We start from the raw sequence: 144,179 nt of genomic DNA, 5'->3' as shown, positions 1-144,179 counted from the left end.
TCTTGTGGGAGTCCTGGGAGTGCATTCCGACGAAGATCAGCAAAGGTAATTGAAGATTTATAATACTACTTCTGAGTTTAGTTGACTCCAGAACTTGGCGGGTAACTGTATAGCTTGCTTTGATGGCTGAGCTCTGTACTCAGAATATTGAAAAATGTGCTTTCGCCGTAAAGCTATTTTAAAATCTGACACAGCGGTTGCAGTAAGGAGAAGTGTATCTATAATTCTTTCAATAACTGTTGTAAATTTTATCAACGTTTATGATGAGTATTTTTGTAAATTGATGTGCTCATTCAGGTTTTGGAGGGAATACATTTTCTGAACATCATGCGCCAATGTAAAATGGGGTTTATGGATATAAATATGAACTTTATTGAACAAAACATACATGTATTTTGTAACATTAAGACTTGGGAGTGTCATCTGATGAAGATCATCAAAGGTTAGTGATTAATTTTAGCTGTATTTCTGGTTTTTGTGATGCCTCTCAATGTTGAATAGTGTGTACCGCGGGTGGCTAGCGTCTCACATGTCCCAGAGAGGTTTTAATGGAAACCTCTCTGGGACAGCTCAATTTCGAGTCTCATAGCAAATGGTCTGAATACTTATGTAAATAAGCTAGCTCTCTTTTTTTGTAATAAATTTGCAAACATTTCTAAAAACCTGTTTTTACTTTGTCATTATGGAGTATTGTGTGTAGATTGATGAGGAAGGGGTTTGAATACTTTCCTGGGAGACCCCTATTTGCCCCTATGACTCACCGACACTTCCTGCTCAGAGGTAATAAGGTTACACACGGAGATTGTCATCACCAAAAATGTAGATGTGGAATATATATTGTTCTGGAATTAACAGACAAGACATAATTTCCTGATTTGATACATAGCAGTGGCAAGAGGCAAATTTGTTTGCCCAACATTGCATGGAACAGCCAGACAACATATAACATCATTCATTGTAACACATGTAGGCTTCATTAGGCATTTGTGATTGGCTGAGAAATACTGTATATTGTCTGTGTATTGATGAGTGTGCTAGCACATATACAGAGACACTGAGAAGGTTTTTAACCCTGACATGTTAAGGTATGGACATACTAACAATTTTAACACTTTGTTCAGATTGAAGTCATTCTTATACGCTTGCTAAATGTGTAATAGATTATACATAAAATATAATCTGTTATTTGTTGGGAATAGATGGATTGATAAAGTAATAAAGTTTGTTTATACTCTACTCATTTTCTACTTGGATTTATGATGCTTCTCTCTATTACTTTGGTAAACCATGCTTATGAAATGCTGGTGCAAATATTATTTTAGACTTAAAGTTAGTATATTACATCGATATGTACATACATGTATTGTCTTATTGTTTACTTTTGAAGGCTGAGCATGCATGAGCACGGCCATCAGCATATCATCAAGTGAAGAGGTGAGTAGTATGTATAATACATATCTTTAAAAAATATATTGTTCTTTATTGGGGGATAAAAACATTGAGAGAAAGACAGGAAAGGCAAAGTTTGTACAAGAAGAGCGTGGGCTGCATTCAAACCCACACTGACACGATGTATGTGTACGCTAATAGGTAGCAGCCTTAACCGCTAGACCACCCCATCCCACATTTACACATAAAAAGTTGCCAAAGACAATATCAACACTGACAGAAACGTCACTGTAAATGATATAATGATTTTACCTTCAAATAACTTGACATACAAACCAATTACCTATCTGCATGGCCCTTGCTATATAGTTATTCAATCAAAATGATTAACAGCTCAAATAAACAATGTACAGTTATTGTGTACATTGTACACAATTGAGATTCCAGTGACTACATTAGTTTCAACTTCCTTTTTGCCTCCTTCTTGGCCGTGGCTTTCCAAACTTTCTCCAGCTTTACCACCACCTTCAGCTTCTGTAAAGGCTTGGTCTGGTCCCAGCCCTGCAGCCCCGGTCCCTGCAGCACCGGCCCCGGCCCCAGCTCCAGATGGTCGCTGAGAAAGGACATGAATCAGAACCTTCAACTCGACAAGAACAAGCTATGGTTGCTGAAATGACCAGAACAATAACTGACACTATGTACTGGAATAGCTGTTTACCATATTTTGCTGGAGTGTGCCTTTAATGTGCCTGCTGTAGTTTGTCTATCTGAAAGATGAAATGGCTTCTGTAAGTTTTATTTTGCCTGAGAAATATGATTTTGAATACAAACATAATGCAGTTAGGGAATTTGTTCAGTCATGTAGTATATTTTTTACTTTTGCAAATAAGAATTTGTTCTTAATTGAATTACCTTTTTAACTAAACGTTACATTAATAAAAACCTCTGTTACATTAATAAAAACCTCTGTCAACTAAAAAGGCAAGCTGACGTCTTCCCACTTGCCTTTTTAGTTGACTTTCTCCTGCACTCTCTCCTCATAAGTTCATGATAAAAAAAATCTAACATTGTAATATTTGTTTGGTCTCCAGTCTATGGGCTACAGAAAACCACATAGGCTACTGCTCTTTCTACCGTAGGCTACATTATTTATGTTAAATTAATTTGATGGAGCGTTGGTGGAACGCCGCAGCGCTGCGTCTCTCCAACAGCACCCTGGAGAGGCGCACAGGGTATGGACAAGCTAAATATTTTGCGCCCCTGCCTTTGGCAAAGTGGCCACTGCTTATCATGGGGCTGCAACAGCGCTCACATAAATAGCCCTCATGCCACTGAGTGAGAGAAGTTATCATTGTTTTGGGGCAAAATAATGTGAAGTGTTATGTATTGTTGGAGGTGCATCTTGGTCAGTTTAGCTTGGAAAATGCCACCCTAGTCAAACTACCGGTCTCGGCAGCTGGCTAATCCTGCCCAATGGGCGGGCCGGACGTGGGGCCTAATCAAATCAAATGTATTTATATAGCCCTTCTTACATCAGCTGATATCTCAAAGTGCTGTACAGAAACCCAGCCTAAAACCCCAAACAGCAAGCAATGCAGGTGTAGAAGCACGGTGGCTAGGAAAAACTCCCTAGAAAGGCCAAAACCTAGAGAGGAACCAGGAAGAAACCTAGAGAGGAACCAGGCTATGAGGGGTGGCCAGTCCTCTTCTGGCTGTGCCGGGTGGAGATTATAACAGCACATGGCCAAGATGTTCAAATGTTCATAAATGACCAGCATGGTCAAATAATAATAATCATAGTAGTTGTCGAGGGTGCAACAAGTCAGTAACACAAGAGTAAGTGTCAGTTGGCTTTTTCATAGCTGATCTTTGAGAGTATCTCTACTGCTCCTGCTGTCTCTAGAGAGTTTAAAACAGCAGGTCTGGGACATGTAGCACGTCCGGTGAACAGGTCAGGGTTCCAGCAGGTCTGGGACAGCAGGTCTGGGACAGGTAGCACGTCCGGTGAACAGGTCAGGGTTCCATAGCCGCAGGCTATATTTAGAATCGCTATTAATTCAATAGCATCTCTAGTCATAAAGATTAGGCATTTAAAAAAAAAAAGTATTACATTTTATTGTGGCATAAATGCAACCAACCGGTCATGATGTTTTCATCTGACTGTCAAACACAGGAGGCTGCTGAGGGGAGAACGGCTCCGAATAATGGCTGGAACAGAGCAATTGGAATGGCATCAAACACCTGGAAACCATGCTTTTGATGTATTTACCATTCCACTAATTCCACCCCAGTCATTACGGTGAGCCCGTTCTCCCCAATTATGCTGCCACCTCCTGTGCTGTCAAACAATCACATCAAAGGGCTCCTTTACTAGGCTACCCACGCACCTTCAACATATTTCCAGCCTCCAAACAACCGTACCCCCTTACTTTCATTCCGGAATATATATGCATCATTCGACATCTAGCTAAAGAGAGGACAACAAAAGAGAGGGGTAGTGTGTGTGAGAGAGAAAAGGGTGGGGCTTGAGAGAAAATGAGTAACACATTACTTAAATCTGAGGATTAACATCTTGTTTTGTCCATTGATGTTTCTCAATATATTTAGTGATTGTAAACAATTTTTCAAATCAAATCGTATTTGTCACACGTGCCGACTACAACAGGTGTAGACCTCAGTGAAATGCTTTACTTACAAGTCCTTAACCAACAATGCAGATTAAAGAAAAATAAGTGTAAGGTAAACAATAGATAAGTAATAAAGAAAAATTCTAAATAATTAAAGTGCTATTGTAGTGGTCTTTATATGTACCACAGAAGAACCAAGAAATGAAGAGCGACACCACGGCTGTCTTTTAGGAATTTTATGTAGATCTGCAATAATATTATGAAAAGACAGGACAGGAATACGTCAGTCTCCAATGCATCATCTGACAAGTTCTTTCTCTCAGGGTTTTCTCGGACTCACACAATTACATTCATACATAAAGCCATAATGTATACAATAAAATAAACAATCTTTAATACAAAGAATGTATAAAAGTAATTCTTAGACAATAGAACAACACCTGCAATAATATGATTTTGAAGACAAGACAGGAATACATCAGTCTCCAATTAACCATCTGACAAGTTGTTGCTAGGTGCTTTCAGTGTTGACAGTATTAAAATACAACAACTCATGTACAAAAATACTGTAATAGAAACAAGCTACAACGTGAAATCGCATTTATCCCATTCAGACCTTCAAGGGGTAAAACTACATCTCCCATAATGCAACGCTAGCATAAATCAGCAGTTCAGCTAACTATCTGCATCACAGAAAGACATGCAAGCTAGCAACAGCAATACTTTTAGCACTCTGTAAAACTATATCAATAACAACGATAAAACTGAAAGTTACATGTTTCGATAGTCTCACACTCCCTTATAACAATACCTATAGCGTTAACCTTGGGATGCTTTATTTCTTTAACGTTATGGACTTCTAATCTGCGACACATACCTTTCAGTGTTTTGCGGAGAACGGGAGCTACGGGTGTTAGTAGGTGATGTAAGCACCGAGATTAAATAAAATACATTTAATGAAATAAAAACCAAATATGTTAATATCATCCAGCTACTGTAGCTGCCTACTTAACATCAACAGGCAGTACTAGTAGTGCATTAATTGAAAATAGAAACCAAAAGTGACGTTCCTGGCGATCATAGCGATCTGACTCCCTTCTGTCTGAACTTGGAATATTCCTTGGGCTTGGGCCACTGACCCAAAACCTGGATATTCTGTTCTGCGTTGTGTACTATTCTAATAATTTAAAGTTTGATGGAATAACCATTTTAACTCTCCTACACTATATACAGTTTACCGCTTGCTGTGCGGTAGCAGAGAGAACTGTCGATGACTAGGGTGGCTGGTCTTTGACAATTTTTAGGGCCTTCCTCTGACACCGCTGGTATAGAGGTCCTGGATGGCAGGAAGCTTGGCCGCAGTGATGTACTGGACCATACGCACTACCCTCTGTAGTGCCTTGCGTTCGGGGCCGAGCAGTTGCCTACCAGGCAGTGATGCAACCAGTCAGGATGCTCTCGATGGTGCAGCTGTAGAACTTTTTGAGGATCTGGGGACCCATTTTTTTCAGTCTCCTGAGGGGGAATAGTCTTTGTCGTGCCCTCTTCACGACTGCCTTCGTGTGTTTGGACCATATTAGTTTGTTTGTGATGTGGACACCAAGGAACTTGAAGCTCTATACCTGCTCCACAACAGCCACGTTGATGAGAATGGGGGCATGCTCATACCTCCTTTTCATGTAGTCCACAATCATCTCCTTTGGCTTGATCACTTTGAGGGAGAGGTTGTTATCCTGGCATGTCTTTGCACCCCTGAGGGGCCCCTGGATTGAGGATCAGCGTGGCAGATGTGTTGTTACCTACTCTTACCACCTGGGGGCGGCCCGTCAGGAAGTCCAGGATCCAGTTCCAGATGGAGATGTTTAGTACCAGTGTCTTTAGCTTAGTGAATGGCTTTGAGGGCACTATGGTGTTGAATGCTGAGCTGTAGTCAATGAATAGCATTCTCACGTAGGTGTCACATATTGTCACACTGATGACGCTGGAGAGGCGAAGCAGGTACGGGGAGTCAAACATTTAATATGGAACGGACATGGAACGAGACAGGAACAGTGTCAGCACACGGGTAACACAGACAAATAACAATCAACGCAGCAGCCGGGAACAGAGCTGGGGAACTGACAAATATAGGGGAGGTAATAAACATGTGATTGAGTGAGTCCAGGTGAGTCCAATATCGCTGATGCGAGTGACGAGGGAAGGCAGGTGTGCGTAATTGATGATGGCAGGAGTGCGTGATGCAGGGCAGCCTGGCGCCCTCGAGCACCAGGGGGGAAGAGCGGGAGCTGGCGTGACAGAAGGTGTTCCTTTTGTCTAGGTGGGAATGGACAGTGTGGAGTGCAATAGAGATCTGTTGGGGCGGTATGCAAATTAGAGTGGGTCTAGGGTTTTTGGGATAACGATGTTGATGTGAGCCATTACCAGCCTTGCAAAGCACTTCATGGCTACAGACGTGAGTGCTACGGGTCGGTAGTCATTTCCGGTTTGGAGCGAGCAGTCGCACTACGCTTCGCTCCACAGGTAATATTACACTTCACTACATTACAACGGCTTGATTTGTTTGATCTGAGCAATTCTTCTTAGCTAGCTAGCTACATAGCCGTCTTTGTATCAAAGATAATTGTGTAGTTTAGAGTAATTAGAGTAATTATCGAGGCTAGCTATCTTCGTCCTCCTAACGTAGTCAACACTGCTAGCTGCTAGCTAGCTAGTCATCACTGCTAGCTAGCCAACTTCTACCGACTAGCAGCACTGTAGAAACTATTACATTACAACGTAACGACTTGATTAGTGTGGTGTTAGTGTTAGTTAGCCAGCTACATAGTTGTCTTTGCTGTCTCTGTATCTAAGATAATTGTGTAGTTTGAGTAATTATCGAGGTGAGCTAGCCAGCCGCGACGCGGCGCCAGACTTAGTCAACACACCTAGTCATCATTAACCCACCGCTAGCTAGCCAACCGACTAGCAGCGCTGTAGATACTAATACTTTTCAACGGAACGATTTGACTAGTGCAGTGTTAGCTAGCTAGCTAGCTACTTAGTTGTCTTTGTCATAGCTTGATAATTGTGTAGTCTAGTAATTACCGAGGTTAGCTAGCCAGCCATCGAGGTTAGCTAGCCAGCTATTTCCGTCCCCCGCGACGCCATTTTTCCTAACCCAGCCAACTATTACCGACGAGCAGCATTGTAGAAACTAAATACATTACAAGGAACGTCTTGATTAGTGTTATGTTAGCTAGCTAGCTACAAAGTTGCTTTGTATCATGACAAGGTGTAGTACTGAAACTATCGAGGTTACCTAGCCAGCTACACGTTCAAAGTCAACAACGCAGCCACTGCTAGCTAGCCTACTCCACCAGCCAGCTATACTGTATCATTTTAGTCAATAAGATTTTTGCAACGTAAGCTTAACTTTCTGAACTTTCTGAACATTCGAGACGTGTAGTCCACTTGTCATTCCAATCTCCTTTGCATTAGCGTAGCCTCTTCTGTAGCTTGTCTACTATGTGTCTGTCTATCCCTGTTCTCTCCCCTCTGCACAGGCCATACAAACGCTCCACACCGCGTGGCCGCTGCCACTCTAACCTGGTGGTCCCAGCGCGCACGACCCACGTGGAGTTCCAGGTCTCCGGCAGCCTCTGGAACTGCCGGTCTGCGGCCAGCAAGGCTGAGTTCATCTCAGCCTATGCTACCCTCCAGTCCCTAGACTTCCTGGCGCTGACGGAAACATGGATTACCACCGATAACACTGCTACTCCTACTGCTCTCTCCTCGTCTGACTACGTGTTCTCGCATACCCCTAGAGCATCGAGCCAGCGGGGTGGTGGCACTGGAATCCTCATCTCTCCCAAGTGGACATTCTCTCTTTCTCCCCTGACCCATCTGTCTATCTCCTCATTTGAATTCCATGCTGTCACAGTTACCAGCCCTTTCAAGCTTAACATCCTTATCATTTATCGCCCTCCAGGTTCCCTTGGAGAGTTCATCAATGAGCTTGACGCCTTGATAAGTTCCTTTCCTGAGGATGGCTCACCTCTCACAGTTCTGGGTGACTTTAACCTCCCCACGTCTACCTTTGACTCATTCCTCTCTGCCTCCTTCTTTCCACTCCTCTCCTCTTTCGACCTCACCCTCTCACCTTCCCCCCCTACTCACAAGGCAGGCAATACGCTTGACCTCATCTTTACTAGATGCTGTTCTTCCACTAATCTCATTGCAACTCCCCTCCAAGTCTCCGACCACTACCTTGTATCCTTTTCCCTCTCACTCTCATCCAACACTTCTCACTCTGCCCCTACTCGGATGGTATTGCGCCGTCCCAACCTTCGCTCTCTCTCTCCCGCTACTCTCTCCTCTTCCATCCTATCATCTCTTCCCTCTGCTCAAACCTTCTCCAACCTATCTCCTGATTCTGCCTCCTCAACCCTCCCCTCCTCCCTCTCTGCATCCTTTGATTTCCTCTGTCCCCTATCCTCCAGGCCGGCTCGGTCCTCCCCTCCTGCTCCGTGGCTCGACGACTCACTGCGAGCTCACAGAACAGGGCTCCGGGCAGCCGAGCGGAAATGGAGGAAAACTCGCCTCCCCTGCGGACCTGGCATCCTTTCACTCCCTCCTCTCTACATTTTCCTCTTCTGTCTCTGCTGCTAAAGCCACTTTCTACCACTCTAAACTCCAAGCATCTGCCTCTAACCCTAGGAAGCTCTTTGCTACCTTCTCCTCCCTCCTGAATCCTCCTCCCCCTCCCCCCCTCCTCCCTCTCTGCGGATGACTTCGTCAACCATTTTGAAAAGAAGGTTGACGACATCCGATCCTCGTTTGCTAAGTCAAACGACACCGCTGGTCCTGCTCACACTGCCCTACCCTGTGCTTTGACCTCTTTCTCCCCTCTCTCTCCAGATGAAATCTTGCGTCTTGTGACGGCCGGCCGCCCAACAACCTTCCCACTTGACCCTATCCCCTCCTCTCTTCTCCAGACCATTTCCGGAGACCTTCTCCCCTACCTCACCTCACCTCGCTCATCAACTCATCCTTGACCGCTGGCTATGTCCCTTCCGTCTTCAAGAGAGCGAGAGTTGCACCCCTTCTGAAAAAACCTACACTCGATCCCTCCGATGTCAACAACTACAGACCAGTATCCCTTCTCTCCTTTCTCTCCAAAACTCTTGAACGTGCCGTCCTTGGCCAGCTCTCTTGCTATCTCTCTCAGAATGACCTTCTTGATCCTAATCAGTCAGGTTTCAAGACTGGGCATTCAACTGAGACTGCTCTTCTCTGTGTCACGGAGGCTCTCCGCACTGCTAAAGCTAACTCTCTCTCCTCTGCTCTCATCCTTCTAGATCTATCTGCTGCCTTTGATACCGTGAACCATCAGATCCTCCTCTCCACCCTCTCCGAGCTGGGCATCTCCGGCGCGGCCCACGCTTGGATTGCGTCCTACCTGACAGGTCGCTCCTACCAGGTGGCGTGGCGAGAATCTGTCTCCGCACCACGTGCTCTCACCACTGGTGTCCCCCAGGGCTCTGTTCTAGGCCCACTCCTATTCTCGCTATACACCAAGTCACTTGGCTCTGTCATATCCTCACATGGTCTCTCATATCATTGCTATGCAGATGACACACAATTAATGTTCTCCTTTCCCCCTTCTGACAACCAGGTGGCGAATCGCATCTCTGCATGTCTGGCAGACATATCAGTGTGGATGACGGATCACCACCTCAAGCTGAACCTCGGCAAGACGGAGCTGCTCTTCCTCCCGGGGAAGGACTGCCCGTTCCATGATCTCGCCATCACGGTTGACAACTCCCTTGTGTCCTCCTCCCAGAGTGCTAAGAGCCTCGGCGTGACCCTGGACAACACCCTGTCGTTCTCCACTAACATCAAGGCGGTGACCCGATCCTGTAGGTTCATGCTCTACAACATTCGCAGAGTACGACCCTGCCTCACACAGGAAGCGGCGCAGGTCCTAATCCAGGCACTTGTCATCTCCCGTCTGGATTACTGCAACTCGTTGTTGGCTGGGCTCCCTGCCTGTGCCATTAAACCCCTACAACTCATCCAGAACGCCGCAGCCCATCTGGTGTTCAACCTTCCCAAGTTCTCTCACGTCACCCCGCTCCTCCGCTCTCTCCACTGGCTTCCAGTCGAAGCTCGCATCCGCTACAAGACCATGGTGCTTGCCTACGGAGCTGTGAGGGGAACGGCACCTCCGTACCTTCAGGCTCTGATCAGGCCTTACACCCAAACAAGGGCACTGCGTTCATCTACCTCTGGCCTGCTCGCCTCCCTACCTCTGAGGAAGCACAGTTCCCGCTCAGCCCAGTCAAAACTGTTCGCTGCTCTGGCACCCCAATGGTGGAACAAGCTCCCTCACGACGCCAGGACAGCGGAGTCAATCACCACCTTCCGGAGACACCTGAAACCCCACCTCTTTAAGGAATACCTGGGATAGGATAAAGTAATCCTTCTAACCCCCCCCGTAAAAGATTTAGATGCACTATTGTAAAGTGGTTGTTCCACTGGCTATTATAAGGTGAATGCACCAATTTGTAAGTCGCTCTGGATAAGAGCGTCTGCTAAATGACTTAAATGTAAAATGTAGACAGGTTACCTTAGTGTTCTTGGGCACAGGGACTATGGTGGTCTGCTTGAAACATGTTGGTATTACAGACTCCGTCAGGGACAGGTTGAAAATGTCAGTGAAGATACTTGCCAGTTGGTCAGCGCGTGCTCATAGTACACGTCCTGGTAATCCGTCTGGCTCTGCGGCCTTGTGAATGTTGACCTGTTTAAAGGTCTCACATCGGCTACAGAGAGCGTGATAACACAGTCGTCCAGAACAGCTGATGCTCTCATGCTTCGGTGTTGCTTTCCTCGAAGCGAGTATCGAAGTAATTTAGCTTGTCTGGTAGGCTCATGTCACTGGGCAGCTCGCGGCTGTGCTTCTCTTTGTAGTCTGTAATAGTTTGCAAGCCCTGCCACATCCGATGAGCGTCGGAGCCGGTGTAATACGATTCAATCTTAGTCCTGTATTGACGCTTTGCCTGTTTGATGATTCGTCTGAGGGCGCTCCTTGAAAGCGGCAGCTCTACCCTTTAGCTCAGTGTGGTTGTTGCCTGTAATCCAATGGTTTCTGGATGGGTTACTGTATGCACGTACGGTCAATGTGGGGACGACGTCATCGATGCACTTATTGATGAAGCCAGTGACTGATGTGGTATACTCCTCAATGCCATCGGAAGAATCCCGGAACATATTCCAGACTGTGCTAGCAAAACAGTCCTGTAGCGTAGCATCTGCATCATCTGACCGCTTCTTTATTAACCGAGTCACTGGTGCTTCCTTCTTTAGTTTTTGCTTGTAAGCAGGAATCAGGACGATCAAATTATGGTCAGATTTGCCCAATGGAGGGCGAGGGAGAGCTGTGTATGCGTCTCTGTGTGTGGAGTAAAGGTGGTCTAGAGTTTTTTCCCCTCTGGTTGCACATTTAACGTGCTGGTAGAAATGAGGTAAAACAGATTTAAGTTTCCCTGCATTAAAGTCCCTGGGCCACTAGGTGCCCTCTGGATGACCATTTTCTTGTTTGCTTATGGCCTTATACAGCTCAAATTCAATGGTCAAACATTAAAATCATTCAATGGTTGAAATCAATGAACGCTTTGACATAATATAGTATAATGTTACTCCACTGCTTATTTGACTGGGTTGCTTATGATGGGCAAGTAAAGTAAGTCACTGGGTTATAATTACTGTACCTGGATACAGTACAATACATATTCATAATAGGACAAGGAAAATATTGCAACAAGGCAAGATTAAAAACATATTTCTGTTTCAGTCTGTACATGGATACTGAAGTGTTGCAAGTGGCCCATGTGAGTATTGCTGTAATCGCTCAATGAAGACACAGACTCACAGTCGGTGTCTTCATCAAGTTAACACTCGTTCTGCACTTGTTCTTGAAGGACATTATACTGAAAGTAAGATTGTTCTACTTTCAGGAGATTTACTCTCAAATTTACCAGCACGTCGACAAAGAAACATAGAGACAAATAAAAGATGATTTAAAGAAAAATTAAATAAAATCAAAGGGTCCAACATATCTGTTCCACCACAGGTAAGTAAGTGGTAGTCTAACTATGCAGCCGATACTATACTATAGCACAAAATCAAGACATTACTGTGTGATGAATAGGAATTGAAGGAATTTAAATTTCAAGCCATGAGGGACACAATGTGGTTAAAGGTAATACCTCACCTGTTGTGTGTGTTTTTTTACAGTGTGTGTGTGTGAGTGCGTACATACTTGTGTGTGAAGACTTTTTAACAGAGAATGACCCTGTCTCATCTATTCATTATTCATTAATTCAGAGCCCATTATAATGGATTAAGCATATTATGCCAGAGTAATAATACTGAGACAGTGATATTGGGAAACCATTTGTGTGACAATCCAGACACAGTATTAACCCTCAACAAAAGGCTACTTTATGATTAATGAGTCTGATAAGTAGATAATAATTGTTTTCATTGCTAATCGACGTATTTATGTAGAGGTTGCCATGAAACAAAGTACATCCGAAATGAGGCAAGAGTGGAACACAACAATTAATAATGAAGACATGCCTGTTCTATTGCTAATGGAATTTCCCTAAAGTACCTGTTTCGAGGAGTCAAGGTAAAGTCAAGCCGTCTAGGGCACTGCATCTCAGTGCATGAGGCATCACAGACACGCTGGTTCGAATCCAGGCTTTATCACAACCTGTAAGGGCTGTCTGAAGAGAGAGTGGACCAAAACGCAGCGGAGTTAGTGTTCATCATGAATAATTTAATCACGTAAGAACACAATACAAGAAACAAGGAAAAACCAACAGCCAAACAGTACTGGCAGCTAACACACTGAACAGAAACAATTACCCACAAAACCCAAAGTCAGGGTGACCCTGACTTCACCCGGCTGGCGGGCGACCCTGGTTGCGCCTGCCCTGGTTGCGCCCGCCTGGTTGGCGGGCGACCCTGGTTGCGCCCGGCTGGCGGACGACCCTGGCTGCCCCCGGCTTGCGGGCGGCGATGGCTGATCCGGGCAGGCGGGCCACTCTGGCTGATCTGGGCAGATGGGCCACTCTGGCTGATCCTGGCAGACGGGCCACTCTGGCTGATCCTGGCAGACGGGCCACTCTGGCTGATCCGGGCAGACGGGCCACTCTGGCTGATCTGGGCAGACGGGCCACTCTGGCTGGCGGGCGACCCTGGTTGCGCCTGCCCTGGTTGCGCCCGCCTGGCTGGCGGGCGACCCCTGGTTGCGCCCGGCTGGCGGACGACCCTGGCTGCCCCCGGCTGGCGGACGGCGATGGCTGATCCGGGCAGGCGGGCCACTCTGGCTGATCCGGGCAGACGGGCCACTCTGGCTGATCCGGGCAGACGGGCCACTCTGGCTGATCCGGGCAGACGGGCCACTCTGGCTGATCCGGGCAGACGGGCCACTCTGGCTGATCCGGGCAGACGGGCCACTCTGGCTGATCCGGGCAGACGGGCCACTCTGGCTGATCCGGGCAGACGGGCCACTCTGGCTGATCCGGGCAGACGGGCCACTCTGGCTGATCCGGGCAGACGGGCGGCTCTGGCGGCTCCGGGTAGACGGGCGGCTCTGGCGGCTCCTGACTGGCGGGCGGCTCTGGCGGCTCCTGACTGGCGGGCGGCTCTGGCGGCTCCTGACTGGCGGGCGGCTCTGGCGGCTCCTGACTGGCGGGCGGCTCTGGCGGCTCCTGACTGGCGGGCGGCTCTGGCGGCTCCTGACTGGCGGGCGGCTCTGGCGGCACTTGACTGGCGGGCGGCTCTGGCGGCACTTGACTGGCGGGCGGCTCTGGCGGCTCTTGACTGGCGGGCGGCTCTGGCGACTCCTGACTGGCGGGTGGCTCTGGCGGCACCAGACTGGCGGGTGGCTCTGGCGGCACTAGACTGGCGAGGCTGGGCTGACGCACTAGATGCCTGATGCGTGGGGCTGGTACAGGATGTGCCAGTCTGGGCACACGCACCTTAGGGCTAGTGCGGGGAGCAGGAACAGGCCGAGTCAGACTGGGCTGACACACCTCAGGGCTAGTGCGGGGAGCTGGCCTGGGGCTCCATCCTCGCCCCGCCAAGCTGCCCTTGTGCCCCCCCCCCCAAAGAAAATTATTGGGGCTGCGTCGTCGGGTTCCCTTACCAGCCGTGTTCCCCGGTCCTCGCCAGATATCCTCCGTTGCTTGGTCCTGGTATGGTGGGTCATTCTGTAAGGGCTGTCTGAAGAGAGAGTGGACCAAAACGCAGCGGAGTTAGTGTTCATCATGAATAATTTAATCACGTAAGAACACAATACAAGAAACAAGGAAAAACCGACAGCCAAACAGTACTGGCAGCTAACACACTGAACAGAAACAATTACCCACAAAACCCAAAGGAAAAACATGCTCCATATGTGTGACTCCCAATCAGCAACAACGAGCTTCAGCTGTGCCTGATTGGGAGCCACACACGGCCCAAAACAAAGTAATACAAAAACATAGAAAAAGGAACATAGAACGCCCACCCAATGTAACACCCTGGCCTAACCAAAATACAGAACAAAAAACCCCTCTCTATGGCCAGGGCGTTACACAACCAGCTGTGATTGGGAGTCCCATAGGGCAGTGCACAACTGGCCCAGTGTTGTCCGGGTTTGGCCGGTGTAGGCTGTCATTGTAAATAACAATTTGTTCTTAACTGATTTGCCTAGTTAAGTAAAGGTTAAATCAACAACAACACATTTTTTTTAGCAGATGCTCTTATCCAGAGCAGCTTACAGTTAGTGCATTCACCTTATGATAGCTATGTGGGACAGCCACATATCATAGTCATAGTATGTACATTTTTCCTCAATAAAGTAGCTATGAGCAAAGTCAGAGTTAACAAGAGGAAAAAATGTCAAACTGAAAATATGAAAATATAAAGAATACACTGTATAAAAACATACATCAAAAGTATATGGTAATATGTTAACAAGACACTAAGAAATAAAGACGTTGAATACGTTTTAAAAAAGTATAATTAATAGGTCTGGAAGTCTGCTTCCATGATGAAATTTGCTGTACTTGCCATAATGCTGTGCTTGATGCAAGTTGTTAAGGTGTTACCAACCAATCAAATCCTTTTTACAGCACTCTGGCCATCACGGAAGCTTCTCTGACAGTGATGAGGTAAGGATTTACATTTCTTCAACAAACATATTTGGAGCATACCCAGTGCAAAAAAGGTATTAGGTGAACAATAGGTAGGTGAAGAAATAAAACAACAGTAAAAAGACAGGCTATATACAGTAGCGAGCCTACATACAGACACCGGTTAGTCAGGCTGATTAGGGTGGGATGGAGGATGGATCTTCTTTTGGACTATATGTTTTATACTAAACTCACAAGAGTACATTCAATAACAACATATTATACTTTATTCATAAACAATTCTGGGTAAAATTGCATAGCTTTTTGTTTCAAGTTTTTGATAATGTTCATGTTTGTTTATTGAATTTAATTCAGCTGTATTAATCTTACTTTATTATTTGTGCATTTCTATATATTTGCTATTTTGTAAACTGTTCTACATTTCCATTGGAATATAATTCTCTGGTTCATCTTATTGTGTTTGTGTGGATTCATGTTGAAGATCTGCTTTTCTTAATATGTGTACATCTTAATTCATATACTGATAAGTATCTTTTCATACACTTGTCATGACTCTCCTGTGAGGAACCCGAAGGATCAGGTTACAGTGGGTCAGCTCTACAGCAGCCTCTCTCTCCCGCAGAGGGGGAGAGAGAGGCTGTGGAGGGTGGAGCACAATTTTGGGTGGAGCACAATTTTGTGAATTCTGCTCCACCCTATGGGACTCCCAATCACAGCCAGATGTGATACAGCCTGGATTTGAACCAGGTACTATAGTGATGCCTCTTGCACTGAAATGCAGTTACTTAGACCGCTGCACCACTCAGGAACCCAATATATATGCATATATTTTTTTTACATTTTTTAAAACACAATATAAGCACATATATGGACACAGTTCAATGCCATTACAATTATTGAGGATGACACAAAAAGTAAAAATATATATATATTTCCATTGTGGTCCTCATGAAAATACATGGATACTAATTATACACAAGATTATAACATGAAAACAAAATATATACATCTCAAATACATCTCATCAATAGGGAGGAAACCATAAAAAATTGATAAAATCGATTACCATGTAACGTTCATTGAAAACAATGATACTTTCTTTAAGCCTGTGCATTTTAAGCCTGTGCATTTTGCCCGTAAACCATTTCTTAAGGTTTATCTCTATAGCGTAGCATGCAGATCGCGTGGGTTCAAACCCAGTCAGGCACATAAGAACATTTATCTGCTCTTCAACAAACAAACACACTTCCCCAGTGTGTGGTCATATATTGTGGCAAATCTGTCTTCAAGTGGAATAAAAACAGTCAGATGATATCATACCTGTACCCTGTGATCAAAGTTGTTTGTTGTGAGTAGCTTTGTGTGGTACACATATTTAATTAAACTAAAAAAAAGTACATCTCAGAAAAGGAACTGAGGACTCAAGGCAGTGTTTTGGCTCTATCTTGGCTACAACATGTACACTTCTCAATTCAAGCACAGCCATGCACTTGTTCACAACTCCAGAGAATCTTGTTCACAACTCCAGAGAAGCCTCCCAAATTTCTTTAGTCATTAACTTCTTAAATTATTTATCATTATCATCACCTTCGTCATCCTTATCCTCATCATCCTCATCACAGTCGACCACAAGCTTCCTCCAATAACTCCACACTTAATACTTTAAATTATATAAAGTTGTAGCAATTCCATTTGGTTGAATATGCGTCTGACAGTGACATACCATTTGTCTACGTTCAAGATTGAATGGGTGAAGAAATGATACATTTTTTTGTATGTTTACTCACTTTATCTTGAGGCCATTAAGGTTAACCCTATTACTGCCACGACACATCAACCACATACCATATTGTTTTTTACTATACTAAAATAATCACCTGAAGTCTGTCTTTTTCAGACATTACAGCATTTTAGACATTTACAGTATAACAAAATGAGGGAAGTCAATTAAATATAATCAGTCTGTGGCCGCTATCACTCCACCTTAGTCAGGTAAGGAAGTGATTCAGAACATACCTATTTTCCTGGCATCTGATTGGCTGCTTCTGTCGATGGACAGTGCATACGTTTCCCTTCCCTTTGTACAATGTCTCATGTGAACAGTACCATTTGTTTCTTAGGTCAAATTGTTCTTGGTCATATTCTCGATTCTTCTTGAACGTTATCAAAGATAAGGTAACTGTAAAGTCATTTATACAGTCCTTCTATGAGCTCTTTAATGAGTGTTATGGTTATGTTATTTTTGCCAATGTGTTTGGTGAATTGATTTTAACATTGTCATTTCTTCAAGGTCTTTGAGATGATTGTGGCAATTCAACTGACAAGTATTGCGATTGAAGTAACTGCTGTACTCGTAAGAATCTTTCTATTTGACAAATAATTGTTATTCTAGGATTTCTTTAGTATCCCCTTAAAAAGAGACATATTTTACAAAGTGTTTTTAATTACATGGTAGGAACTAGGCAGGCCAGACTTTCATGCTTATTAAAAAAACGCTGAATTCTTTTTGTTTTTTTGGGCCGAAAATCAGGCACATGATGACTAGGAGGTTAAGAATATACATATGTCGGATTTGATCAGTTTCGTCACAGGGGTAAAATAATCCTGCAGCTGGATACATTTGGTATGTTTGTACATTGCCCTACAATAGTAGAACATATATTCTGTCTGATGCTTTAGCGTTTGAGCAAGTGAGAGAGAAAGAGGGTTTTCAGTGAATTTATGTAAATCACAAGGCTTGTTTGAATTTTCTGCGGTGCAGGAACATTCTCAGCGACCAAAGCGTGATACAATTAAGATACTACACCTGTATGGGATGTGAGAGCTTATAAAGCATTTGACTATATTTCACCATATAAGTACCTGGTACAGCTCTACCACAAGCAGAGCTAAGAGGAGACCTAGTGCAGAGACGCCCATCAGTGGAGTCCTCAGCTTCAGACCCAGTACTGCTTCAGACCTGTGTCGCTGAGCAGCAGGGTCCCCAGGGTGGATCTTAGCCCCAGACCTGGACCCTGCAGGGGTCTGTCGCCCAGCCCAGACCACTGCCCCCTCATCCTCAGGTAAATCGAACAGACTGAATTTGGGCATTTTAAAAGACAAACAACTGGTTCCTATATCAGGATACTTTTAACAAGCCTAAGCTACTTGTCATTGTCTTAAAATGGGGGATTATCAACACAATTAGGGGTCATCAACATTTAACAATAATTTATTATTTAGCATAACGATATGCCAGGCCATAATAGTTGTACAGATATTGATTTTTAACATTGATTTTTATTTAACTTTATCTTCACATTTGTTCCCTTCTTACGGATACTTCCCCATGTTCTCAGCACCACAAGGGAATCAGCTGGTAAGATGACTATGATAATGATAATTAGACACTGTGAGGTACAATACAGTATACTGTATAGATACAATATGTGACAGTTTGAAAGTCAATCTCAATAAAAATCTTCTATCACCTGGTTTTCATACAAAACCACATTTAATTAAGGTAAAATACGTAGCAAGCCCTCAAGGGGTTTGTCTTCAACTCAGTTCAATAGAATGGGGATTTTTCAACTTGAGATCTACTGTCAGAATATTTAGCAAACAGAAACCATCTGTGTTTGTCCTTGACTTGACTCATGGCAGACCTTTGATTTGTTGGGGAAACTTAAACTCAATCTAATCATTATTTGAGTTATGACGACAGAAGGCTACACTGCAGAGTGGTGGTAATGATGATTTATTGTAGATGTTTGACACACTATCATTAGAATATGGGATTTTGATGCCTGCCTTTGTACAACATACAGTTCATGTAAGGACATGGAGTGTAGTTTAGATCTCTCTTAATCTCTTTCTGAAGGCTAAATGAATACTAAAAATCCTTAAGTATTGTGTACAGTTCTCCCAATATGAATACCCATGGTTTTTCCAAGCAGCAGTCCCACATGTTCTAAATTTTCCACAAATCCTGGCAAAGGCTTTCACAGTAAACCCAGTGGCACCAGTCGCTCCACAATCACAATCAGTGCAACCAGCACAGGTAACACAGTCTGACCAACAGCAACAGCAGCAGCAGCAGCAACAGCAGCAACAGCAATAGCAGGTAGATACAAATAAATTACGATCAAGTCTAAATAAACCTATTTCATGCAAAATAGCAATAGCTTTTGTCTTTTTTTATGAAAAGGTGTAGTTTCTTCAAAAATTTTCGACAACTAATGGTAAAGATTCAGTAAGACAATTTTAATTATTTTCACAGAATTAATTTTATTGCTTTTATTGTACTACTGGTATTTGTCTCATTATACTGTGTGCCAATACTGTTCTAGAATGCTCCATTTGGAGGTCTGAACTCTGAAGATCAAAGATCCCAATCAATCTACGTTTATTTTGAAACTCATTCAACTCAATAAACTCATTGAACTCAGCGATAAAGATCTATCTGCAACAATATATAAAGAATGCATTAATTTCACACATTCTTCTTTATTTCTCTCTCTCTTTGTCTGACAGATGGCAGGTAGAATGGGTCTCATTGGGGAAGTACTTGCCCGGTTTAGGGAGAAGCATGCTCACAGCCAGTCAGCCCATCAGCACTGTGGCCTGAAATCCAGAGCTTCCCTCCTTCAGTCTGCCCTCGCCTGGCCTCCTACCCACCATGGGGTTCTCTCCTGGGGGTCTCCCCAGCAGACAGGCCATCTATCCTGGGTTGGTGGCCAACGTAGGTCTGCCTATCCCTGGAGCCTTGCATGATACCACGGACCCTGCCTTTGGTCTGGACACAGCCACTCCCCCACCACTGGTCTAGCACGGTCACCAATCAAATTACCACGCTGACACACACCTGGAGACTGTGTCCACTACCCTGAGTGTTGCCATGGAGACCAACACGGACATCAAGCCTTGAGAAAAATACCCACCACCCCTCAGATAGAGATTGTGTTAAGATACAAATTGAAGTTGCATTGAGAGTGTTAATATCTGAAAGGTTTTGTGTTAATGGGTAATAATGAAACATGTAGTCTTCGAGTAGTACTGGCGAGTAGGAGTTGTATTTATATGTGTTGCATTTGTTCAATAATATTTCAGTGTTTTACTATGTATTTAGCATTAACAGGGTTGCAAGTTAATTCTTGACCGTGTTGTGAGTTTCGGTGTATAAAGTCCTACAAGAAATGCTAATAAAACCCCAGACCAGCATTTTGACAACCTCTTCAGTCACCTTCAATCTTGTTGCAACACCTGTCTATATCTGTTGTCTCAATTTCCTTTCTTGTCTCCACCAGTTTATCTGTGGCATTGACGACATCTAGCTTTCAAATAATTAAACCCAAACATAATTGTTGCCAAGGTAGCTGAGAGCTTTACATCCCAAACCTCCATGTTGGAGGCTGTTTACGTACTAATTATCTCCTAATTATCTCCTAATATATATAAATACACATCATTCAGATAATCAGCACTAACTCCCTTCACTTCATCTATGTGCCTTAAATACCCACTGAGAGATGAAGAAAGACAGAAAACAAAGAAAACCACACATTTTCCAATTGAACTTAATTACTGTAGGTTTCATCACAAATGGCACAATATTCCATACGTAGTGCACTATATAGGGAATAGGGTGCCATTTTGAAGGCAGCCTAGATGAATCCAAGCACAGGAGGGCCCACGTGAAGCCTCTAGCTAGGACCTGGATTAGAAATGATGGTCACACTTTATTTGGATAGTCCAGATGGTCCATCTGTAGATGCTCTACAGATGGTTATACTATGACCAAACTAAATGTTGATAAGAAAATGCTTGCTAAGGTTATGGTTAAGGTTAGGTTTAGAATAAGGGTTAGGGTAAGGGTTAAGGTTAGGGTAAGGGTTAGGATAAGGTTTTAGTTTAGTGTTAGGATAAGGGTTAAGGTTAGGGTTAGGGCTACAGTTAGTGTTAGTCGATTGTTATTTGAAATATTACTGATAGTCTGTAGACCATCGACAGATGGACTATCCAAATAAAATGTTACTGAAATGATAGACAGGTAGAGAGGCTATTTTTCAGCTGTTTTTTATTAAGTTTACTGGGATACCCACACGACAGGTCTAGGTGAGAGAGGTAAAATACACGACTATTCACCAGAGAACGGAATCAAAAGCAAAAAGCAATGTGAATACTAAAGCATAGAGGATGTAACACAGAGATATACTAAGTAAATATGAATTTCTAAAATGCACACTTAAAAAAAAAATAATAACTTAAGCCACTGTCGTGTCTTTCCTATCATTAATGTGATGAATTATGTTGAATTATTACGATGATTAAATTAATCCCGTAACAATGAACTTATTAGCAATCTTGGGGCACCACGGAAAAAGTTTATTTAATGAGTTACCGTTTTCCGAATTAACTCTTAAAGATCTCTTACATTTCAGTCATCAATAAGTCATTAATTCAGTCTCATTCTGAATGTCACAAAATCCTTGGATATCTGCACGAACCCTAGCGTAAATGATGAATAAGTGATATACAAATTGGCTTAACTATTTATTTACTAACTAAATAATCATCAGAATTACATAAACACACAAACAGGATAGTTTACATATTGATTACTACACAATGCAATGAAAAGTCCCTTGTGGACTAACCCGATATGATGGCTTGGTAGACAATGGAAAGGGGTGGGGACAGATAAAGAGCGGGAAAGACAGAATGGACCCACTACATACAGTTGATAACTACGCTCATTGAAATGCTAATACTTTGCACATGAATGGCCGTTCATTCGAAAATAATTGCAATGTACATATTTACGCTTGTCATTTATGTCTTGTCATCTCTTTCTGTTGAAATCACCTGCTCCATTTTCTGTGGAGAGTACTCATCAGAAGTCTCTGGTCGTGTTACCCAGAAGTCACAATGTCTTTTGTAACTGGAGCTTCTCAGATTTCTCGGAGTGTCTGTTATAATGGGTACGTCAGACGTACCAATGGTCGTTTGATAGGGAAATGTTATTTTCTCATCTTCGGTCGAGTTTCAAGACTATTTTACATATATAGCTACAGACTGTGAATGTGAAGTCTTTAGTTTTGTAGATTTCTTAACCATTTGTAATGTATTCAGCTGGTGCTGCACGTAACTGGTCTATAGAGTGGTAGCCATTTAAATTGCCAACCCTTTCAACATGCTCATGCTCTCTGGTCTATAGAGATTTTCTTCTTCTCTGTTGAAAGTTTCAGTGTTTAACCATTTCGTACCTTCCAGCTCACTCTGTCGGTCCCGCTGGTCTAATGTAGAGCTAGAACCATTTTACATGCACGTAGAAACCAGGCAATGTACTGGTCTCTAGAGATTTACATTTCTTAACCATTTCAGGGTGTGGACACATCCTCGTGTTCTCTGGTCTAATGTTAATTTCACGCCGACATAATTGCTGTGCTCACGTGGGTAGGGTCACAAACTGGTTAATACTTTATATGAAAAACAAGTCTTTCCTTTAGAAGGCTAACATCACATTTCATCTTCTCAAAAATAGTTTCATATTTAATCATATAAGTTCCCCAACATTTGGACGTGAACCTGGCGGATCATGGGCTGGCGCCTATGATCCTCACCCAAAAGCGCAAGTCATGACACCACTGTTAGGATTGATATTATAGATATGCTTAGCGATTCACAAAGTACACTGCAGTACTAGGCTGACAACAGTGATGCGCGAGGCTAAACTTCTCCACAGTTGTTGTCCCGCAGCTATGTTGCAGCAGAGTGGTGTGTATCAACAGACATGGGCAGATTGATACTCTGTATAAGTGCATCATCTTACATCGCGATTATCTGAAATAATTTGGTTCATCCTGCTGCTCATGGCAAACTCATATTGCAGAGTCTTAGTTTAAGTAGGCCTAGCTTTAGTAGACCTTTCTTTTAATAAATTCACAAATCTAACAAAATCCATATTTTATTGAGGGCTTCATTGGAAAAGTTTGTTAATAATGTACATTGACAAAAACTAAATTAATCATTTGTGGCCCCTTTCTTGACGATAAAGGGAAATCTGGGGTAGCTCCATAGCTATATCTTTTCAGGGTACATGCATCCACCTCTGTGCCAAATGTGGTGCTTTTATCAAAATGTTTACTACTTTTAGATCTGTGTGTATTGCTGTGTATTGTTAGATATTACTGCACTGTTGGAGCTTGGAACACAAGCATTTCGCTACACCCGCAATAACATCTGCTAAATATGTGTATGCGACCAATACAATTTGATTTGATTTGATTCGAGTCCACATTTTCAGCTTAGCGTTGCACCACTAGTATACAAAAGAGAGACTATTTTTCATTCCTCCATATAACACATAAATAATCATAAATTATGTTTTTATGTCGGTAAATAGTTTCTTGACAAAGTCCTACAATTTCAGAAGGATAAAATCGACCCCTGTTGGTGCTTTTAGGGTTAAGACTGGTCTGTGGCTAGGAATACTGTTTTTACTATTTGGATGGTCACAAGAAAATGTTAATTACTTGAAACAGGTCAGAGACCAAAATGTTTTGTTTTAAATGACAAAACCATGCATTGGTAGTTAGTTACCCAATAGTTTGAAATCTATAACCACTGAGGTGAAGCCAGGTGTGCAAAACGTCTTATGTCATATTCATATACATCATAGGATGATATCTTAACATTTATCCTTAAAAGCTGCCGATAAAATACAGGATGGGGGGGGGCATCTGTAATTACAATCAAAGCCTAAACGATATTTGGAGATCGTTCATATAGATAAACAATAGCTGCCAAAGCATGTTTTTGAATGATCAAAAAAATGGCTTGGCTGGTCACCAAGTCAACATCAGAAGTTGGAGCTCCTTTTGTTTTTGGGGAGAATAAAAAGGAGCAGATCTCATCCTCAAACATCACACCCTTCTTCAGCAATCCTTCGATACTCCTGTGGTGCTGCACTACTAAAGGTGAGCTTCAATATTTGTCAACGCAAAAGGGAAAATAAACTAGGGAAAACTACTTCAAAAAGTCATGGGGGATTTTCAAAATGTTAGATATTTTTTGTCAACAGAATCATTCAAGATGAAAACCTTCATTCTGATTGCCTGCATCCTGGGGACTGCTCTCTGCCGCCCTGTGAGTTCATTTCTCCATTGTATTATTTATAGGCTGAGTGTTGCCTTTCCTATTTTATGTTTCTCTATTATTCAGTACAAAATACCTCAACCATTGTGATATTCTGTGATATTCTGAAATTATATGTTTTTTCTTTTCTTTCATTTACAAATAAATGGATTGGAAACATTTATAAACAGTATTCAAATATTTATTCATTATTTACTGTGATTACAGTAAATTACTGGTTAAATAAAGGTGAAATAAATAAATAAAATGACAGTGTCTTTATAAGTGTTCAATTTAACATTAATCTAACATTCATCTGTACTTCACAGCAAAGGCTGGTCATGGAGTTTGACTTCCAGGCTGCCAACGCTCAGGTAAGAAACACTGCTAGTCCACACCTGTTGTTTATGAAGCATTTGATTTTATACATAGTTACGGTGTACATATTAGGACATATACATAACTCGAGGTTGTCCTTCCATGGACATGTGATGCTGTCACAATATGGGCACCATAACTGATGTACTGTGATGAAAAGGTTTTCAAATATAAAGAATAAGAATAATTCTGACAATATGAATGGTTTTAAAATCACAAAGTGTCTGAAAAGGGAATAGAACACTGAAGAACTGAATTTGACATAATAAAAATGTTTGTTTCCCAATTCTTTGTAGGCTCTCCAAGCTGGACAAGCCAGACCTGATCTAGAGATTGTGAGTGTTTGACAAAAGAAATAGTTCAAATTAATCACAATACATTTCCCATTCTAGATTGAAGTCAAACTTCTACTTTTACTGTAGTAACCAGTGTGTTCCAATGTTATAGATCCTTCCTGTTGGTGGTGGAGTACCTGTAAGTAACCATAGCAACATAGTGAAATACATGTTTGTGCTGTTGTCTTAGTGATGCGCCTGTGCATCTCACTATAATAGAGTGAATGTTCAATCCAGTCAATATAACATGTTAACTATCAGAAATCAGAAAGTCATGATGAAAGTGTGCGTGTGTGTGTGTGTGTGTGTGTGTGTGAATCCATAGTCGGGTGGTTTCATCAAACAGGAGATCCCCCAGCCACTCGGCCAGGAGAGCATCGAGATCGTGAGTGATCATCACCGCCATTAACATACAGTACATGTACACAGTGTGACAAATGTATTGTGTGTCTGCTTGATTGCATCTATGACTCAATCCCTTTCTCTCCTCTCCTCTAGTATCACCCCTTCAGCATCCAGGTTGCTCCACCTCCGCCTGCTCCTGCTGCACCTGCCCGTGTAAGACCCAATACCTATCTGCCTTTATGTCCGCAATGTACAGCAAGTGGCATTATGAACATATTTGAAAGACGTCCTGCTGAGATTGAAACAAGTCCTGCTGAGACTGAGGCTGTACTTACATGTACACCGTACATATGTTCTTGTAGGAGCTACTGTCAAAGAGTATCATTCAATTATGTTGAAAAACAAAGATTTAACAAATGATGGATATATAGTGTAATACAGAGGTGATTGTTGATCGTAGGCCATGTGATTTTAAAAGGAAAATATACTGATTTCCAACATGTTACAGTGGGTTACTTTAAAGATGCTGTCAAAAAGAAAGCTGTGAACCATTCATTTAGTCATCGGGATGTGAAACGAAACTGTTCAAATAGAAGTGCTGATTGGTTCATTGGCAACCACTGTCATTGCAGACTCATGCATCCGATGAGGAAGATGACTAGAGATGTGAGTAAGACCTTTGCTCTACCATATGACACACACGTGTACAGCCATATTTAAGCTCATGAATTGCTGAAACCCTGAACCGTTCTGGCACAGAGCAATGCAATAGGCGTGATAATGTTGTGTGGTGCTGTGATTAAATCTTAGAGATACAGAGAAGTCTGCTTTGTAAGAAGACTGTTGACTTTGCACTTTTATGTATTTCTGTTTTTTCAATCCCCCATTAGTTACTCGTTTCAGATGACCGATACTTGGAGATCTACAGTACCCTTCGATGAAACAACGATGTCCTTCAACTCCAGAGCTGCTTTTAGTGTCCTAGATTGATTCAGTAAATGCAATGCTTAACCCAGCAATAAACTAAGAGTAACACGGTGCTTAATTAACCAATGGCTTAATGTATGAAATCTGTGTGTAATTGTTTCTACTTGGCAGAATAATGTTAATAAAACCCCCCAAAAAATGTTTGCCGAACTTCTCCATACCATGCCTCAATTTTCTTCCTTCTCTCTGCTTGTTAGTCTATGGCATTGATAACGTTCAGCATTCAAATAATTACAGTTCTTAATCGGATTACACATCTTCGGAACAATGTTGTCAAATTTCTAAACAAGGTACACAAGACACAAAACTCAGTGTTGTACATTTTCCAAATGTTGTTACCTTCTCAAAACAGCAAATACTATAAAAAAAACAATATGATACTATAAAAACTATAGGACACCCTCAAAACTGCAAATACATCCATAAAAAGAACAAGATGGCCTGCAAAAAGAAACACAACCATACATACACGATATATGCAAAAGTATGTGGACACCCCTTCAAATGAGTGGATTTGGCTATTTAAGACTGACAGGTGTATAAAATCGCACACACAGCCATGCAATCTCCATAGACAAACATTGGCAGTAAAATGGCCTTACTGAAGAGCTCAGTGACTTTGCACGTGGCACCTTTCCAACATGGATTTACCGACCTCTGCCTGACCTGAGCCCGCCTGCTGATCCGGTGCCTTACACCCTATCTGGATTATTGACCCCTGCCTGCCTTGACCTGTCGTTTGCCTGCCCCTGTTTAAAGAATAAACTTTTGTTTCTTTAACACTGTCTGCACCTGGGTCATACCTTAAAACGTGATAGTTATTGTGAAGTGGAAACATCTAGGAGCAACAGTGGCTCAACTGCGAAGTGGTAGGCCACACAAGCTCACAGAACGGGACAGCCGAGGGCTGAAGCACATAGCTCGTAAAAATCTTCTGTCCTCGGTTGCAACACTCACTACCGAGTTCCAAACTGCCCCTGGAAGCAATGTCAGCACAAGAACTGTTCATCAGGAGCTTCATGAAATGGGTTTCCATTGCCAAGCAGAAGCAACCAAGCCTAAGATCATCATGTGCAATGCCAAGCGTCGGCTGAAGTGGTGTAAAGCTCGCCGCCATTGGACTCTGGAGTAGTGGAAACGCGTTCTCTGGAGTGATGAATCACGCTTCACCATCTGGCTGTCCGACAGACGAATCTGGGTTTGGCGGATGCCAGCAGAACGCTACCTGCCCCAATGCATAGTGCCAACTGTAAAGTTTGGTGGAGGAGGAAGATGGTCTGTGGCTGTTTTTCATGGTTTGGGCTAGGCCGCTTAGTTCCAGTGAAGGGAAATCTTAACACTACAGCATTCAATTACATTCTAGACGATTTTATGCTTCCAACTTTGTGGCAACGGTTTGCAATACAGCCATTTTCAAGTCTTGCCATAGATGAAGTCAAAACAGTAACTAGGCCACTCAGGAACATTCAATGTCATCTAGGTAAGCAACTCCAGTGTATATTTGGCCTTGTGTTTTAGGTTTTTGTCCTGCTAAAAGGTGAATTTGTCTCCCAGTGTCTGTTAGAATGCAGCTGAACCAGGTATTCCTCTAGGATTTTGACTGTGCTTAGCTCTATTCCATTTCTTTTTATCCTAAAAAACTCCCTAGTTCTTGTCGATGAAAAGCATACACATAACATGATGCAGCCACCACCATGCTTGAAAATATGAAGAGTGGTACTCAGTGATGTGTTGGTTTTGCCACAAATATAACGCTTTGTATTCAGGGCATAAAGTTAATTTCTATGTCACATTTTTTGCAGATTTACTTATGTGCCTTGTTGCAAGCAGGATGCATGCTTTTAAATATTTTTTTTCTGTACAGGCTTCCTCCTTTTCACGCTGTCATTTAGGTTAGTATTGTGGAGTAACTACAATGCTGATGATCCATCCTGAATTTTCTCGTATCACAGCCTGTAACTGTTTTAAAGTCACCATTGGCCTCATGGTGAAATAATAGAGGGGCTTCCTTCCTCTCCGGCAACTGAGTTAGGAAGAACACCTGTATCTTTGTAGTGACTGGGTGTATTGATACACCATCCAAAGTGTAATTAATAACTTCACCATGCTCAAAGGGATATTCATTTTTATTTTATTTTATTTTTTATACCCATCTACCAATGGTGTGAGGCATTGGAAAACCTCTGGTCTTTGTGGTTGAAACTGTGTTTGAAATTCACTGCTCGACTGAGCGACCTTACAGATACAGTACTTGTATGTGTGGGGTACAGAGATGAGATCGTCATTCAAAAATCATGTTAAACACTATTATTTCACACAGCATGAGTCTATGCAACTTATAATGTGACTTGTTAGGCAAATTGTTACTCCTGAACTTATTTAGGATTTACATTATAAAGGGGTTGAATACTTATTGACTCAAGATATTTCAGCTTTTCATTTTTAATTTCTTTGTAAAAATGTCTAAAAACATAATTCCACTTTGACATTATGGGGTATTGTATGTAGGCCAGTGACACAATATCTCAATTACTCCATTTTAAATTCAGGCTGTAAGACAACAAAATGTGGAAAAAGTCAAGAGGTTAATATTTTCTGAAGCCACAGACATTTTCTGAAGCCACAGACAAATTCTCTTTCTGGTCTAGTCATCCTTCTCCTCATCCTCCTCACCAGGGCCCTACAAGTAAGAACAGGTCTATTGTGAGAACACACTCCACTCTTCAAAATAGAAGGCGAGACAGAACTCCTTTATGGCTGTCTCACCTCACAAGTCGTTGCCTACAGTCTTGGATTGTTTACAGCACCCACTAGACTAGAATCACTTAGAGCTTTCTTCAAGACAGGCCACCAACTGTTCAGTCTGTCAGAGTTCACATTGAATGGTAAAACTCCCTACATACCAACTCGATACTATCACAAACAGATCAAACTCAGACATAATTAATTGAATGCTCACGCAGTTAAAGAAACAGACTGTCCAGTATGTCTACAGGTTCTACAATTCTGCCCTCTATGTACCAAAAAAAACAGATAAGTCTAATAGTACCATTTTTATCATATGGTATCTTATCAGACTTGCAGCAGGGGCTGCCTGTTCGAAACTGAATGGGTAGAACTGGAGAAAGGCCATCTCTATTTCTATCCCTTCTGAGGAAAACCTACTCATGGAGAAGTCAAGAGGTTGATACAGTATGTTCTGAGAGGGGTCAGAGTTCACAGTGTTTACTCACCACCTTGAGGGATGTCACGCTGTGGGACAGAACAGGAACACATAAATCTTTACATTCCATTCTATCTATTGAGTCTTTGTTAATGTGTGTAGAATTGCTCATATGTAGATAAACATATCAGAGGCTAGTATTTCACAGCTGTGGCAACATTCTAAACGTCTATAATATCCACAGGTTCCCATTGGCCCACTGTAGGTTTAAACTATAGCATTAGCATTCAACATTAGCTACTTACAGGGTCGGCCCTAGCCTTTTGGGGGCCCTAAGAGAGTTTTGGTTGGTTGGCACTGCCTGGCTACTTACCAGATGGCGGTAAGTGCTGTTGACTGAAAATGATTGAATGTGTCTCTTAAGCATTTTCCTTAATTAACTGAATAAGAATTCTGAATACGACGACTTAACATTCCAGGCTTCTGCTGGGCTCCAAGAGGGATGAGCTACAGTAAAGAATGACATAAACAGGAAGTGAACAAAAGTGACACAACCAACCAGAGGTCAAAAGGGGAAAGAGAATGATAAATACTTACAAACTCCACACTGGTACGTCAAGGAGTTCCCCAGCTCTACATGCATTCTTATGTGTTTCTCCTGCTACTCTGGATTTCTTTTTGAGTCAAATTATTGGTACATGAGTGAACGTTGGTTCTTTTAGAAGTTCTTACCTGTGCCCGAGGTGCCTCCTACTCAATTAACTGTATTGTCTACAAGAGAAGTGGAATCACACTTTCAACATCACAATACAATTCAATTCACATAAACATCAACCTGAGTCACAAATTGTACATAAGAACATATGAATAAGGTATTGTACTTACAGGTACACAGAGTGATGTGCCGACGACACGTGCTATAAGGACAGCAATGGAAATCTTCATGGTAGCTGAGTCGTTCCGTCGAAAGGGAAGTCAACAGTAAACAGTCAAAATCTCTGTCTCTGAATGTACCTCTGGTAAAATCCCATCCCTTAAATGCTCTTATTTTTTTACTTGTTGAGGACTCCAATATGTTGAATAAATCCTATCTCCAAGCACTATCTTAGAATATAATCATTTTATTGTACTCTAAGATGGAAAATATTTTATAATTGTATAATTATTTTATTTTACACAACACTAAACCAAAAACTCAACACCAAGACACTGACATTTGCATTTTATTCACTTTTCTCAAAAATGTGTTTACAAGTAGAGCGCAAAACTAGCTAAGTCATTTGCTCAGCTGTGGAACAACATTAGCTACTTACGGCAGATGCAAGTAGTTATCTGAAGATGTTGTTAACTGAATGTGTTGATGGAGTATGGAATTTATCCTATTTATTCACTCTAGAAACAGACTTTGATGAGCCAGCAAAATGAATAATACAACTGCATTTTTGTATAGCAGTTTCTATAGTGATTATCATAATTGATAAATCAAAGGTTTGGTTGCCATTAATTATAATGTTCAGAGAATATGCTTCTACCAACTTCTATATCACATTTTTATGCGATACATAGCATCTTATGGCTGTATTTTCTGCAAAGTGTTTATGTTATACCACATTTCATGCATTGTAAGTGCTTCACACAGCATTAGAGTGTTGGAAAATACTCTTTCTTAGCTACACCCTTAGAAAAAAGGATTCCAAAAGGGTTCTTTGGCTTTTCCCATATGGGCACCCTTTTTGGTTCCATGTAGAACCCTCTATAGTTCCAGGTATAACCCTTTTGGGTTCAATGTAGAACCTAATGTGTAAAGGGGTCTAGATGGAACCCAGAAAGGTTCTACCTGGAACAAAAAGTGTTCTACCTGGTCCGCATTGATTCTCCTATGGTGACAGCCAAAGAACCCTTTTAGATTCTAGACAGGACCTTTTTTTCTAAGAGTGTAGCTGTCATCTCCAACAGTGTTAAAATAAGCTACATTTGACTATAGCATGTGAAAGCTTTACTCACACCAGCTTCCCACCCTCCCAGTCTGGGATGTCTACAAAAGTCTCTAAACAATCAAGGTCTGCAAAGCACCCGGCCCGGACCTAATACCCCAGAAACTGTTGAAACATTTTGCCTGTGAGATCAGTACTCCCGTATGTCACATTCTCAACCCTTCTTTCAAGGAGGGCCTAGTTCCAAAGCAGTGGAAAGAAATAGTGGTCATTCCCATCCCCAAATCCCGACCTGCCCATGTAAAACAACTAAGACCAATCTCTCTAACATCCCAGTTTGCAAAGGTTGCTAAAGGCTTTGCTCTCCAATTGATACTCAATGACATCTCTTTCGACCCCAGACAGTTTGGAAGTCTTAAAGGCCAGTCCACCACCCATGCCCTTATTGACAGTCTCTCCAAAGACTCAGAAAAACCAAGCTCAGTCTGCTCATTGGTAGCCATAGAGTTCAGCAAAGCATTTGACAGGGTTAACCACACTATTGTCATCAAAACAATCCTATCAATGGGGGTGAGGCCTGAAATAGTCCCATGGATTTGTGACTTTATCTGACAGGAGACAACAAGTGCGCTATTGTGCTGCCCTATGTGAATGGGAGTCCCTCACATGTGGGGTAGCACAGGGGACCATCCTTGGCCCAATACTTTTCCTTGCCCTCATCAATGATGCTGCACATGACGCTGCCCTACCCTGTGTGGAAATATCTTGATTACATGAATCTTCTTGAAATCAGGAAACTGAAGCAACCATCATCAATGCTAAAGCAACTGGACGATCTCAGCACCTGGACCGCTACCAATGGCATGCTCCTCAATGAGAAGAAATGTGTAGTAAAACCCCTCCCCCCTACACCATCCTTCTTCATCAACCGAGTCCCCTTGTCAGAGACACCAAAGGTCAGGATGCTGGGTACTATTGTCCAGCAGGTCCTGCGCTGGAGCAGCCAGGTTGACACCATGACCACAAGGACCAGCAGGAAGCTGTTCCTCCTCAAGTGCATTAAGCGCTTCTCTGTAACCACTGTCCATCTACATTGGCTACATAAGACAAGTTCTGGAGTATGCTGTCCCTGCCTGGTACCCTGGCTTCACTCAAACCATGAGTGGTCAGCTGGAGCGTCTCTGAAAGAGAGCTTGCAGAATAATTCTGGGCGGGTCGTAAACCAGCTACCGGGACGCCCTCGAAACCTCTCAGAATCATGTCATTGGAGAGCAGATCTGCCTGTAGAACTCCCAGTTTGCAGACTGACTCCCTCCAACCAGACAGCGGATTACTGGGACGGCAACCCACAACAGCCAGAAACTGAACACTCCGATGACACGCACAGGCCGCTATCAGAACTCTCACATTCCATACTTCACTAAACTGATCAATGCACACCCCATACTCTATAGCCCAGGGGCCTTAGAAATGCATACCTAATGTCACGTCCTGACCAGCAGATGGAGCTAGTGTTTTAGTTTTGGTCAGGACGTGGCAGGTTTGTGTTTGTTAAATGTTGGGTTGATGATTGGGACTTCCAATTGAAGGCAGGTGTGTATAGTTGCCTTTGATTGGAAGTCCTATATAGGTGTGTGTGTTTGTCTTTGGGGTTGTGGGGAATTGTTCTGTGTTGAGCCTATGCTTTGCCAGACTGTTTGTTGGTTGTTCGTTCATTCTCATGGTTTGTTATTTTGGCATTCATTTTGATAGTTAAAACCTCTATGGGCTAGGTGGGACGCTAGCGTGCCACCCGTGGTGCACTCCATCAACAGCAGGTGCATTTCAAGAGCGGCAAATTTGAATCCAAATAAATGTCAAAATTCAAATTTTTCTAAAATACAACTATTTTACACCATTTGAAAGATAAACATCTCCTTAATCTAACCACGTTTTACGATTTCAAAAGGTTTTACGGCGAAAGCATAAATTTAGAGTATGTTAGGACAGTACATTTACAAGAGTTGTGTGTAATGTTTTGTCAAGTCAAAGACAGGGTCACCAAAACCATAAAACCAGCTAAAATGATGCACTAACCTTTTACAATCTCCATCAGATGACACTCCTAGGACATTATGTTAGACAATGCATGCATTTTTAGTTCTATCAAGTTCATATTTATATCCAAAAACAGCGTTTTACTATGGCATTGATGTTGAGGAAATCGTTTCCCTCCAATAACCGGCAGTCAAGTCAACACCACAAATTAAATAATTAAAATTAGAAAACATTGGTAAAATATTATATTGTCATTTAAAGAATTATAGATTTACATCTCTTGAACGCAATCAACTTGCCAGATTTAAAAATAACCTTACTGGGAAATCACACTTTGCAATAATCTGAGCACTGCGCCCAGAAAAAATACGCGTTGCGATACAGACAAGCCGTCATGTTGGGGAGATCTAAAATCGAAAATACTATGTAAATAATCCATTACCTTTGATTCTCTTCATCAGATGTCACTTCCAGGTATCACAGGTCCATAACGAATGTAGTTTTGTTCAAAAAAGCTCATCATTTATGTCCAAAAATCTCCGTCTTGTTAGCACATGATCTAAGCCAGCCGGACTTCTCGTCATGAACGAGGGGAAAAAATATATTTCCGTTCGTTCAAACATGTCAAACGTTGTATAGCATAAATCATTAGGGCCTTTTTAACCAGAACATGAATAATATTCAAGGTGGACGAATGCATACTCTTTTTATAACGTATTGGAACGAGGGTACCCAACATGAACTCGCGCGCCAGGTGTCTAATGGGCCATCATCGTTCCATGGCTCTTGTTCGGTCAGATCTCCCTCCAGAAGACTCAAAACACTTTGTAAAGGCTGGTGACATCTAGTGGAAGCAATAGGAAGTGCCAAAATATTCCTCAGCCCCTGTGTTTTTCAATGGGATAGGTTTAAAGTCAATACAACACATCAGGTATCCACTTCCTGTCAGAAAATGTCTCAGGGTTTTGCCTGCCAAATGAGTTCTGTTATACTCACAGACACCATTCAAACAGTTTTAGAAACTTTAGAGTGTTTTCTATCCATATATAATAAGTATATGCATATTCTAGTTACTGGGTAGGATTAGTAACCAGATTAAATCGGGTACATTTTTTTTATCCAGACGTGCAAATGCTGCCCCCTATCCCAAACAGGTTAATAAAAGTCAAGATGAGCCTGCACATACCTGCTGTGTTTTGGTCCTCTTCTCTCCAGTACGACATTTTTAAGGATGAGTACAACTTATTTTATGACACCTAAGAACTCTAAAGATGCATTTTCTAAAGCGCCACCCCAAACCTTGTCTTTGTAGTATTTTTCTGTTGTTGTATATATGGCGTATTTTAACGTTGTATTATATTATAAGTGTTTTGCTAGTTTAGGATTTTACTATTTGATAATTATTTATGATTAATGTTATGATTGTACATTGGTGTACAATTCAGTCTACGACTGTGAGAAACCAATAAAACCTACTACAAATAGACTATTGTGACCAGGTGTGAGAATATAGTGAAGTGGAAGATAACCGTTATGTTTAGTAAGGTACAAAGACATGCTGTGGCAGTCCTCTTCATTTGACTAAAAGGCACCCACTTTCCCAACCTCCCTCTTCCTTCAGCACAATAGTATTTTTCAGCTCACTAGACATAAGCAGAAAGCAACAAGTGGCCAAGATTCCTATCTTATCTCCATAAAGTCTCACAGCTCAGCATATTCTTAAGTGGCATGTGTGTTTGTTATGGATTGTGGAATGTTTAGAATACTGTGCCTGGTTTTCACACGAAGAAGTAACTCCTCTTATCTGATTTGGTCCACACCACCATCGTGGCTAACCTAACCTTTACCTCCAACATTCAAAATACCTTTGTGAATCTGTGATATGAAATCAGACATGCCCTAACCAATGAAGAGGGGGAAAAAAACAGACGTTGACAAGATAAAAACCTGTTGAAAATATCACTGTGTTCACAACAATGACAAAGGAGAAGGATTGATGTTTAATATCTCTCATTACCATCGGTGTGTTCTAGTCAGTGTGTTGACAGACTGGTAATTAAAAAACATTAAAGGAATGTATGCTTTTGAGCTCCAATATCTATCAAGGCCTTTGATTTGAGTTTGATTAACTTGGCACTACCCCTTAAACCTTTATGGAGATTATTGCCCTATTGCTAACAGACTGTGAGAACTTTTAAGTCCCAAAAGAGATACTTTATCAATGTAACCATGAGAGATGCACTCGATTGATGCCCTCTGCCTTAGTTTGAGAATCTTTTCAAGTTTGGCGTTTACTTGGGAGGGGGGATTTGTGGTGTGCTAAGCATAATTGCACAGTGTATAATTAAAGATAATAGGGGCATTAAGACCCCACGTCTTGATTTTTGAAGAGAAAGGAGATTTCATCAAACAGTGGCATGCAAATGTTTCGGGGTGCAAAGACCTGATTGGTTGTCGCAGGCGGGTCTAGAGTACAAATTTACTTTGTGAGAAATTATGTAGTTCATTCTTTCCCACACAAGACCATTGCTTCACTTGCTCCTGATACTAAGACAAAGGTGAGATTCTAGATTTTCATTTCACAGTATAACGAAAAGCATACAGTATACAGTTTGGGATAAAGCTTTTGTTTTGCTGTGTTATTACATCATAGACTACTTACAGTACGTTACAATATTGAATGCTTTTAAGCATATACTGTATTTAAGATGAAACTGCTGCTGAAAATAAATGTTGTTTAGCAAGTAATATATAATTTTTTCCAAATTAAATGCAACCCTATTTTCAATACCTTTCAATACCTTACCTTGTGAGGATAACGTCGCCTTTTTCTAAAATGTTTTCCAAGATAGGAGAACACATTTGTGGGGATCTTAGACCATTTCTCCAAACAGAATCTTTCCAGATCCTCGTCCTCTTCAATTCAAACCGCAACTTTTCAATGGAGTTCAAGCCCGGAGACTGTGATGGCCATTGCAAAATGTTTATTTTGTTGTCAATTAACCATTTCTTTGTGGATTGTTATGTGTGCTTGGGGTTATTGTCTTGCTGGAAGATCCACTTACGGCCAAGTTTTAACCTCCTGGCAGAGGTAACCAGGTTTTTGGCTAAAATATCCTGGTGCTGGGTAAAGTTCATGATGCCTTTGACCTTAACAAAGGCCCCATGAACAGTGGAAGCAAAATAGCCCCATCACATCAAAGATCCACCACCATATTTTACAGTAGATATCGGGCTCTTTTCTTATCTTTGGATAAGCACTGGTGTGCTTATCCAAAGAGCTCTATTTCATGTCATCTGACCATAGCACCGGTTCCAATCCAAATGCCAATGGCTTTTAGCAAACTCCAGGCCTTTATATTTCTTGGATGACATGAAAATAGAGCTCTTGGCCACGCACACCTGTAGTGGGTTTTGTATTGAAAGAAAGATGCATAAAATAACCCCATACCTACTTTAGAATATGGTGGTGGATATTTTGTTATACAACGGGTGGGTCTAATCCTGAATGCTGATTGGTTAAAACCGCATTCCAGCTGGTGCCTATTCCACAAGTTACCACTGGCTAAATCTATTACGTTAAAATGTCTATTTACTATCTTCCTGACTGTGCAATCCACTGTCTCATCAGCCCAGCCAAGCAATTTATAAACATGATCTCCACCATGAAAAGCATCTAGACATTATCTCACATTTCTTTAACACTAACATTTCATTTTCAACAGCAGAGATTTGTATAAACCTTGGTGACTGTCTCTCCTACATGTGCAACGTTGTTTCAATATTCAAATTCGATCTCTAACTGTCCCATGGTAATGAATGAGTCGGGACGAGACAGACAGGCAAGCAGCATTTCTCAGCCAGTCGAAATCATAAATCAGCTGGCATCATTTTAATGGATATATACAAAGAAAAAGGTAAAACAAAACGAAGCGCAGCTAGTTTGCAGTCTTTCCAGCTTCAGTTTGAACTGATTGTGTTAGCTATCTCCTCTGAGTGAGCACATTTTCTATGCCAGGCGAAATCACGCCTCATTAGCTCATTCTTAATGATGTATCCAAATACTGTACATGTCTCTATAAAACAGCTTAAACAAATGCATCTACTTTGCTGCTATTCTGGCTGCACTTTTCTTTGACGTGACTGTGAGTTAGCTAGCCAACTATGCCAACTATAGATACCGAACCAAAAGACTGAACGGCTGGGTCGCATCTCGAGCAACTGAACCGATAGAACGAACGACCAGCCAGCTTGGGTAGCAACCCTATATTTGCATCGGGACTATATCTTGTGGAAGGATGAAATAGTAATTAGTAGTATTTACTAATACTCATTTACTAATAGTAAATTAGTCGAAATAACTTTTTTTAATGAAAATATGTCATTCATTATTTTAATATGTTGGTAACTTGTTGTATAAAAGTGATAATGCCCTCGACTTTGTCTCAGGCCTAACAACACCCGTGCCAATATATCCTCCAAACACCGGCTTCTCAGGCATTATCACTTAATTATGGGGCAAATTTTTTGAGAGAAAATATTACTTGTTCCACAAAATCTCTCTTTCTCTGAGCAATTGTGTTAGTATGAAATAATATAATACATTTTTGGGGGGAACATACGATATTAGTATTTATTTTATTTTTATCAAGGATGCCAATAATTTCAGACCTGACCATATATCCTCTTTCTCTGTTGAAGGATCAAGATGATATCTGTGGTGCTATTGATGTGCATGCTGGGCTACTCCCTGGCTGCTCCAGTAAGTCTCCAAACCCAGAACATGTTGTTTACATTATAATTGAATAGTTTATCTCCTCAATCAATCCAATGCATTACAATAGACAGAGTTTTTGTATTTTCCTTTTGTTAAAAAGTATTGTTAATCCATTGCATTACAATACATTTGTTTGTGCATCTGCTTGAACTGTACAAGTTGACATTTGCTTGAGCTTCAATTGTACAAGCTGAAGTCTCAGTGGTGTTCTCTTGATGTTGACATAAGTCTGTGTGTTGACTGGATGATCATTCTCAAACTGCTGTGTTGTGCCTTGCAGGCTCCTGATAGTGGAAGCGATGAGGTAGGTGGATTTCAGTTTCGACATCTCTTAACAACCTCATGCAATCATCATGTCACGTCATGTCATCCAAGGCATGATATGAACATGGGAAAGGGGTTTGAATGACCTTAATACTACCTTAATTACATGTTTGGCTCCACGTCTTGTATTTCCCAGCAGGTTGCAGCACACGCCAACGAGGCCCTGAGGTGGATGGAGCTCTACAGAAAGTATGGTTCCCTCGGACAACAGGTTAGAGGGCAGCCGTTTTGGTTCGGATTGAACTTGCACAACATATTAGGCATATAACAACTTTCAATGGAATAAAAAGAGGGTGACAGTAGCCTCGAGTTTAGAGAGGCAATGAGCAACCATAGGGTTACCAGTTTGAATCCTATTGCTGATGAGGGGAAGGGGGGGGGGGGGATCTGGTGTCATCATTATCTCACGTGCCATTTAGCAAGGAACTTAACCCCCCTAAACTGCTAATTGGGCACTGCACCGCAGCCATAACCTAATCTGTTTGAATATGTCCCGACTAATTGAGACTGTTTTGAGAGCAAAAGTGGGTGCAACTCAATATTAGGAAGGTGCTCAGAATCTACATTATGCTGCAGTGTTTCGCTCTCCTTCATATTTAGGCCATTTACGAACTCCTTAAACACCCTCACTCAACAATCCATAAATACAGAAACATAATGGAATAATTAACTCTGGATATCAACCATATCAGTGATCGTCTAATCATTTTCTTTCATCCAAAGGCAGCACCAGCTCAGCTCTCAATGGTAAGTGCTGCTTTTCGAAACTATACTGCTCAAAATAATAAAGGGAACACTTAAACAACACATCCTAGATCTGAATGAAAGAAATAATCTTATTAAATACTTTTTTCTTTACATAGTTGAATGTGCTGACAACAAAATCACACAAAAATAATCAATGGAAATCCAATTTATCAACCCATGGAGGTCTGGATTTGGAGTCACACTCAAAATTAAAGTGGAAAGCCACACTACAGGCTGATCCAACTTTGATGTAATGTCCTTAAAACAAGTCAAAATGAGGCTCAGTAGTGTGTGTGGCCTCCACGTGCCTGTATGACCTCCCTACAATGCCTGGGCATGCTCCTGATGAGGTGGCGGATGGTCTCCTGAGGGATCTCCTCCCAGACCTGGACTAAAGCATCCGCCAACTCCTGGACAGTCTGTGGTGCAACGTGGTGTTGGTGGATGGAGCGAGACATGATGTCCCAGATGTGCTCAACTGGATTCAGGTCTGGGGAACAGGCGGTTCCAGTCTATAGCATCAATGCCTTCCTCTTGCAGGAACTGCTGACACACTCCAGCCACATGAGGTCCAGCATTGTCTTGCATTAGGAGGAACCCAGGGCCAAATGCACCAGCATATGGTCTCACAAGGGGTCTGAGGATCTCATCTCGGTACCTAATGGCAGTCAGGCTACCTCTGGCGAGCACATGGAGGGCTGTGCGGCCCCCCAAAGAAATGCCACCCCACACCATGACTGACCCACCGCCAAACCGGTCATGCTGGAGGATGTTGCAGGCAGCAGAAAGTTCTCCACGGCGTCTCCAGACTCTGTCACGTCTGTCACGTGCTCAGTGTGAACCTGCTTTCATCTGTGAAGAGTACAGGGCACCAGTGGCGGATTTGCCAATCTTGGTGTTCTCTGGCAAATGCCAAACGTCCTGCACGGTGTTGGGCTGTAAGCGCAACCCCCACCTGTGGACGTCGGGCCCTCATACCACCCTCATGGAGTCTGTTTCTGACCATTTGAGCAGACACATGTACATTTGTGGCCTGCTGGAGGTCATTTTGCAGGGCTCTGGCAGTGCTTCTCCTGCTCCTCCTTGCACAAAGGCAGAGGTAGCGGTCCTGCTGCTGGGTTGTTGCCCTCCTACGGCCTCCTCCACGTCTCCTGATGTACTGGCCTGTCTCCTGGTAGCGCCTCCATGCTCTGGACACTACGCTGACAGACACAGCAAACCTTCTTGCCACAGCTCGCATTGATGTGCCATCCTGGATGAGCTGCACTACCTGAGCCACTTGTGTGGGTTGTAGACTCCGTCTCATGCTACCACTAGAGTGAAAGCACCGGCAGCATTGAAAAGTGACCAAAACATCAGCCAGGAAGCATAGGAACTGAGAAGTGGTCTGTGTTCCCCACCTGCAGAACCACTCCTTTATTGGGGGTGTCTTGCTAATTGCCTATAATTTCCACCTGTTGTCTATTCCATTTGCACAACAGCATGTGAAATTTATTGTCAATCAGTGTTGCTTCCTAAGTGGACAGTTTGATTTCACAGAAGTGTGATTGACTTGGAGTTACATTGTGTTGTTTAAGTGTTCCCTTTATTTTTTTGAGCAGTGTATTTTAAAAAACTGTCAACGCATGCTGTAGAAAGATTCTTCTGATAAAAATCCCTAGCTTTTCTACCACTTTTACCACTCCTTGCGAGACTCAAGACTCAATACCCTGTTTTAGAGCTGATAGTGACACCATAATGTTGGCAGAAGTACTCTTATGGGCTGAACCATTTGTGTTGTGAACAGTTGAATGACCCTGCTGCAGCCCCTGCTGCCCCACCTCAAGCCCCCAACTTCTACCCACTACCACCACCACCACCAATGAACTCGGATGAAGAGGCCCCAGCAGTGAGCATAAATCATTTAAATCAGTTTGAATTCATCTGCTAAGGTTCCACACCTTCAACAACGAATGCAAGTCATTAAAAATAGCATCATGTGGGTTTCTCTCCAAGAAAATAGATAAGAATTACTGTAATATATGTTTACAAATGTGTACATTGTGATGTGGGTGTGTGTTAAACCCCTTCTCATGCTCACTATCCCTCTTTCAGCCCCGCTATGGCGGCTATGGCAGCTACTATCCCTACCCTGGCCAGGCTGCCCCTGCTGCCCCAGCCGTCCCTCTGAACTCTGACGAGGTTGGAGAGGACGCGGCTGCCGCTGAAGCCGAGGCTGAGCCAGCAGTGGACGTTGCAGCTGAGGAACCAGCAGTTGTGGACACCACCTCGCCTGTAGACCCAGCCGCTGCAGCTCCTGTCGACCCGGCCGTGGAGGTGCCTGTCAATGTTGTTATACCCGCTGCCGTCGACATCCCCGCCACCATTGACGCTGACGTCGTTGTTGTCGATCCTGCTCTCATAGCGCCAAACGACACCACCATGGTGGCTGGGCCCTCAGACTCCGCCCTCCATGTTATGTAGGCGCCACGGCAACAGTCGCCAGCTTGCTCCTGTGTCGAGCCAGGAAGACATTCCCTCCCGTAGTTATAGTAACAAAAAGGTGGAAACAACAGTGATGGAAAAGGGGCAGGGTAGGAGCAGAGAAGTCTATGGTACGGCTACCTGAATAGGGACAAAATTAATTTGGCGAATATGTGGGATCTATGTGAACCTCCATGTATAAATGAGCCTGTACTGTCATTGTGCAGTCACAAAAAATATGATGATTCAGTCTTTTCTCTTTGTGCTTTTCTCATTCTATAAATAAAAATGCCTGTTGAGATACTGCACTTGATGTTCTTTGTTATCAGCAGAAAAATTACAATGTTTTATGATGTGATACTTCACATTACGTTGGAACAAGAGACAAAATGTGTACCCCATTTCAATTGTCAAGCCACGTCCTCCTTAGATAATGTTACTATCCAGGTCAAAAGTTTCCCGGGAAGCCTCATCTCCCATTCAACCAATGGAAAAAACGAAGTTATCTTAACATCAGCATTGCCGGGCCTCAGCACTTACTAGTAGCCGCCAATGTGCACCTTCGGAATGTCATAAAAAAAATGTACAGTCTAATAAATCAATTTTAATATAAATCCCAAATAAATCCATTACTTCATTCAGGCAGGTCTTAAAAAAAGATTATCATACTAAAATAATGTATTTCAAAAGAACAGAATAGCATATTTTGAGTTTAATGCATGTAAATATGCTTAGTAGGCTATGGCCTATGGCTATGTGCCTTGCCAATAAATCAACTACTTAATTTGTTCATTTAGCAGACAAGACACACTTGTATTACCCTGCCCTTATCACAGTCAGCATACAGTAGGTCTACATATGTTTTATAGTGAGAATATAATATGAATATAACAGAATAGTATAGAAAGGATATTTTTCCCAAACAAGATTTGTTTGGCAAATGTTGTTTGGCAAATGTAGGTGTTAGAAACTTTAGATTCTGCTCATTCCGATGCTCTATAGAAATCAAAACATCTGGACTGCATGCATTTGAAAAGATAGTTTGGCCTGGACGTTGAACTTGAGCTTGGTTAACGACACTGCGATTGGCTCAGCCAGTCAATTAAATGCTAGTCAATTAAATGCACCAAATTCTCGGGCGGAGTTTGACAATGGGTCAATTAGCACATAAAGGTTATCGCTACCTTACTTAAAGTGATAGTTCACAGAAAATGCAAGGCAAGGCAACACGATAAGACAACAAAAATCGATTGTTTAGCTTAAAAAGGCTACTTTAAGATGATTTGGACTAAATATGCTAATGTCGGGGATATTGACTTGTATTGGTTTTTGGACAAAAATGCAAATATCTTAGCATTTGCAGACAGTGGCCAGATAAACGCAAACAAACTAAGTTTGTCTACTTTGCCAATGAAGTAATCATTAAAATAATCTGAATCTGTCTTTCTGCCCTTCATTTCCTTAAGCATTTTTCATCATTCTTTATATCATTGATCTTGGCTTCATAATAGTTTCTTCTTCTTTTTTTGGTTGAGTTTAGTCACATCATTTCTCAATTTGCAGTGTCAGCCAGTCAGATGTGCAGCCAGACTTATTAGCCACTTTCTTTGCCCCATCTCTTTCAACCATACAGTTTTTCAGTTCCTTATCAATCCATGGAGCCTTAACAGTTCTAACAGTCAGTTTCTTAACAGGTGCATGTTTATCAATAATTGAATCAATTTCATGAATTCAAGTGCAGCGTCTGGATCCTTTTTAATCACATCAGACGAACAAATATATTTTTTAATAATTCACATAAGAGTCACAGCAAAATCTTTTGTATGATCTCTTATACACCATTTTAGGCCCAGCTTTTGGAGTTGTAGCTTTCCTGAATATAGCCATTATATTGTGATCACTGCATCCAGGGGGTACGGATTCAGCTTTAGAACAAAGTTCTGCAGTATTAGTAAAAATGTGATCAGTACATGTGGATGATCTTGTTCCTGTAGTGTTTGTAAACACCCTGGTAGGTTGATTAATAACCTGAACCAGATTACAGGCACTGGTTACAATTCAAAGATGACTCTTGAGCGGACAACATGATGAAAACCAGTCAATATTTAGATCGCCAAGAAAGTAGCCCTCTCTGTTTACATCACATACACTAGCAAGCATTTCACAAATATTATTTAGAAGCTGACTGTTAGCACTTGGTGGCCTATAGCAACACACCGAAAGAAAAAGCCTTAGATGTGTCAGATGAACCTGCAACCACAACACTTCAAAAATACTTGACATAAGATGTTGGTGGTCCCGTTCTGTGATCTTGTGTGGCCTACCACTTCACTGTTGAGCCGTTGTTGCTCCTTGACTGGGGCAGCTCTAGCAGTGCAGAAATTTGACGAACTGACTTGTTGGAAAGGTGGCATCCTATGACTGTGCCACGTTGAAAGTCACTGAGCTCTTCAGTAAGGCCATTCTACAGCAAATGTTTCACTATGGAGATTTCATGGCTGTGTGCTCGATTTTATACACCTGTCAGCAACGGGTGTAGCCGAAATAGCCCAATCCACTAATTTGAAGAGGTGTCCACATACTTTTGTATATATAGTGTACAATGGTAGGTGAAATAATAAAACATAAAAACCCACAACCCTCTAATTGTGAATTCCTGTCAATTGTGTTACATTATTTCACTTACTGTTGTAATCATGATCATCAAAAAATCACTGGGTCCATATTTGCTTTGCCCTATGGTTCAAATATTTAGCAGCTGTTAGCATTTCCATAGAAAATGTCACAACTAGCCACCTTGCTACCACGAGCTGTGCACACATAGTTATATTTCTGGAAAGAAAGTGTTTTTTTATTTTATTATTTTTTTATACTGCTGGTCATCAAATCTCCATTGTCACTGTGTTGGCTGCACTTCCCTTCTCAACACAGTACTACAGTAAGTGTAACGTTAAAATAAAATCTAATCTGAAATACCAACCCATCCAGCAAACTGTAAAACTAATCCAAAGCTACATTAAGCTATTTTGCCAGTCCTTGTGAGGTAGGTGACTTAGGTGTTATCATACAGTGGATTTTTCCCCGCAATCTCTGGAGAGACCTGAAATAGCTGTGCAGCGATGCTCCCTATCAAACCTGACAGAGCTTGAGAGGATCTGCAGAGAAGAATGGGAGAAACTCACCAAATACAGGTGTGCCATGCTTGTAGCATCATACCCAAGAAGATTCGAGACTGTAATCGCTGCCAAAGGTGATTCAACAAAGTACTGAGTACTGAGTCTGAATAGTTATGTAATTGTGATATTTCCCGTTTATTTTTATTTATTTTATTTGTCATTATGGGTAATTGTGTGTAGATTAATGAGGAAAAATGAACATTTTATCAATTTTAGAATAAGGCTGTAAGGTAACAACATTTGGAAAATGTCAAAAGGTCTGAAAACTTTCCAAACACACTGTATGAGGTGGCAGGTAGCCTAGTGGTTAGAGTATTGGACTACTAACCCAAAGGTTGCAAGATCGAATCCCCAAGGTAAAAAGCTGTAATTTTGCCCCTGAACAATGAACCAATTGTTCCTAGGCTGTCATTGAAAATAAGAATTTGTTCATAACTGACTTGCTAAGTAAAATAAATGTCTCAAACGTTAATCCATGTTTCAGTGCCAACAGCACAATTAGCATTGCTGTCAAAGGCCTGTTTTTTTGCTCTTGGCAGTGCCCAGCCATTTTCGGATATTCATGCTGATTTGCCAGCTATAATTATTCAGCTCACCACTACCAAAATGTACCAAAGCTAAGTGGGTGTGGCCTATAGTGTGACGCGGCACAACTTTCTATATTCTAAGAGGAAGACTGGATTGAATTCTGGGACAGCCTCAGAACTGACCATCACCCAATTAGTACTGCAGATAAGAACCATGCAGGGTCCCTGTACACATCCCTGAGTAACTTCAACTGTTTGATCACTTGGATTAAATCAGCATAACAGTGCACTGGTTGCTGTTTTAAGGTTTTTCCCTGCAGGAAGTCATCATTGATATTTCCAGGTACCTAAGGTAGGTAATATTAAATAAATACTAATGACTACTAGTTTAAGAGTGTCAATACTTTGAGCAGTGTTAAGTGGGGGAGAGGTAATAGTGCTAGTAGTGTAGTTTTTATTTTTGTAGTAGCAGTGGGATATTCTATTCATTTATTTGGGTTTTCATTCAAGGTTGCTATGGAATTCAAAACTCTTCAGCTCAGGGCATGTATTATAAAGTAATTTTACCATTGAAAATGTAAATCTAAAGATTAGTCATATGCATGGCCTGTGCAAGTAAAGTGTGTGCAGCCTGTAGAGTATTTGGTATATACCTCAAGTACAATACTTCTAACATTGTTAGAGACTAAAACAAGGAAATATGTCTACAATTAACTTTACACTATGAACTGAATCATAATAGTTTTCAGCATGTTACTTGTATGTATGTGTATGTTTTGCATTTCACATTAATTTGGACCTCACACTGGGTTTTAAATCAAATATTAGATTATGTAATGAAGATGCTGAGAGTTTTGCGTAATATACTATTCCTTACTGCTGTAATAAATGCTATTTTAAGATAATACAAACATAACAAATCCATTCTCAATGCTTAATTTTACCTGTAGACTCATAATTGTACAATTGTTAAATATTCACAAAGTGTCTTAACAACTATGCCATTTGAGATTTGTTGAGAACCTGCCAAAAATATTTTATGGCTCTCATTAGTGGGGGACATGAAGTGGTCTAATTGGCTGGTGAGACCTTGGAAATAGCCAATCCCCTGACTCCAAGCACAACCCCCCAGATTATGGGTTCGTCGTCTCCAGTGGTCACGGATGCTTATTTCTCCTTGCCCTGGCAGGACGAGTCATGATACGGAGGGCATTGCTTTACTAGGTCAAAATGTAAGTCTTCTTACTGATGTAAGGAAGCAGTGCACCAACCTTGACTGTGGATCAAGACAGTTAAGGGCTATAGCATTATTTACTGTAGAATGTGCTTAAAGGGACATTCCAGTCCAAAATCAATGGTTGACACATGTTTTCAAACCACTAAAGTGGTGTTCTCTTGAGATGTTGTATTTGTATTTATTAAGGATCCTCATTAGCTGCTGCCAAAGCTAGCAGCTACTCTTCCTGGGGTCCAACAACATTAAGCCAGTTTTCCGAAGTCCCTCTTTGTGGCACCTGACCACAAGACTGGACAGTAGTCCAGGTGCAACAAAACTAGGGCCTGTATGACCTGCTTTGTTGATAGTGTTTTTGAGATGGCAGAGCAGCACTTTGTATTGGACAGACTTCTCCCCATTTTAGCTACTGTTGCATCAACATGTTTTGACCATTGCAGTGTACAATCCAGAGTTACTCCAAGCAGTTTAGTCACCTCAACTTACTCAATTTGCACATTATTCATAATTTTTACATTTTAGTCATTTAGCAGACGCTCTTATCCAGAGCGACTTACAGTTGTGATTACATACATTTCATGCATTTTTTTGTACCACAACCCTGGCGTTGCACACACCATGCTGGCATTGCAAACACCATGCTCTACCAACTGAGCCACAGGGAAACTGTAAATAATAATATACTGCTCAAAAAAATAAAGGGAACACTTAAACAACACATCCTAGATCTGAATGAAAGAAATAATCTTATTAAATACTTTTTTCTTTACATAGTTGAATGTGCTGACAACAAAATCACACAATAATCAAAGGAAATCCAATTTATCAACCCATGGAGGTCTGGATTTGGAGTCACACTCAAAATTAAAGTGGAAAACCACACTACAGGCTGATCCAACTTTGATGTAATGTCCTTAAAACAAGTCAAAATGAGGCTCAGTAGTGTGTGTGGCCTCCACGTGCCTGTATGACTTCCATACAATGCCTGGGCATGCTCCTGATGAGGTGGCGGATGGTCTCCTGAGGGATCTCCTCCCAGACCTGGACTAAAGCATCCGCCAACTCATGGACAGTCTGTGGTGCAATGGATGGAGCGAGACATGATGTCCCAGATGTGCTCAATTGGATTCAGGTCTGGGGAACGGGCGGGCCAGTCCATAGCATCAATGCCTTCCTCTTGCAGGAACTGCTAACACACTCCAGCCACATGAGGTCTAGCATTGTCTTGCATTAGGAGGAACCCAGGGCCAACCGCACCAGCATATGGTCTCACAAGGGGTCTGAGGATCTCATCTCGGTACCTAATGGCAGTCAGGCTACCTCTGGCTCTGGCAGTGCTCCTCCTGCTCCTTCTTGCACAAAGGCGGAGGTAGCGGTCCTGCTGCTGGGTTGTTGCCCTCCTACGGCCTCCTCCACCTCTCCTGATGTACTGGCCTGTCTCCTGATAGCGCCTCCATGCTCTGGACACTACGCTGACAGACACAGCAAACCTTCTTGCCACAGCTCGCATTGATGTGCCATCCTGGATGAGCTGCACTACCTGAGCCACTTGTGTGGGTTGTAGACTCCGTCTCATGCTACCACTAGAGTGAAAGCACCGCCAGCATTCAAAAGTGACCAAAACATCAGCCAGGAAGCATAGGAACTGAGAAGTGGTCTGTGGTCCCCACCTGCAGAACCACTCCTTTATTGGGGGTGTCTTGCTAATTGCCTATCATTTCCACCTGTTGTCTATTCCATTTGCACAACAGCATGTGAAATTTATTGTCAATCAGTGTTGCTTCCTAAGTGGACAGTTTGATTTCACAGAAGTGTGATTGACTTGGAGTTACATTGTGTTGTTTAAGTGTTCCCTTTATTTTTTTGAGCAGTGTATTTATTTGAGGTTTAGGGTTTAGTGAATGATTTGTCTCAAATACAATGCTTTTAGTTTTTGAAATATTTTTTTGAAATATTTAGGACCTATTTCTTGCCACCCATTCTGAAACTGAACTGCAGCTCTTTGTTAAATGTTGCAGTGATTTAACTTGCTGTAGTAGCTGACGTATAGTGTTGTGTCATCTGCAAAGGTAGACACACTGGCGTTAATCATGGCATGTAATTAGTAAAGATTGAAAAAATGAAGGGGCCTAGACAGCTGCCCCGGGAAATGCCTGATTCTACCTGGATTATATTGGAGAGTCATTCATTAACCCCCTAACGTCAATGTCCGTTCCCCCGCGGAAATCTAATTAGCATAAAAAAAAAAATCCCCATAAAAATCAAGCACTTTAAACTAGAGACATAGTTTTTTGCATTGGATGCATCTTAATCCACAGCATTCACCTATATTGCACTTCCGCATCTGCGGTGAAAGGTGACAGAGCTAGAGCGGTGTTGGCAGACCATGAGACATCCCGAAAATCATCTGTTACGTTCTAACGGTTTGGCATACAAGCTATTATTCCCTCTATGGAAAGGAGAGACTCTCATGAACACGATGGTGTTTACTCCGTTTTGCTCTAACACTCCCACTAGTCTGAAGTCGGTACAACCGATCTGCCAACTTCTGTCTGTGGCGTCCGACGAGTTTCGGCTACACACTAAAATGACCACTCCGTGGACAGGTGAGACTCTCACGAACATGTACAGTACAGTACCAGTCAAATGTTTGGACACATCTACTCATTCAAGAGTTTTTCTTTATTTTACTATTTTCTGCATTGAAGAATAATAGTGAAGACATCAAAATATGAAATAACACATATGGAATCATGTAGTAACCAGAAAAATGTTAAACAAATAAACAAATATTTAGTATTTAGATTCATCAAAATAGCCACCCTTTTCCTTGATGTCAGCTTTGCACACTCTTGGCATTCTCTCAACCAGCTTCATGGGGTAGTCGCCTGGAATGCATTTCAATTAACAGGTGTGCCTTGTTAAAGGTTCATTTGTGGAAATTCTTTCCTTCCTGCGTTTGAGCCAATCAGTTGTGTTTTGACAAGGTAGGGGTGGTATACAGAAGATAGCCCTATTTAAAAGACAAAGTCCATATTATGGCAAGAACAGCTCAAATAAGCAAAGAGAAAGAACAGTCATTACTTTAAAGGTCAGTCAATTCGGAAAATATCAAGAACTTTTAACGTTTCTTCCAGTGCAGTCGCAAAACCCATCAAACGCTATGATGAGAATGGCTCTCATGAGGACCGGCACAGGAAAGAAAGACCCAGAGTTACCTCCTGCTGCAAAGGAAAAGTTCTTTAGAGTTAACTGCACCTCAGACTGCAGCCCAAATAAGTGTTTCACAGAGTTCAAGTAACAGACACATCTCAACATCAACTGTTCAGAGGAGACTGCATGAATCAGGCCTTCATGGTCGAATTGCTGCAAAGAAACCACTACTTAAGGACACCAATAATAAGAAGAGACTTGCTTGGGCCAAGAAACATGAGCAATGGACATTAGAAATCTGTCCTTTGGTTTGATGAGTCCAAATGTGAGATTTTTGGTTCCAACCGCCTTGTCTTTGTGAGACACAGAGTAGGTGAACGGATGATCTCCTCATGTGTGGTTCCCACCGTGAAACATGGAGGAGGAGGTGTGATGATGTGGGGGTGCTTTTCTGGTGACACTGTTGGTGATTTATTTAGATTTTAAGGCACACTTAACCAGCATGGCTACCACAGCATTCTGCAGCAATACACCATCCCATCTGGTTTGGGATTTTTTATTTATTTTTTATTTTATTTAACCTTTATTTAACCAGGTAGGCAAGTTGAGAACAAGTTCTCATTTGCAATTGCGACCTGGCCAAGATAAAGCAAGCAGTTTGACACATACAACAACACAGAGTTACACATGGAGTAAAACAAACATACAGTCAATAATATAGTAGAAAAATAAGTCTATATACAAAGTGAGCAAATGAGGTGAGATAAGGGAGGTAAAGGCAAAAAAGGCCACGGTGGCGAAGTAAATACAATATAGCAAGTAAAACACTGGAATGGGAGATTTGCAGTGGAAGAAAGTGCAAAGTAGAAAAATAAATAATAGGGTGCAAAGGAGCAAAATAAATAAATACAGTAGGGGAAGAGGTAGTTGTTTGGGCTAAATTATAGATGGGCTATGTACAGGTGCAGTAATCTTTGAGCTGCTCTGACAGCTGGTGCTTAAAGCTAGTGAGGGAGATAAGTGTTTCCAGTTTCAGAGATTTTTGTAGTTCGTTCCAATCATTGGCAGCAGAGAACTGGAAGGAGAGGCGGACGAAGGAGGAATTGGCTTTGGGGGTGACCAAATAGTGGAACTGTCATTTGTTTTTCAAGAGGACAATGACCCAACACACCTCTAGGCTGTGTAAGGGCTATTTGACCACGAAGGAGAGTGATGGAGTGCTGCATCAGATGACCTGGCCTCTACGATCACCTGACCTCAACCCAATCGAGATGGTTTGGGATGAGTTGGACCACAGAGTGAAGCAAAAGCAGCCAACAAGTGCTCAGCATTTGTGGGAACTCCTTCAAATTATATATATATATAAATACTTTAGACTACTTTTGAGATCTGAAAAGTTATGTTTTGGTGTCAAATTCCCCTTTTTCTTATACACTCAACATACAAACAAATGTGTTCCAAATGTATCTAAGCATTGATAGAACTCCATTCCTCTCAATAGCACTCCGACAAACATTGCAACTCTGCTACAGGGTAATCACCAACCAAAGGTTCATAACAAATGGCATATAGCGTTTGGATTAAATTGTACCTGTACTTTACAGTCACATTGCTCTAAATTAAACTGTGAAAACAGTGAATTGAATTCACCTCTATGTTCACCTCGATGTTTTAAGTAAAAAAAAGTATCAAATAAAACTCTGACTATAAGTAGAGATATCTTTCATATGTGTCATTGAGTACAGTACACTAAGGGAAGCATGAATTATGTGACTTTCGATCATGACAGCTAGAGGGAGCAAATGTACAATGTTATAAAAAATGTCAAACAGTCAGTAAATTCGTATCACACATAATAGATACAAATTGTCATAAAAAACCTGTAGGTATTTTCAAGGTATAAAATTAGGTGTTACAGTTTAATATCAGTTTATTTGTGTATCTGGATCCCTATTAACTGTTACGATCCCCCCCAAAATAACTATTCAAAATAACAATGACACAATAACTATACAAAGACAACAAACATTTTTTTTATTAACCCATATAAGGACAAATTACTGATAAAAAAAAGGTCAACAGCTGAAATTAATATTTATCAAATCTGTTTTGACATTGTTGTAATGACACAGTTACTGTTTGTACAGTAGGCCTTATGGTTGAGAGTAAGTTAATGTGTTACTGGCCATGCCGTATTGTATCATCTTCATAGCACATAAGCTGTATGTATGATAAGTGCTTCTTATTCAATTGAGCTGCCTTCTTTCTTTCACTGTTGTGGTCTTGGACTGTAGCCATGTGCACCTTAGTTCCATGGTCCTGTTCAGTAGCCAAACGTTGTCGAATGGTGAAGATACAAATTCAATTAATAGAGCCAAAGTGATTCCTTATTCTACATGTCAGAGAGGCTTGTTTGTGTTACATGGCACATTTATATCTGAATGTTCCAAAATGCTGTGTCTTGCTGAATGCGCCCCTGTTCATCCCTAGTTGAGGGATGAACACTCTCAACTCCATGGAAAAGAAAGACAGGTCTCTTGACCCACTCCTGAGAAACATTGTCATAGACCATATTAGCAATATGTTACCAGCTCGTGTCACAGACATCTCAGCAGCCAAGAGATGGCTGCACAGCCGCGGCTTGAGGACTGAAATATCAAAGCATGGCTGTGAAGAGTAAGCACTTCTTAGGAAATACAAAATATGCTTTATCTCAAAGTACCAGCGCTGACTCATCTCTCGTGGACAGATTCACGTGTAGGAAGTGACAATTTTGCCGATATTTTACTTCTTGGTAATCGAGATTATTTAACCTCTATGGGCTAGGTGGGACGCAAGCGTCCCACCCGTGGTGCACTCCATCAACAGCAGGTGCATTTCAAGAGCGGCAAATTTGAATCCAAATAAATGTCAAAATTCAAATTTTTCAAACATACAACTATTTTACACCCTTTGAAAGATAAACATCTCCTTAATCTAACCACGTTTTACGATTTCAAAAAGGTTTTACGGCGAAAGCATAAATTTAGAGTATGTTAGGACAGTACATTTACAAGAGTTGTGTGTAATGTTTTGTCAATTCAAAGACAGGGTCACCAAAACCATAAAACCAGCTAAAATGATGCACTAACCTTTTACAATCTCCATCAGATGACACTCCTAGGACATTATGTTAGACAATGCATGCATTTTTAGTTCTATCAAGTTCATATTTATATCCAAAAACAGCGATTTACTATGGCATTGATGTTGAGGAAATCGTTTCCCTCCAATAACCGGCAGTCAAGTCAGCAACACAAATTAAATAATTAAAATTAGAAAACATTGGTAAAATATTATATTGTCATTTAAAGAATTATAGATTTACATCTCTTGAACGCAATCAACTTGCCAGATTTAAAAATAACCTTACTGGGAAATCACACTTTGCAATAATCTGAGCACTGCGCCCAGAAAAATACGCGTTGCGATACAGACAAGCCGTCATGTTGGGGAGATCTAAAATCGAAAATACTATGTAAATAATCCATTACCTTTGATTCTCTTCATCAGATGTCACTTCCAGGTATCACAGGTCCATAACGAATGTAGTTTTGTGCAGTTGCAAATCACAGTCTGGCTTTTTTATTGCGGTTTTGGATCAGTGGCTTCTTCCTTGCTGAGTGGCCTTTCAGGTTATGCTGACATAGGACTCGTTTTACTGTGGATATAGATACTTTTTTACCTGTTTCCTCCAGCATCTTCACAAGGTCCTTTGCTGTTGTTCTGGGATTGATTTGCACTTTTACGTTCATCTCTAGGAGACAGAACGCATCTCCACGGCTGCGTGGTCTCATGGTGTTTATACTTGCGTATTATTGTTTGTACAAATGGACGTGGTACCGTCAGGCGTTTGGAAATTTCTCCCAAGGATGAACCAGACTTGTGGAGGTCTACAATTTCTTTTCTGAGGTCTTTGCTGATTTTTTTTGATATTCCCATGATTTCAAGCAAAGAGGCACTGAGTTTGAAGGTAGGCCTTGAAATACATCCACAGGTACACCTCCAATGGACTCAAATGTTGTCAATTAGCCTATCAGAATCTTCTAAAACCGTGACATCATTTTCTGGAATTTCCCAAGCTGTTTAAAGGCACAGTCAACTTAGTGTATGTAAACTTCTGACCCACTGGAATTGTGATACAGTGAATTATAAGTGAAATAATCTGTCTGTAAACAATTGTTGGAAAAATGACTTGTGTCATGCACAAAGTCGATGCACAAAGTAAAGTTAACTACAAACAACCCCATACCGGAAACTACTCAGAACAGCTACCACAAAACTATGCAAAAAAAGAACACAGCATACCACAGACCACCCAAAAGAGCTTGGAGTAGCTGTTTGGTGTAGACTGGTATTTTTGGGATGTTTGAGGTAGTCTGGGGTGTCTGTTACCTTTAGTTTCTAGTATTTTGGGGTCGTTTCTGGTATTGAAGTTGTTTGCAGTAACTGTTTTGGGTAGTTTCTAACACGTAGGGGTTGTTTTGAGGTAGTTTGTGGTATAGCTGTTTAGGGAAGTGTTTTGTGTTTTCGGTTATGGGAAAATTAGAAGCGTTATTTGCACATGCGTTTCTTACATATTCCACGTTTACTGTGCCATTTTACTGTGCCACACTATGAAAGAAAGAGTTCCCTCAATAAAACATAAAAAAGAAAGAGCTTCCTTAGCAACAGTACTGTCAGATAAAGTGCTACCCTTAACTGTAATTAAGTAGCAGTGGCTTTGTTTCTAGTTGACTTTGAGAGTTCTCTTTGGCAACATTTAATCAAACACATCCAGGATTGAGTTCTTAAATGGAAATGCCAGCACTCCAGATCCGCAGAGCCAAGTGATATGTTTGTATAGAGGAGGGGAAAAAACTCTCTTTGTATAAATCATAGCTTGGAAAACAGCCTTGAATGTGAATGCTGTTTCCCGTGTGATATTGCATACCATTCCATTTAGAGTGGTGCCAGTGCAGAAGAAATTGCTAACGCAAGCCACTGCGACTTCCTATTGGGGATAAGGAATGCATTGATCGCACAGTAGCTGGATTGCAAACTCAATTCCTTGTGAAATATGTGGCTAAACCGGCTGCGCAAGTTATAACTGTAGTTGTTGTTATTTGGTGTCATTAGCTACCTGATTATCACCAAATTGAATTGAAACATAAAATATTAACTTGACTGCTTCAGATAGTTAAAGAAATACAGGCACTGCTCTCTAATCAGAATTGACAATGAGGATGATGTGTGTGTATGTGTGTGTTATGTGCGTGTGTGCATGTACGTGCATGCATGCTCATGTACGTGGATGCATGCGCGTGTGTGCATGTGTCTGTGTGCGTGTTCAAATTGTATCACATTGCTTTGCTGCTTTGTGTTTACAGCTGCAAGGTGATTTTGTTGACATTGATACTGAATACTTCATAATGTGTACATGATCAATTTCTTAGTGGAAGGTCCCTTTCTTCTTATTTATCATGCTCTCTCGTCTCCTGTCTTGTTCTAAATGTTGCATTTGTCACTTCCAGGACCCTATCTGTGTCTGTAACATACAAGACATGGAGTCAGAAACAGAGGACAAGGAGATCATTGTCATGTACGCTTGGTCAGTCTCTGAGTACTGCCACTCCTCTGACGACCTTTACATCTCAGAGTCCCGGGATGGATCCTACTATGAAGAAAGGAAGAGTGATACAGAGCTCCCCATAGATCTCCAGCACACCCAAATTAGACAGACTGAGTCCCCCCATTCTGTAGAGTCCCCTGAACCGTACACCAAGAAAGCCATGGTGGAACATCAGAGACCACCCTCCGACTACAGCCCAGAAGAATGTAGCCCGGTCAGGGGACTGAGCCCCAGCAGAAGCTAAGAGATAGACACTTTATCACAGGTGCCATGTAGCGTCTACCCTGGGGAATCCGGGGTCTCCGATGCCGAATCCTACTCAATCCTACCCCCTTCACCGACTCCCCCAAAGACCCCACAAGCCCCCGCCCCCGAACCCCAACTTGTGTCAAATATCAAGGCAACGGTCCACCTCCTCTTCCTCCGTTGGCCGGAGTGAGATGACCCTAACTCTTACCCATGGGAAACCCAGGGGGGACGGCAGGAGGCTGGGCTCTGGGACCGGGGCCAGGGAGAATGGGAGTGTTGAGTCTTCGGAGGAAGGAGGGCACAGCAAAACACCTCCTGCTTATCTTTCCTTTGGAATTTCAGAGCAGGGTGCTGAGCAGGCAGAGGAGTGGGACTCTGCGTCTGAGAGAGATCTCCCCAGTCCCAGCAGACACAGGGTGAGGCACGCACGTAAGTAGCCACCCTCCTCCTCCCTCCACCCCCTCATTCATTTACTGTAGATCGAGTACCAATGTAAATCTGTGCAACTCAAAACTATGTGGTAATTTTCTCTGTGTTGCATTCGGCTTATAATGAAATAAAACAATGTTCGAAATGTTATTTTAATACAATAATTTGAAAAGAAAAGGCATGTCAAAATATAATTGGCTTGTTGTCACTTAAATCATGTTATTTGTATTGTAAAGGAACTACTGTTATTGCTGCTACAAAGTACAGTGACGTTTATAAAGCAAAATAGATAATGATGCAATGTTTGAATTTGGACTAAAGGGCATGACTGCTGGGATGTGTGCTTATTGGAAGTGGGCATACAGGCTGACTCTCCTGTGCATTTAATAGTCTGAGTGGATCATAATAAAATACGACCATCCATGCCTCTGAGACTGGCAGAAGTTAATTTGACGGACACCACCATGTGTCATCCTGGCTTGACACCCGATCCCTTTTCAAACCATTAGCCTTGACTGTGTAATGTTAAGTTAGCTCCTCGCTTTTCTTGCCTCAGAGACCCCCCCTAAGTTAGCTCTAAAATGAGACTAGTGCTTTTATTGCATCTTGCAATGTGGACCTAAAAATAAAAGTCCACAGTTGCAGAGCCTGCAGGTCCAGGCGATACTGAAATTAAAGCATATTAAAAGTAGCTGTTCGACTTTGGTGAATGTTTACCCTCATTGGATTTGCTGTCAGTGTATGTTATATGCACAAAGCAAACAGTTTGTTGCAAAGACCATGCAAACTCTATATTTATTATTAAATTTGACTTTTTAAATGGGGTCAGATGTTTTGATAAATATTATTTTAAATTAACATAAAGTGTCATTATGTGTTTATACATTGTTATTCTTTTTTAGTGTAATCCTCCAAGTAAAGTCTCAACTATATCAAATGCAATAAATCATTTGAGTTCATTCAGTCTACAACACTGGCAGATGGACAATAACAGAAAAACATGGATAAATCAGATTGACCGAACATAAATTGGTGCTTCAAGACATTTAACAGTAACTTATTTGAAGAGTTAAAGGAGAAGTTAAGTATTTTAAAATGTAATGTTAGATGGTTCCTCATCCTGAAAGTAGTCTATAGCCCAGGAAAAAAACATGAATCCATGGTTCGGTTTTCTTTAAACTTCAGCTACCTTTAGCCACCGCTAGCTGAAAACAATGGGAGTGATGGGGGCATGTGGTTCATGTTAAAAAAACTGGATCACCTTTAAGTAACTTTAAACCAAATAACTAAGTTGATTAAAGTTGATTTGGCCGTGAACATTTTAACAGGCACTGCATGCATTCTCCCATTACTTCCATAGATTTTTAGTTACTGTATAGTATAATACTGAACATCCCTTTTAACATTTAAAGTATTAATTTAGCGACAATGTAGGAGTATAGCAAGTAACGTATTATTTTAATGTAAAGATGAAAGTTAACAGGTTGTGTCTGTTGTCTAATGTTGCAAATCCTAATATGTAAATTGGATATATTTGTCGGCAAAAATATAAAAGGTCTGGTATAATGTGTGCACTATAAAAACTTTATAGCTCTTCGGATAAAATAAAATAAATTCAAAATGTCAACTGACTAAAATTGAACTTAAAAAGTATCATATTTCTATTATTTGTATTCGTTTTCTACTTATAATATAACTATTTAAACGTATTATTAGATTGCACAGGGTCTTTATATAAGCCACAAGTAATTGGCTAGGTAGCTATAATGGGTTTTTCTTAAACTGTGCAGTCAGTTTACATGACATCCATCATGTCAATAGACCTCAGTGTTCTGTAGACCTTAGGGTGGAAGCTTCAAGTAAATTGAAGTGTTTGCTATAATACAATACGAGCCATTTGTCAGGAGCCATCGTGACAAGATAATAAATAGGTCTGGAATTTTAACTTCAAATCTCTGGCTCTCTAGTTGTTCCTTTATTTTGGAGTTAAGTCTAAATATTATGAAGAAAAAGGTTATTCTAAAATATTGGCCATTAATGTTGGAATGATTTGTAATACATAATGAAATGATGGAGCTCGTTGTTTGGAAAGTGACTTCCAAAGTTGTCTGTCTCCAAGCCTTCTATTTATAATGTAGTAAACTAAGGCACTGTACATGATAAATTCCTTTCCTCATGAATCATGTAGGCTGTCATGATATTAGCATGATATTCATAAACACTAACTGTTTTGCAGAAGGGCAAAGGATGATATGTGAACCATACTAATTCAACTCAATTCAAGACAAAAAAAAGGCTAGATTTACCATAGGTGCTGTGATCAACAAGTCAGAAGCAACTAAGTTGAACAATGTCAAATGATCAACCATTTGACATTGAATAGATATTTCTATTCAATATCCATTATATTCTGCAGCTAAACCCATGTACAATGTATTCGGAAAGTATTCAGACCCCTTCACTTTGTTACATAACAGACTTATTATAACATTTATTAAATTAATGTTTTTCCTCATCTACCCACAATCCCCCATAATGACAAAGCGAAAACAGGTTTTTAGACATTTTTGCAAATGTATTAAAAATAAAAAACAGAAATACCTTATTTACATAAGTATTCAGACCCTTTGCTGTTTCCATTGATCATCCTTGAGATGTTTCTACAACTTGATTTGAGTCCAACAGTGGTAAATTCAATTGATTGGACATGATTTGGAAAGGCACACACCTGTCTATATAAGGTTTAAGGTAAGTTTGACAGTGCATGTCAGAGCAAAAATCAAGACATGATGTCGAAAGAATTGTCCGTAGAGCTCCGAGACAGGAATGTGACGAGGAACAGATTGGGGGAAGGGTACCAAAAAATGTCTGCAGCATTGAAGGTCCCCAAGACAACAGTGACCTCCATCATTCTTAAATGGAAGAAGTTTGGAACCACAAAGACTCTTCCTAGAGCTGGCCGCATAGCCGAACTGAACAATCAGGGGAGATTGTCGTTATGGGGTGTTGTGTGAGTAAGGCTGTAACGTAACAAAATGTGGAAAAAGTGAAGGGGTCTGAATACATTCCGAATGCACTGTAACTGGCAATTGAGAAAGCTACAACCTAAAAGTAATCGGTTGATGACATTCTCAGGACACAGATCATTTGAAATGGGTAGACAGTACTATTGTAATGTCCTTTTTGTGGGGTACTTTATGTGATACCTCCTCACATTACATATGCATCATTCTGAGGTAGCAAAAAACTATAATTTATGTAATTTGCTGCTGTCACGCCCTGACCTTAGATTGCCGTTTATTTTCTCTTTTTTGGGTTAGGTCAGGGTGTGATGTGGGGTGGGCATTCTATGCCATTCTATGTTTTCTATTTCTTTGTGTTTAGCCGAGTATGGTTCCTAATCAAAGGCAGCTGTCCATCATTGTCTCTGATTGGGAATCATACTTAGTCAGCCCTTTTTCCCTCCTTCAGTGTGGGATCTTGTTTTTGTACAGCTCAGTTAGCCTGCAGAACGTGACGTTCGTTTTTCCTTGGTTTGTTATTTTGTTTGAGTGTTCTGAGTTTCAATAAATATAAATATGAGCACTTTCCATGCTGCACCTTGGTCTACTCCTTTTGACGACCGTCACAACTGCATTGATAAAATCTCTCTCTCTTTTTATCTCTGTCCTCTCTCCTCATATCTCCCTTCTAGGGTCCAGACAGAGCAAGAGCCAGTCAGACAGGCAGGTGAAGGAAGCCAAGTCTAAATGTAAAAGCATTGCTTTGCTGTTGACCGATGCACCAAATCCCAGAAACAGAGGGGTGTTGATGTTCAAGAAGCGGCGGCAAAGGGTTAAGAAGTATACACTTGTCAGCTACGGGACAGGTCAGCACCAGTTTGACGACAAAAGCGACGAAGACATAGAAAGTGAAGACGGCAAAACGGTCAGGTTTACTTTGACCACTAATGATTATTCAGAACTTGAAGAAGACTACTCAATGAATGTACAAGAACGAGACGTCAATTTAAACTAGGAGAACCTTGGAATAGCCAACATATTTCAGCACCTGGAAAAGATGGAGCGACTGCCAGAGACAAGAGGCAAGGGCATGGCAATGTTTGCGCAGCGCCGCCAGAGGATGGATGAGATTGCCTTAGAGCACGAGGAAATGAGGCACAAAGGCTTACCAGGCGAAGGTATTGTAGAGCTTGAAGACACAGAACTGCACAAGTCTTACAAAATGGATGAAGCTTACGTGCAATCCAATCATGCTCATGGCAATCAACAACTGCAGTGCAAAGAAAACCAACAGGAGGTGCAACAATGTGCTCACATGATGAACAGAATGCCCAACCACCTATCTAGTGCCATACCAAAGCCTCTTGTGCTCAACAGAACAGCGAAGCCCTTCTTGGGATCCCAAAACAGAGTGCCTATCCCATTTTCTCCTCTTAGTGGTGTCACTAGTCCAGTGAAGCATCATGAACTCAAATTCAAGGTATCAGTCCCTATACACACAGTTCCACAGGTCTGGTCCCCAACTGGGGAGTTCATAGCGTCGCGTGATGAACGCATATCTGTACCAGCAATCAAGACTGGCATCCTACCAAACTCAAAAAGAAGAGGTGCTAATAGAGCATCCTCTGATCAACCATCCAATGCCTATATTCAAAACAGAGGGGAAAGAAGATCATACATTGAGTCAGGAGAAGAGGAAGACTACTTTAGTCTTGGTGCTGAGGCATGCAACTTCATGCAACCCCGAACAGTCAAGCACAAGAATCCCCCACCTGTTGCCCCAAAGCCTAGCATCAACCCAGCCTGTCCACCATGGCTGAAGGAGAGTTCTTCAAATGTGCTACTTCACCCGGCAAGGAGTCCAATCCCAGCATCTTTCCCAAGTCCAGTGGGGGCTCCTCCTCAGCAATACTTCAAACAACAAGACTGGCTTTTGCCTCAGCAAATGGCGAACCCCCGTGAACCACCCCAAACTCAGGCACGACCACAGCCACCCATGAACACCGGGGCACCAGTCAACTCAACATCACCCTCTCAACTTCAGCCAAACATGAATAGCTGGAGTCCACAGCCATCGCGGTCCCCAGTGAGTATTCAGGCCCCGAACCCAACTCACACGGCACCTCGCCAACCCACAGTCTCAAAGAATAAGTCCCCAAATCCTTCGGTAGCATCTTGCCCACCCCAACAAGGGATCTCTTACAGCCACGCAGCCAAGGCACCATCTACATCTCCAATGGGTCACATCTCTGAGGGCCATGTTAGTCCAGCCATAAATGGTCCAACTCTGAGGGGAAGAGGTGCCGAACTCTTTTCCAAGAGGAAGACCCGTATGGAGAAATATGTGGTGGATACCGAAACAGTTCAGGCCAACAAAGCAAAGTCTCCTTCCCCCACCACCTCCCTTCCAGGTGCTTGGAGATACTCATCCAACATCCGAGCCCCACCTCCTTTGTCATACAATTCCCGTCAAGCTCCGTTCTATCCCCCTGCAGGAGCTAAGCAGCCCCCTTCAACAAGTCCAAAAATCAAGCCAAAGACCAAGGCGAAAACAAAACCACCACCCCACAAGCACGTGGATGCCCTAGATGTCTTGAAACATCAGCCTTACCAGCTTGACTCATCACTCTTTAGATATAACGTAGGCACTGAGGCTGAAGGCCTTAGCCCTAGCCTCAAAATGGCCCCCATCCCAACCCCTGAGTCAAACCCACAATTGAGCCCTAAACCTGCCCCTGTTGTCAGCCCTAGACCTGCCTTTGCCATTTCTCTTTACCCTGCCCATGATCTTCCCCCAGCAAACCAACAAAGCAAGCCCATAGCTCTTGCTAAGTCTACTAGATTGGTGAGTGTCCTATACCCTTTCGGCTGTCAATCTACACAGTCAAGTGAACCACTCCAGTTTAGCAAGCAACTGGACTGGAAGCATAATGCTTCACCTGCTCTGCATGATATCCCCAAAAAAGCTCCCCAAGCTCCAAGCACCCACTGCCCTATACCCACAAGCACTCCCCATCAGCTATCTCTCAGTGTCAACTCAGAATCTATGTCTTCTATACCCTTTGATGCTGATGTCCTCTCTAGAGGTACCATTCAAATGGCTCCTCGGCCTACATTTTCTGCCAAAAAGCAAGCGGTAACAACCAAGCAGTGGAGGCATGTCGTTCTGCAACATTAGTCCCAACCCACTGCCCCATTTCGATGTTGCAGAAGATGCAGAGATTATACACTATTTCTTACAATATCTAAAGCAACATTTATTTAAAATGGTTTAAATTAAATTAGATATGTCCTGCCAAGTATTTCAAATAATATAATTATTTTTGGTAATATCTCTGCATTGTTGTGGTGTCAAAATGTCACCCTATATCTTCTTACTTTCTACTATACATACAGTAGTATGCAAACCTATCACTAAACATTTTACATGACAACTTTGAACAATAAAACGAAACAATTAATTCAATATTTAAAGGATATACATTATGCATGACAGGTCAACAAGGGAAACCAATGAATGCATTTTCATTATGTTCCTCTCTCTACCTTTACACATTTTTTTTTTACAAATTGCAGAACATTTAGATTTATAGTAAATGAACATGAGAAAACAAATGCCTCTGTCTTTGTCTTATGGAAGTAATTTTCCAGACCAACAACCTGTGTTATACCAGTGATTTTATACAGATAGAACATTTCAGTAGGTATCACTGCGTATGGTTGTTATCATTAATTGGCCACTCTGCCACCCTGCCTAGATCTACCTCTTTTGCTTGAGTTAACGCCCCACTTCAACTTCATAATGCTATCTGTTTGCTTCATAGCTTGTAAAACAATGAAATTAGAGACTGGCTGTAAGTGAGTGTGAGTGTTTCAGAATGAGAAACTATTGAGAATGAGAGACTATTGTAGGTGTTGTTAATGAAGCTGTGAATTAAGCTAATGTTGGCTAATGCTAATACCAATGTAGTGTTTGCCAATGAAGCTAGATAGCAAATTTTGCTAGCTATTATTGATACACAGTTTAGCAAGTCAAGGTAGCTGCTATATTGTTGTCTGCAGCGCTAGATCATTAGTGAAGATACAGATACTAGCAGGGGAAAGCTATATACGCATTAGGCATAAGAGGAAGAATTCAACAAAAAAGTCCCCTCCATGGCTGAAGTTTTGGTCCCACTAGGGATACGTCGTGTTGAGTATTCTCAGGAAATTGTGATCAGTTGTGTGTGGAGCTGAAAAGAGGAAACATTTCTAGTTTGTCTATGGTGCCTTGCCTCGCCTTTTTTTTGTGTAAATTAATTTATGTTTAGGGCAGCCTGTATTCACCAGTGGTGTCATGACCACATGCAACATTACCATTATTGCAACAGTAATGTTTATACCCACAGGAAATGTTAAACAGAGTGGTTAGGTTGGATGCTAGTCAAAATGATCTTTGCAATGTATGCAAAATAATAGCAATGATAGTGCCTAACATAAAAACAGGGGGGTTTGTTCATACTTTTATGATGACTATGATTAGAAGAGATATAATAATAATAATAATAATAGGCACTATATTTGGATGCAGACCTCTTACAATTCCTTCAGTCTCATTCCAAACTAGATTTAATAGTGTGATACAGCTCAAAGCTTTTCCTAATTGTGTTTTTAAAGCCCCCACTACATCTTTGTGTTGTTGACAATGTGGAATTTTGTATTTTATTGTCAATTATGGCCAGTCACTTAGTGGTTTTTATCAACATATTCATTTTAACACTTAATCAAACATGTTTTATGTTCAGGTTAATTGATATATATGTTACAAATAATATTTTTTTTAATTTCCAATCAGATTGCTGATTTGACCTTTTCTGTCCTTTGTTACGTTTATTTTTCCTCTTTTATGTGTTCCATTGTATATCGCACGTCTCGTACTCTGCACAATCTTGCAATTAAATATCTCCCTTTCCCTGTGTGTGTTTTCATATTTCGTTAACACTGCATGGACTCTTGCAACGTTTTCTTTTATGAATGCGTCACGCTTTACTTATTGTACCACACACTCATATTGTTCTCTTTATTCATTTGTAATACCTCTTCTATTTTAATGTTGCTTATGTATTTGTTAATGTTGCCAATTCACGGTACCTTAAGCAATATCTGGTTAAAAACAGTCATGAAAAAACAATGATTTCCTCAGTTCACATTTTCTACTTTACAGCAAATTAAACTATATTTGAGTACTTTCCACCTGTTTAAGACACTTTTGTAGGTTTATGTTTTCAATGACTTGTTAAGGCAATGTGTTACGTCCACTAAACAGGTATTTGCTGAAACCCAAAGTTTGTATGGAGACCTGCTATGAGCAAAGGGCTCACCCGTTTCCAAATATAGCTCAGACTCACCATCTTTAAAACATGCTATCCCTTTCGAAAAGTTAGCTCTGCTAAGCAGAGACCCGATAGGATCAACCCCTGCCAAAGGTAAGTCCTGAAAACAAACTCTCTTCCCAGCCATTGGTCTTAATGAGCCATGGGGACTCGTTTATTTTAAGGAGAAACGACCCCATTATGTCACCCAGCTATGTTTGGAACATGAACACTGAACAAAATGTGCAGTGATAATGCATCATCAGGTTTGAGGGCCTGTTCACTACTGTGATTATTTATAGGCATTCATCTCCAGGCCACAATGCTACTGTATGAGAGTGATATGACTTCTATGTTGTGAAAAAAATAGCAATAATCATGGGGAAAGGTAATGGATGGTGATGAACACCCAGTTGAGTAGAATTTGCCTGTGTCCATATGAAGAGATTGAAAGTGGATATCCTGCTCTTTCACAGGAGGCAATGCCCTCTGACACTGTGTGTGTGTGTGTGTGTGTTTTATTGGACCGCAAAATGAATCACCTTACTGCACAGGATGAGGAATCTTCTCTCCTTTCTGCTCAAGTAATCAAGGCCAAAGCAAGATGTATTGAACTACTGTTGGTTGGAAACAGAGGGGTACAGTGTCATGAACACATGTATTTAGTGCCTCATGAATACATGTGCATTACATTACTTTTGGTATTTTATATTTTGACCCTGAGCCCCACACTATGCTTTATATTAGCAGATTCACATCAATCAAGTACAACGTCCTTTTCTTCCAGGGCCGTGGCAGAAGCTACTCTCTGTCCCTACCCAGACGGATGTGCTCCTACATGCCCTCACAGTCATCTAAGTCCCCTGTGACCACCCCTGTGTTCCAACCATCTCTCAGGAGGCAGACCTCCTGGCAGGAAAAAGTCACCCTCAAGCCCCCCAGCACTTGGGAGGCTCCCTCCCAGAGCCCCCTGGGTCTGGTGGACGATGCCTTCCGATTACAGAACTTCCCTCAGTCCATCTCCACTAACGTCAACTCCGCCGCCAGCCGACGATCTCTTCCGGAACCTCTGGACGAACGGAAGCACAAGGTGTCATTGGACGCCCCCAGTGTCAGCGATGGTTACTATCATGCTCCACCCCCAGCCATGCATACTAGGTCTATGAGCTTGACCTCTGCCCCTGTTTACGGGCCTCCCTTCAGACAGGCCCAGCCTCTGTGGTCATATGTGAGTGCTACCGTTGGACATATGGGTCGAGGCCCAGGCCACCCGTGTCAGTCCCTCTACGCTACCTTGCCACGCACAACTATGAGAAGGTAATCTCGCACAGCCATTTGTACATCCTCAGCTAGAAAACAAAACCAAAAAAACACTGCACTTGTAAGAACAAACGTAGAAAATGTAATTGGTTGTACAGATGTAAACAATAGGGCCAGCATATTATAATTAACAATTGAATCAATGTAGTGTTTCTTTTTTTTAAGAGGGGTATAGTGTCATGAACGCAAAAACAGGGTTACTGTAGTTGTTTTTAGCAATTTTGTTGTTGTAATATTGCAAACGGACATGGCAGTTTCACCACTATGGATTCTAGCTTTAAAGGTTTTCATTTCTGAAAAAAAAGTACTGTCCCGGGGCAAATAATTATTATCTCATATCTCTACTATAATTCTGATCAGTGAAGTGCATTCACACACATTTATAGTATGTTCTAATGTATGTTCCATTGGATGTTCTGTACCAGAAAAGTTCAAATTCAAAACAAGTTTTATGAATTTGTAGAAATGGATACATGATAGGCCTATTATTTATTTGCATGTGTTTTACATTGATTTACCTCTAAAAGTAAGAAGTGTGGAAGGTGATTGAGTGAGAAAATGACAGATGGCAGGGAAAGGAAAGTTAGATGTGTTGAACCTATAACTTACATGTTTTATTTTCCACATAGTATGAAAACTAAATTGAAAAATTGATTGAGTACTGTAACAGTATGTGATGTAAGCGGTAACATCTAAAATAGAAATACAGTAAATCAGTTTTCAAATGTATTGCTAGGGTTCCTTGATGGTTTGTGTAATATGCACAATAGAACGTGTAGCAGGTTAGATAGCAAGTACCAAGTGCACATGCTGATGAAAACAATCAATATTCATGTTCACGTTCAGACAATCCCTTCTGTTACTATGAAAATGAAGGACATTTTCTTAAAATAATAAATCAAATGTCTGATTTTATTGCTGAAATATAGAAAATGAACAGCGTTTTTATTCATATAATTCAGTCAGTTTGCAAAACATAGGCACACACTATATTCAAGACCACGTCATTGAATAGAGGTTGAAGTTCCTGTGATTGGTTTGGCACTTTTGTGAAAGGCATATGAAATGTGTCACACTTTCATATGGACTGTGGATGTGTTGAAGATATTGTAACTTTTATCACTTGATTGTGTTGTTCATTTGCTGCAGCACTGAAGATAAATATTGCACTCTTCCAATAAAACGTTCACATGGTCGAGTACACCGTGCCTCTGACGTCTTATTTAATGAACGTGTATGTAAGATGTGCAGGATTTCTGAAATGTTTCTTACACTTTGGACATTTTTTTTTAGCCATTCAAAATGTTTGGTATACTGAATTCGTTGAGAAACAAACAATTGCTGAATACCAATAACACATATATGAATATATTAGATACATGTATAGAAATGGAGTGGAATGTGGAGAGTTAGTAGAGAGAGTACTTTTATAAGGTTACACTCCACTGCAGCTAAAGTGTTTGCTAACATGTCAGGTTATTGCTTTGACATCTGTCACAAAGCATCTCCACAGGTCCATCCAGGGACTAGTAACCAAAGAGAGGGTTACATAATCACATCAGAGACTGAGCTATAGGGAGACGACTGGTGGGAGATGAACAGTGGTAGATGATTCATACTAAAATGTGAAAAGGACTTTACACAGTGTAAATGATGTCGAAAAGAGAAAGTTACAATTTTAAATATGAGAAAAAACTAAAAACTGAGTCTCACTATCATACACTTTTTAGGTGTGAAGAGAGCCATGACACCTCAACCATTTTAAATCTATAGGGATAAAAAATATAAATGCAACGCATCAATTTCAAAGATTTTTCATTCACAGTTCATATAATGAAATTTGTCTTTTAAATTAATTAATTAGGCCCTAATCTATGGATTTCACGTGACTGGGCCTGGCTCCCCAGTGGGTGGGCCTATGCCCTCCCAGGCCCAGTCACGTGAAATCCATAGATTAGGGCCTAATTAATTAATCAGAATTAGTTTTTCACCACAAAAGGGCTTTATTACAGACAGAAAGACCAACGTTGGAGGCAGCTTATGGTAGAGAAATGAACATATAATTCTCTGGCAACCGCTCTGGTGGACATTCCTGCAGTCAGCATGCCAATTGCACGCTCCCCCAAAACTTGAGACATCTGTGGCATTGTGTTGTGTGACAAAACTGCACATTTTAGAGTGGCCTTTTATTGTCTCCAGCACAAGGTGCACCTGCGTAATGCTCATGTTGTTTAATCAGCTTTTTGATATGCCACACCTGTGAAGTGGATTGATTATTTTGACAAAGGATAAAATGCTCACTAACAGCGATGTAAACAAATTATTGCACAAAATTTGAGATCAATATGATTTTTGTACGTACGGAACATTTCTGGGATCTTTTATTTCAGCTCATGAAACATGGAACCAGCACTTTACATGTTGCGTTTATATTTTGTTCAGTGTAATTTTGTAGTTTCATTTTTACACTGAATGTTTTAATATTAAAATGTATTGACACAAATCCCACGATAGCTGACAACAAGTCTTTGTATTAAGATTGAATAACATGAGAAGAACCAGTCACTTCAGAAGTAGTTCGACAATTCAAGCAGTAAGTTTGTTTCTTGGCAGCACTGTGAAGATCAATTATTTAGTATCTTGACAGCACTTATCTTAGAAGCCCCATGAACATACAGTTATTTCTATAACATTACTCCTGCTAAGTCGTTTGCTTGGTTGCTTCAATACAGTATTAAAAATAAGTTGGGGGGGTTCGCCCAGGGAACCATATAAGCTAGAACCGCCTCTGGCATAAGGGGATGATGAGCGCGTAAGAGGCAATCCGTAATTTTGATTAAGACATTCATGAGTGCGCTAGGATGGACGTAGTCAATATAACTATTTGTTCAGCACTTTTGAAATGTACAGTGACAGAATTCAGAACATTGTCTGTTCTTACAGTATTCTCCCTGTACACCAAGTCAGAACCGTATGATAAATAAAGGGGTTATATAAGCAGACAATGAAAACTCTTACAATATTCAATGATTACATTTCTCTAAAACAGGCTATAGGCTACATGTGCACCATCAAGTCAGAATAGTAGGCTAAGTTATGAGGGGAAAGGGACTAAATTATTAGGGTGAGGCACATGGGATACTAACAGCTTACTTCACAACATACACTTAGTATTACTTTCTTAGCTACAGTATACATAGTATCTCCCTGGCATATTACATAATTTATGCAGCAGCATACAAGTCATTTTTGCGGTGCTTTCTTGAACAGGGATGTGGCGCAGCGGTTCTTGTGGGATAATTTAGGCATTCTCTGGATTTATGTTGCTTTCAAGACAACTGGGAACTCGGGGAAAAAAAACTGGTTGAATAATGATGTAAGTGATCTTCAGGTCGGAGCTCCAGAAAGAGGCCCGAATTCCCAACTTGGAATTCCGAAATGGATGACCGTTCAAAACATATTTTCCAAGTCTGAGTTTCCAATTGTCTTGAATGCGGCAGAAGTCATGCTGGATTGACAGCATGGTCAATGTATTCAGCCTTTTCTGGCCCATGGTGTTGAATGTTAATCCTTTTAAGATTGGGAAAGATACCCTTAAACCCAGACTTGGACCACACACCCATTTCACTGAATAGCAGGCTAATGATTACTTTGTAACACTTACAATTATATTTACAGAAAGACCTGTATTTTGGAGCTGCCTTACTTAAGAAAGCAAAAAAGAAACCATGTTTGTATACGACTTCATTAACTTTGAACATTGCTTGTAAACTCATATGTGACACGTATTAATGCCAAAATAACATGCAACAAAGGTTACAAAACATAATAATATATAGTACCAGTCAAACGTTTGGACACACCTACTCATTCAAGACAAATGCACCATTAAATAACATATGGAATCATGTAGTAACCAAAAAAGTGTTAAACAAATCAAAATATATTTATATTTGAGATTCTTCAAAGTAGCCACTCTTTGCCTTGATGACAGCTTTGCACTCTCTTGGCATTCTCTCAATTAACAGGTGTGCCTCGTTAAAAGTTAATTTGTTGAATTTCTTTCCTTCTCAATCAGTTGTGTTGTGACAAGGTAGGGGTGGTATACAGAAGATAGCCCTATTTGGTAAAAGACAAAGTCCATATTATGGCAAGAACAGCTCAAATAAGCAAAGACAAAAGACAGTCCATCATTACCTTAAAACATGGAAGTCAGTCAATCCGGAAAATTTCAGTCGCGAAAACCATCAAACGCTATGATGAAACTGGCTCTCAAGAGGACTGCCACAGGAAGGGAAGACCTCTGCTGCAGAGGATACTCATTAGAGTTACCAGCCTCAGATTGCAGCCCAAATAAATGCTTCACAGAGTTCAAGTAACAGACACATCTCAACATCAACTGTTCAGAGGAGACTTAGTGAATCAGGCCTTCATAGTCAAATTGCTGAGAGAAAAAAAACACTACTAAAAGACGCCAATAAGAAAAAGAGACTTGCTTGGGCCAATAAACACAAGCAGTATACATTAGACCAGTGGAAATCTGTCCAAATTTGAGATTTTTGATTCCAACCGCCGTGTCTTTGTGAGACGCAGAGTAGGTGAACAGATGATCTCTACATGTATGGTTGCTACCGTGAAGCATGGTGTGGGTGTGCTTGGTGTGGGGGTGTTTTGCTGGTGACACTGTCAGTGATTTATTTAGAATAAACTTAACCAGCATGGCTATCACAGCATTCTGCAGAGATACACTATCCCATCTGGTTGGGACAATCATTTGTTTTTCAACAGGACAATGACCAAACACACCTCCAGGCTGTGTAAGGGCCATTTGACCAAGAAGAAGAGTGATGGAGTGCTGCATCAGATGATCTGGCCTCCACAATCACCCAACCTCAACCCAATTGAGATGGTTTGGGATTTGTTGGACCGCAGAGTGAAGAAAAAGCAGCCAACAAGTGCTCAGCATATGTGGGAACGGCTACTGGCTACTAATGGCTACTTCGAAAGAATCTAAAATATATAATATATTTTGATTTGTTCAACACTTTTCTGGTTACTTCATGATTTCACATGTGTTATTTCATAGTTTTGATGTCTTCACTATTATTCTACACTGTAGAAAATAGAAAAAATTAAGAAAACCCCCTTTGCCTGGTACTGTACATATTTTTTTTAGACCAGAGGAAAGAGTGCCTCCAACCGGCCCTCCAACACCACTTCCAGACTCATGTCTTCCCTAGACATTCCTAGGCTCCAGGAAACACAAGTGCTCATGAGGGGAGAGCCCTCCCTCGGTGTGGGCCCGGTGGCACAGGTCGGGTGCCCCAATCTCTCTCTCTCTCTGATAGCCTCCCCACGTCCCCATTGCTTTGTGAGTGGTTTGGAGTGTTTGGCCTGCTAAATTTAGCCTATTGATGTAAGCTACATTCCATTGACAACAGACACAGAGACACCCCCCAACAGATTGGCTTCAGTGGCTGGGAGTGTGAAGTTCAGGTTGGATCGAAACTACCTAGGTCAAACCCCTGAGCCTCCTTGCCTTCCAGTCAAGGATCCAGTTTGTTTGAAAGACAAGACAGACAGGACACACACACACAGGTATGGACTAGTCCCATCAAGGTGTGCAGTTGTGACTCCGAGGTATGGAAAAATAATAGTGTCAATGTCTTGTGCTTTGACCATTCACAACGAGTAACTCGGATTATGCTACTTTCTGACGTATTCAGTCAATATTTCACATCCCTTACTAACAAACTACATCCCTTACTAACAAACTTCTTTATTTTTTTGAGAAAACAAAACAAGAAGCTACAAAATAAATACAACTGTTAGGTTTTACCATAGTCACTCTGAAATAATGTTTATGTTTTATTAAGAGCTGATTTTGAACATTGTGTACAATAACGTCTTTCAGGTTCTCATTATATTTCTCATGTTCCATATGTTATTTTTGATTGTAAACAATTAAAGCACTATAAATTATGTACATTTTAGTCATAACATTGAGAGTAAACATTTTGTACAACATGTCTGAAACATGGAAAATGCAAATAGGAGAGGATATGAACATGTTGGGGTAACATTGAGAGCTGTAGTGAAAGTTGTGATGTGAATACAAAGGGCATTGTTGTTTCATTTCATTTGTTTGCAAATAAAAAAATGTGCACAGTAACTTCAAATTCAATACAACAAAAACATTTGTTACAGTTAAGTTGTGATTTTTTAGGACTGCTGGAATTAGATTTAGGGTAACTAGGCTGTTATATTTGTCAAGATCACATTAAGGGTTTCCAGTGTCACGTACTACCCTGGGATGCAATGTTCACATCTCACCCAACACTGATGATTCACAACACTGAATGCCGTGTGACTCCTTAATGCGCATCATCTAGCATTCGTTTCAAGGTTATTTTAAAGTAAGTGTTGACTCTGCTCTTCAAGCACAAACAATGAATTACACCTGCCAATCTGAGTTATATGAGTTAGATGTAATGTTTTGGTTTGGGGTTGACAGAAACCCTGTCCTTGAATTAAATGCCACAATGCCTAGCTAATGCTATCATAAACCTGACATAAAGGCCATCATAATATTTTATGACTGTTTTCTCACAGGACATTAATGGCATATCATAATGCAGTCTAAACAGCATGCAGTAGTTATCCGATAGGTCAACCAGTATTGCATGTGCCATGTGAGCTTTACAACTTTACTTCAAACCCTCATTAACAGTAATCTTATTGGCTCTCTAATGTTCAGTTCATATCAACACCACAATTTGAAAACATTTTCCGCTGGGGTAGAACAGAGTACATCCAGTGTCCTTTATGTGTTTCCAGTACCCAGGGGCAAATTGTGTGCCACCCTTCCCAAAGCCAATATGTCGCAATTCTGTACAATGCCATCTGGAGAGAGGAAGATGCATGCAGCGGCTATTTCTCGAGAGGTCCACTGTGCCAATGGTATGATCTGGGCCAGGGCTCAACAACAGCGTCAAGAGCAAAGAGAATCAAACTTCTTCTGGTGGAGGGCAGTCATTCATATCCGGGTTGAACATGTCAGGGCCGTTTCTCTAGCGGTTGCCATAAATAACTAATTGGGATGTTTTACTACCTATGGCAACAAATCCTTCTGTCGTTGTCCTTTTGAAACTGCTATTTTGGGGCGGGTGAGGTGGGGAGTTGTTGAGGGCAGTGTTGGACAACTGCGCGTTGCGATTTAGGGGACTGTGAGGGTTTGCGCCAGCTGAAGTACATTCTGTTTGGGTATAGCTCATTGAAGCAGCATCATGTTCAGCCTTCAATAAGTAAAAGGAACAATAACATAATAAAAATTGAATTCAATAAGAAATAATACATACAAAATTGTAAGACTGCATTTGTCTCAATCGGAGTTGAAAATTCACAAAATTCACCTAGACTTTCTAGAACTCGCAAATAGCAAGTAGCGTTAGCACCGTTAGCACTGTTGAGTGCAAATTAATGGAAATTCACAAGGCTATGGTTGCATTGTCCAAGGAGCATGCCTAAATCAACTCAAAGCACAATTTTGTTTAATAACCATACAATGTAGAATTAACTATTGCAGTATACTGTATATTGAGGCAACCAATTTTTATTATACACGTGCAACCTTTTATCATATTGTGATGCTTACTATACAGCTTGGTTTGAAGCTACGTTCATTTGATTTCGGCATGCTAATTGCTCAGCAGAAAGCATTTTGAAGTAACAATATGTCATTGATATTATCCCTTCAGATGATATCAGACTAATAATGTTAATGAACTTTTCCTCTGATAAAGGTCTCGCTGTAAACATAAATGATTAAAAATGCATGCTATGTACATTATGTCTTAGGGAGAGTGTCCGAAAAAAAATATATACTGTATATATTTAGGGAGATGATATATTTTGTGCAACTAAGACATAATAATACAGTCTTGGGGGAATCTTGAAGGTTACAGTTACTTTATTTTTAGAGCAGTAGACTCATGAGATCACCATATATGACATCATTATACAGCTGGAAGACCTCCGGTTGACAATGCTCAATGACAAAATCCGACTGCCAATATTGCACTATTAGCTCATCCTAATATGGGTATATCTCAAAGGATGGAACAAATTGCAAAGAACCAATAGTGGCGGTTTTGGACAGATTTAAATTCTGTTGTTATTTATGTCTATAAACAGGAAGTTGCCCTACTGTGTTAGATGACGTCACATTGCTGAGTCTACCTTTAATGGAAAGTCAGTCATGGGCATCTACTGGAACTTTTTTAAATTCTTTTTCCAGGGGACACCATGGACCTGGGGATAAAGGTTAGCACTCCCAAAGATATCATGCTGGAGGAGCTGTCACTGCAATCCAACAGAGGCTCTCGTCTTTTCAAAATGCGCCAGCGAAGATCGGAGAAATACACGTTTGAAAGTATCCAAAATGAGGCAAACGTGCAGCTGAGTGTAAGGACTTTTACATGTACATTTGTGTAATTTAGTAATCTAGACGCTCTTATCCCAAAGACCAACAATAAGTGGATGCAAATATGGAGACTTATAAGCTCTTGCCTGCATATACTGCACGCCCTTGCCATTGTGTAACAAGCCGTCAAATCAGGTTAGTCCACTATGGACTTTTCATTGCATTATGTTAGTAATCAACATAAACACAAACACAGGATAGAGTATATGTAATTCTGTGTGATTATTTAGTTAGTAAATATTAGTAAAAATGTGTGTATCGCTGAATCATCATTTAGACTAGGGTTTGTGCAGATTTGAAGTCAACGTTGTTCAGAATGAGACTGATATGGGCTAATAATAATAATTAATGGACGACTGGTAGGATAACTATATATTCTGATATATTCTTGAGTTCATTCGGGAAACTGTAACTCATTAAACAAACTTTTTCCATGGTGCCCCAAGATTGCTAATGATTTAATTGTTACATGATACATTTAATCACGTAATAATTAAACATAATTAATTCATTTGATAAAATAGCCATCATCACATTAATGATAGTCACGTCACGACACTACACACAATATCCCATAATGTCAAAGTGGAATTATGTTTTTATAAATGTTTACAAATTAATAAAAAATTAAAAGGTGAAATGTCTTGAGTCAATAATTATTCATCCCCTTCATTATGGCAAGCCTAAATAAGTTTAGGAGTAACATTTTGTTAGCAAGTCACATAAGTTGCATGGACTCACTCTCTGTGTAATAATAGTGTTTAACATGACTTTTGAACGACTACCTCATCTCTGTACCCTACACATACAATTATCTGTAAGGTCCCTCAGTCGAGCAGTGAATTTCAAACACAGATTCAACCACAAAGACCAGGGATGTTTTCCAATGCTTCGCACCATTGGCAGATGGGTAAAAAAACGAAAAAGCAGAAAATGACTATCCCTTTGAGCATGGTAAAGTTATTAATTACACTTTGGATGGTGTATCAATACACCCAGTCACTACAAAGATACAGGTGTCCTTCCTACCTCAGTCGTGGAGAGGAAGGAAATGGCTCTGGGATTTCACCATGAGCCAATGGTGACTTTAAAACAGTTACAGAGTTTAATGGCTGTGATAGGAGAATGGATGGATAAACAACATTGTATTTACTCCACAATACTAACCTAAATGACAGAATGAAAAGAAGAAAGCCTATACAGAATAAAACTATTCCAAAACATGCATTCTGCTTGCAATAAGGCGCTTAAAGTTAATTTCTTAGCCAGTTTTTTTGCAGGTTTAACTTATGTCCTGAAAACAAAGTATTATGTTTTGGGGAAAATCTAACACAAAATCTCACTGAGTACCACTCTTCATATTTTCAAGCATGGTGGTGTCTGCATCATGTTATGTGCATGCTTGTCATCGACATGGACTAGGGAGTTTTTTAAGATAAAAATAAAATCCTAGAGGAAAACCTGGTTCAGTCTGCTTTCCAACAGACAATGGGAGACAAATTCACATTTTAACAGGACAATAACCTAAAACACAAGGTGAAATATACACTGGAGTTGCTTACCAAGACGACATTCAATATTCCTGATTGGCCTAGTTACAGTTTTGACTTTAATTAGCTTCAAGATCTATGGCAAGACTTAAAAATGGCTGTCTAGCGATGATCAACAACTATATTGTACAATCCAGGTGTGCAAAGCTCTTAGAGACTTACCAAGAAAGACTCACAGCTGTAATCACTGTCAAAGGTATATGTATTAACAGAGGTGTAAATACTTATGTGAGATATTTCTGAATTTCATTTACAATAAATGTGCCAAAAACTTCCACAACCATATTTTAACTTTGTCATTATAGATGTGTATGTAGATGTGTGAGAAAAAAATATATTTAATCAACTTTGAATTTAGGCTGTAACACAACAAAATGTGGAATAAGTCAAGGGTATGAATATTTTCTGAATTATATGCATTATATGTTCATGTGTACATTGGTTAGATGCCAGTCCACGGGGGTAGCACTGCTAAATGACAAAAATGATTTGTTACATGTAAATATTTAATAACTTTTATGGTGATTGTATATCAACTATGGTCTGGTTGCAAATTACTGTTTTTACTTTTGGCAACTGTTCAAATTGAGCAACATTGCACATAAAGTGCCATGTTCTCAACATTGCACATCAATTCTCAACATTGCAAACAAACATGAATTAGTTGCTATTTCAACTCTTTTGATGGGCATTTTGGTGGTAGCTGATCCTGCTTTGATGTTATGCCCAAGCTTTAGCTCAGTGTGCTAAGCTAACATGGTCATAAAATCTGTGAGCGATCTACCCATTTACCTAGTGGGTCTCATATACACAAAGTGAACAATTTGTTGCAGCTAATCCCCAAATGAATAAATGAGATAGGTTCAGAACTGAGCAAAAGGGTAAAGCTTAGCTAATAACAAAATACTTTTTTCCCCAGAGGGATCTTCTAGCTGAGAATGTAGACAGTGCCGAAAACAAAGAGGGATCGAAAACACTTCCTTACACACCCGCCCCAGGAAACCCTTCAAATCCAGAAAGCATTGCACCAGGTATGTAGCTACCACATCAATATTCTAAATCTATGAATGCTTATAAGGCAGAATAATATAGTTTAAGGGAATAATAAGGGCTTATTAAAATATATTTATTTCATTATTACGTAGTATTAAGCATGAGTAACGCTTCACTCGAAGGGAACCTACATAAGGACAATATAACAGTCATAACTCATACATACCTCATTAATAAGTAAATGTCGTTTTTCAACAACTACAAATTGATATGTATGCTATGTCTTGCAATTGTTGACATGAACAGTTATGAACTGCTTATGTACTGCTTATGAATAGGTTGTGAAGGCATTTTTAAGGCCCTATTTAGATGTTCATGTAACCTCTAAGGACCAGTCTAATTCCCCATAGTGACTCAGCAGACCTCTGGCCTTTAAGCAGGATACATGAGAAGCATTTCCTTCCCCTGCATTAAATTATCAGCAGGAGATATGAACAGAACACTCTTGTAGAATCTGATATGACCAAGCATGGTGTCAACCCATGTCAACTGGACCAACCCGCTTTTCACACAAAGGATGAACGCACACTTATGGTGTGCACTATTTTAAGACATGAGATGATGGACAAAATTGTCTCAATCTGCCAGTGTTGCGTCTACATCACTTTTTTCACTGCTCTAGTTCATACTGTTATTTAACTATAGTGACTATTGATAAAACAGCACAGCCACAGTCATTTTGACACCTATTTTGTTCTCCAAAAAATAAAAGCAGGTAATACTAAACAAAAACGTACATAAAATGTTTGTTATGTCTTGATGAAATTAGCATGGAGGAACAGGTGGTAACAACGGAGTGACTAAAGTGTTGTGTTTGTTACCTTGCTCTGTCTACACCAGGGATCATCAACTAGATTCAACCGTGAGCCAATTTTTATCTGGAGCGGATGGTCGGGGGGCTGAAACATAATTACAAATCATTTGTGGACTGCAAATTGACTGCACAAAGCCCAAACAGATATAATGTTTGACTAAAACATAATCATTCAAACCTTGCTTACATTTGTATATGATCCTGTGTCTCTCTATAATGCTTGGGAATACTTGGGAACAGATTTCTTAAATTACAATCACTTGGAGCTGATTTCCTGGTGTTTGTACAGTCTTTTATGTCCAGCAATGAAAATTCAACACAAAAAAACTTGGCGGGCCGCCAGTTGGGGAACCCTGGTCTGAACAAAATACAGGCTCAATGCCCTAGTACTTTTCACATATCTTGTGCAAGGACGACAAGCAAGAAATTGCCAGTAATCATTTATTGCACTTAAGTCCAACCGCACAGATATACTAATGTGTTGATAGGATAAGTGAGTGTCTATACGCTGCACTGTTGGTCTTATGATCCTATCTTCTTGACATGTGTCTCAGGATATGGAGGCCCCTTGAAGGATGTCCCTGCAGAGACGTTCAACTCTACAGCTATACCCAAGTCCTACCACTCCCCTTGGAAGCAGGCTATCATTAACGACCCCAACCTGGCCGAGACCCTCAATATCAGCATGCCTGTCCCTGAGCCCAGCCCAGAGGCTCCTGAATACAAGAGCTTTAACAGGTGAGGTGTTCTGAGGAGAGTTTTCAGACAACTGCTATTCTACAACTCAAAGTTTAAGCCAAAGATTTCCGTGCTACTTGAACATACTGCATCAGTCATGCACTTCTCTCAATGGCAGACTTTGAGTTAAGTATGCAAATTTCAAGGTTGGTTGTTATTGCAAACATTTCCATGGAATGAAATGGTTTTCTTATAACACAGTTCAGATTCACTGTTACATGGATGCATAACTGTAACGCTCCATAAAAAGCCAGCTTTCTATATTCTATGCAACCGTCACATCTTTAGAGATCTTCATTTTGATTTTGTATTCACACTTGTATCTCCACATCTGATTTCCAGGGTGGCCACACCGTTTGGTGGTTTCGACAAAGCCCCCCAGAGCAGTGGGATCACGTTCAAACTCCCTGAGATCGACCTGAACCTCCCCAACTACTCTGAGCTCCAGGACCCAGGGGTGAAACGGCCCACCTTAAACAGGGTCGCCCAGGGATGGGCGGGTCGCCCTGATCCTGCCCACTGTGCCTCTGGAATCTATGCCCATCCCTGAGTCCGATGACCTCTAGATTACCTTTAGATGACCCATAAATACCTGGAAAGACAAGAGAGCATCGGTCCGACAAGATCCACTGCTGGCACTTCTAACCTTACTGCCTGATCTGCGATATAGGGGTCGGAGCTGAAGCCTAAATCATGATTATTGAATATGTGCAACCGACGACAAACTGATGGTTTCAAATAGGGGTTCCCTGCTGTCCTGTTTCAATTCTGTGCCATTTGCCTAAGTAATGATGCTGATGGTTAGTTTTGCATTGTGTATTCAGAGAATAACATGTAAATAAATAGCACACATGGCAGAAATGTTATTGAAATGTCTAAGATAAAAAAATATGAGTAATACATTGAAACTTCAATACATCTTTTGGCTTATATTGGATATCAGATACAAAAGTATATTTGTCTTTAATTATCTAGACATGTTGCCTATTAATGTTTTAGAATGGGCTTATCGATGTGCAAATACAAATGTATATCTCTTTTCATGACATTATATAATTAATTGGCTTATGTAAATCAATGTGTGGTTTGGGTATGTGGAACAAATGAACCTGTTTGTCACGACTTCCGCAGAAGTTGGTCCCTCTCCTTGTTCGGGTGGCGTCACTGGCCTTCTAGCCGTCGCCGATCCATTTTTCATTTTCCATTTGTTTTGTCTTTGTCTTACACACCTGGTTTCAATCCCCCAATTACTTGTTCATTATTTAAACCTCTGTTCCCCCATGTTTGTTTGTGAGTAATTGTTTGTCTTGTGTACGGTCCGTTACTGTGGGCTCGGTATTATTGTGTTGTATTTGTTAATACTTGAGTAAATACGTTGATTACTCATATCTGCTGTCCTGCGCCTGACTCTCTACACCAGCTACACACAGGCTGATTACACTGTTATATATAGTACTTTGACTTGAAACACACAATTCTGCAAATTAAAAGAAAAGTAAGTGGGCTACAGTGTACATGCTATTTGTTAATTAGTAACAATACATCATTCATTATGAAAGTATTGCTTAAGTAACGTCATATGTACTGTACTTATCAGAAGAAAAAAACATTACTGAGTTACAGTATGCTAACATTAAAGAACCAACACATACCAAATTGAATCGGAAAATAGTTTCACTGACTTCGTACCAATTCCCTGAATTCAATTTTTTTTTGTTTTAAGATGGGACAATGCTTAGTTAGTTCAGGGTACTACCCAGGAACTGTATGACCAACCTCAGACCAACAACCATACACCAACAACAGTTGATGATGGCTTTTACACACACACACACACACACACACACACACACACACACACACACACACACACACACACACACACACACACACACACACACACACACACACAAAAAGAAAATCAGGTATGAAGGTAAGACCCAGATGCAGACAACGTCGAATTAACAATGGTTTAATAATGGGGCAAAGGTACAGGTCAGCAGACAGGCTCAGGGGCAGGCAGACAGGCTCAGGGGCAGGCAGACAGGCTCAGGGGCAGGCAGACAGGCTCAGGGGCAGGCAGAGTGGTTAAGAAGGCAGGCTCAGAGTCAGGACAGGCAATGGTCAAAACCAGGAGGGCGAGAAAAAGAGAGACTGGAAAGAGCAGGAGCTGAGACACAAAACCGCTGGTTGACTTGACAAACAAGATGAACTGGCAACAGATAAACAGAGAACACAGGTATAAGTACACAGGCGATAATGGGGAAGATGGGTGACACCTGGAGGGGGTGGAGACAACCACAAAGACAGCTGAAACAGATCAGGGTGTGACACACACCCACATTGTAAATGATCTGCTAGGGTCCATTGACAGACTACATTTCAAGAAGGTAAAAATAGCTTTGCAGCAGACGTACACCACCTCAAAAGAATTTCCAGAAATCATTTCACTGTTTTTCAATGCCAAAATCACAATTTAAAAGGAGAGGAAAATACAATAATGACATTGGTTCTGGGTAAGTCATTCTGCTAAATAATTGGGTTGAATTAGCTTATAGCTTTATCCATAGCAATGTTGTTAGTGTTAACTGCAGAAGGTCATTTTGTGACCTGCTCATTAGCCACAATGGCTGGCTAATGAGCAGAACAGAAAATATGGATTGAACCATTTGGTTGCTAAAGAACCAGCCCGGCAGACAGGAGTGTGAAACAATTCTCTGTAGTCGGAGCAGTCTGAATATAGCACTGGTCTACTACAGGCCTATGTGTATAAAAATCACAAATTAACATTTAAACATGTATGCTGTTTTAAAGGGATAGTTTTATAACATTATAACAAGAATAGTTTCCTGACAGTAGCTAGATTTCATTCCAATTGGTGACAGATTTTCATGTGAATATTCTAGAATACACAGAAAATATGTTCATTTTCCCAGCTGTGGTACGTTTCCATCAAACGGACTTGTTGCAGATAAAAATCAGTGTGTAGTGCACACAGAATGTACTTTTTCGCTAAAGTTTTCATGTACCAAATAAAAATCTAAAGTTCAATGTGTTTCCATTGCATTTTCAACTCCACCAATAGTTTTGTCACAAACTGTTGCATTAGACAGCAAATGTGCCTCCTCTGGTCTTGGCACCTGTGCTCTAGCCAACAGCTCGCATATACGGTGTGGGTATGCTGTGCAGGTTGGCTAGTCTACATGATGAGATTATTATGGATACGAGCGAGAATATTTTGATTTGTCAAATGGCAGTCAAGCATCGCTCATCATGTCACCGGAATAAGACCCTCAATATTTATTGGAAAGCAGCATCAAGCTCATCACTGTGCACTTTCACCACCCTATGAAGTTCATCATTTATTTAATCTGTAGCCTAATAAACTGTGTAGTTTCCAGACATCATATCATTGAGTGACTCAAAATGCATTTCCGTATGATTGTTATTATGTCAATATTTGCACATAAAGGCGTTTACACCAACATTTTCCACATAATACATTTTACCGACACAAAAAGATCCCACCATATCGAACAAACAAATTATCTGTCAGCATTTATAAAATTACACCGAGACTTCCTGTTTCTATCACAGCTGTTGTAATTTGTTCTTACGCAATATGACTTTACTCGCATAAAAACTGTGGAGGGAAACGTGGTTATTGTAGCAGGTTATTGTAGCAATTCCTTAATGGGTTTTGTTCCTCAAAAGGAGTCCATGGAATCAGCTGTTTCAGTAGGTCATGTCAGCATATTGCTAATATTAGCATCCCATTGGTTTCCATTCATTTGTTTAGCTATACCCAGAACAATATTGAACATCCATTGTATTTCATGATGGTATGATATCACTACAGCTGCTGTAGATCTCATTTAATAAGAAATACTTTCAAACACAAACCATTACTTGAAACAATCAAAAGTTGGACAAGAGCTCCTCTCCCTTGCCTCCCAAGGCTGAACAAGAAGCTTAAAAGTGAGGTAAATATGCACATAAAGAGAGTTACAAAATTTGGGCTAGAAATCGTTTTAAACGTTTCAAACATTGATTTCAAATTGAGAGCCTGTCAAATATAAATTGTGTCAGAGTCAAACAATGGTTCTGCCTCTACATCTGCCACGGTTCAAGATCTAATAGGAATGAAGACATGTTCCCGGTCAGTGGTCCCCTGCCACCATGCATGCATTTTTGTGGGAAATTAGCATAGGCCTACTAGTCACAACAAATGCCACAGTGCTTTCTGAGTTGTGGATAACGGACTGAAATAGGGGCCATGGGCCTGCATATGCCATTATTTTTAATATTGTATAAAAATTGTAATTGTATTGTTTAGGAGTGCTGGAGGTTGGTCTACTCTATTGACTGGTCAACACAGCCACCCCCGGACTAGACATGCCCCTCAATGACCGGGATTGAATCCCCAATATGGAAGTTTCTAAACTGTACTTCCCCTCTTTGTCTCTCGTACTCTAATTTCTCAACTAAAGCAACAACAACAAAAATAACACCTTGCAAAAAAAGAATTATCAAATCAAAGTTTATTTGTCACGTGCGCTGAATACAACAGGTGTAGACCTTACAGTGAAATGCTTACTTACAGGCTCTAACCAATAGTGCAAAAAAGGTATTAGGTGAACAACAGGTAGGTAAAGAAATAAAACAACAGTAAAAAGACAGGCTATATACAGTAACGAGGCTATAAAAAGTAGCGAGGCTACATACTGACACCGGTTAGTCAGGCTGATTGAAGGTAGTATGTACATGTAGATATGGTTAAAGTGGCTATGCATGTATGATGAACAGAGAGTAGCAGTATCGTAAAAGAGGGGTTGGCGGGTGGTGGGTGGCGGGACACAATGCAGATAGCCCGGTTAGCCACTGTGCAGGAGCACTGGTTGGTCGGCCTAATTGAGGTAGTATGTACATGAATGTATAGTTAAAGTGACTATGCATATATGATAAACAGAGAGTAGCAGTAGCGTAAAAGAGGGGTTGGGGGGGGGGGACACAATGCAAATAGTCCGGGTAGCCATTTCATTCCCTGTTCTGGAGTCTTATGGCTTGGGGGTAAAAACTGTTGAGAAGCCTTTTTGTCCTAGACTTGGCACTCCGGTACCGCTTGCCATGCGGTAATAGAGAGAACAGTCTATGACTGGGTTGGCTGGGGTCTTTGACCATTTTTTGGGCCTTCCTCTGACACCGCCTGGTGTGGAGGTCCTGGACGGCAGGCAACTTAGCCCCAGTGATGTACTGGGCCGTACACACTACCCTCTGTAGTGCCTTGCGGTCAGAGGCCTAGCAGTTGCCGTACCAGGCAGTGATGCAACCAGTCAGGATCCTCTCGATGTTGCAGCTGTAGAACCTTTTGAGGATCTCAGGACCCATGCCAAATCTTTTTAGTTTCCTGAGGGGGAATAGGCTTTGTCGTGTTGTCTTCACAACGGTCTTGGTGTGTTTGGACCATTCTAGTGTGAACACCAAGGAACTTGAAGCTCTCAACCTGCTCCACAACCTGCTCCACTACAGCCCCGTCGATGACAATTTTTCTGTAGTCCACAATGATCTCCTTATCCTTTAAAAAAAAATGCTATTTGTTTAGTTTTTGTGACAATCGATAGAGTTGAAAACTAAAGCAAAATAATAAGTTTTGTGTGCACTACGTCATCACGCACTGATTTTTATCCTCCACAAGTCAGTTTGGTGGAAATACACCACTGGTGGGAAAATGTGCATATTTTCTTTAAGTGGATTTTAGAATATTAGTATGAAAATCTGTTGCCAATTGAATGAAAACCTAGCTACTAAGCACGTTTTCATCCACAGTTTTTATGCAAATAAAGTCACATCTTATTTTTAAAAAATTATGACAGCTTTGACAGAAACAGGAAGTGTTTGCTCGTTAGACATGGGATCTTTTTGTGTAGGTAAAATTAATTATGCTGGAAATGGCGGTGGAAACGCATTTATAGGTAAATATTGGTATAATAACCATCATATATAAAGGTACATTTGGAGTCATGATGATATGGTGTGTGGTCCTCCCACTACCACTTGGGAAACCATGCAGTTTATTTGCCTACAGATGAAATCTGTAGATGAACTTCACAGGGTGATGAAAGTACACATGATGAGCTTGATCCTGTTTTCCAATAAATACTGAGGGTCTTAATCTGGTGACATTATGATCGATGCTTGACTGCCATTTGACAAATAAAATATTCTCGCTCTTATCCATAATAATCTCATCATGTAGACTGGCCAACCCGCACAGCCTACCTGCACTGTATTTGTAAACTGTTGGCTAGAGTGCAAGTGCCAAGCCCAGAGTAGGCGCATTTGCTATTTAATGCAACAGTTTTTGTGGCAAAACTATCCTTTGAGTTGAAAATGTGATGGAAGCACATTGAACTTTTATCAACAAGTCTATTTTCTTTATGCGTATTTTAGAATATTCGCATTCAAATCTGTCTCCAATTGGATGGATACCTTGCTATTGACATGGACTTTCCTTTCCTCGCAGAATGACCAATCTATATTTCCCCCCTGAATGTTTTTATCTCGAGGAAAATGGTCTTTAGATAATTGTATTTGATAATTACAAACATCAAAGCTTAACATAGAAAGCCTACTGCCACGTTACATGCTGCAGTCAGCCTTATAGTGAAACAAGTTTTTTGACAGTCATGTGAGTTTTAGTCTCACCTCAAATGGGACAAACCAAACGCCGAATGCTTGTGTCTGCTCTGCGAGACAAGCGATTTGCCATCAAGTGCACCCATGCGGCCGAGATATCTCTTTGTGAATTGCGGTAGGCTATACTGTACACTAGGGGCGGATTTTGACCTCGCAACTCTCGAAGCATCACTAATCTGTGGATGACATTCAGGCATAGACCACTACTGGATTTATTTCCAGAAATTATTTCCGCTATTGAACCGAAAACGTAAAAACAGCAAGGACATTATCAGGCTAGAATAAGACAATAGACAAAACGTATTCGGGTATGACGGTTAAAATGCCGGTTGGCATTGTATCACTGCACTGGCGTTGCAATGTATTGCAGCTATGCAGACCTTAATACTGCATTTGCCCACAGATTCCATCCACCAGTACTGCCTGACATGATCCACGAGCGGGTCCGAGTAGTCTATTGCAGTCATTTTTGCTTAAACGGTTTGTAGGGGACAAAACATGTGGGAATCTAATGTTGACAACTAAGCTGTTTTGGGAGATATTTTATATCGGCCAAATATTATCGACGATATACAGTGAGTATGGCATGTGTGTTATGACATTGTTATCTAACGGGTATGTTTTAATTTGATGCAGTGATGCGAGTTGCGGTAAATAAAGCCGTTCCCCCATAACACGCATGCGTCCTAACAGGTGTAAATTGCACGATATGCAATGGCATCTGAAGTAGCCCTATGCATGGTAGAAAAGACCCCTCATGTTTGTGTAAACCCCTCGCTATTTAGAATAATACAATGCATGCAAGGATGGAGAGTTATAGGCTAAATGAAATCATATGAAGTTTTAGGTTATAATTATAGGGCTATGATACGGATCCTTTTTCTATTTGAAGAATACACCACATGTGCAGATAAGCAAATGTAATCATATTTGTTAATGTCTATTCTATTTGCTTGTGATTATTCAGGTTTATATGTATACCACTTTTTGGTCACAACATGGGCTGGATACACTTGTCTGGATACCAAGTTTGGGCACAATTCGAATTGAAGGCAGTGTATCTAGTGAATACAGTAAACATTTTGTAAATATGTGATTGTTACAAGCAAAAACATCTCATTTTCAAATAGTAGAAGTAAGGACAAACATGGGTCAACTACAGGTGCAGTCAGATATTATGCTAAAATTAGTGATGGCAAACATAATGTGAAAGGATAGTTCACCGAAAAAGCATCTCATTTCTTGCATAACATAAATTAATGTATCGATAGGTGGGATGTTCTGTCATGTTGCTTATTCCTATCCAAACCTTTCAGATCTGCATTAGTGCCTAACAGGTTGTTTCTGGACAAGACTATAGCTTTTTAAAACCAAGCAGCAGCCCTGTCCAGAAACAAACATCATCTAGCCCCTACATCTAGGTAGTTATGAGGCAATATGGCAAGAATTACACCCACTAATCAGATGGAAAGATGGAGCTTTTGCCTCTGGCTCTTGTATGATCTCTGAAGTAGGTTTGTAGAGCACTTTGGGTTGGGATTTACTTGTCTTAATACAGGACTTCTTGTTTAACACATTACTATTATTAGGGGGTATTGGATGCATCCCAAATGGCACCCTATTCCCCATATAGTGCCCTATGTGTCCTGGTCAAAAGTAGAACACTTCAAAGGGAATAGGGTGCCATTTGGGACACAGAACACACTATTAATGGGAGGTATACTTCTTCCTGCTCATTGTTTCCATGGCACACCTGAGATCTGACTACAGTTGAAGTCAGAAGTTTACATACACTTAGGTTGGAGTCATTAAAACTAGTTTTTCAACCACTCCACAAATTTCTTGTTAACAAACTATAGTTTTGGCAAGTCGGTTAGGACATCTACTTTGTGCATGACACAAGTAATCTTTCCAACAATTGTTTATAGACAGATTATTTCACTTAAAATTCACTGTATCACAATTCCAGTGGGTCAGAAGTTTACCTACACTAAGTTGACTGTGCCTTTAAGCAGCTTGGAAAATTCCAGAAAATTATGTCATGGCTTTAGAAGCTTCTGATAGGCTAATTGACATCATTTGAGTCAATTGGAGGTGTACCTGTGGATGTATTTGAAGGCCTACCTTCAAACTCAGTGCCTCATTGTTTGACATCATGGGAAAATCAAAAGAAATCATCCAAGACCGCAGAAAAAAATTGTAGACCTCCACAAGTCTGGTTCATCCTTGGGAGCAATTTCCAAATGCCTAAAGATACCACGTCCAAATGTACAAACAATAGTACGCAAGTATAAACACCATGGGACCACACAGCCGTCATACCGCTGAAACGTACTTTGGTGAACGTACTTTGTTGCAAAAAGTGCAAATCAATCCCAGAACAACAGCAAAGGACTTTATGAAGATGCTGGAGGAAACAGGTACAAAAGTATCTACATACACAGTAAAACAAGTCCTATATCGACATAACTTGAAAGGCCGCTCAGCAAGGAAGAAGCCACTGCTCCAAAACCGCTATAAAAAATCCAGACTACGTTTTGCAACTGCACATGGGGACAAAGATCTGACTTTTTGGAGAAATGTCCTCTGGTCTGATGAAACAAAAATAGATCTGTTTGGCCATAATGACCATCGTTATGTCTGGAGGAAAAAGGGGGAAGTTTGCAAGCCAAAGAACACCATCCCAACCGTGAAGCACGGGGGTGGCAGCATCATGTTGTGGGGGTGCTTTGCTGCAGGAGAGACTGGTGCACTTCACAATATAGATGTCATCACGAGGAAGGAAAATTATGTGGATATATTCAAGCAACATCTCAAGACATCAGTCAGGAAGTTAAAGCTTGGTCGCAAATGGGTATTCCAAATGGACAATGACCCCAAGCATACTTCCAAAGTTGTGGCAAAATGGCTTAAGGACAACAAAGTCAAGGTATTGGAGTGGCCATCACAAAGCCTTGACCTCAATCCTATAGAAAATGTGTTGGCAGAACTGAAAAAGCATGTGCGAGCAATGAGGCCTACAAACCTGACTCAGTTACACCAGCTCAGTCAGGAGGAATGGGCCAAAATTCACCCAACTTATTGTGGGAAGATTGTGTAAGGCTAGCCAAAACATTTGACGCAAGTTAAACAATTTAAAGGCAATGCTACCAAATACTAATTGAGTGTATGTAAACTTCTGACCCACTGGGAATGTGATGAAATAAATAAAAGCTGAAATAAATCATTCTCTCTACTATTATTCTGACATTTCACATTCTTAAAATAAAGTGGTGATCCTAATTGACCTAAGACAGGGACTTTTCACTAGGATTACATTTCAACTGAGTTTAAATGTATTTGGCTAAGGTGTATGTAAACTTCTGACTTCAACTGTATATTGTCAGACAGGAGGAGAATAACCATCAAATATTATAGAATATAAACTATTATGTGTTATATACAGTAGCAGATTCAGGAGCCAGGAGCCACATTTGTATATCCAATGGATTAGAAACACTAAAGTCATAGTCCATAGCGAACTGTTAGATAAGAGGATGAGAAAAGTTTACCGGTTAAGACTTTGTATTATTTTGCACTTATACCTGTGTATTACTGTACTTACTACAATAACAACATTGTAATAACATTGTTTTAGTAATGCTTTACAATCACGTAGGGATAGAGATGGAGTTCAATATAGAATAAAGTGTAATTACAGTGTTATTACACACCTATAAGAGCAACCTAATGTTTTATAAGGTGCTTCTGGGTTACCTACCTATAGGATATTAGGTATATTACTTGGGTCGAGGCCTAATCCTACTTCATATGGAATTAATTCTGTGGATTCCTGGAAAGCATCATGACTCGGCAGCATCACAGCTCAGCAACAAGATCAATAACCTGTCCTGTCTGTAATGTTTCAGAGTGCAGGGAAACTGGGTTTTGGTCAATTTGAATTGAAGGCAGTCAATTCAGAAAGTGATTTAAATAAAAAAAATTAAACATTGAACATTTTTTTAAATGTATACTGCTCAAAAAAATAAAGGGAACACTTGAACAACACAATGTAACTCCAAGTCAATCACACTGTGAAATCAAACTGTCCACTTAGGAAGCAACACTGATTGACAATAAATTTCACATGCTGTTGTGCAAATGGAATAGACAACAGGTGGAAATTATAGGCAATTAGCAAGACACCCCCAATAAAGGAGTGGTTCTGCAGGTGGTAACCACAGACCACTTCTCAGTTCCTATGCTTCCTGGCTGATGTTTTGGTCACTTTTGAATGCTGGCGGTGCTTTCACTCTAGTGGTAGCATGAGACGGCGTCTACAACCCACACAAGTGGCTCAGGTAGTGCAGCTCATCCAGGATGGCACATCAATGAGAGCTGTGGCAAGAAGGTTTGCTGTGTCTGTCAGCGTAGTGTCCAGAGCATGGAGGCGCTACCAGGAGACAGGCCAGTACATCAGGAGACGTGGAGGAGCCCTGCAAAATGACCTCCAGCAGGCCACAAATGTGCATGTGTCTGCTCAAATGGTCAGAAACAGACTCTATGAGGGTGGTATGAGGGCCCGACGTCCACAGGTGGGGGTTGTGCTTACAGCCCAACACCGTGCAGGACGTTTGGCATTTGCCAGAGAACACCAAGATTGGCAAATTCGCCACCTGCACCCTGTGCTCTTCACAGATGAAAGCAGGTTCACACTGAGCACATGTGACAGACGTGACAGTCTGGAGACGCCGTGGAGAACGTTCTGCTGCCTGCAACATCCTCCAGCATGACCGGTTTGGCGGTGGGTCAGTCATGGTGTGGGGTGGCATTTCTTTGGGGGGCCGCACAGCCCTCCATGTGCTCGCCAGAGGTAGCCTGACTGCCATTAGGTACCGAGATGAGATCCTCTGACCCCTTGTGAGACCATATGCTGGTGCGGTTGGCCCTGGGTTCCTCCTAATGCAAGACAATGCTAGACCTCATGTGGCTGGAGTGTGTCAGCAGTTCCTGCAAGAGGAAGGCATTGATGCTATGGACTGGCCCGCCCGTTCCCCAGACCTGAATCCAATTGAGCACATCTGGGACATCATGTCTCGTTCCATCCACCAACGCCACGTTGCACCACAGATTGTCCAGGAGTTGGCGGATGCTTTAGTCCAGGACTGGGAGGAGATCCCTCAGGAGACCATCCGCCACCTCATCAGGAGCATGCCCAGGCGTTGTAGGGAGGTCATACAGGCACATGGAGGCCACACACACTACTGAGCCTCATTTTGACTTGTTTTAAGGACATTACATCAAAGTTGGATCAGCCTGTAGTGTGGTTTTCCACTTTAATTTTGAGTGTGACTACAAATCCAGACCTCCATGGGTTGATAAATTGGATTTCCATTGATTATTATTGTGATTTTGTTGTCAGCACATTCAACTATGTAAAGAAAAAAGTATTTAATAAGATTATTTCATCCATTCAGATCTAGGATATGTTATTTTAGTGTTACCTTTATTTTTTTGAGCAGTGTATATACTATATATTAAAAAGTATGTGGACACCTGTTCAAATTAGTCAATTCGGGTATTTCAGCCACACCTGTTGCTGACAGATGTATAAAATCTAGCAGACAGCGATGCAATCTCCATAGACAAACATTGGCAATAGAATGGCCTTACTGAAGAGCTCAGACTTTCAATGTGGCACCGTCACAGGATGTCACCTTTCCAACAAGTCAGTTTGTCGAATTTCTGCCCTGCTAGAGCTGCCCCGGTCAACTGTAAGTGCTGTTATTGTGAAGAGGTAACATCTAGGAGCAACAACGGCTCAGCAGCGAAGTGGTACCCACACAAGCTCACAGAATTGGCCCTCCGAGTGCTAATGCGCGTAAAAATCGTCTGTCCTCGGTTGCAACACTCACTACCGAGTTCCAAACTGCCTCTGGAAGCAACGTCAGCACAAGAACTGTTCGTCGGGAGCTTCATGAAATGGGTTTCCATGGCCGAGCAGCCGCACACAAACCTAAGATCACCATGCGCATGAGTGGTGTACTGCCATTGGACTCTGGAGCAGTGGAAATGTGTTCTCTGGAGTGATGAATCACGCTTCACCATCTGGCAGTCTGACGGATGAATCTGGGTTTGGCGGCTGCCAGGAGAATGCTACCTGCCTGAATGCATAGTGCTAACTGTAAAGTTTGGTGGAGGAATAATGGTCTGGGGCTGTTTTTCATGGTTCGGGCTAGACTCCTTAGTTCCAGTGAAGGGAAATCTTAAGGCTACAGCATACAATGACGTTCTAGACGATCCTGTGCTTCCAACTTTGTGGCAACAGTTTGGGGAAGGCCCTTTCCCATTTTAGCATGACAATGTCCCTGTGCACAAAGCGAGGTCCATACAGAAATGGTTTGTTGAGATTGGTGTGGAGAACTTGACTGGCCTGCACAGAGCCCTGACCTCAACCACACCGAACACCTTTGGGATGAATTGGAACGTTGACTGCGAGCCAGGCCTAATCGCCCAACATCAATGCCCGACCTCACTAATCCTCTTGTGGCTGAATGGAAGCAAGTCCCCCGCAGCAATTTTTCAACATCTAGTTGAAAGCCTTTCCAGAAGAGTGGAGGCTGTCATAGTAGCAAAGGGGGTACCAACTCCATATTGATGCCCATGATGTTCGACAAGCAGGTGTCCACATACTTCTGGTCATGTAGTGTATCTTCTACTTTTCAGTTTATTGAGAAGTCATTGTAAATAGATGCCCTTTTTTCAATTATTGGATTGGAATGTCAGTTTACTTCCAGAATCGACTGACTTCCAATCAAATTGACCACAACCCTGCAGGAAGCCTCAATGGCCTAGTTAGCTAGCTATATGTGCTTTTTTAGGTATGGGGAGTATCCAGACTTCACACAGTCCTAATGTGATTAAATAATGTGATGAAATGCCAGGGGGTACTGTATTTTTCAGTGCTGTGACAACCCGTGACTTGAAAAAGCAGCAAATACCTGTGAACTGGCTGTTGAATCTGTGCCCAAGTAGCCTATACAGTTGTAACTTGGTCCACCCAGCTCATGTTAATCACAACACAGAGAAGCTATTGCAACCGTAGGCCTAGTCTCTATGGTCACTTATATAACTATCATCATCTACATTCTACTTAGGTGTATGTAAAATAAAATCATAAGACTTTGAGAAAGTCATAAACAATGTATAAAGGCATGGAATAAAACATTGGCAGTAACGCAACATGATAGCAGGGGCAATTTTAAGATGTATTTTTATGGGGGGCCAGAGGGGGACCAAGCACCAGTTAGGGGTGGCCATGGGAACTCAGGAAACTGTATCACAAATAGTGTTGACAATTGGCTTGAACTATGATGCGTTTTATTGAAAAACTGTTTCAACTGTTAATTTGTATCTGTCCCTAATATATCCCCCAAAAATCGATTTGAAAATGCACACAGGGAAAATATGAATATTAAATTAGATACATGTTAACTTAAGTGGTAACTCACTGGTATTGAATTTTATCAACCTTTGAAAGCAGTAGGGCAACTCACTTTAAAATGTATGTCAAACAAAAACCAATGATTGCAAAGTTAAACCATACTGTCACGTCCTGGCCAGTATATAAGGTTAATTGTTTTGTAGTTTGGTCAGGGCGTGGCAGGGGGTATTTGTTTTCTGTGGTTCGGGGTGGTGTGTTTTGTGTAAAGGGTGTTTGATTTAGTAATTCCGGGTTTTGGTTTATGTTTAGTAATTCTATGGTTAGTCTAGGTTGTGTGTTTCTATGTTTGGTTGATTGGGGTTGGGACTCTCAGTTGAAGGCAGGTGTTGTCTATCTGCCTTTGATTGAGAGTTCCATATATTAGGGTGTGTTTGTATGTGTGATTTGTGGGTGATTGTTCTGTGTTTCGCCTTGTGCCTTACCAGACTGTTTATTTGTCGAGTGTTCGTTTTTGTGTTTTGTATGTTCATTGTTGAGATTAATTAAAAATCAAGATGAGCATTCACGTACCTGCTGCGTATTGGTCCTCCATTTCTACCGACAACAACTGTGACAGAATCACCCACCACCAAAGGACCAAGCAGCAGAGGAAGGAGCAGACGGAGTTCGAGTTGGACTGGCGGGAGAAGTGGACTTGGGAGGAAGTTCTGGACGGGGCCGGACCCTGGCATCAGGCTGGGGATTATCGACGCCCGCAGGGGGAAATTGAGGCAGCCAAGGCAGAGAGGCGGTGGTACGAGGCCAAGTACGCGCTGAAGGAGAAGCACGAGAGGCACCCCCAAGAAAATTTTTTGGGGGGGCACACGGGTAGTTTGGCTAGGCGTAAGAAGAGCCGGAAGCCAGCTACTCGTGGTTATATGGAGGAGCGTATGGGGTGGAGAGCGCTATGTTTCGCTGAGGAGCGCACTATCTCACCCATACGCACGCACAGTCCGGTGCGCGTTATTCCAGCCCCTCGCAGGTGCCGTGCTAGAGCGGGCATCCAGCCTGGTAGGAGGATGCCTGCGCAGCGCATCTGGTCGCCGGTACGCCTCCGAGGACCAGGCTACCCAACTCCCGCTCTACGCACGGCTACCATCAGGCCCCTGCACAGCCCAGTCTGCCCTGTACGAGCACCCCGCTCGTACAGGGCTACTAGTTCCATCCAGCCAAGGCGGGTTGTGCAGGAGGTAAGATCTAGACCGGCTGTGCGCCTCCATAGCCCTGGGTTTCCAGCTCCTGTCTCTCGTGCGGACCCGGAAGTGCGTCAACCCAGTCCGACTCGTCCTGTTCCCGCTCCCCGCACTAGCCTGGAGGTGCGTGTACATAATCTGGTAATCCCAGTACCAGCACCACGCACCAGGCTACAAGTGCGTCAACCCAGCCCCGCCAGTCAACAGTCATCATCAGAGCTGCCCGCCAGTCAACAGTCATCGTCAGAGCTGCCCGCCAGTCAACAGTCATCGTCAGAGCTGCCCGCCAGTCAACAGTCATCGTCAGAGCTGCCCGCCAGTCAACAGTCATCGTCAGAGCTGCCCGCCAGTCAACAGTCATCGTCAGAGCTGCCCGCCAGTCAACAGTCATCGTCAGAGCTGCCCGCCAGTCAACAGTCGTCAGAGCTGCCCGCCAGTCAACAGTCGCCAGAGAGGTCAGACTGCGCTGAACTGCCGGAGTGGTCAGACTGCGCTGAACTGCCGGAGTGGCCAGACTGCGCTGAACTGCCGGAGTGGCCAGACTGCGCTGAACTGCCGGAGTGGCCAGACTGCGCTGAACTGCCGGAGTGGCCAGACTGCGCTGAACTGCCGGAGTGGCCAGACTGCGCTGAACTGCCGGAGTGGCCAGACTGCGCTGAACTGCCGGAGTGGCCAGACTGCGCTGAACTGCCGGAGTGGCCAGACTGCGCTGAACTGCCGGAGTGGCCAGACTGCGCTGAACTGCCGGAGTGGCCAGACTGCGCTGAACTGCCGGAGTGGCCAGACTGCGCTGAACTGCCGGAGTGGCCAGACTGCGCTGAACTGCCGGAGTGGCCAGACTGCCCTGAACTGCCGGAGTGGCCAGACTGCCCTGAACTGCCGGAGTGGCCAGACTGCCCTGAACTGCCGGAGTGGCCAGACTGCCCTGAACTGCCGGAGTGGCCAGACTGCCCTGAACTGCCGGAGTGGCCAGACTGCCCTGAACTGCCCGGAGTGGCCAGACTGCCCAGACTGTCCCGAATTGCCAGACTGCCCAGACTGTCCCGAATTGCCAGACTGCCCAGACTGTCCCGAATTGCCAGACTGCCCAGACTGTCCCGAATTGCCAGACTGCCCAGACTGTCCCGAATTGCCAGACTGCCCAGACTGTCCCGAATTGCCAGACTGCCCAGACTCTCCCGAATTGCCAGACTGCCCCGACTGCCCCCCGGCGAAGCCAGAGTGGCCCGACAGCCTGGAACGGCCGGAGCCAGAGCCACCTCCAGAAATAGGTGGGTTGGGGAGGGGGGTGTAGCACAGTGCCGTCGTTGACGGCAGCCACCCTCCCTTCCCTCCCTTTAGAAAAGGGGACTTTTTGTTGGTGTTGCTTGGGGTTATTTTTTTTGTTAAGGTGCTTCTGGGGTAGCACCTTTAAGGGGGGTACTGTCACGTCCTGGCCAGTATATAAGGTTAATTGTTTTGTAGTTTGGTCAGGGCGTGGCAGGGGGTATTTGTTTTCTGTGGTTCGGGGTGGTGTGTTTTGTGTAAAGGGTGTTTGATTTAGTAATTCCGGGTTTTGGTTTATGTTTAGTAATTCTATGGTTAGTCTAGGTTGTGTGTTTCTATGTTTGGTTGATTGGGGTTGGGACTCTCAGTTGAAGGCAGGTGTTGTCTATCTGCCTTTGATTGAGAGTTCCATATATTAGGGTGTGTTTGTATGTGTGATTTGTGGGTGATTGTTCTGTGTTTCGCCTTGTGCCTTACCAGACTGTTTATTTGTCGAGTGTTCGTTTTTGTGTTTTGTATGTTCATTGTTGAGATTAATTAAAAATCAAGATGAGCATTCACGTACCTGCTGCGTATTGGTCCTCCATTTCTACCGACAACAACTGTGACACATACATCTATATGCACAATTAATACTTTAACAATTCCCGCAGGTTTTTTTTTTTTTTTTTCTACAAAAGCAGATTTACTTGAAGGACAGTGCAGATGCAAAGTTTGGTAACAGAATGACGGCTTGTGCCGTTTGTGCCATAATTGCCCAAAGTTTTTTTTAAAGCCAATGATTTGTCCCATCTCTCTTCCTCTCTTTAGACTTGGTCCCATTGTCATTCAATGTCCAATAGTGCTATTCAAAAGCTTCCCTATGGATGAGCCTGGAAATGACTTCAATGGATCTTTTTGGAAGTGCGAGGCAGGGATGTAATGGATTGGTCCCATGGCCTGCTAGCTCCCTCTTCTCTGTATGTCCAGCTGTGGCAAGCCTCCCCCACTCTCCGGAGAAGGTAAACAACTGCTCCCATCACATAAGTCACTAAATCCTACCTAACCCAATGTCTGATCATAACCAGTGGCCAAGTGCTATTCACTCTCTAAGATGTGCATGGACACATAAGGACTTACCCCTCAGGATGTACAGTAAATTCCCAATCTAGCCCTCATACCATCACGGTCACCTAATCATCCCCAGCTTACAATTGGCTCATTCATCGCCCCTCTTTCCTGTAACTATTCCCCAGGTCATTGCTGTAAATGAGAATGTGTTTTCAGTCAACCTACCTGGTAAAATAAGGGTTAAATAAATAAAATAAATGTATTGTATGATTAAAGTGTTCTCTATGGATATATCTCATAACAGCAGTCTTAAACTCCTGGTCCAGGAGCCACATTTGTATATCCAATTCCCATTAGAGCATAACAACAGCTGGTGACTGCTCTCTCCCCAGGGGCAGGCTCTAACTCTCTGGCATGGGTCAAGCTCTTCAAAAAGCCCGGAGCTGTTGGTGGTGGTGGGGGTGTGGGGAAGTCCTATCAGCCTGGGAGCATGTTGTCTCTGGCTCTAACCAAAGGCCTGCTGAACGAACCAGGCCAGAATAGCTGCTTCCTCAACAGTGCCGTACAGGTGAGTGCTAAAACTTGTCAATATGCAGGTTTATGCAATAGTGTAAACATAGCTTATTTCCTACGGAAGGCTAAGGGGCAAGATTACTCCTAAATTAAGATGTGTCCATGCTTTTGTCTATGTAGGATTTAGGTCTACTTTTCATGTAGAACTTCATGTAGGACTAAAACAGTCATAACATTTTATGTTACAGATGTTGTTGGATTAATACACATATACATGTGATTTGAATATGATCAGTGCAATGCTGTCATTTCACCTGAACAGGTGCTATGGCAGTTGGACATTTTCAGGAGGAGTTTGAGACAGCTTCCTGGTCATTTTTGTCTTGGGGATGCCTGCATTTTCTGCGCTTTAAAGGTTTGTATATAATATCATCATCATCACAATACATCTACACCTAGTTTAATTACTTATTTAAGAGATTCACAAGATGTCCAAGTTCACCATACCACTCATACAAAATGTAGAATAGTTATTTAGTTTCTATTTCAACAAAAATAGCCATTGATATTTGAAGATCTTTTAAACACACTGGTTGAATCAATATTGTTTCGACGTCATTTCAATGAAATAATGTTGAACCAACGTGGAATATACGTTGAATTGACATCTGTGCCCAGTGGGCAGAGTTCCAGACCTAGAATTAAGTCTAATCCTGGACTGCATTGAACATTCTTTTTAGTCCAGGACTGAGCTGAATCTGGGTCCAGGAAACCGTCTCTTAGAGACTTGATAATTAAGGCAACGTACAGTACCCCCCTCCCCTCAATTCTCTACAACGCTTTTTCCCCCTGCAGAGTATTTTCAGCCAGTTCCAGCAGAGCCGAGAGCGAGCGTTGCCTTCGGATAGCCTGCGCCACGCCCTCGCCGAAACCTTTAAGGACGAGCAGCGCTTCCAACTTGGCCACATGGACGACGCTGCAGAGTGCTTTGTAAGTCTAGGACCGTAGCACTTTCTTTTTAGAGATCGAAATGTCATATCAGCCTTTTTTATTGAACTAAAGCAGTTTACCAAAACTCTCCGTTGGTACCCCTTAAATTTGCAAAATTACAGTAACTTTCCCAAAAGTAATTTTGCAACCCTAACCCAGTACAAATATACCTGATTCATCTAGTCACTTAACCAGTTAAGTCAGCTGTGCTAGTTCTGGAATAAATCAATTAAGTGGAAACGGCTGAGAGTACTTTAAGGAGAGGTTTGGGAAACACTGAGCTAAAGGAACAGAAGCTAGGAGGTCAGAGGGTATTTTCTGCTTAGCACACACAAGGTTATATCTCCAACTGAGGTATTTGGGGATTCTCCTAGAGCCATCCAATGGTACCATCTTACAGTAGCTGAAGACCATAATAACCCTATTCAACCAAAAAGGAAGTCAGGAAGACGCCAGGGTAAGACAAGACTACATTTCTCCTGTGCTGTAAAAATATGTTTATAATTTTGAGCAGTTGATTTAGTCTTTCCATGACATAGACGGACCAGGTGAATCCAGGTGACAGCTATGATCCCTTATTGATGTCACCACTTCAATCAGTGTAGATGAAGTGGAGGAGACAAGTTAAAGAAGGATTTTTAAACCTTGAGACAATTGAGACATGGATTGTGTATGTATTTGTATTTGTTAGGGATCCACATTAGCTGCTGCAAAGGGGTACATATAACGCATACAACAATATTACAATGTACGTGTGTGTGGAGTGTGTGTGCTCGTGCCTGTGTGCATATACGTTTGTCTGTACGTGTGTGTCTCTTCACACTACCCGCTGTTCCATAAAAAAATGTTTTATATGTTTTTTAAATCTGATTCTACTGCTTGCATCAGTTACCTGATGTGGAATAGAGTTCCATGTAGTCATGGCTTTATGTAGTACTGTGCACCTCCCAGTCTGTTCTGGAATTGTGAAGAGACCTCTCGTGGGATATGCGTGGGTGTCCGAGCTTTGTGCTAGTAGTTTAAACAACTCGGTGCATTCAGCTTGTCAACACCTCTTACAAAAACAAGTAGTGATGAAGTCAATCTCTCCCCCACTTTGAGCCACGAGAGATTGGCATGCATATCATTAATGTTAACTCCCCATGTACATTTAATGGCCAGCCGTGCTGCCCTGTTCTGAGCAAAAGTCCCTCTTTGTGGCACCTGACCACACGACTGAACAGTAGTCCAGGTGCAACAAAACTAGGGCCTGTAGGACCTGCCTTGTTGATAGTGTTGTTAAGATGGCAGAGCTGTGCTTTATTATAGACAGATGTGTGCCATTCAGAGGGTGAATGACCAAGACAAAAGATGAAAGTGCCTTTGAACAGGGTATGGTAGTAGGTGCCAGGCACACCAGTTTGAGTGTGTCAATAACTGCAACACTGCTGGGTTTTTCACGCTCAACAGTTTGCTGTGTGTATCAAGAATGGTCCACCACCCAAAAGACATCCAGCCAACTTGACACAACTGTGGAAGCATTGGAGTCAACGTGGACCATCATACCTGTGAAATGCTTTCGACACCTTATAGTCCATGCTCCCACGAATTGAGGCACGGACTACAAGTGCAACTCAATATTAGAAAGGTGTTCTTAACGTTTTGTACACTCAGTGTACACTGTTATGTTTCTACTCACAGATATGTGTATCAGGATAGTTTGGGCTACAGATGCTAAGGATGTAATGGAAAACAGTGACTTCAGATGTCTGACCTCATTTTGTTTAATTCTTGGTGCACAAGGAGAACATTCTGGAGAGGATTCACCTGCACATAGTTTCTGACACGGCGACTGAGGCCTGCACATCCAAGTCCTGCATTACCCACCAGAAGTTTGCCATGACACTTTATGAACAGGTAATGTGATTTATTTAATCCACTGTTGATTGGAAAGAGGGAAAAGGAGAGACATATAGAATTGTGGGTGACACTCTATTTAAGGGATACAGGTGTGATGCATCATGATACGTTCATAATGCATTATAAGCCTTACCATCAGTATCTATGAAGTCTTTATAATGTGTTATCATCTTATAATGAAACAGCTATTTTCAGCCATTTTCAGCCATTTGACAAATTTCCATATAAAAAGACGTAGCATTTTCTAAGTTAATTTCTAAAGCATTTATAAGGACTTATACATGCTTGTAACAAGTAATAATACACTATAACTGTATGCCCTAAGTAAAGTGTTACCCAATAGTGACATACTTACTAACAACAAAAAGATTGTAAAACCAAGTCAATTCAATTCAATTGATCTTTATTGTCCCCGTAGGGGAATTCTTGCGCCACCTAAGAAAGACATATACATGCATAAATAAAAGCATACATACAGCATAAATTAGATTTTGCCCCGAAAGCCAATCTGATAAGGCCTAAACACATATCATCGGATTTCCAATTTCAACTTTCTGTCAGTTATTCTGTTATTTTAATTTGACATGAAACTTTGTTTTTCTCCCCCTGCAGTTTGTATGTCGTAGTTGTGGCGCCTCCTCGGACCCCCTTCCTTTCACAGAGTTAGTGCATTATGTCTCCACCACAGCCCTATGGTAAGTACTTCCTCTAAGAAACTTGACACACAGAACTAAATCTTTGCTCTAAGCCAAAGGGGGATTTTCTGGTGAGATGGCGCTGAACTGGATAGCTGCCGTCTTACGGGCTCCTGGTATTGTGTTTTTTTACGCTGATCTTAACTTATTTCCACCATCATTTCCTGTGACCGAAAACAGCTTCTGGACATCAGAACAGCCATCACTAACCTCAATTTAGATGAAGATTTCTACTTCAACGAGTCGGCAGTTCTGGACGTTGATCCCTGGGACTCGAAAGAGGCGATCGTCCAATGTTTTGTTGACGAACGAACAATCACTAGAGAACAAACTGGACGAGCTCCGTTCGAGACTATCCTATCAACGGAACCTGAAGAACTGTAATATCCTATGTTTGTTGAAGTCGTGACTGAACAAGAAATTGGATAATATACACCTCGCTGGCTTTTCCATGCATCGTCAAGATTGGACGGCAGCTTCGGGTAAGATGAGAGGGGGAGGGTTGTGTATGGGGTCAATTTCACGCCATATGTATTGAATTCAAAATAAAATAAATTGTGAACATGAAAAATAAAGTTGAGAATGTAAACATTATATTTTCGAGAACGGGTGAAATCAAAAACCAAACAATTGAATGCAAAACATATCATTTTAAAGCGAGAGCAAAACTCTATGACAAATTATTTAAAAGTATATTTGAAAACAAATGCAAAAATCATTTTCGGTTAAACTTTCCCAGCAACCAATCCTATTGAATACATTTTGCCTACGCTCTTGCCTGCATATACTGCATGTACTGGAGTATTGTCATGCTGAAACAGGAAAGGGCCTTCCCTTTGCCACAAAGTTGGAAGCACAGAATCGTCTAGAAAAGGGCAAAGGCCGGCCCGGGCCCGCGACCTGATTCAATACGGCCCGCGGAATCATGCTCAGATCACATAAAGAATTTAAGATAGTAAAGTTTTGAAAAACGTATTTGTTATTCAAATTAAAAGCCCAATGAATACTCGCCTTTGTGTAATGATTTAACTCCCAGCACTTGTGGGACATTTATTTTGAAGGCACGTATAATTAACAACTGCACGAGGACAGACAGTGACTGACAGGCTGACACACTTCACAGTTACAAATAGTAGCTAGCTATAAATTGCCAAAAATGTGTTTTTCAAAGATAAAAAAAAAGGAAAGTAGACAATGAATGTCGGGTGTTCCAGCAAGAGTGGACATCAAAATATTTCTTTATTGAGGTATCAGGGAAAGCTGTGTGCTTAGTGTGCAAAGAGAGCATCGCTGTCTTGAAAGACTACAATTTGTCCTGACACTTCCAGATGAAGCATGCAGAGAAATATAGGAATATGTATTCTGAGCAGAGGGCAAGTGCATCGAAAGAGTTGCTTTCTCAGTTGCAAAAGCAGCAAGGACTTTTCACAAAACTGCATTCAGCAAACGACGGAATTGCGAGAGGTAGCTATGTACCGTCTCACAAAATTACTAAACATAGCAAGCCATTTAGCTGAGGGTGAATTCATTAAATAATGTTTAATTGACTCTGCAGCAATACTTTGCCCCGACAAGAAAGAGCTGTTTGAAAATGTTTCCCTGTCAAGACGATATGGTGTGTTGAGGACATCACAGAGAATATGGAACAACAGTTGAAAGACATGGTAAAGAATTTCTCCTATTTCTCCTTGGCCCTGGATGAGAGCAGTTGATATTCTTATGCGGTATACCCCCAGACTTTTAAATTACAGAGGAGCTTGCTTCAGTACAGTCAATGAAGAGCACAACCACAGGGAAAGATTTATTGGAGGAGGTTAATAAGTGTGTGGCAAAGTGGGACTGAGTTTTGAAAAGTTATCCAGTGTAACCACTGATGGGTGCCCAAACTTGACAGGAAAAAAGTTGGCCTTTTGAAAAGGATACAAGATCAAGTAGCTAAGCTGAACCGAGATCAGAAAATTATTTTTCTGCATTGCATTATTCATCAGGAGGTGCTCTGTAAATGTGTTCTGAAAATGAGCCATGTTGTGGATACAGTCACTAATGTGGCAAACTTCGTAAGAGCAAAATCGTTAACCCACAGGCAGTTTGTCTCACTGTTGGAAGAGGCAGTTGGATCATGCAGATCTCCCCTACCACACAAACCTGAGAAGGCTGAGTTTGGGGAAGGTGCTTAAAAGGGTGTGGGACTTGAAGTTTTTGCAAATTAAAAGGAAAATATGTGGATTTCCCTCAACTGCAAGATGAAAATGGTTGGCTGATTTTGGCATCACCATGGACATCGTGGCCGTCATAAATGAACTGAATTCCAAACTACAAGGGAAGGGCCTTTTTTCACATTAGATGTAAAGCTTTGTCAAAGCCTTCAAGGGAAAATTCCTCCTCCTGATCCGCCAAGTAGAAGCCAACAATCTCACCCACCGTCCGACACTACTAGTCTGTTCCCTATCAGATGACCAGCGGGAGAAGTATACATCGCTGCTGCATGCATTGAACGGTGAGTTTTCTTGTCGTTTTGAGGATTTCAAAGTGTTGGAAAATGACATGCTGTTGGTTTCCTCTCCTTTCACCTTCAATGTGGATAACGCTCCCACTGACGTGCAACGTGAACTTATCAATCTTCAGTCTGATGCAGTGATTAGAGAACTATTCAAAACAATGTCACTGATGAGGTTATATGCATCTCTCAATGAAAACAAAACTTTCCAAAGATTAGGAGTCATGTTCAGAAGATGTATGTACTGTTTGGGTCAACCTATGTATGTGTACAGACATTTTTAGTGATGAAATATAACAAGTCAAAACTGTAATACCTTATGCTGAAGCATAAGGTATTACAGATTTGACTTGTTATATTTCCTCACTAAAAATGTTGTGGCTGAACGACGACACTATCAACATACAGCTGGCTGGTTATACGCCGCATCGGTAGGATAGAACAGTGGCGTCTGGTAAGACAAGGGGCGGTGGACTATATATTTTTGTAAATAACAGCCGGTGCACAATATCTAAGGACGTCTCAAGCTATTGCTCGCCTGAGTATTTCATGATAAGCTGTAGACCACACTATCTACCTAGAGAGTTTCTCTGTATTTTTCGTAGCTGTTTACAAACCCCCACAGTCAGAGGCTGGCACTAAGCCACCATTGAATGAGTTGTATTCTGCCATAGGCAAATAAGAAAACGCTAACCCAGAGGCGGCGCTCCTAGTAGCCGGGGACTTTAATGCAGGGAAACTTAAATCCGTTTTACCAAATTTCTATCAGCATGTTAAATGTGCAACCAGAGGAGAAAAAAAACTCTAGACCACCTTTACTCCACACACAGAGACACATACAAAGCTCTCCCTCGCCTTGCATTTGGCAAATCTGACCATAATTCTCTCCTGGTTCCTGCTTACAAGCTAAAATTAAAGCAGGAAGCACCAGTGACTAGATCAATAAAAAAGTGGTCAGATGAAGCAGATGCTAAGCTACAGGACTGTTTTGCTAGCACAGACAGGAATATGTTAATGGCTTCCTCCGATGGCATTGAGGAGTACACCACATCAGTCACTGGCTTCATCAATAAGTGCATTGATGATGTCATCCCCACAGTGACCGTACATACATACCCCAACCAGAAGCCATGGTTTACAGGCAACATCCGCACTGAGCTAAAGGCTAGAGCTTCCGCTTTCAAGGAGCGGGACTAACACGGAAGCTTATAAGAAATCCCGCTATGCCCTCCGACAAACCATCAAACAGGCAAAGCGTCAATACAGGACCAAGATCGAATTGTACTACACCAGCTCTGACCCTCGTCGGATGTGGCAGGGCTTGCAAACCCTAACTGACTACAAAGTGAAGCACAGCCGAGAGCTGCCCAGTGACACAAGCCTACCAGACGAGCTAAACTACTTCTATGCTCGCTTCAAGGCAAATAACACTGAAATGTGCATGAGAGCACCAGCTGTTCCGGAAGACTGTGTGATGACACTCTCCGCAGTCGATGTGAGTAAGACCTATAAACAGGTTAACAGACAGATTACCAGGACGTGTACTGCGAGCATGCACTGACCAACTGGCAAGTGTCTTCACTGACATTACCAGGACGTGTACTGCGAGCATGCGCTGACCAACTGGCAAGTGTCTTCACTGACATTTTCAACCTCTCCCTGTCCGAGTCTGTAATACCAAGCAGACCACCATGGTGCCTGTGCCTAAGAACACTAAGGTAACCTGCCTAAATGACTACCAACCCATAGCACTCACGTCTGTAGCCATGAAGTGCTTTGAAAGGTTGGTCATGGCTCACATCAACACCATTATCCCAGAAACCCGAGACTCACTCCAATTTGCATACCGCCCCAAGAGATGTGAATCTGTACACAGATGATGCAATCTCAATTGCACTCCACACTGCCCTTTCCCACCTGGACAAAAGGAACACCTATGTAAGAGTACTATTCATTGACTACAGCTCAGCGTTCAACACCATAGTGCCCTCAAATCTCATCAATAAGCTAAGGACCCTGGAACTAAACACCTCCCTCTGCAACTGGATCCTGGACTTCCTGCCGGGCCAAACCCAGGTGGTAATGGTAGGTAACAACACATCTGCCACGCTGATCCTCAACACAGGGGCCCCTCAGCGGTGTGCGCTCAGTCCCCTCCTGTACTCCCTGTTCACTCATGACTGCACAGCCAGGTGCCAACACCATCATTAAGTTTGCCGATGACAGAACAGTGGTAGGCCTGATCACCGACAACGATGAGACAGCCTATAGCGAGGAGGTCAGAGACCTGGCTGTGTTGTGCCAGGACAACAACCTCTCCCTCAGCGTGATCAAGACAAAGGAGATGATTGTGGACTACAGGAAAAAGAGGACCGAGCACGCCCCCATTCTCATCGACGGAACTGCAGTGGAGCAGGATGAGAGCTTCAAGTTCACCAACAAACTAACATGGTCCAAGCACACCAAGACAGTCGTGAAGAGGGTACGACAAAACCTACTCCCCCTCAGGAGACTGAAAAGATTTGCCATGGGTCCTCAGATCCTCAAAAGGTTCTACAGCTGCACCATCGAGAGCATCCTGACTGGTTGCATCACTGCCTGGTATGGAAACTGCTCAGCCTCTGACCACAAGGCACTACAGATGGTAGTACGAACGGCCCAGTACATCACTGGGGTTCAAGCTTCCTGCCATCCAGGACCTCTATACCAGGCGGTGTCAGAGGAAGGCCCTAAATATTGTCAGACTCCTGCCACCCTAGTCATAGACTGTTCTCTCTGCTACTGCATGGCAAGCGGTACCGGAGCGCCAAGTCTAGGTCCAAGAGGCTTCTAAACAGCTTCTACCCCCAAGCCATAAGTCTCCTGAACACCTAATTAAATGGCTACCCAGACTATTTGCATTGCACCCCCCTCTCTCTTTTTTACATCGCTGCCTCTCTGTTGTTATCATGTATTCATAGTCACTTTAATAACTCTGCCTACATGTACATATTACCTCAACTAACCGGTGCCCCCGCACATTGACTCTGTAACGGTACCCCCCTGTATATAATCTCGCTATTGTTATTTTACCGCTGCTCTTTAATTATTTGTTATTATACCTGTTGTATTCGGCGCATGTGACTAATAACGATTTGATTTGAAGTCAAGGGACAGATAATCTCTTACTGACTCTCACCTCTCAGCAATCCTGCGCATTGCAATGTCAGAAACTATAGCTGACTTCACTGCTCTAGTCAATGCCCATCAGAGACTTCACTCCTCACACTGATTGAGTAATTTAAATTTAATGTTGAGCTCTCTATCGTGTTATTGTGCAGTCCGTTAACAAGAGTTCAATCCGTGGGTGCTGAATGCACAGTGTACTTTTCCCTCCGTGTAGTTCATTGCATGTTTAATAATGAAAATACCTACCGAAAGGAGAGCGTGGATGTGGTTTATTTATGGTTTATTATGTTAAAGTTAAATAAGTAGCATATCTGGACGTGATTTACAGTAGATATATCTGTCAACACAGTCATATATATGATGTATAATTTTGTAATATGATTCTGGTCCGCAATGATATATTGTCCGCAATGATATATTCTAATGTGGCCCTCCTTGGAAATAATTGCCCAGGCCTGGTCTTGAATGTCATTGTATGAACTAAGGGCCCTAGCCCGGACTATGAAAAACAGCCACAACCATTATTCCTTCTCCACCAAACTTTACAGTTGGCACTATGCATTGGGGCAGGTAGCGTTCTCCTGGCATCCGCCAAACCCAGATTTGTCCTTTGGACAGCCAGATGGTGAAGCATGATTCATCACTCCAGATAACGCGTTTCCAATGCTCCAGAGTCCAATGGCGGCGAGCTTTACACCATTCCAGCTGATGCTTGACATTGCGCATAGTGATCTTAGGCTTGTGTGCGGCTGCTCGGCCATGGGAATCCATTTCATGAAGCTCCCGAGGAACAGTTCTTGTGCGGACGTTGCTTCCAGAGGATGTTTGGAACTCGGTAGCTACATGCTTCAGCAATCGGCGGTCCCGTTCTGTGAGCTTGTGTGACATAACACTGCGGCTAAGCCGTTGTTGCTCCTAGATGTTTCCACTTCACAATAACAGCACCTAGAGTTGACCAGGGCAGATCTAGCAGGGCAGAAATTTGACTAAGTGACTTGTTGGAAAGGTGACCTCCTATGACGGTACCATGTTGAAAGTCACTAAGCTCTTCAGTAAGGCCATTCTACTGCCAATGTTTGTCTATGGAGATTGCATGGCAGTGTGCTCGATTTTATGGCTGAAATCCAGTCATTTGAAGGGGTGTTCACATACTTTTGTATATATAGTGCATCTTCTTCAATTACCTCATACCCCTGCACATTGACAGCCTCAATTTGTCAGTGCATGGACAACAAGGTGTCGAAAGCGGTCCAGAGGGATGCTGGCCCGTGTTGACTCCAATGCATCCCACAGTTGTGTCAAGTTGCCTGGATATCCTTTGGGTGGTGGACCATTCCTGATACAGACGGGAAACTGTTGAGTGTGGAAAACCCAGCAGCGGTGCAGTTCTTGGCAACTACTACCACACCTCGTTCAAAGGCACTTAAATATTTTGTCTTGCCCATTCACCCTCTGAATGGCACACATACACAATCCGTCTCAATTGTCTCATGGCTTAAAAATCATTATTTAACCTGTCTCCGCCCCCTTCATCTACACTGATTGAAGTGGATTTAACAGGTGACATCAATAAGGGATGATAGCGTTCACCTGGTCAGTCTATGTCATGGAAAGAGCAGGTGTTCCTAATGTTTTGTACACTCAGTGTCTAGCAAGTTAACGTTACTCATTGTGTATGTATTCCTTGTGTTATTATGTTTCTATATTTTTCTCTCTGCATTGTTGAGAAAAACCTGTACGTAAACATTTCACTGTTTAGTCTACACCTGTTGTTATACGAGGCATGCGACAAATAACATTTGATTTGGTTTAGCAACATTTTATATTACAGTGCATAGGCATCGTTCTATAATAACTGTAAGGCAATAACCTATGTGAATGCCTTGTACCAGGTGTGTACGCACAGCTAGTTGTAGAATAGACCTACTACTCTAATAGGTCGTGCCACAACTTCTTTTACCAAAGTACTCTAACTGCATAATGTGCTAGTGGTCGGTAAGACTTTAGGCTACAGTGCTATTATAACTGTCTAACTTGTGTGTAAGTACAGTGTGTCAGTACAGTGTAATAACTTTACTGTAACTGTACTGCAAAGTGTGACCGTGCTAGCCTGCTAAGCGATCACAACGTACGTTGTTCCTCTTACACTTTCTGTTAGGTTTGGATAAGGCTTATGTGATTTACAGTGCAGAAGGACACCACTCATATCCTGCCCCCTCTGTGTCCCAGCCAACAGGTGGACCGCTTCTTGGGGCAGAACGACAGGCTTCGGTCGGACATGTTCGGGGAATTGCTGCAGGCGGCAAACACCTTCGGTGACCTACGGAACTGTCCGGTATGTTGCTCATTTTCATTATGAACCACAGTTTGATGTCTAATATCCAATGTGATGTATTTGGTTTTGATAGACATGTGGCCATGCTGTTATCTATGCAGCCAGAAAGTTGTTGCTGAACAATGTGAAAGCAATGTGCCGTCATCCCAGTTTCTAGCAGTACATGACTCCAATGGATTATTTATGTAATCTATGACCAAAATAGTCCAAACCCATTTTATTTTTAAAAAATATCCAGAACTCCTCGTCCAATCAAATCACTCTGTTAGTCAATTACTGTTGGTCAGGTCATGTAGTGGACAGGGATTGTGCTTTTTGAACTGTGAAAGTCCGTTACTGTAGCAATGTTCATGATGTTATTTGTTTATAAATCACTGTCATCTTCTGAATACAGAAAGGATCTAGCGATTAATGGATTCTACCAGCTATTCTATCAGTATCAAAAACATTCTGTGATTGATTAACTATAGGACACATCTTCACATAAATGTTACTCTGTAAATACTACAATACTGTTTTATTGAACTGAACCTTAACGTATGACCTTCAGAACAATATATTATAGCTACTGTACCTGCAGTATCCCAAAGCAAGTGAATGCAGATCCACAGTATTTAATTCAAACCCGCATCGAGCTGATTTCTACTCTCTGCATTCTGCTGTGTGACATTATGATGGAACAGGCCTGAAGGAGAGGCAGCCAGACTAGTGTTAGGGATATAAATAGCAGTTAAGGCTTATCCACTGTTGCTCTCTCATCTTGATTGGCTAGCACTGGTCTACCACTTCAATGTGCGTCAGCCCTGGTGCAAGTGCTTTGTTCCATTAACCCTTTCTACTGTTCCTGGATCAAAAAATCTTATCACGCAGGATTATTAAAGGTAGATATTAAAGCTAATTTTGCATTTTATGTAATGAAAGTTGTATTTCATTTTTCATATTAACAACATTAAGAATAACTAACAACGTGTAAATAATAATTATAAAGGATTAGTAAATAGTTTATTAATCATTATACACTGGGTGGTTCGAGCGCTGAGTGCTGATTGGCTGACAGCCATGGTATATCAGACCGTATACCATGGGTATGACAAAACATTTATTTTTACTGCTCTAATTACATTAGTAACCAGTTTATAATAGCAATAAGGCACCTCGGGGGGTTTGTGATGTATGGCAAATGTACCACGGCTAAGGGCTGTTTCCAGGCACTCCACTTTGTGTCGTGCACGGACATGCACGGTCAACGGTGGGACCTAATACAGACAGGTGTGTGCCTTTCAAAATCATGTCCAATCAATTGAATTTACCACAGGTGGACTCCAATTAAGTTGTAGAAACATCTCAAGGATGATCAATGGAAACAGGATGCACCTGAGCTCAATTTGAATCTCATAGCGAAGGGTCTGAATACTTATGTAAATAAGGTATTTCTGTTTTTTATTTTTTATACATTTACAAACATTTCTAAACTTGTTTTCTCTTTGTCATTATGAGGTATTGTGTGTAGATTGCTGAGGATTTTTATTTATTTAATCAATTTTAGAATGAGGCTGTAACGTAACAAGTCAAGGGCGGTGAATACTTTCCAAAGGCACTGTATGTGCATATATTAGCATTTTCGTTATTTTTCTCAGCATAGAGTTTGTATGAAGGTACACATCACACTATTACAACAGTTTGACTGTTTTTGAATAAAATGTTCAATATATTTTCTTGAGGATCCTCTGTGTTGTGTGCTTATTGTTTAACCATTGATATATTCTATGGGCCATTTTGAGACCTTAAGGAGGTACTGCTGGAATATCTACCAATGGCATATCCTGTGATAAATGACACTGGTCACGCAAAACATTTATAAAGTGTATATATAGCCCACACTTTAGATGAGGCCACGGAAAAATACTTAACTAACGATTAGTAAATGGTTTATAAGGACTTATATTAAACATCTTATACATCATTATTAAATACTTTAGAAGTTGTTCATAAATGTATGAATCACTAGGTTACTAACATTTACAAATGTGGGAGTAATCATTAATAAATGAATAAACTATTTACTAATCCATTATAAATGCTTTATTACGTGGAGTTATTATAAAGTGCAACCATAGTGCTGTATATATTATAGTTTATGATTCCTATATGATGCAACATGTTTCATGGCAAAGTTGACAAGGTTTCTGGAATAAAATACATAGATTTATATATAGATTTCTGCTTTTAATTATCTCTCCTGGATGATAGTTTCTCATCGTCTTTGCAGAGCAACTGTGGCCAGAGCATCAAGATCTGTCGGGTTCTCATGAACCGCCCAGAGATCGTCACCATTGGCTTTGTGTGGGACGCAGAGCAGTCTGACCTTACAGAGGATGTGGTGAGGTCACTGGGTCCACATCTCAACCTCTCGGGGGTAAGAGTTAAAGATGCACAATGGAAGTTTAGTCGCTAATTGTTTACCTCAAATTTGGCTTGAGGGTTGACTGTATGGTTCATATACATGATTATGTAATATTAATCAATTTATTTTAATAATAATAATACAGAGTAAGATAATAATAACTATATATATATATATATATATATATATATATATATATCATTTAGCAGACTTTTATCCAAAGCAACTTAGTCATGCGGCACACATTTTTGTATGGGTGGCCCCATTGCCAATCGAACCCACAAACCCTAGGCATTGCAAGCGCCATGATCTACCAATTGACCCACACAGCACCCCAATCCCATTCAACCACACAGTCCTTCATTTTAGAATATTTTTTACTCTTACATGGGTGTCCAATTATGTAATTTCTGCACAGAATTTTATCCTATTTGGTGGACCCTTTTGGTTTTAAACACACCCCCAGTGGCTAATCTTCAGTATACAAGATACAGTATATACAGTTTCATCTGTAAGATTTCCTGTTTCTCATTTTAACCGCTAAAATAAAGTAGCTACGCCTCCATTTTGAGGAAAACAACTTAAAAATGAAGATCATGAAAGAAAACAAAAAACACTAAATCAAATATTTGCATGTATGTGAGATATTACAAAATATGATAACAAGAGATAAACAAGTCAGGAAAAGCTGACAGCACTACAATGTTATTACTACAGTTATTACATGAATAGTGGAACTTTAGGTGTAGTGTTGAAACAGGTCTAACAGATGTAAGTTATACGTTACAATGCTATAACATATACACTATAATTACACTGACTGCACCTGCCTATGTAAGTACCATGTAAATACATACTGTAGGTATTAAGGACACTTATTGTAAAACTTATTCGTAAATCCTTGAATTTATTCATGCCACAATCAGGTATAACAATTGTTAGTAGTTTGTAGCAATATGTAAATGTAATTACACTGTACCTGCCTTTGTAACTACCATTTAAATGCATAGTTATTAGGGGCACATACTGTGAAGTATGATCAAAGAACAAAATTATGAACACACATTTCAAATGTGAAATGGCTCACACACAAAGAGACGACATGATTGTCCAATGATTATGTTCACATTCCAGTCTGACTAAATCCTATCCAGGTCTGGCAGGCATCTGTAAAGTAGCCAGACTGGATAGCTGTATTAGGGTTGCTTGAGTATTAACCAAGTGTCAATGTTGGTTGAAGATTCCTGTCCTAATTGATCATCGGTATGCCATCTTTCATGTATGTCCTATTTCATGTATGTCATATTTCAGCTGTTCAACCGGGTCACTGATGAGAACGCCAAAAGGAGTGAGTTACATCTCGTGGGAATGATTTGTTTCTCCAGCAAACATTACTCTGCGTTCGCTTATCACACCAAGTCCTCAAAATGGGTCTTCTTTGATGACGCCACCGTGAAAGAAGTGAGTGTTCAAATGAATGTGTTGGTGTCTGTTTCAAATGAATTGAGAAAAATGCTTCTAATATCTCATAGATGATCTATTTGTGCAGATGTTGCAAAAGTAATGTCAAAACTTTGAAAACCACCTCAAAAGTGTTCTTATGTGGAGATAAGTCCCAGGCCATCAATTCAGTAGATCTAGCCACATCAAATGAATTGGAACATTAAGGACCAAATAATTTCCAGATCTTATTCGGTGCTTTTCTTTTTCATTAATTTGGTGTTGGCATACAGATAGATTGCCACAATCCAAGGCGTGGGATTCATCTTGATGTTAGACTACATATTAGGTTCAAAAACATCTGGTAAGTGTTGATTTTGGAGTGTAATGTTCCTTTAACATTGCCGACCGGTAAACATAATCTGCGTTTAATGAATAAAAGAAAATAGGTTATTATTACTCTTTTGACAGGAGCCGTAAAAGCAATGCTTTCCTTTTAACAGCTGGGCTATCCTTTGATCTATCCTTGGGATCCTGAGTGGCGCACTGCATCGCAGTGCTAGATGCATCACTACAGACCCGGGTTCAATCCCAGGCTGTATCACGACCGGCCGTGATCGCGAGTCCCATAGGGCGGTGCACAATTGGCCCAACGTCGTCTGGGTTAGGGAGGGTTTGGCCGGGTAGGCCGTCATTGTAAATAAGAATTTGTTCTTAACTGACATGCCTTGTTAAACAAACATTTTAAAAGCTCAGCAATCAACTAAAGGCTCTCCCAAGAGCTCTGCCAAATTGTAATGATGAAACATGAAAGCAAAATGGTTCACAAAAGACGGAAGCCATTTTAACATCTTACTTGAACTATCCATCGTTAAGCTGACAGTTATGCAAGGTCTATGCCTCACCATCAAAAACACGACACTGGACCATGTTTCATTTGGAATCACCACACACGCAGAAAGACACAGCAAATTCTCTGTACTTCACATTATATGAAGTAAATAAAAACGTCAACATACTAGTTGCTACTATTTAGCGTTTAGTCTCAAACATGTCAGTCACACATTAAAACATTCTTTTCACTTTTACGTTATTTTTATGTTCTTCTTAGATCGGATCCAAGTGGAAAGACGTGGCCTCTAAATGCATCCGGGGACATTTCCAGCCACTGCTCCTGTTCTACACTAACCTGGAGGGGACCCCAGTCTCCAGCGAGGACGCACCCAGACAAACGATTATGTGTCCCCGCTTCAAGCCCCACATCAACGGGGAAGTGCCAGGTAAGACGAAACCTTAACGGTTGGTTTACACAATGAGTCGTCACAAAAACAGTTGGTTTTTAGCTGCTACACTGGACTCGTTACTCGTTATAAAGAGTTTTTGGCCGTGTGCCGCACTTCAAATTCTTGAAAATAGAACTAGAGTGTAATTTTATGCAAAGTTTTGTAGGTTCTAGGTTATATTGAAATTAATGACAGTGTCTCAGGTTCAGCCAAAATTTAAGTTTCCAGTGTAGCAGACCTTTATGGGAGGTGTAGGGCGTGGTAGGTGAAGGGTCGTTAAACATTCACTTCACTTTTTCGGTCACTACCACCTGGTGCAAAAATGTTGGTAACACTTTACTTAAGGCATTTAGGTAGAATGCATTATGATGTGATCATAAAGCTTTGTAAGACTTTGTTTCACACTCGTCCTGTGGCTAGCTCAGTGTCTTTCCTCAATGGCCTGCCCATACACAAGGTTCTATCTAGATCACACATCCAACACGTTTGCTTTCGGAAATGGTGCCCTGCTCTTTGAAACGGACCGTTTAGCCTGGGCGTCGTATCCGGTCACCTCTTTCGGAATGGGATTTGATTTTCATTGTTACGTGGATAAGCGTAAATAATTAAAGTGTTGTGTTGGGTTATTGTTTGATGTAGATTATTGGTTTATATAAGGACGGATATTTGTGAGGATGCTTTTGGGCAGTATTGGCCAGATTATCGATGCTGTTGATAGTTTTTTTTAGGCATTGTTAACCTGCTTTTGCAGTGCTCTTGTCTGAGAATAACCTTTTCCCGATTTGGAGATTATCTGGTCAGGAAAATGTAAATTGTGGGCTCGCCAGAGACTACATAAATACTTGTTTCATGTTGAAATCCAATCGAATATAAATACACTTACCATGCCATATTTGGCAAATTTTGTAAAGTAAACAAAGAGTGCAATTTTCCAGTCATATTGCTGCACCTGTGACCAAGTAAAGCAAAAATTATTTGGGGGGATGGGACAATCAAATCTCACTGGTTGCCCTATATACTGTACAGTCACGCATGCATTTCACAACACCCGCAATAACATCTGCTATACATGTTTGTGTGACCAATAAAATTGATTTGATGACTACTGATGAAGAGTAGCTGGTATGCTGTAACACTGGTTAGGTGTCCGAATTCTCTACTTTTCTCCAGAAGTGTACACTCACAAAGTGGACGCTCCTCCCCATGCATTTAAAAGCATGATCTAAAAAGCTTATGAAATAATTTACCTAATTGTGCATGTGGGTTGATTCCAAAAGCAAGAAAATTATTTTGAGGGCCTAATTCCAATAGGAATCAGATATTAGTCTGGACCTTACAAGAAAGCATTTTGAGGGCCTGATGTGGCTCCAGAGCCATGGGAGCATCCACCGTATTCTTTGCACCAGCCTTTTCTTTTTAAATCTGTGAAGGCAAGTGAAAATGTGTACACACAAAGCAGCAGGGTAAAGAATTGGTACGCAACATGGGCTGGCTAGATGCTACCAAAAATGGAGTAAACTAATGCCAGTTGCTGTTTTAGTGAGGCAGAACACCTTGGCAAGGATAGACACAGATTTGTGACAGGCCAACTACTGAGCTGGGTCATGTCATGTGTCATAGAAACACAACCAAAGGAGCAGACAACACTTGTGGAAAAAGTGCAACTTTTTTATAATGTTTTTTTTAAATGCATTGTCCAATGTTGCGTTTTAGCTTACAGCAGCTGTGGCCAGCTCTCCTCCTGTGCAGTTGGCCACCACTGCAGGATTTTATTCTAGTCTTACTTAACATACTTTATTCTGCTAACTGTTGAGAAAGTCAATCAGCTGGGTTAGTGTAGGGCTGGAACAAAGGCCTTCATACACATAGGTTGCGTTCCAGACCAACTGCATTGCAGATGTTGCATTACAACAACAAATGGTTGTGTGCCACGTCATTGACTGCGCAGTTAAGCATCAGATTGCTATATCATATGATGTGGATAGCTGACATGTTAAACACCCATCCAAGCGTTCTGAGATCTGGCATGCATCTGAAATGTAGTCAGCCTGGATCGTGGCCATTAGCTCTCACCTCATCTCACTGAATGCCTGTCTGATGTTCTGCTTCTGCAGCAGGGATGAAGAAGTTGGATGCCGTCTGGGAGAATGCAGGCCCATTCCGCTCCAACCAGGGGCCCTATAAGCAGATGCTACTTCCACCCTCCACCTCAGGCTACAAAAGAGGTAAGATCCGAATTGAGGCCAGTAGGCACAGAACAGTAGAAAATGCTTTGAAGCATATTGAACCTCATTTTCGTTTTCCATTTCAAAACGTTGTACTTCGGGGTGCTTTGCAGAACATGACCCAGACTTGGATTTTGGCGGAGGAAGACAACTAAGATTAAAAAAACACCTCAAAACATAAGTGTTGTTAAACCTTTTTTGTGTTATATTAAATGATTTTAAATGCCATGTATCCACATCGTGTGGTTGAATTGTGTTTTTAAATCAAATCAAATGAGCATGTGTTGTAACTCATTTGTTATCCCAATCCTGATATCCATAGTGAAAGGCCCACCTTGTTGTCCCAACAAATACCGGGTTCCTTCCAAGGAGACTTCCCAGAGGGTTGTAGAAGGGATAAAGAAGGAGGCCGAAAGAGGGCGTCGAAAACCAGATCCACACAAAGGTAACGTCCACTACAGTGATTGTTATACTCATAAGGTAACATTTTACTGTACTTTGAGGGGTACCTTGAAAAACAATGACAAGCGCTGATGACATGTGTAAGAACCAGTATATTGTGTCCATACTCTTTTTGTCAAAACAGTTTTAGCTTAAAGTGGCAGATAGAAATAACTTGCACAAAAATTGAAATGACTATTCATTGAATCAGAGGCAGTTACTTGTCACTGACTACCACAAACTTAATCTTGTGTGTGATGAGTGAACTATTCAACCAACCAGTGCTACAACCAAAATCAATGTATACTTGACTGTGTTAACCTGATTGTAGATTATTAAGATACAAGGGTTTTCTCTTCAAGATTGGTTGGATGATTCTTCACACTGTTTATAGACACAAATAGTATTGACTATAATGTGATATGATGCGGTGCACTTCCAATAGATTGCCTGAAGGGTCACTTGGATAATGTTTTGGTGCATTGTTTTTTAGATGTGGCCCCAAACCTAAGGGCAGCAATATGGAGTCAGGAAATGTTTTACAGGACTGGCCAATCTCCAAGAAAATAGCATACCATCTGTCCTACACAGATAAAGTTGTCTCAGGGCAAATAGAACCATGCAAGATGGAAATAATTGGTTCCAGAGTGCTTCACCACTTTCTGTTTTTTTGTGTAGTTCTAATCCTAGGTTTTATTATTTGTGTGACCTGCTTTTCTAAATTTTAGCCTACTGTATTATTCTTACATTTTCAGTTCAGAGGTAAGTTTTCTGATGAAGCTAAACAATGTGCTTTGCATTTTGCCAGTGTTTCCCAGAAGACCATGTGGCATGTGTCCCAAAAGTGCCCTTTCCAATCAGATTTTTCGACGCAAAATTCCACCTAAAACAATATTCAGAGAAAGATTATGTAATATTGTCTTTTGGAATATCTGGACGATGTTGGAAGGCTTTGTATCCTATATCAAATATCTTCAACTTTTCCGATATAAACCTTGGACCAAGTGCAGGAGATTTTCTTCTTTCAATCGAGCCATTCATTGTTCATGCAACATTTATCCAATCCTGAGAAATATATTTAAAAACCACCTAGATTAAGTTTATACGTAGATTGTAGGCCTAAATACATTTTACGATGCTACACAAGTACAATATGCATGCTTGGCACACTAAAATAAAAATGCTGTTTCTTACATATGTAGGATCTTAATTTGATCACCCTGTTGCAGGTGAACTTTCGAGCAATCTAGGAAAATGTAAATGTGTAGTGTATTTGAGGTTTAGAATTTCTAAAGTTTGTAATTTCCACTTTGAAATTTCAGACTTGATCTGCCCTAATGTATCAACCCCTACAAAAATGTCCATTAATTATAATCCACATAATAATTCATATTTCATGTTGCTGCAGAATTATTGTCCTGCTGTAGCAAACTGGCACACATTAAGATCCTACATCTGTATGTCACTTCCTGTTTAGATATGGCCTATGCCAGATCCCCTTCTGAGGGCGGGCTGAGGCAGCACGCTGACCAGAGGTTGCGAGGAGGCAGTGGAGCACGGGCTGACAAGTTGTCATCCTCCCACCAGAGCAGAGCTTTCCAGGACCCATGCTCTCAATCCGGTGCCCTTGGCGGTCACAGTTCGAGACAGGAAACCTCCCCTGGTCGCCAAGAACAGGACGGCAGCCAGGACGCGTGGGATAAGGGCAGCAGGTCGGGAGTGGGCCGTAACAAAGCCAAGCCCTCCTGGAGGCCCATCCGGGAAGTTCTGAATGTGGACAGCGTCTTGAATGACCTTGAACGGCGACAACAACAGCAGCACTATGGCGGCGGTGGTAGCCCCCGGCTCGCTAAACCCTCCTGTCAGGAGATCCCGCACGGCAGCGAACAGGACAACCGGGACTGGAAAAAAGAGCGGGAAAGGGATAAAGAGCGGGAACGGGACGGTCTCAGGATGAGGGAAGAGTGCAAGCAGCAGAAGTACTTGATGACGATTTACGAGGACGAGCAGCGGCAAGAGACGGAGAGCCACAGCTCCCTCGAATCGGAGGGCAGGGCAAGTGGGCACGGCGACCGGGGCGGTGGAGGGGGTGGAAGCAGCGGGAGTAGGGCCAAGGGCGGGCCCAAAGCCCTGTCGCGCAGCGACACCTGGACCATCCAGAGGACTGAGTCGGGATACGAGAGCAGCGACCGGCTGAGCAGCGGCTCCACCAACCCTGACTCGCCCGGGGTGGACAGCTTTGCCGGGAAGGAGCAGCGGTTGACACCAGAGGTGCAGTCTCAGAGGTATGATGGCAGACTGGGGTTTAAACCCAGATCTAGAGACCGGGCTTTAGCCTGCTGAGCTAAAATCTAGGAGCATAGATTAATGCCAGGTGTGCAGTCACAAAGGTAGACTTCGTTTACATTCAAATCTTGTATTAAGTGACTGTAATGCACTGTTCTTTAAGTTTAATCGAGTTCATGTGTTGACACCTAATAAACTTGCCTTATATTTGTTTATATAGATTTTTTTGTATTTTCAGGGGACCCATGTGTTTCCAGACAATAATACAATGAATTTAACACTTTAAATATCACACAAGGATAGTTGTACCACAATGTCCATCATAAACGTACTCTCTTAGGTGAAACACAATGATCTTACTCTCTGAAGTCCATTTTGAGTTGTTTGAGAGTTGAAATCTTCTTATTTTTTTCAGCAGGGGTCAGCTTCACCCAAACAGGTGCGATTCAAAACCTGATGCGGTACACTCCCCTTTGCATCAAGGTAAGTGGATGTTCTGTGCTTTCGAGCGTGTGTGTTTAATATATAAGTTGTACAGATGTATGATCTTAATTTGATCACTCTTTTGTTACTGAGAATTGTTCTGCACAGTGGGAAATGCAGATGGGCTTCATGATTTACATAAATTCACTGAAAACATGCAATAACACATGGTTATATTAACAGTATTTCACTTTTCATGTAGCCTAATTTTGGCCGGCTAATAGCCTAACCACTAATAAAGCCTAACCACCAATCAAGCAACATGCTGCAGGATTATTTTTGCTGCGACAATACTAGTCAATTAATATCCTACAGCTGTAGTACAGTATGTAGTGAAGGTTCATTGTTTGTAGTTTAAACTGAAACTGAGTCTTGTTCTCTCTAAAGGACAGTTTGAAAATGTACTAGGGTGGGAGGGCTGCTCCAAAACGGGAGGGTTGTCTAACTTTTGTTTTGCTTTGGGTAGAGTTGTGTGTTTTTTTTATTGGGCAAAGGGGAGGGTAGTACATTTTTCCCCTGATTTACATTCACCATTTTGCAGGTTTTCATGTCTTCCATATAGCCAATTTCCTCATCTGTTTCCATGTGCCCTCCCTATCTAGGTGTTTTGGCACTTCACTTATGCACTACACTTTTCCACAGGGGGTGTGAATACTTTCTCAAGGCACTGTATCTATTTTTAAATTACATTCTTGGAACATTCTTTGAACATTAGTAATATTTTCTTATGTTTTTTATGGAAAGTTTTCTTAATGTTCTGAAAACATGACTTCATATAGAACCATGAGGAAACCTGCAGAAAACATTATCCTGGAGTACTGAAATTCACACAGAAGAACATTGTTTCTTAATGTTCTCTGAACATTCTGAGAACATTACTTTAAATAGGACCATGAAGAGACCTGTAGAAAATGTTCTGCTGAAGTACTGAAATTCTAACAGAATAACATTGTTTCTTAACGGTCTCGGAACAATTTGATAACATTACTTTAAATAGAACTATGAGGAAACCTGTAGCAAACGTTACGCTGAAGTACTGAAATTCCCTCCAAAGAAACATGGTTCTCAAAATGTTACACTACATGATCAAAGGTATGTGGACACCTGCTCATCGAACATCTCATTCTAAAATCAAAGGCATTAATATGGAGTTGGTCCCCCTTTTGCTGCTATAACAGCCTACACTCTTCTGGGAAGGCTTTCCAATAGATGTTGGAACATTACTACGGGACTTGCTTCCATTCAGCCATAAGAGAATTAGTGAGGTCGAGCACCACTTGCTGTCGGCATTCCAATTAATCCCAAAGGTGTTTGATAGGGTTGAGGTCAGGGCTCTGCGCAGGCCAGTGAAGTCCATTCACACCGATCTCAACAAACCAGTTCTGTATGGACCTTGCTTTGTGCACGGGGGCAATGTCATTGCAAAATGGGAAAGAGCCTTCCCTAAACTGTTGCCACATCTAGAATGTCATTGTATACTGTGTTAAGATTTCTCTTCACTGGAACCAAGGTGCCTAGACTGAACCAGACCATTATTTCTCCTCCACCAAAGTTTACAGTTGGCACTATGCATTGGGGCAGGTTCCAATAGTCCAATAGCGGCAAGCTTTACACCACTCCAGCCGACGCTTGGCATTGCACATGGTGATCTTAGGCTTGTGTGCGGCTGCTCGGCTATGGAAATCAATTTCATGAAGCTCCTGACAAACAGTTATTGTGCTGATGTTGCTTCCAGAGGCAGTTTGGTCCCATTCTGTGAGCTTGTATGACATACCACTTCGCAGCTGAGCCATTGTTGCTCCTAGACGTTTCCACTTCACAATAATAGCACTTACAGTTGACTGGGGAAGCTCTAGCAGGACAGAAATTTGATGAACTAACTTGTTGGAAAGGTGCCACGTTGAAAGTTACTGAGCTCTTCAGTAAGGCCATTCTACTGCAAATGTTTGTCTATAGAGATTGCATGGCTTTGTGCTCAATTTTATGCACCTGTCAACAACGGGTGTGGCTGAAATAGCCAAATCCACTAATTTGAAGGGGTGTCCACATACTTTTCTATACATAGTGTATGTGCTAGCTGGGTATCCTGCACCATTCCAGAATGTTGTGGAACCTGGCCAAGATAATGCAAAGCAGTGCGACAAAAGCGACAACACAGAGTTACACATGGGATAAATACATGTACAGTTTAAAACACAATAGAAAAATCTATGTACAGTGTGTGCAAATGTTGTAAGGTTAGGGAGGTAAGACAATAAATAGGAAATAGTGGCAAAATAATTACAATTTAGCATTAACACTGGAGGGATGGATGTGCAGATGATGTGCAAGTAGAGATGCTGGGGTGCAAAAGAGCAAAAAGACAACAACAACAAAAAACAATATGGGAATGGGGTAGTTGGGTGTGCTATTTACAGATGGGCTGTGGACAGGTACAGTGATCGGTAAGCTGCTCTGACAGCTGATGCTTAAAGTTAGTGAGGGAGATATGTCTCCAGCTTTAGTGATTTTTGCAATTCGTTCCAGTCACTGGCAGCAGAGAACTGGAAGGAAAGGCAGCCAAAGAGATGTTGGCTTTGGGGATGACCTGCTGGAGCGCGTGCTACGGGTAGGTGTTGCTATGTGAGCTGAGATAAGGTGGGGCTTTACCTAGCAAAGACTTAGAAATGACCTGGAGCCAGTTGGTTTGTTGACGAATATGTAGCGAGGGCCAGCCAACAAGAGCATACAGGTCACAGTGGTGGGTAGTATATGGGGCTTTGGTGACAAAACGGATGGCACTGTGATAGACTACATCCAGTTTGCTGAATAGAGTGTTGGCGGCTATTTTGTAAATTACATCGCCGAAGTCAAGGATCGGTAGGGTAGTCAGTTTTACGAGGGTATGTTTGGCAGCATGAGTGAAGGAGGCTTTGTTGCGAAATAGGAAGCCGATTCTAGATTTAATTTTGGATTGGAGATGCTTAATGTGAGTCTGGAAGGAGAGTTTACAGTCTAACCAGACACCAAGGTATTTGTAGTTGTCCACATATTCTAAGTAAGAACCGTCCAGAGTAGTGATGCTAGGTGGCCAGGCAGGTGCGGGCAGCAATCGGTTGAAGAGCATGCATTTAGTTTTACTAGCATTTAAGAGCAGTTGGAGGTTACGGAAGGAGTGTTGTATGGCATTGAAGCTCGTTTGGAGGTTTGTTAACTTTTTAGGGTATAGGGAGCAGTATTTTCGATTTCAGATGAAAAGCATGCCCAGAGTAAACTGCCTAATCCTCGGGCCCAGAGTCAAATATTTGCATATTATTAGTAGATTTAGATAGAAAACACTCGCAGTTTCTAAAACTGTTTGAATGATGTCTGTGAGTATAACAGAACTCATATAGCAGGCAAAAACCTGAGAAAAATCCAACCAGGAGGTGTGGAAATCTGAGAATTGTAGTTCTTGTTTTCAATCCCTATCGAAACTACAGTGTCTGTGGGGTCACGTTGCACTTCCTAAGGCTTCCATTGGCTGTCAACAGCCTTCAGAATTTTTTTTCCATCATTCTCCTGTTACTGGGCAGAGAATAGTAGCTCAGTCCATGAGTGGACTGCCTGAGGACAAAGGGCTTGGTGATGCGCGAACCCGACAGCACGCCCCTCCTTATTTTTCTTCTTGAATGAATACGCTATTGTCCGGTTGGAATATTATCGACGTTTTATGTTAAAAATACCCTAAGGATTGATTGTAAACAACGTTTGACATGTTTCTATGACCGGTAATGGAACATTTTGACTTTTCGAGTAGGAGTCCTCGGAGTGCATTCTGACGAAGATCAGCAAAGGTAAGAGAATATTTATAATACTAATTCAGAGTTTTGTTGATGCCAGAACTTGGCGGGTAGCTGTATAGCTTGCTTCGATGGCTGAGCTATGTACTCAGAATATTGAACAATGTGCTTTCTCCGTAAAGTTATTTTTAAATCTGACAAAGCGGTTGCGTCAAGGAGTAGTGTATCTATAATTCTTTCAATAACTGTTGTAAATTTTATCAATGTTTATGATGAGTATTTTTGTAAATTGATGTGCACATTCACCGAAGGTTTTGGTGGGAATACAATTTCTGAACATCACGCGCCAATGTAAAATGCTGTTTTTGGATATAAATATGAACTTTATCGAGCAAAACATACATGTATTGAATAACATGAAGTCCTATGAGTGCCATCTGATGAAGATCATCAAAGGTTAGTGAATATTTTAGCTGTACTTTTGGTTTTTGTGATGCATGTCCTTGCTTGGAAAATAGCTGTGTGGATTTTCTTGTGAAGTTTATGTCCTAATATAATGCTTTCGCCGTAAAGCCTTTTTGAAATTGGACAATGTGGTTAGATTAACGAGAGTCTTATCTTTAAAATGGTGTAAAATAGTTGATTGTTTGAGAAAATGAAATTATGAGATTTTTGCTGTTTTGTATTTTGCGCCATGCTATTTCACTTGCTGTTGAATAGTGTGGGACGGTCACGTCCCACCTAGCCCAGAGAAGTTAACACAGTGTCCAAGGAAGGGCCAGAAGTATACAGAATGGTGTCGTCTGCGTAGAGGTGGATCAGAGAATCACCAGCAGCAAGAGCAATATCATTGATATAAACAAAGAAAAGAGTAGGCCCAATAATTGAACCCTGTGGCACCCCCAGAGACTGACAGAGGTCCGGATAACATGCCCTCCGATATGCCACACTAAACGCTATCTGAGAAGTAGTTAGTGAACCAGGCGAGCCAGTCATTTGAGAAACCAAGGCTATTGAGTCTGCTGATAAGAATGCGGTGATTTACAGAGTCGAAAGCCTTGGCCAGGTTGATGAAAACTGTCTTATCTATGGCGGTAATGATATCGTTTAGGACCTTGAACGTGGCTGAGGTGCCCCCATGACCAGCTCGGAAACCAGATTGCATAGTGGAGAAGGTATTGTGGGATTTGAAATGGTCGGTGATCTGTTTGTTAACTTGGCTTTCGAAGACTTTAGAAAGGCAGGGCAGGATGGATATAGGTCTGTAACAGTTTTGGTCTAGAGTGTCTCCCCCTTTGAATTGGGGGATGACCACGGCAGCTTTCCAATCTTTAGGGATCTCAGACGATATGAAAGAGGTTGAACAGGCTAGTTAGAGGTTGCAACAATTTTGGGGGATAATTTTAAGAGAGGGTCCAGATTGTCTAGCCCAGCTGATTTGTAGGGATCCAGCTTTTGCAGCTCTTTCAGAACATCAGCTATCTGGATTTTTGTGAAGGAGAAACGGCTGCGGGGGGGACTTGGGCAAGTTGCTGTTGGTAGGGGTAGCCAGGTGGAAAGCATGGCCAGCCGTAGAAAAATGCTTATTGAAATTATCGATTATCGTAGATTTATCAGTGGTGACAGTATTTCCTAGCCTCAGTACATTGGGCAGCTGGGAGGAGGTGCTCTTATTCTCCATGGACTTTACCGTGTCCCAAAACTTTTTGTAATTAGTGCTACAGGATGCATATTTCTGTTTGAAAAAGCTAGCCTTAGCTTTCCTAACTGACTGTGTATATTGGTTCCTGACTTCCCTTAAAAGTTGCATATCGCGGGGGCTATTCAATGCTAATGCAGTATGCCACAGGATGTTTTTCTGCTGGTCAAGGGCAGTCAAGTCTGGAGTGAACCAAGGGCTATATCTGTTCTTAGTTCTACATGTTCTGAACGAGGCATTCTTATTTAAGATGGTGAGGAAGGCACTTTTAAAGAACAACCAGGCATCCTCTACTAACGCCATGAGGTCAATATCCTTCCAGGATACCCAGGCCAGGTCAATTAGAAAGGCCTGCTCGCAGAAGTGTTTTAGGGAACAGTTGACAGTGAGGAGGGGTGGTCGTTTGACCGCGGGCCCCTTACGGACGCAGGCAATGAGGCAGTGATCGGTGAGATCCTGGTTGAAGACAGCAGAGGTGTATTTAGAGGGCAAGTTGGTCAGGATGATATCTATGAGGGTGCCCAAGTTTACGGATTTAGGGTTGTACCTGGTAGGTTCCTTGATTAACAGCCATTCGATTAATATAAAGAGACATCTGTTACAAAACACACAAAGGTTTCATGATATTTGGAGATTGTCAAAACAACCTTCAATACTGAGTAGGGAGGGATGTAATTTCTGTTTTGTCGAGACTGACATACTCTTCTTGGTTGTGGTGTTGAAGACTCAAACCATGATGATAAGCGCTCGAAGTCGGTAATCAGTATGCAGTTATATGTAGATTATTGGTTGTGTGTGGTGCATTGGCACAAGAAACCTGTTGATGGAAAATTAATTGCATATATTTTATATAATTATAAATAAAGCATCAACATATTGAAAAATAGATTTTCCCCCTAGCTGATAGTTGTCTGCAGCCGGCTCTGGTCGTAATGATACAGGCAGGGAGAGTGAGCTTGTCCGTGGTGGTCGGCGAACCCTCAACTTTCTGAAGTCGATATCCACGTTTATGGTGGTAATCATTATTTTTGATTTGAGGGGGGAGGGGGTGCAAAACATTTTTTTCATGTTTCAACCTGTCCCTAAAGAGTTCATAACACCAAATCTCTCAGAACACTTGAAAAATGGTTTTACTCTTACAAAGGTTTAGCGTTATTCCTGCAAAATCATAGTAATAGTTCTAAATCAATACAATACATAATGTATCTTCTATCTAGTGTGATGTAAATGTTATACTTCATTTCCATCACACTATCATAGTTCAATCCTTGATAAAATGTTCAAACTGTATTATAAGATGACTTTGTATATACATCCGAGCAAAGACAAAATCCTCAGGGTTTTGAAAAGAGAGATACCAGTATTATCTTCCCCTCCCCCATACCAACGTTTCAGGGAAACATAGGCTTTAAAAAATAAGAAAAAGCAGATTAAGGGACTGTTCATTTTGATCCCCTGACTTAATGGTGCTAGATTATTGCCAACTGAATATGGGTGCAATAGGCCCTAAACGCAAAGGACCTTTGTCATGATTGCAGAGCCCTGGTGAGTCATGCAAAATCAAGCCCTTCAAATCTCTTACGTTCTAATCTATCTATTTAAAAAACATGACGATATCCGAGAAGAAAACGCTAAATAAACCTAGTGTGGAAATAGATTTTGAGCCGAGCTAACAAATGGCCTACCGTTGCTACTGTAAATAGCAGTACTGTAAGTGACACGTCAAAATCTATCAGACGTGTAGTGTACAGTAGGATATGTGTTGTGTAGTACTGTAGGTATCTGACTATTTTCCACACTGAGAATGAGGGTAGGCAAAATATAAAAATACAGTAACATCCTGACTCGATGATTTGATGTTGCCATGTCGAGAGGTAGATATTATTAAACCTTGCCTAAGCTCGACCCTCTTGACTTTGTTTCCTAGAGGGAGTTTGTTGCGGTCCGCCTTGATAGCTAGATTCTAGATTTGTAGATTCTTTTGACAGGATGCACAAATCCTATGTGAACTTGAGGGAAAAGATTACCTTCTATTCACGTTTTATCCTATGTGTATTTGATGAAAAATATGATATTCTATGCCATTGTATCCTATGTGTATTTGAAGGGCCAGAGTATGTCATTTTATTCAAGTTTTATCCTATGTGTGTTCAGAGGCTAAAGAGGACATTTTAGTCACATAAAAATAAACATTTTAAACACCGTATGGGTGAATAAACGTACACAGAATGTCAATTTGGATTGTGCGCTGGTTGACTGTTGGTCTCTAGAATGCCATAAAGTTGATTTAACCTGTTCACCCATTAAGCCCCTCCACATTCCTTAATCTGGACTTGACTGTTTCCGCCTTAGTCATTGTTGTTAATATGTTAGCTTGTGTGTAGAGCTCTGTGTGCTCCAGTAGGATATGTTCCCCGTAAAATATATTAAAGCTAAGCTATTCAAAGCTTTTATTGCAACTGAATCAAGTGCTGGCCCCTTTTTAAAATTGTCATATGATTGAGTGTTGGCTGCAAGCACTCTTTCATTGTTTTATGCAAGAGCATAGAGTTGAACATGTTTTATCCCTTCACCTGAATATGTTAGCTTATAGCAATGCTTCCTTCTACAGTTGACCTGTGTGAATCTAGAGCCAAACCGACTCCCACAGCTTTTATCCTTGCATGGCCCTCTAGGTCAGTGGCAGGAAGGAAAAACAATGACGCTTCTATTTTTAAAGTGGATGAATTTAGCATGCATACTGCCTCCTGCTGTAGTGGCCGTCTGCCGATTGGTCGATCCAGCAGCAGAGCCAATGGCGGTGGAGATCAACCCTGTGCTGCCATCGTGCGTCAGAAAAACAGAACTGCTTTTACTCTCCCAACTCACTGGCACTGTGAGACAAATAGGCTATCTCCCTGAAAATAGGCCCTTCCCTTCCCTATTTCTCTTGCTCTTTTTCTCTCTGTCTCTGTGTCTGTCTGTCTACCTGCCTGTCCATCCCTCTCTCTTTCTTTCTTTCTTTCTTTCTTTCTTTCTTTCTTTCTTTCTTTCTTGTCTCCTGTGTGTTGCTCTGTTTTTCTCTTCTCTGCGATTAGGTGTTAGTTTATATGTGTCTCTAGAAAATGGTGGTTTAAATGAAAATGTCAAATACTTATTCCTAATTTATAAATCATGAACCTGATTAACTGTTTATTTAATTTATTCAATGGAATCACCCCCAAGTTGTATTACTTTTCCCTTCTGGACAAAATATCAAGATTTATCGTGAGGGAAAAACTATCTATACTTTATAAATAATGTAAATAAATAACTCCATAAAATGTTGGTGATTGCATCATTTTGGGGTTTCATTTAAATTTTGTCCTAAGCTGTGAGTGTGTTAATTTCAGCTTTGTCTATTTTTCTTCTAGGCAAACATCAACTGACAACTCAGGGAAAGAACTGTGACCATCAAGTTTCACATCTCCTGAAAAGTAGTCCAAGTTCAAGGTAATGTTATGTTGATATGTTTAATGTCGTTAATTGTCAATGTGTACATCCATATTTTGTGCACTTAAAAAGTATATTGTGTTCTATTCTATTCTACAGACGAAAATGTAGATACAGCCCCGGTAGTTCTAAGAAAGGTGCTGGTCCAGAGAGGGACGCTTGCTCCTCAGACAACAGGAGCAGTCACATGATGGATTCGCCAGAGATGAGTAACAACAACAGATGTGTTCACCATGGCGATAGCCCCGCCCTGCGGCACTTGGGTAAACCCAGCAGCTCGGAGTGGAACAGCTCCGACAACCTGGCTGGGAATCTCTCGGAACCAGAGGACAGTGTCTACCGCTCCAGCAACAGCAAGCCCCTTCTGTCTGAGTCGCCCTGTCCCCCCCACCACCTGGCCTTCCACCAACCCCCTCATATTGAACTGGAAGAGCCCTCATCTCAACATCAGCCCGCCACACCACCACTGCCTCACCCCAAAGCCGCCCAGCGAGCTTCCCCTCACCAGGGGGATGTTGGCCGCCACTGCTTCCGTCCCAGGCTACTCCAGGAGCCCTCCCAGACCAGCCCCCGGCCCAGCATCCGGCCCACCCCGGCCTCACATACCACCAGCCCTAACCGGAGGTCGGAATCCAATGGCCCTCTGCAGAGGCCCTCATCGGGTGCCAGCTCCAAGTCGGGCTCGGACCCAGAGAGGAGTAACCCGTCGTCGGGCGAAAGCGAGGAGAGGCTGCCCATCTGCAGGCCACCTGGAGCCGAGTCAGCGGCAGCCCAAGGGGTTTCCCTCACCACATACTTCAGCGTGGACAATTGCATGACGGACACATACAGACTTAAGTACCATCACCAGCGACCCCTCCTACTCTCGGCTATCGTGCCCCGAGCACCGACAGAGCCCCGAGAACACCCCAGCCACCACCTGCACCCCGCAAACACACACTCCATGCTAGACCCACCCAAAACCCGGCCTGATGCAGGTAAGCTTGGACAGTCACAGCGGCTTGTAAAAACACCTACGGACATTCATGTACAGTACACTGTTCCAAAACGACATGTTCTCCTCGTACTGTACAAGTGATCTCAACAGTAAAATTACAACTCTAATAAAGCATAAATATTAAAGCATCCAAATATTTTAAATGCTGGCATCTGCCTAAAATTTGCTTTGACGTCATCTGTAAAAAAATATATATATTTTTCATGTGTGAAAAATATATATAATTTTTTTACAGATGACTTCAAAGCAAATTTTGGGCAGATGCTAGCATTTAAAATATTTGGATGCTTTAATATTGAGTTCATCTATATCTATATTGTTTTATTTTTTTCCTCGAAAACAGGCCATAACAGCAATAAGCCCACTGCAAAATGGAACCCAGTGACAGCCAAAGGACTGGACGAGCGTGGCTATTTGTGATGGTATTACCTGGTAAGTGATACACAGTTCCTCTTATCAGCACATTTTTGATGGCTCCACTACCAGATCCTTCTACGAATACAGATGCAGTTTATTTTGTACAAGCATATGCTGCACGGCATGCTGCACTCGCCTGAGTCAAAATCAGTGAGAGAAGGGCAGACACAAAATCATTTCATTTCCCTTGAGATGATGATAATGCATGACATTTCTTATTCTAATTTAATGCAGTAAAAATATATATATTCATCTGTATACCAGAACTTAAGCTTTTCAATACCACTACTCAGGACAAGCACTGACTTTGCTGCTTATTGAGGAAATATTTGCTTACAGTAACCATGTTTCCATCCACCGTTTTTATGCGACTAAAGTGATACCGTATATAAAAAAAAAAAGACAGCTGTGATGGAAACAGTTTCGATACAAATTTTATAAATGCCGACAGATCATTTGTTTGTTCGACCTGGGATTTTTTTTGTCTGTAAAATGTATCATGCGAGAAATGGTGGTGGAAATGCCTTTATACACATGTATTGATTAGAGGTCGACCGATTATTGGAGGACCAAAAAAAGCCAATACCGATTAATAATTGTATTTATTTCTTTCTAATAATGACAGTTACAACAATACTGAATGAATACTTTTATTTTAACTTAATATAATACATCAATAAAATCAATTTAGCCTCAAATAAATAATGAAACATGTTCAATTTGGTTTAAATAATGCAAAAACAAAGTGTTGGAGAAGAAAGTAAAAGTGCAATATGTGCCATGTAAAATTGCTAACGTTTAAGTTCTTTCTCAGAACATGAGAACATATGAAAGCTGGTGGTTCCTTTTAACATGAGTCTTCAATATTCCCAGGAAAGAAGTTTTAGGTTGTAGTTATTATAGGAATAATAGGACTATTTATCTCTATACCATTTGTATTTCATATACCTTTGACTATTGGATGTTCTTATAGGCACTTTACTATTACCAGTGTAACAGTATAGCTTCCGTCCCTCTCCTCACCACTACCTGGGCTCGAACCAGGAACACATCGAAAGCAGCCACCTTCGAAACATCATTATCCATTGCTCCACAAATGCCACGGCCCTTGCAGAGCAAGGGGAACAACTACTTTAAGGTCTCAGAGCGAGTGCCGTCACCGATTGAAACGCTATTAGAGCGCACCCCGCTAACTAGCTAGGCATTTCACATCGGTTACATCAGCCTAATCTCAGGAGTTGATAGGCTTGAAGTCATAAACAGCTCAATGCTTGAAGCACAACGAAGAGCTGCTGGCAAACGCACGAAAGTGCTGTTTGAATGAATGCTTATGAGCCTGCTGCTGCCTACCACCGCTCAGTCAGACTGCTCTATCAAATATCAAATCATAGACTTAATTATAACATAATAACACACAGAAATACGAGCCTTAGGTCATTAATATGGTCAAATCCGGAAACTATCATTTCGAAAACAAAACGTTTATTCTTTCAGAGAAATACGGAACCGTTATGTATTTTAGCTAACAGGTGGCATCCCTAAGTCTAAATATTGCTGTTACATTGTACAACCTTCAATGTTATGTCATAATTATGTACAATTCTGGCAAATTAATTACGGTCTTTGTTAGGAATAAATGGTCTTCACACAGTTCGCAACGAGCCAGGTGCCCCGAACTGCTGCATATACCCTGACTGCTTGCACGGAACGCAAGAGAAGTGACACAATTTCCCTAGTTAAAAGAAAGTCATGTTAGCTGACAATATTAACTAAATATGCAGGTTTAAAAATATATACTTGTGTATTGATTTTAAAGATAGGCATTGATTTTTATGGATTAGGTACACATTGGTGTAACGACAGTTTTTTTTTAGCGAATGTGCTTGTTAAATCATCACCTGTTTGGAGAAGTAGGCTGTGATTCGATGAGAAATTAACAGGCACCGCATCGATTATATGCAACGCAGGACAAGCTAGTTAACCTAGTAATATCATCAATCATGTGTAGTTAACTAGTGATTATGTTAAGATTGATTGTTTTTTATAAGATAAGTTTAATGCTAGCTAGCAACTTACCTTGGCTTCTTGCAAGGCTCCTCGTGGAGTGCAATGTAAGGCAGGTGGTTGGAGCGTTGGACTAGTAACCGGAAGGTTGCAAAAATGAATCCCCGAGCTGACAAGGTAAAAATCTGTCGTTCTGCCCCTGAACAAGGCAGTTAACCCACCGTTCCTAGGCCGTCATTGAAAATAAGAATGTGTTCTTAACTTACTTGCCTAGTTAAATAAAGGTAAAATCAAAAATAAAATCTGCCACAATCGGTGTCCAAAAATGCCCATTACCGATTGTTATGAAAACTTGAAATCGTCCCTAATTAATCGGCCATTCCGATTAATTGGTCGACCTCTAGTATTGATATAATAACCATCATATCGAAGTAAACTTGGAGTCATGCGATGATATGGTGTGGTCCTCCCACTACGACTGGGTAAACCATGAAGTTTATTAGGCAACAGATAATAAGTGATGATGAACTTCACATGGTGGTGAAAGTACACATTGATCTTGATGCTCCTTTACAATATATATCGAAGGTCTTATTCTGGTGACATGATGATCGATGCTTCACTGCCATTTGACAAATACAAATATTCTCGCTCTTATACATAATAATCTCATCATGTAAACTAGCCTACCCGCACAGACTACCCGCACTGTATCTGATAGTTGCTGGTTGAAAATACAATCTACACATTACCTTATTATCAGCAGGTTTGCATGGGCGGGAGTTTCGGCTTTCCATGGTGACATCACCATGAGGTAAATTGATTAATTGACCAATAACAAAGAAAGTTCCAAACCTCTGTGGCAGTGACAGCTAGTTTTCAGTTTTCCCATCCCCACTCAGACCACTCCCAGACCTAGCAAATTTTTTGTTTGAGAAAAGTTATTTTTACTAAAAAGCCATTTTTTCCCATTTTAATGGCAATCTATTACAGTAAGGTACTTAATTGTTACCCAGAAACGATTTGATATTGATAAATTAACAGTTGCATTGGGCCTTTAAGAAATGCACTAACTAAGCTGCTCTGGATAAAACTGTCTGCTAAATGACTAAAATGTAAACTTAAACAAGCAGAAACAAGAGCTGAAAAATGCACAACCAATAAACCAGACTTGGGTCAAATACATAGGTCGAATACTTTAAATTATCTGTTAATCAGAAATATTTAGTTTGCGTGGTGCACTTCTTTTACTGTTGCGTTGGTTTCATTGTACTCAACCAAATGAAATTAAACTCCATGTATTTGAAAATATTTTACATAATATATTTTACCCAGGTCTGCAATACAAGAAGTGTGTAAGGACAAGAAAGGTTTTTAGTAACAAGCTCTATAGCACATTGGTATTGTGGGCCTCTGTAGCTTAGTTGGTAGAGCGTTGTGCTTTGAACACCAGGACAGTGGGCCTAGTGGTTAGAGCGTTGGGCCAGTAACGAATGGTTGCTGGACAAATCCCCGAGCTGCCAAGCTAAAAATCTGTCGTTCTACTCCTGAGCAAGGCAAAAAGTGTCTGCTAAATGGCATTTCTTTCTTGGAAATGTACTCATGGCGTACTCATGGCGTACACATACAGTATGATCCATATCATAATCATCTACTGTCCTCTTCTTACTCATAGGTCTGATGTCCATGGAAAATAATCTGTTGAACTGGATGCCAAAGAGTATGCTGACTGGAAAAGTGTTGCTCCTAGAACTTCAATTGAAATCGGTGTCAAATGCCAAATCACTGATGCACTGTGGGTTATAGAAGTACTTATATGTATTTTGAAGTAAGATACAGTTTGATAGTCCACTGTCAGAGAGTTTTTTAAATGTATGTTGATAGATGAGTTGGAAGTTGGAAAGGGCAGTCCAAGGCATAATACAGTAAAATATAATGATAACCTGTTGAATATTCACTTGCTACAGTGTGACATTGACCTCTGGGATCAAGAGGTGTACCTTTTGGTTTAAGGTAATGTGCGTCCCTGATTGTGTGGCCAACACAAATTCTATTTCCGAATATGAGCACCAAATTCAATCTCAGAATACAAACACTAACATTGTGTTTGCATACTTGTTATCCTGCTGAATAGACAACTGTTACAATGTTAGCCAACCTGCATGAGGACTTATAAAGAGGTAACAATAGTGATGTGTACAGTATGAGCATGCGCATGGCATACTTTACATTTGTATCCAACCGACATCCAAATTCCAATTGGTTTATGTTATTGGGTCTACTTAAATTATATCTTCACTTTTTTTGGGACCTGCCTCAATTTTTCCACATACAGTACCATGCAAGTACTTTATAGGCCAGGAGAGACATCAGATTTATTTCAACCACTGCTAACTTGACCAACTTTAGCCACTGCTAACTAAAAAGTAAAAGGAATGATAGGGGAAAGCTCACTATGTTCAGAATCTATGGCAAAATCACCTCTAAGTAACTTCAATCAATCAAATATATTTATAAAGCCCTTTTTACATCAGCAGATGTCACAAAGTGTGTATACAGAAACCTTGCCTAAAACCCCCAAAACAAGCAATGCTGATGTAAAAGCATGAACCTAGGAAGAAACATAGAGAGGAACCAGGCTTTGAGGGGTGGCCAGTGTTCTTCTGACTGTGCCGGGTGGAGATTATAAGAATACATGGCCGTTAAGGCCAGATCGTTCTTCAAGATGTTAAAACGTTCATAGATTACCAGCAGGGTCCAAAATTAATCATAGTGGTTATAGAGAATGCAACAGGTCAGCACCTCAGGAGTAAATGTCAGTTGGCTTTTCATGCTCGAGCATTCACAGGTTGAGACAGGTCGAGAGGGTTGAAAGAGCAGGTCCGGCATAAGGTAACCGGTTCGGTAAAAAGGTCAGGGTTCCAGACAGAACAGCAGAAACTGGATCAGCAGCACAACCAGGTGGACTGGGGACGGGGACAGCCAGGAGTCGCCAGGCCAGTTAGTTCTGAGGCATGGTCCTAGAGCTCAGGTTCTCCGGGAGGGGAGAAAGCGAGAGAGAGATTGGAGAATTAGAGGGAGCATACTTAAGATCACACAGGACACCAGATAAGACAGGAGAATTACACCAGATAGGACAGACTGACCCTAGCCCCCCGGCACATAGACTATTGCAGCATAGATAGTGGAGACTGAGACGGGGGGGGTCGGGGGACACTGTGGCCCTGTCCGACGATACCCCCGGACAGGGCCAACAAGGCAGGATATAACCCCACCCACTTTGCCAAAGCCCCCACACCACTAGAGGGATATAAACAGACCACCGACTTACTACCCTGAGAAAAGGCGGAGTATAGCCCAAAAATATCTCCCCCACCGCACGAGCCCAAGGGGTGCAAAAACGGACAGGAAGATGACATCGAGTATAGTGAAAAAAAGCTAGACCCCTCCTAGGGGCGGCATGGGAAGTCAGTGACTTAACCCCAGTAATCGGGTCAGAGAGAATACCAGTGGAGAGAGGGAACCAGCCAGGCAAAGACAGCAAGGGTGGTTTGTCACTCCCAGTGCCTTGCCGTTCACAATCGCACCACTGATTTGAAGGTATTTGAGTTGATTTTGTCGTGCAATGTTGAACATGGTGAGCTTGCCCCTATCACTCCCATTGTTAGTAGTGGCTATTTAAACAAATCAAAGCTGTGGATGACAGTTTCTTTGGCTCCGTAGACTACTTTCAGAGTAAGTGGAAAAAATAGAGGTAAGTCTGAAAACAGTGAAAATATCCTTTAAGTTGTCATTATTATTATTTTGTATTTAGTGAAGATAACGGTAGGGATTCAATATGATCACGGGTTATAGCTATTGTAGCTTTTAAAGGCAATGTTCCCACATTCACGGAGATCCTATTCATTGTAAGTGCTGTTAATGTTGTCTCAATCGGAAAAATAGCATAGTGCCCCAAGGTGTGGAATACTAATGTATGCAAGCATGATAGTGTCAATATGTTTTCGTCAATGCCTATAACCTGCGATCAGATTGAATCCGAGCCAAGGTTCTGGGACACTATGCGAGCATGATTGTGTCAATATGTTTTTGTCAATGACACCCATAGTATCGCAATTTAAGGTGCAATTTATTACAATTTTGATAAAGATGATAGCAAGTTGTCCTCTAGATGTTTTTGAATGAAGCCAAACAAATATTATTCACATTAGAATTCATTTTATACCGTTTTCATTGTATAAGTTGGGTCATTTCCTGTCAAAAACCAGGAACCACTTATTTTCATGTTTTTTTTTACATACATCATTTTGACATTTCACATTGTGAATGGAAAATAGGAATACATTGTTTTTATTTAAGTAGTCTTAAGTCAGTTAAGAACAAATTCTTATTTCCAATGACAGTCTACCGGAGAACAGTGGGTTAACTGCCTTGTTCAGGGGCAGAACGACAGATTTGTACCTTGTCAGCTCGGGGACTCAATCCAGCAACCTTTTGTTTACTGGCCCAACGCTCTAACCACTAGGCTACCCGCCTAAGTATTAAGTAAATAACCCAATGGGAAATGGCTTCAGTTTTGGTGATAAAAGAACCATTCAGATCATTTAGTGCAATGCTAATGTATAAAACTTTAAAGGCCCAGTGTAGTCAAAGTCTAGATTTTTCCCGTGTTCTATATATATATTTCCAAACTATGAGGTTGGAATAATACTGTGAAATTGGGATAATAAGAGCTGTTTTGAGCTGTTTGAAATTTCTCAAATTTCAGCCTGTTTTGGTGAGAGGGAGTTTTGGCCATGCGGTAAATTAGTTTTTAGACCAATAAGAAAGATAATTCCAAACCTCTGCCATTAATAGCAAAAACATAATTTTGTAGTTTTTTGTAGTTTTCCCCTCCCCACTCAAACACTTCCAGACAGTCCTAGCAAAATTCTTGCTTGAGAAATTGCTATTTCCTAATAAGCTATTTTTGTTTATTTTTGACCATTTTAATTGAAAACAATCACAGAAACAATTTGATATTGAGTGACTGCATTGAACCTTTAACACTTCATAGTTTAACACTTTATGGGTGACATTTTCTTCCCACAGAGTAACACTTTGCTTATTTTATATAGGTGGGATGGTACTTTATCCATGGGGATTTCTGAACACATTTATGTTGCAATTCTGCAGCATTTGGACATTGCCTTGGATCGCGTGCCATTACATATTGAAAATGTTATAGGTAGTTTGCTCATGCAAAGTGCTTCTTTGTGAGAGGAAAATGTCACATTCCAGATATCTCAACTCCATTGCCTGTTATAAAAAAATTGCAACAGAGCTACATCGTGGTTTTATGGTATTTAAGTCATCAATGGACAAAACCACATTGCGGCTAACTGGGGATACGTACAGTGCCTTGCAAAAGCATTCATCCCCCTTGGCGTTTTTCCTATTTTGTTGCATAACAACCTAAAATGTAAATAGATTTTTATTTGTATTTCATGTAATGGACATAGACAAAATAGTTCAAATTGGTGAAGTGAAATGAAATAAATTACTTGTTTAAAAAAAAATGTAAACGGAAAAGTGGTGCGTGCATATGTATTCACCCCCTTTGCTATGAAGCCCCTAAATAAGATCTGGTGCAACCTTCAGAAGTCACATAATTAGTTAGACTGTCTACAGGTGGACTTTATTTAATTGTCACATGATCTGTCACATGATCTCAATGTATATATATATATTTCTACGCCTGTTCTGAAAGGCCCCAGAGTTCGCAACACCACTAAGCAAGGGGCACCACCAAGCAAGCAGCACCATAAAGACCAAGGAGCTCTCCAAACAGGTCAGGGACAACATTGTGGAGAAGTACAGATCAGGGTTGGGTTCTAAAAAAATATACAAAACATTGAACATCCCACGGAGCACCATTAAATTCATTATTAAAAATTGGAAAGAATATGGCACCACAACAAACCTGCCAAGAGGGCCGCCCACAGGCAAGGAGAGCATTTATCAGAGAGGCAACAAAAAGACCAAAGATAACCCAGAAGGAGCTGCAAAGCTCCACAGGAGAGATTGGAGTATCTGTCCATAGGACCACTTTAAGCCGTACACTCCACAGAGCTGGGCTTTATGGAAGAGTGGCCAGAAAAAAAGCCATTGCTTAAAGAAAAAAAAATAAGCAAACACGTTTTTGGTGTTCGCCAAAAGGCATGTGGGAGACTCCCAAAACATATGGAAGAAGGTACTCTGGTCAGATGAGACAAAAATTTAGCTTTTTGGCCATCAAGGAAAATGCTATGTCTGGCGTAACCCCCCCCCCCCATCACCCCGAGAACACCATCCCCACAGTGAAGCACGGTGGTGGCAGCATCATGCTGTGGGGATGTTTTTCCATCGGCAGGGACTGAGAAACTGGTCAGAATTGAAGGGATGATGGATGGCGCTAAATACAGGGAAATTCTTGAGGGAAACCTGTCTCAGTCCTCCAGAGATTTGAGACTGGGACGGAGGTTCAGCTTCTTCTTTTTCACCCCCCCCAAAGTATTGAAGTTATGCACACTCAAGTTTTCTGTAATTTTGTCTCATTTCTTGTTTGTTTCACAATAATAAATATTTTGCATTTTCAAAGTGGTAGGCATGTTGTGTAAATCAAATAATACAACCCCCCCCCAAAAAAATCAATTTTAATTCCAGGTTGTAAGGCAACACAATTGGAAAAATGCCAAGGGGGGTGAATACTTTCGCAAGCCACTGAATGTAGATTCATTAACATAATGATTTATTTTAATTGCAATGTTCCTCTATCCATTTGCAATATGTGCAAAGAACAGATACAGCAATTGCATGGTTGGGCAGAAGCAAAAACAAAACTTGAGTCTGAATCTTGCCCCATGTCCCAGAGGACCCTGGTACCTTCAGAAAAATTATTTACAGGGATAGTTCACTCATAATCCAATTGTGTTCTGTCATTTGATTTGGGGCATTTTTTAAATGCATGATGCTTTGAAATTCACGGTTTTGCCATTACTTCTGGTAAAATAAAAATGTTGTAATGGTAAAATAAGTATTGACATTTTGGCTTTCAAATCATTTGGGGTAAGACTCAACAAACTGGGACCTTCCAATAAAAATGGATGTCATAGTATTTGTTCACTAATGTTCCTGGGCTGTTGAAATACTGTATGAATCCTATTTAATATTTTTTACTGTAGCTCAACATGAAAATGTGTTCCCAGTTCTCACTGGTAGTGTTTGTTTTTGCTTGTTGTAAAGTTGGTTATTTAAATGCTTTACATTAAATGATTCATGTAATATACAGTTTATTATTCATTTATGTAAGTCTTGCTTCTCACTGGCTATTTTTGGGAGTATGGACTTTGTATATATTGCTCTGCTGTTGTATCTGGAGTGCCTTTGCATTTTTTCCATGAGAAAGTTTAACATGTTCCATTTAAAAAGAAACATGTACAGTATAGCTGACTGCACACTTTATATTTTTGGAGATGCCTATGCATTTATTTTATTTTCTATGTTTAATAAACTTAAAATTATGCAATCACTAAACGTGTTTTGTATGCCTCTGGTTTTTGCAGTCACTTTATTTCCATTGATGATTGGCAACAGTGAGTTAGTCATTGGCAATAGCGTATTGCACTAGTGTGCTCGTACTCATCTAATCTTGAATATTCAGAAATATCTGTATACATTATGTGCACATTGAGAAATTGAGAAAATCAGTCCATAAATAATTCAAAAACATGTTTACTTCTTAAAATATCAAAACTTGAAGTGCAAATCAAACCTGCTTTATATATTTATATTACAAATAGTACATTTTGTACAGCTAATAATTATGTTGGCGTCACAAAGACCTGAAGTGGTCCAATGGCTTAGGGAAGGTTGTAAAATGTTCAGTGTCACAATGGTATCATTCTGGATTCAAAGGTAACGCCTCTTGGTCTTAGTGGTTGGATTGGTTGATCGGTTTCCTCTAACCCCTCTTGAAAATTCTCTTGGCTTCGACTCCATCGTAGCTGTAGCTCTGTTGGAGGAAGAGTATATATATTTTATTATGACAACAAAAATATCTTACAACCAGACCTGGTTGAAATCCATATCCATGACAAATACTTCTGTCAAATGCTGCACTTGATTTGGTTTGCCATGTACAATTGAACCAATGGAATATTCCCAACATTGCAAACTCCAAGGTAAATCAAGGTGGGTACTTTCAAGCATTTGATTTGTACTTTGGCCAAGGTCTGCTGCCTGTTTTCTTCTTCAGAAGTGTAAATATGTTTTATGGAGGTTTTCATTAAGGGTGTGTAAAACATTTTCCAGAGAGGGTAACTAACCTGTACAAGTTCATCTCCAACAATGGCTCTGGTAGTTGTCAGCACCTTTCCATTGTCCTTTCTGGTGAATGTACCTTTCATCATGTCTCCTTCCATGCCCCATGAACCCTGAGGGGTGAAAGGTTAAATAATTCATCATGATACTGGTCCAAGAATCAAGTGGCAACATTCCAGGTTATCGTTGTTGCAATCGTGCTGTACATCTCAAAAGATTATATCATATTCATCTAGTTGCTGAAAGGTTTTATACTTCATCAGGCCTGTAGTTCTACTGTATATGCACAGTAGTATACTGTGCACAATGAAGAAATGGATTGTGAATGTGTTCTAACCGATATCCTAGTGTGGATACATTGGAACATAGCCAATGGGACTGTACTGTTTCATTGAGTAAGAATAATTGCCTTGTACTTTGCAACTCATTATCAAGTACTGAATAGCTTCTCAATAGCTTGTGAGCACAGAAAAATAATGCAATAAACTTTTGTTATTGGAAAGAACAGATAGGAATAAAATATTTGGAATTGTGGTATGCACCCATTCAATTATATTGTTACTAATCTACTACCCTGGGAATACACTATGCATCAACATAACAACTATGCCTAGGCTCTTCCACAGCCATTGTCTGTATGGCTGCAATAATATAATACTATATAATACTGTATAAATGCATTGCTTACTGATAGCATTGTCCCATCTGCAAGGGCATACTCAAAGGTGACTCCCAGGGTAAATTCCATATCCAGCGTGCGGAAAGTACTGGCCTCCTTCACGACAAACTTGTCTCCAGTTTGTTCAAGGGTGATCTTGAGGTTATCGTGAGTAGCCAGCTTCCTCTTGACCATGTTGACACCTGTGAACAGACACACAATCCATGTGTCCAACCCCAAATCTCATTGAACCATGCGCAAACGACTATACAAGATATTTCATCTGCATGTACTACAGTGCAGCGCCTGGCTAGAGATTATGCATTCATTTTACAGTGCCCTTAGGTGCAAGGTGCATACATAGTCGTCTAATCTAAAGGCATTTAATGCATTAAAAATAGCTTTTATACAAACACTGAATTTGGCTCCGGTACAAAAAGTTAATTGACATTATTTGCATTATTTCTTAAATGCACTTTGTATGCCTGTTTATGTATACATTTTGTAGGCCAACTTGTCTTTGCTTTCAAATCCATTTCTGCCATTTGTGCCCAAAAGTCTTTCCCCCAAAAAAAATTCTCCAAAAGCGATCAATCTCTTACCCATTTGCTCCATGAATTTCTCATAGTTCTCACTGTGGTCTACTTTCCAAGTGCCATTGTAGGTCATGGTTGCTGGAAGGGTTGGACTGGCTCTACTCTAAGGAGTGACCTGCCTTAGCCTACCACCTGGCCTTTTAAACCATGTCCCATGTTAGCTCACTCTCTTATCACTCTCCCCTATCTCATATGCTGATGTGGCTGTGTAAAGCTCATATTTCCTCAAGGCTACACAAGTCATGATCTCCCACTGTGTAGTGCCAATAGCTGTATATTTTTTATTTTACCTTTATTTAACTAGGCAAGACAGTTAAGAACAAATTCTTATTTTCAATGATGGCCTAGGAACAGTGGGTTAACTGCCTGTTCAGGGGCAGAACGACAGGATAGTTCCTTTGTTATAAACAATGGGTCACTGTTTTCCATCTATTTAGTAGAGCAGTACTGCTGCTGCTCCTACTCCTACTACAAGTAGTAGTAGACAAGTAGTAATAGTAGTAGACAAGTAGTAATAGTAGTAACAGTAGTAGTAAGTAGTAGTAGTAGTAGTACAGTAGTAGTAGTAGTAGTAATAGTAGTAGTAGTAGTAGTAAGTAGTAGTAGTAGTACAGTAGTAGTAGTAGTAGTAGTAGTAGTAGTAGTAAGTAGTAGTAGTAGTAGTACAGTAGTAGTAGTAGTAGCGGAGCTCAGCAATTTAACAATTTATTACTGTCCCAAGCTGCCCCTTGGTGGTACCTTGGAATCGTCTGACACAGCCTCTGAAAAACAAACATAAAATATTAGTTAAATTATGTGTGTGTCTCCTAACCCCATTTTTAAGCGTTATTGCCTCTCCCCCCTTCTCTCTCTCTCTGTCTCTCTCTCTCCTACTCTCTCTCACACACACTTTTAGGGTCTGTTGGTTATTTGTGCTGAAAGGGGTCTAAAGTGAGAGGTGAGCAATTGAAAATGAGTGGGAATAACTTTCAGAAACGAGTCATATCATTTTATCTTTGGTTATATGTATGTCATTATATACTGAACAAAAATATAAACGCAACTTGAAACAATTTCAAAGATTTTACTGAATGACAGTTCATATGAAGGAATCAGTCAATTTAAATAAACTCATTAGGCCCTAATCTATGTATTTCACATGACTGGGAATACAGATATGCATCTGTTGGTCACAGATACCTTAAAAAAAAGGGGCCTCACAATGGGCCTCTGGATCTTATCACAGTGTTTCTGTGCATTCAAATTGCCATCGATAAAATGCAATTGTGTCCGTTGTGCGTAACTTAAGCCTGCCCATACCACAACCCCACCACCACCATGGGGCACTCTGTTGACAACGTTGACATCAGCAAACCGCTCGCCCACACGACGCCATACATGTGGTCAGCAGTTGTGAGGCCAGTTGGACATACTGCCAAATTCCCTAAAACGATGTCTCTGGCAACAGCTCTGGTGGACATTCTTGCAGTCAGCATGCCAATTGCACGCTCCCTCAAAACTTGAGACATCCGTAGCATTGTGTTGTGTGGCAAAACCGCACATTTTAGAGTGGCCTTTTATTGTCCCCAGCACAAGGTGCACCTGTGTAATGATCATGCTGTTTTATCAGCTTCTTAATATACAACACCTGTCAGAAATGCTCACTAACATATAAACAAATATATGCACAAGATTTGAGAGAAATAAGCCTTTTGTGCTTATGGAACATTTCAGGGATTTTTTATTTCAGTTTATGGGACCAACCCCACCTCCCAAACACACTCATCCCCAGCATCTCACCTTGCTCCCTGCTGCAGCCACTTTCACATTTCTCTCTTTCAAATCTCATCTGGTGGGTGATGCCACTGCAGCCATTTTTGCACCAGAAAGTTCACCACTCATCTAACAATCACACAAATTGAATACTAAAGCAGTTCTTATTTTGGGAGTGGTAATAAACATGTGTATTGCATTTTTGTGTTTGTTAGCTGTTGTGTGGTGAACTTTCTGGTGCAAAAATGGCCTCTGTGTGTCACGTCCTGACCAGTAAAAGGGGTTATTTGTTATTGTAGTTTGGTCAGGGCGTGACAGGGGGTGTTGTTTTGTGTGTTTCGGGGTTTTTGATTTATGTTCTATATTTTCTATTTCTATGTTTATTCTAGTTTTCTATTTCTATGTTGTGTTTTTCAATGACCTCCAATTAGAGGCAGCTGGTTGTCGTTGTCTCTAATTGGAGGCCATATTTAAGTGTGTTCGTTTTTCACTTGTGTTTGTGGGTGGTTGTTTCCTGTATAGTCTGAGCACTTTACGGGACTGTTTTCGTCGTTTGTTTTGTTTAAGTGTTTTTCTCTTTAATAAAAATAAGAAGATGAGCACTTTACCCGCTGCATTTTGGTCCACTCCTTACGACGCCCGTGACACTGTGTCATCACCCACCAGATGATATTTGAAAGACAGAAATTTGAAAGAGACTAATGCACTCAGATGGCTTCTGTTGTTCATTTGGAAGAAAACCTTGTATCTCCACAATGGAAACTTTTCAGGAAATGGACAGCACAAGAATGTAGGTGAAAGGTTGGTGAAAGATTGATGAGTTAATTCCTTCCCACTACTCACATGAACTCCATCTGGAGTTGGATGAGATTCATGGCCACGTACAAACTAAAGCTCTGTTTGTACCTGGTGCTCACGTGTGGTTGTTGTCATCCGATCAAGATGATCCAATAACCATAATCTGATCAAAATTTGCCATGCCTACACTTGGCATTAAAATGTGTATTTTATCAGTCCACTGTGACCACACTGTGAACAGATTTTGTGGGTACATGGCCATATTTTGGTTACACTTAAAAAATGAATGTTTAAGTATTTCATCCATAAATTAATAAATAACAGTTCATAAACTACATTTAAACACATTTATAAATGTGTTTTTTCAATTAAGTAAACCTTAAACCAATCACCTCAAATTATTTAATTTGATATTTTTACCTTCTTCCTAATCATGTATATTTATTCAATAGCACAATGTGCTGTATATAATTATGTATTTCTTTTATATTATGTATAGTTTATATTATTGTCTCTTTGGTTTGTATTGTATGTAGTTTGCTGTGTCATCCTGCCTGCAGATCAAATGTCCCTATTAGTCCATGGACTAAATATATGTTGGCTCTATATAACTAAAATACTTTCTCAATGGGTCTCCATGTTGTATGTGACATTTGGTGTTAGTTATCATCAAGGTAACATGTCACAATAGAGCAATATAAATATAACCCACAGACATTGACCTCAATGAAAATCTTTTTAAACCCCCCCCCTCCCCCCCATAGGACAGTAAAGATGCCATGATAAGGACATCGGTTCACATCGGTGGCCTTGGATCTTAACC

The 144,179-nt window shown here is 41.3% G+C and overlaps 4 protein-coding genes and 1 pseudogene across 6 annotated transcripts; 4 read left to right on the top strand and 1 right to left on the bottom strand.

Moving 5' to 3' along the window:
- The first annotated feature begins 35,916 nt into the window (after positions 1 to 35,916).
- On the top strand, positions 35,917 to 42,117 carry LOC106610015 (nematocyst expressed protein 3-like). Of its 2 annotated transcripts, none has more exons than XM_014209113.2 (7): positions 35,917 to 36,056; positions 38,200 to 38,260; positions 38,556 to 38,579; positions 38,736 to 38,810; positions 39,323 to 39,346; positions 41,133 to 41,234; positions 41,441 to 42,117. In XM_014209113.2, exons 2-7 carry the CDS (start codon positions 38,207 to 38,209, stop codon positions 41,807 to 41,809), a joined length of 648 nt encoding a protein of 215 aa, XP_014064588.1. In that variant the 5' UTR covers positions 35,917 to 36,056; positions 38,200 to 38,206; the 3' UTR covers positions 41,810 to 42,117. The 2 variants fall into 2 exon arrangements, with proteins under 2 accessions (XP_014064588.1, XP_014064589.1); XM_014209114.1 differs by having other exon boundaries at positions 35,973 to 36,056; positions 38,739 to 38,810.
- Positions 42,118 to 55,839: 13,722 nt separating this feature from the next.
- LOC106610014 (synaptopodin-2-like) lies at positions 55,840 to 67,101 on the top strand (annotated as a pseudogene).
- A 4,253-nt stretch (positions 67,102 to 71,354) lies between these two features.
- On the top strand, positions 71,355 to 79,925 carry LOC106610032 (myozenin-2). Its single transcript, XM_014209147.2, has 5 exons — positions 71,355 to 71,498; positions 74,197 to 74,363; positions 76,852 to 76,963; positions 78,354 to 78,537; positions 78,880 to 79,925. The coding sequence occupies exons 2-5, from the start codon at positions 74,205 to 74,207 to the stop codon at positions 79,085 to 79,087; spliced, it is 663 nt and encodes a 220-aa protein (XP_014064622.1). The 5' UTR covers positions 71,355 to 71,498; positions 74,197 to 74,204; the 3' UTR covers positions 79,088 to 79,925.
- A 5,455-nt stretch (positions 79,926 to 85,380) lies between these two features.
- LOC106610012 (inactive ubiquitin carboxyl-terminal hydrolase 53-like) lies at positions 85,381 to 136,749 on the top strand. Of its 2 annotated transcripts, none has more exons than XM_014209108.2 (19): positions 85,381 to 85,808; positions 95,965 to 96,155; positions 96,597 to 96,772; positions 97,040 to 97,132; positions 97,573 to 97,707; positions 99,490 to 99,603; positions 100,219 to 100,301; positions 108,196 to 108,301; positions 110,571 to 110,717; positions 112,017 to 112,166; positions 113,257 to 113,425; positions 115,543 to 115,653; positions 115,976 to 116,098; positions 117,572 to 118,379; positions 118,799 to 118,863; positions 127,716 to 127,794; positions 127,894 to 128,771; positions 129,135 to 129,223; positions 132,888 to 136,749. In XM_014209108.2, the coding sequence occupies exons 2-18, from the start codon at positions 96,116 to 96,118 to the stop codon at positions 129,209 to 129,211; spliced, it is 3,354 nt and encodes a 1,117-aa protein (XP_014064583.1). In that variant the 5' UTR covers positions 85,381 to 85,808; positions 95,965 to 96,115; the 3' UTR covers positions 129,212 to 129,223; positions 132,888 to 136,749. The 2 variants fall into 2 exon arrangements, with proteins under 2 accessions (XP_014064583.1, XP_014064581.1); XM_014209106.2 differs by having other exon boundaries at positions 118,796 to 118,863.
- Positions 136,750 to 138,946: 2,197 nt separating this feature from the next.
- Positions 138,947 to 141,094, bottom strand: LOC106610011 (fatty acid-binding protein, intestinal). The gene is made up of 4 exons (XM_014209105.2): positions 140,813 to 141,094; positions 140,241 to 140,413; positions 139,558 to 139,665; positions 138,947 to 139,244 (listed from the first exon to the last, which is right to left on the bottom strand). Exons 1-4 carry the CDS (start codon positions 140,877 to 140,879, stop codon positions 139,194 to 139,196), a joined length of 399 nt encoding a protein of 132 aa, XP_014064580.1. The 5' UTR covers positions 140,880 to 141,094; the 3' UTR covers positions 138,947 to 139,193.
- Positions 141,095 to 144,179: the final 3,085 nt, after the last annotated feature.

This window comes from Salmo salar, chromosome ssa08 (genome assembly GCF_905237065.1).
Source record: "Salmo salar chromosome ssa08, Ssal_v3.1, whole genome shotgun sequence".
In the NCBI taxonomy this organism is placed as follows: domain Eukaryota; kingdom Metazoa; phylum Chordata; class Actinopteri; order Salmoniformes; family Salmonidae; genus Salmo; species Salmo salar.
The sequence above is the reverse complement of the archived record's forward strand: the minus strand, read 5'-3'. Positions and strand labels throughout refer to the sequence as shown.

Coding starts and splice junctions, on each gene's coding strand:
- LOC106610012 (XM_014209106.2), top strand. CDS start 96,116: ATGTCCAGCTGTGGCAAGCCTCCCCCACTCTCCGGAGAAG. Junction 96,773..97,039: donor TCCTCAACAGTGCCGTACAG/GTGAGTGCTAAA, acceptor TCACCTGAACAG/GTGCTATGGCAGTTGGACAT. Junction 116,099..117,571: donor AAAACCAGATCCACACAAAG/GTAACGTCCACT, acceptor CTTCCTGTTTAG/ATATGGCCTATGCCAGATCC.
- LOC106610015 (XM_014209113.2), top strand. CDS start 38,207: ATGATATCTGTGGTGCTATTGATGTGCATGCTGGGCTACTCCCTGGCT. Junction 38,580..38,735: donor CTGATAGTGGAAGCGATGAG/GTAGGTGGATTT, acceptor TGTATTTCCCAG/CAGGTTGCAGCACACGCCAA. Junction 38,811..39,322: donor ATGGTTCCCTCGGACAACAG/GTTAGAGGGCAG, acceptor TTTCATCCAAAG/GCAGCACCAGCTCAGCTCTC.
- LOC106610032 (XM_014209147.2), top strand. CDS start 74,205: ATGGACCTGGGGATAAAGGTTAGCACTCCCAAAGATATCATGCTGGAG. Junction 76,964..78,353: donor TCCAGAAAGCATTGCACCAG/GTATGTAGCTAC, acceptor CATGTGTCTCAG/GATATGGAGGCCCCTTGAAG. Junction 78,538..78,879: donor GAATACAAGAGCTTTAACAG/GTGAGGTGTTCT, acceptor TCTGATTTCCAG/GGTGGCCACACCGTTTGGTG.
- LOC106610011 (XM_014209105.2), bottom strand. CDS start 140,879: ATGACCTACAATGGCACTTGGAAAGTAGACCACAGTGAGAACTATGAG. Junction 140,414..140,812: donor GAAATTCATGGAGCAAATGG/GTAAGAGATTGA, acceptor GTCTGTTCACAG/GTGTCAACATGGTCAAGAGG. Junction 139,245..139,557: donor TTGGAGATGAACTTGTACAG/GTTAGTTACCCT, acceptor TTCCTCCAACAG/AGCTACAGCTACGATGGAGT.